We start from the raw sequence: 144,179 nt of genomic DNA on the forward strand, positions 1-144,179 counted from the left end.
GAGGAGATGAAGGTGATAGGTCAAGGAGGAGAGGGTGGAGTGGATAGGTGGAAAAGAAGATAGGCAGGTCGGACAAGTCCAGACAAGTCAAGGAGACAGTTACTGAGCTGGAAGTTTGAAACTAGGATGAGGTGGGGGAAGGGGAAGTGACCTACTTGTGCTATGGAGTCAACAAGACTGGTTACATCTATTGGAGGATAAAGTTAAGGCAATCAATGGTGCCTTGGCTTCCACGTCTGTACCAAAGCTTATGTCTTTCCTTGGGTTGGTGAATTCATAGGTAACCTGGTCTCCTTCAGGTACCCTTACATTTGCAATGAAAAAAGGGCCAGCCTTGGAAATGGTCTTGTAGCCAAGATGCAGCCTTTAGGGAAGTGAAGAAGTAGCTATCATCATCTAAGGTGTTGGCACACACTGATCTCGAGTGAAATGTGGGGTGCTGTCACATGATGCCTACTTGTATGATATTGGTGTAGTGATGGCTCACTTGGTGACCCTGAAATATATGCTTCCTGGACTTTGGCTAATGCTGAAAGAAGATAGGTCCAGACAGAGAAGGAAGGTTTGGTGGTCAGTTTGGGCAAGAGAAAGATCCACAAGTACCTTTTTGTGGATGTAACTTTGTAATAATAACTGACCTTAACTCCATGCCATGTCCACTCAAAGAGGCCAGGCGGTTCCGCCCATAGCTTCAGGCTGAATTCAGCAGTGGGCTTTTATTCTGAGTGTGTACAATTACAAGTTGGAAAGCTGCCAGGAGGCCAAATGGCAAATGTGGATGCCTTGAGCTGTCGCCTACCAGCAGATACACCACCGATGGTATTGCCACTAGAAGTCTCTGTTCTAGTATTAAACTTCCTGGCCACCCTTCCGGTCTCCGCTGACAATATCTGACTATGGACACAAAACAATTCCATCCATGCATATCTAAAACAGATGGTGATAATGGGGGAAAGAGAAGGGCCATCACAACCAGGACTGAAACCTTTCTGAACCCGGCAAGATCAGATCACAGTAGAGTGTGACATATTATTATGGGGAGCAAAAGTGAATGTCCTGAGCAAAGTTCGCCAACAAATACTGGATGACCTCCAACTGGGTCATCAGGGGTTTCAAAAATGAAGATATTGGTGAGAAGCTATGCCTGGTGGCAGGATTGTCTGCCAACATGGCCACTTGGATGGGATAGTGCCCAGATTGCCAACAAAGACAAAGATTACAGCCAACATCTCCCTCACATTTATGAGAATGAGCAGAGAAGCCCTGGACTCAGTTACATGTTGGCAATGCTGGCCCCTTCATGGGTTGTATGTTCTTAGTCATTGTGAATGCCCACTCGAAGTGGTTGGATCTGCATAGAATTCATTTGTCAAACATGGTGGTGACAATTGAAAAACTGTGAGCATCTTTTGCAATACGTGGACTCTTGGAAGTGTGGGTCAGAGACAACGGGCCATCAGTTACCAACAGGGAATTCCAGTATTTCCTAAAGTCAATTGGCATTCAAGCTTGTAAGGATAGCGCTACACAATCCATCATCCAATGGCCTGGTGGAAAGAGGCAGCCAAAGGCCTGATGCTGCCTGGCTTGTTGTGCTTTTCCAGCCTCCTGCTTGTCTACGATTAAAGAAACAACTAACAGCTTCACTCTATACCAAACTGTCCTGACTCCTGTTTGAGTGCAGGCCCACCCATCACACAACTGCAGGGACAGCTCTAGCAGAGTTGCTAATGGGGAGAAGACTCCACACCAGGTTGCATCTGATCTTGCTGGACCTAGAGGGAAAGAGAATTGGCATCAGGAATGCTAATGCCGGACACAAGGCTCCTCCAACAGGGAGAGGCAGTTTATTTCTGGGGACAAGGTTTAGTGTCGAAACCACGGAAATAGCCCTGCATGGGTAAAAGGCACGGTTGGTGAGAGGTCGAGCTCCGTGATGTACAAAGTTTAGGTGAGTGAGATGGTCCTGAACAAGTACGTAGGCAACATGAAAGCTGCAACCTCCCAAATGGCACAGAAACAAAACATATCCAGCCCCTCATAGCATCCACCAAGGTGTCAGAACTGTGAGTTCTCCACTTCCACGTAGTGTCAAAGCAACCTCAGAGTCTGAGATGTCACAGCTTCACCACCATTATCACCGAAAGAATAATTTCTGCTGAGATGTTCTGAGCGCAAGAAGTGCGCTACGGTCCAGTACATGTTGCCAATATTTGAGGCAGAGTCAGAAGAACCAGATCTTGTGCGAAAACACCCAGGAGAAACTATAGGAAAAGCAACAGGCTAATGTCTTCTTTGGAGTGAGTGTGAGGTAGCTGCAGGAAGGTGGTGACACTTAGCCTTCGGCAGTGCAGAAGGTCATTGACCTTCCTCTTGTATTGCCTCAGATTTCTATGGATTATTGAAACTACACTGTTCTGGGTGGTGTCCTCAACCAACTGGCTGGATCTTGTGTTGTGGATGCCTTTGCAGGACCTGGGGTGAAGAGGACCACCTATATCCTCTCAACCTTGCCCACCAGGACTTCCAGGGTCTGCAAAGTGAGGTACCAATTTCCCCTTGTTTGCCATGACCCTAGGCAAATAAATTAACTTTGCAGGGCATCTTCAGACTGCCAGGGCTTGACCAGGTGCATTTCTACCTTTTAAGTATAAAGTCATAGAATCACACGGGAACGGTGCGTTCGGTCCAACTCTCCATGTCGACCAGATACCCTAAACTAATCCAGCCGCTTTTGTCAGCATTTGATCCAATCTCTCTAAACCCTTCCAATTCATATACCCATCTCGATGTCTTTTAAATGTTATAATTGTAAGAGCTTCCACTACTTCCTCTGGCAGCTCATTCCATACATGCACCACCCTCTGTGTGAAACAGTTGCCCCCAGGTTCCTTTTAGATCCCATTATGGACTCCCCTCCCCTGCAGCGAGGATATTGGCTCTTCACCCTGTCCATGCCCCTCATGGTAAGGTCACCCCACCCCCTCAGCCTTCTATGCTCCAGGGAAAACAGCCCCAGCCTATTCAGGCTCTCCTAATAGCTAAAATCCTCCAATGCTGGCAATGTCCATGTAAATCAAATATGGCACCAATATCAGGGACCATGGGGAGTCCCAGCAATGGTGAATACTTCCATCTACTGTGAGTGAGAGAATAGGACAGGCAGAGTATGTGGGGCCATGTTACATAGGCAAATAGGTGATTTTGGGATAACGTTATGAGAAAATTCACCAGCGAGAAACATCCCATGAAACTTGTCAAAAATGCCACTTTGTTATTTGTGATGAACTCAGCTTAGAGTTTCCTCAATCACACTGAGCAGACTGTGCAATATGAATTCTCCATAGATTGTGGTCTGTGCCGTGATTGCTCACATCGTCATTCTCAATGGTCTAATAGTCACCAGGGATAAGCAGATCTGGGATCTGGTGAAGAATCAACTGGGAACCAAACAGTTTTTGTGAAGATTTAATTTTGTATATTGTTGCTCTCAAAAGTGGTTGGAAGAATTTTGAAGCTCATTAACAGTGTACTTTGAGTCCTTCCATAGTCAAAGATCCTGGAGTGAGACTTGAAGCTCGGACTTACAGCTTATGCTCCAAACTGAGCCTTCCAGGCCCCACTTTGTGGAAAATAGCATTTAGTACAACATTAAATTGCAGCAGTTATAGCAGGTAAAAATACAATTAGCTTTCTGTTGTGAGCAAGTAGAGGATATGGTATCATTCAAGGAACTTGCAGTGATATAATTAGAATTATTCTAATAGCAAAATATTGATAATGTTCGCCAATGTGTTGCCCAATATTGCAGAAAGTGCATCACACGAGACTTTGTTAATATGTGGATTTGCATCTGACAAATACCTTGAATGCTTGAATTCCGGTATACAACTCAATCTGCAATATTCCACCCCATAAGAAAACAGGTGGTACCTGTTAGTTGAGATTCCCAAACCAACAGTTGCAGCACTCCTTGACAGTGATTCAACTGCGTAGAAATAGTGAGGTAGCAGCTGATTACAATGTCTCTCCTGTCTCTGATTAATTTTCTACAGTCACCCTTATTTATGCTAATGCATGGAACCAAAAAAAATCAGAATGGATCCAAAAACTAAGTAGATGTTAATTTTTCACTTCAAACAGGGGGATGGGATCCGGACTTGTAGTCCAGCAAGTAAGCTAGCTGTGTGTCAGGATGTCCAAGACTGTAGGGAGGCTGTGGAGAAGGTAGCACTGACAGGGACTACTTACGGACACAGAGATGGGCTCAAGTGCGTATACTTCAATGCAAGGAGTATCAGAAATAAGGTGGGTGAACTTAAGGCATGGATCGGTACCTGGGACTACGATGTTGTAGCCATCACGGAAACATGGATAGATGAGGGACAGGAATGGCTGTTGGAGGTTCCTGGTTACAGATGTTTCAGTAAGATTAGGGAGGGTGGTAAAAAAGGAGGGGGGGTGGCATTGCTAATTAGAAATGGTATAACGGCTGCAGAAAGGAAGTTTGAGGGAGATCTGCCTCTGGAGGTAGTATGGGCTGAAGTCAGAAATAGGAAAGGTGCAGTCACCTTGTTGGGTGTTTATTATAGGCCCCCCAATAGCAGCAAAGATGTGGAGAAACAGATTGGGAAACAGATTTTGGAAAGGTGCAGAAGCCACAGGGTCGTAGTCATGGGCGACTTCAACTTCCCAAATATTGATTGGAAGCTCTTTAGATCAAGTAGATTGGATGGGGCGGTGTTTGTGCAGTGTGTCCAGGAAGCTTTTCTAACGCAGTATGTAGATTGTCCAACCAGAGGGGAGGCCATATTGGATTTGGTACTCGGTAACGAACCGGGACAAGTGGTGGGCTTGTTAGTGGGTGAACATTTTGGTGATGGCGACCACAATTCTGTCACTTTCACCTTGGTTATGGAGAGGGATAGGTGCACACAACAAGGAAGTTTTTACAATTGGGGGAAGGGAAATTACGATGCTGTAAGACAGGATTTGAGGAGCATACGTTGGGAGCATAGGCTGTCAGGGAAGGATGTGGTGGAAATGTGGGACTTTTTCAAGGAGCAGATACGACGTGTCCTTGATATGTATGTACCGATCAGGCAGGAAAGAAATGGTCGTGTGAGGGAGCCTTGGTTGACGAGGGAGGTTGAATGTCTAGTAAAGAGGAAGAAGGAGGCTTACATAAGGTTGAGGAAACAAGGTTCAGACAGAGCAGTGGAGGGATACAGGATAGCCAGAAGGGACCTGAAGAAAGGGATTAGGAGAGCTAAGAGAGGGCATGAAAAATCCCTGGCGGATAGGATCAAGGATAACCCCAAGGCATTCTATGCGTATGTGAGAAACCTGAGAATGACGAGAACGAGGGTAGGTCCGATCAAGGACAGTGGTGGGAGACTGTGTATTGAGTCGGAAGAGATAGGAGAGGTCTTGAACAAGTACTTCTCTTCAGTATTTACGAACGAGAGGGACTGTATTGTTGAAGAGGAGAGTGTGAAACGGACTGATAAGCTAGAAGAGATATCTGTTAGGAAGGAAGATGTGTTGGACATTTTGAACAACTTGAGGATAGACAAGTCCCCCGGGCCTGACGGGATATATCCTAGGATTATGTGGGAAGCAAGAGAGGAAATTGCAGTACCGTTGGCAATGATCTTCTCGTCTTCACTGGCAACGGGGGTGGTACCAGGGGACTGGAGAGTAGCGAATGTTGTGCCCCTGTTCAAAAAAGGGAATAGGGATAACCCCGGGAATTACAGGCCAGTTAGTCTTACTTCTGTGGTAGGCAAAGTAATGGAAAGGGTACTGAGGGATAGGATTTACGAGTATCTGGAACGGCACTGCTTGATTAGGGACAGCCAGCACGGATTTGTGAAGGGTAGGTCTTGCCTTACAAGTCTTATTGAATTCTTCGAGGAGGTGACCAAGCATGTGGATGAGGGTAGAGCAGTGGATGTAGTGTACATGGATTTTAGTAAGGCATTTGATAAGGTTCCCCATGGTAGGCTTATGCGGAAAGTCAGGAGGCATGGGATAGAGGGAAATTTGGCCAATTGGATAGAAAACTGGCTAACCGGTCGAAGTCAGAGAGTGGTGGTAGATGGTAAATATTCAGCATGGAGTCCAGTTACAAGTGGAGTTCCGCAGGGATCAGTTCTGGGCCCTCTGCTGTTTGTAATTTTTATTAATGACTTAGATGAGGGAGTCGAAGGGTGGGTCAGTAAATTTGCAGATGATACAAAGATAGGTGGAGTTGTGGACAGTGAGGAGGGCTGTTGTCGGCTGCAGAGGGACTTAGATATGATGCAGAGCTGGGCTGAGGAGTGGCAGATGGAGTTCAACCCTGCCAAGTGTGAAGTTGTCCATTTTGGAAGAACAAATAAGAATGCGGAATACAGGGTTAATGGTAGGGTTCTTGGTCAGGTGGAGGAACAGAGGGATCTTGGGGTCTATGTACATAGATCTTTGAAGGTTGCCACTCAGGTGGATAGAGTTTGTAAGAAGGCCTATGGAGTATTATCGTTCATTAGCAGAGGGATTGAATTCAAGAGTCGTGAGGTGATGTTGCAGCTGTACAGGACTTTGGTTAGGCCACATTTGGAGTACTGTGTGCAGTTCTGGTCGCCTCACTTTAGGAAAGATGTGGAAGCTTTGGAGAGGGTGCAGAGAAGATTTACCAGGATGTTGCCTGGAATGGAGAGTAGGTCATACGAGGATAGGTTGAGAGTTCTCGGCCTTTTCTCGTTGGAACGGCGAAGGATGAGGGGTGACTTGATAGAGGTTTATAAGATGATCAGAGGAATAGATAGAGTAGACAGTCAGAAACTTTTTCCCCGGGTACAACAGAGTGTTACAAGGGGACATAAATTTAAGGTGAAGGGTGGAAGGTATAGGGGAGATGTCAGGGGTGGGTTCTTCACCCAGAGAGTGGTGGGGGCATGGAATGCGCTGCCCGTGGGAGTGGTAGAGTCAGATTCATTGGCGACCTTTAAGCGGCATTTGGATAGGTACATGGATGGGTGCTTAATCTAGGATAGAAGTTCGGCACAACATCGTGGGCCGAAGGGCCTGTTCTGTGCTGTATTGTTCTATGTTCTATGTTCTAACATTCACTGATTTAACATATTACTGATGGAATTTAACACTTGGAACAATGAGACAGTAAATTACAAGTTAATATTACACTGTACAGTGTCCTGCCAAAGACACAAATGTGGCAAAGACTTCATTTTGCATGAACCCAAAGCTATTTATCGACCTGATTGAATCTCTTTCGGATTTTATAAGCCTTAATTATATCTGTCTCCAATAATCAAGATGATTCAAGCAATATGAGCAACCTGTCCTCAAAATTTGACTCTTAAAGACCCAACATCTCAAAGATCAGCAAAGCAATAGAAGTTTAAATTAACAGTGCTTTAGAGTGGTACTTACAGAGCGATGGCCTTTTCACAGAAGCTTAGTTCAGTTTTTGTCAGGGCGACATGGCTGTTGACTTTATTACAGTACTCCACATATGGACAAAAGGATTGAATTTAACAGCTCCGGCGAGGGTGACTGTCCTGACAATATAGTATTAAAGATGCCTAGCATAATTTATGCAATCGAGATTTGGAAAAATTATCCATTGATTGGAGTTGTGCTGCACACAAAGGAAGAAGATTTTAATTGTTGAAGATTACTGGTCCAGGTCCAGAACTGTACCCTTGGCCCAACCATTTTTGCTGCCTCATCGATACATTTTCCTGGCATATAAGGTCAGAAATGGGGATGTTCACATAAGAAAATTCGCAAGGTCTCTCTGAAAATAACCCACCATGACCTCAAGAAAAATGCCACTTTGGCATTTTGTGGTAGATTTTAGCCCAGAGTTTCCTTGGTCATGCAGGGGACCCCATGCAATATGAATTCTCGACAGATTGTGGTCTGTGCTGAGATCATTCACCTCATCATTCTCAATAGTCTGTATTGACATTGTGTTAGTATGGAAGTTATTATGACAGCAATATAGTTAACTTAGTGTTGTAATGCATGCCCGGGATCATGTTACAGGGCTCCAGTAACTTTTTTTTTGTGCACGAATCTTTATTCAAATTCCCACCACCAGGAATAAAATAAACACCCGAGTTGCCAGTGACAAGCAGTGCCCTTCACAAAAGGCAGTGCTGTGTGATCAAACAGTGAAGGGGAGGGCAGGGATTAAATCAAAATAGAGTTGGAGGAGGAAATAACACACTCCACTCCCTGCGGCGCCCACCTCTCCCTGAACAAATCCAGGGGGTCGATGGATACCGCGTGCTCCTTTTCCAGAGACACCAGGGCTCTAGGGCTCCAGTAACTTTTCTTTTTTTTTTGGCAAGCACTGCCCTTTTTTTTGGTTATATATATTTTTTTAAACCCCCACACTACCGCCTAACTGCGGTAGTGCTTATTTTTTTCCCCCAGCACCCATGGTGTGTGTGTGTACAGCTGTGAGACGCAGTGAAAGACACAAAGTGCACGAATCTTTATTCAATTGCCACCACCAGGAAGATGTGAAAAACACCCGAGCGGCCAGTGACAAGCACTGCCCTTCAAACCAAAGGGCAATGCTGTGTGGTCAAAAAGATGAAGGGGAGGGTAGGGACTAAATCAAAATAGAGTTGGAGGGGGAAATAATGCACCCCACTCCCTGCGGCGCCCACCTCTCCCTGAACGACTCCAGGGTGTTGGTGGACACCGCGTGCTCCTTCTCCAAGGACACCCGGGCTCTAACGTAACCCCGGAAGAGGGGCAGGCAGTCGGCCCTAACGACCCCCTCCACGGCCCGCTGCCTGGACCTGTTGATAGCCAGTTTGGCCAGGCCCAGGAGCAGACCCACGAGGAGGTCTTCAGACCTGCCCTCCCTCCTCCGTACCGGGTGCCCGAAGATCAGGAGAGTGGGACTGAAGTGCAGCCAGAAACAGAGGAGAAGGTTTTTAAGAAAATCAAAAAGGGATTGCAAACGCCCACACCCAATGTATACATGGTCCACGGACTCCACAGCGCCACAGAACAAGCAGTTGGGCTGGGAGTCCGTGAACCACCGCAACCTGCGGTTGCAGGGGACCGCTGCGTGCAGCACCCTCCACCCCAGATCCCCGAGAGAAAGGGGGAGGACTCCCGCGTAGAGAGCCCTCCACTGGGGATCCCCACTAGGGCTCCAGTAACAGATAATGGTAGTGCATTGTGATAGGTTAATTAAATCACTGGGAGATTTAATTTTTTTTTTCTTTTTTTTTTCTTTTTTTTTTCTCTTTTCATGAAAAACACCCGAGTGGCCAGTGACAAGCACTGCCCTTCAAACCACAGGGCAATGCTGTGTGAGCAAAACAGTGAAGGGGAGGGTAGGGACTAAATCAAAATAGAGTTGGAGGGAGAAATGATGCACTCCACTCCCTGCGGCGCCCACCTCTCCCTGAACGACTCCAGGGTGTCGGTGGACACCGCGTGCTCCTTCTCCAAGGACACCCGGGCTCTAACGTAACCCCGGAAGAGGGGCAGGCAGTCGGCCCTAACGACCCCCTCCACGGCCCGCTGCCTGGACCTGTTGATGGCCAGTTTGGCCAGGCCCAGGAGCAGACCCACGAGGAGGTCCTCGGACCTGCCCTCCCTCCTCCGTACCGGGTGCCCGAAGATCAGGAGCGTGGGACTGAAGTGCAGCCAGAAACAGAGGAGAAGGTTTTTGAGGAAATCAAAAAGGGAGTGCAAACGCCCACACCCAATGTATACATGGTCCACGGACTCCACAGCGCCACAGAACAAGCAGTTGGGCTGGGAGTCCGTGAACCACCGCAATCTGCGGTTGCAGGGGACTGCTGCGTGCAGCACCCTCCACCCCAGATCCCCGAGAGAAAGGGGGAGGACTCCCGCGTAGAGAGCCCTCCACTGGGGATCCCCACTAGGGCTCCAGTAACAGATAATGGTAGTGCATTGTGATAGGTTAATTAAATCACTGGGAGATTTAATGCTGATGGTGATGATGATGGTGTTGTAAATATAATTGGTTCCTTCCATCACACTTAAGCTGTATGGCAGGTGATGATTAGTTTAGAAAGACAAAGCAAACCAGCATGATTGGCTATGCTAATGTTATCCGATATGTGCGGAACCAACAAATTGTATAAACTGGAGAGAACAAAGAAATTGTGTGGAGTCAGGGAACACATTTTGCTGGCTCTGACAGCTTTGGTTTTGCAAGATTAAAGTTTAATTTCATTAAGGATTTTCTGTGTCTCCTGGTAATTTTTTATAGAACACTGAGTGATTCTTCCACAACAAATTTGGCACCCCAGACGGAACCGGACAGAGACCTTTTTCTCTGAAAAGAGGCTGCAGCTGAAGGTCACTTCCTAGTTGAACCAGAACTCTCCTGAGATTGACAGAATAAAAGGGTTGGCCGCTCATAAACAAAGGAAGAGTAAGTGTTTTGTTGCTAATTTGAACTATATTCTGTCGAATAAGGGAGGTTCTTGAGGATGCAGAAGTGATGGGTCTCTCCGATCCAAAGAACCAGAAGGTGGATGGTCAATTAATATCTGAAGAGGCGCAGAGGATTGTTCAGGAAAACTGCGCAGGGGGTGAGCAGTATAGATTAAAGTGATTGAGACAAAATTTCATGTGATGTATTTAATTTTCTGTGTATAGCGCCTTCTCTGTAAAACATAGAGATTAATTTTTAACCTTTGTATTTTATTGATTGGGGATTGAACAGGTAGAAAATGGTAGATTGTTTTATTGTTGGTGTTAGTGATTTTGGATGAAATTGTAAACTGGCAGATTGGTAGTTGATGACATAAAAGTAAAATAGTTAAGAATGGTCAGTGTGTTAAAGTGTAACTAGACTGTTGAATGTTTAAAACAAGGCCTGTTTGATAATTAGACTGTATTTTTAGAAATGAATGAAGGCTCAGAGAGAGAGAGAGAGAGAGAAACTTTGGCTCAGTGCTGAGCTCTGACTGCTTGCACAAAGGTTCTGTTTTTGTGTTTGTGTGTGTGCGTGTGTGTTTGTGTGGATGGGAGAGAGGGAGAGATTACAAATAACAAAGAAAGTTTACAGCCCAGGAACAGGCCCTTCGGCCCTCCAAGCCTGAGCCGATCCAAATCTACTGACTAAACTTATCACCCAATTCCTAAGCATCTGTAACCCTCTGCTCCCCACTTACTCATGCATCTGTCCAGATGCATCTTAAATGAATCTACCATGCCTGCCTCTACCACCTCTGCTGGTAACGTGTTTCAAACGCCCACCACCCTCTGTGTGAAATACTTGCTGCGTGTATCCCCCTTAAACCTTCCACCTCTCACTTTGAAAGCATGACCTCTCATTATTGAATCCTTCACCCTGGGAAAAAGCTTGTCTCTATCCGCCCTGTCTATGCCTTCATGATTTTGTAAACCTCAATCAGGTCCCCCCTCAATCTCCTTTTTTCTAATGAAAATAAACCACCTACTCAACCTCTCTTCAGAGCTAGCACCTTCCATACCAGGCAACATCCTCGTAAACCTTCTCTGCATCCTCTCCAAATTGTCCACATCCTTTTGGTAATGTGGCGACCAGAACTGTACATAGTATTCTAAATGCGGCCGAACCAATGTCTTGTACAACTTTAACATGACTTGCCAGCTCTTATACTCAATACCCCGTCCAATGAAGGTAAGCATAATATATGCCTTCTTGACCACTCTATTCACCTGTGCAGCAACCTTCAGGGTACAATGGACCCTGATTAGTGCATTCTGCAGATGCAGTCTTGGAATGGTTTAGGCAGGACGAATGTGAATTGATTGTTTTTGTGAATTAGTGTGAACCTAGGGAAGTTTAGGGACTGCTAGATTAGATAGGGACGGTTGTGAGTTGTAAGAGTTAGGGAATATTTATAATATGCGCTACCAGACTTGTATGGCATAAAGGAATGAACTCTGAGACTAGAGGTAATAGATTAGCTGGACTGAAATGTATGTCAGGATAAATAAAGGGACTGTAATTGAAATTTTGGTTAAGCAATTTCCAGTAGTAAGACACAATTTTGTAAAAAATTCTGGGAAATGGGAAAGAAGAACTAAGGATTTATTAACAAAATGGCCAAAAGAGAGTGCCTTTGATATAAATATGTGTGATGAAAGAATTACAGACCTGGGGATAAATCATAAAAGAGAATATTGAAGAGGGAGTGGGAGGTAGAAATGTTATGACAGTTTGGAATTGTTGGGGAGGATTGAGAAAAACTTTTCAGGCACCAGTTACAACCAGGGGGGTGCCAGAGAGCAGAACGAGCAGCTTTTGGAAACAAAGACTTTAGAAGGGAAAAACTTCACATGCTCGGTGCAGAACAAAGAGCCCTTCAGTATGTGGGCCCAGCAGGGTGGTAACCCCACCCTCATTTAGGTGAACAGAATGTAACACATTATCCTGTACTAAGGGGGACAGTAGAGATAGAGGGGGAGTTAGATTTGGATGAATCTGACCCAGAACAGAATGTATTAAAAATAAAATGAGAGGCACGACAGAGGAGGGGGCAAACAGAATTAGGTGCTTTACAACCGGAAAAAAGACAGATTGCGAGGTGCATGTTCAGAGAATAAAGAGACCAGAGGTACACCTAATTTATTCCAAGAATGTTGTGCAAAGGCAGGCAGAGACTGATGGGGGAGGGGAGCAGAGGAGGCAGTAACAGGCAGGGAGGTGGGAGGAAATACAAGTTAGGGTTAGATTTGGAATCTGATGAGGAATCACAATGTAGCAATTTTAATAAGGTAAAGAAGTTCCCACAGGGGAAGATGCTGCTGTTGTTTATAAAAGTGCGGAGACAGCCACAATACATTCCTTGGGGAACTCCGGATCCTGGAAAAGCTGAGAAATGTCTTGCCCAGTTTACATGATGGAGCAGGAAAGTGAATGAGAGCCTTTGAATCTGAAACCACAGGACAGTTGTTTGCTATGGGAGATTTGAAGGCACTGCTAGTACAGGTGGTGTGACTCGCGCAATAAAGAGAGATAATGGATTGAGCTTGCTTGAAGAATGTGGTGGACAAACCGTCTATTAATGGTGCTGGGTTTGATCGAGTAAGACAAACAGTATGGCAGGCCCTTAGCCTGTTACCCACCAAAGCCTTGAGAGGGGGTCTTCTGGGAGACACTGAAACCCAGCAGTCTATTTGGAAAGCCAGTTGAAAAGGTGGAGGCTTGAAACAAAGCAAGTTGTGGAAGGGAGTCAACTGTTAACCACAATGTTTCAGACTGCTACTGTTGAGGTAATTCCCCTCAAGTCAAATCTAAACGAGAGGAGGTAGTGGGCCAGGAATTCAAAGGTCATGCAGTCCGTGCAGTCAAAAGATACTGGATAAGACAAAAAGAGGCTGGGTGAACAGCAGGAGGAGGTGCAAAGAAAGTTGACATTACTGCAGCTTGAGGATCTTAAAAAGAAAGACAGAGAGAAAAGCGAGACACTCGCCTGTGACATCGAGGTTGATCGACGCTAATGCAATGAACAACATGCCGGTCCAAGGAAAACTCCATAAAGCCACCTGCAAGGGCCACAGGATTCCATGCTGATAAATGCTTTTGGAGGGACTTTTCCACAAGTACCACACCAAGGGCAAAATAAAATTAATCAACAGCCTAGATGGAACTGGGGTCTCCAAGGACAGGGACAGGGAGAGGTAGGGGGCCAAAGAGTATGGTGGGAAGTCAGATTCAGGGAGGATCAGGAGTAGTGTGTTAGGGGTGCCCAGAGAACCCAAGTGGGAAGGGGCCATACCCTATGATAACACGGGAGGCTGAACAGGCACCTATTTTTGGTTAGTCTGGAAGGACGGTTGACGCCTATGTTACTGGAGCTACGTACACTTGCAACTGACCAAAGTATGCCTCCCATCTTCCCGTGCCGGATAAATTTATTAAGACTGTAGGGTTCCCAGGTAAGCCACAGTTGGTGAGGTTTACTGCTCCAGTAAGTTTACAAATGGATAGTAAGATAGTCGTCTTGCTTTTATTAGTCTCTAAGGGGATGCCAATTAATTTGCTGGATAGGCGTACTTTATTGGAGTTAGAATTGGTATTGGAATGTACTCAAATGGGATTTAAAGTAGATAGAGTGAGTTCTCAGGTGGTGTTGCAGGGAACCAGGACGGCTAACGTATGTATATGAGATAGGAGATATAGGTGGTTGTATTTGGGTAACTTGGGAGAAATGGGGCAAGATGCTTTAGCTTTACTGCCTTTGGCTATGCCACCCATGCCTGAACTGCATTGTGTCAGTGAGTTTTGATGAGACTCAGAGTAAACTATTGGAGGAGAGGTGGCACTGTGAGGTTGTCACCCCGCAGCATTTACAGAGTGAAGCTATAGTGATAGGAAAGCAGCGCGCAGCATTGCAGATAAGACAGTGATTTTCTGAAGAAATGGTACAGTGTGCCAGGGGCTTTGCCCCATGTGACACTGTTTGTAAATGAGGGACATCAGTCCAAGGATCTAGGACTCATGATGAAGCATGTAGAAATAATTAGTGATTGGCAGATGATGACACCAGGGGTCTGGAAATCTGGCGATGGTAATTATGTTCGAATTACAGCTTGTATAGATATGTTGGGGAACCCCAAGGAATTTGAGGTGGTTTCCCAGCGAAGTATGCCAGTGATAGGGGAGGAAGTGGTCATCAATTTGATTATTGGCTGGATGCATTACCAGTTAGCTTATGATCACTACAAGATACAGATGTGGGGAGAGTGAGGTCAGCAAATCCAGTGGAAACTAGATTAAAGCTGGGGGTACATTTACCGAGGAGATCACAATATCCTTTGAAGCCAGTGGCAGAGGAAGCAATGGCGGTGACAATACAGAGACTGCTGGTAGCCAGGGTGCTTAGGAAGACATGCAGCCCATGTAGCACCCCATTGCTGCCTGTATTAAAAGTGGATAGGTCTAAATGGAGACCGGTATATGATTTGAGGGCAGTTAATGAGGTGGTAGAGAATTGGCCAGCAGTGGTTCTAAATCCACGTACATTGCTGACTAATATACCGCCGGAAGCAGTTTGGTTTTAAATGATTGACTTGTGTTCAGCCTTCTTTAGTGTTCTGTTGGCAGAGAACTGTCAATATTTGTCTGCTTTTACATATGGGGAAGGCATTGTACTTATAATCAAATGCTGCAGGGGTTTGCGCATTCACTGCATGTATTTAATCAGGTGTCGAAGTTGGATCTGGAGGGTGTGCCATTGGAGAATACATTAATCCAGTATGTTGATGATTTGTTAGTTTTCTGAGAGTCAAGAACAATGTGGGTGTGACACCATATCTCTTCTGGGACAGTTAGCATATGGTGGTCATAAGGTGTCGAGGAGAAGCTGCAATGTTGTAAGCAGCAGGTTGAGTATTTGGTAGGCTGCTATCTAAGGGCTGTAAGTTGATAGCAGCTGATCAGATTGAGGCAATAACTCAAGATCCCAGACCTGTGACAGTTGGATAGATGATGACATTTGATGGTTGGTTTTAGTTCTGATTGGATTGAAGAGTCTGCTGAAGTTACAGCTCCTTTGAGAGAAATAATGAAGGATGCAGATCATGCAAGTCTGCAGAGTGTGCTGCAGTGGACTGAGGATGCTGTGGCAGCTTTTAATACTCTTAAGCAGTCATTGCAGTCAGCCTGGGTGTTGGGCCTGTCTAACCATGAGAAACGTCTTCACCTTTACTTGTCAAACAGACAGGCAGGTTATGCAGCTGCAGTACTTACACAAGAGGCGGGTGTAGGGGGAGCTAAACAGCCTATTGCATATAATAACAGCAGATTGGATGATGTGGGTCAGGGATAACCACCTTGTTACCGGGGCCAGGCGCTGTGGTAAGGGTTTTGACAACTGAAGTTATTCCGAGGTTTGGCGTACCGTCTGAGATCAGTTCAGGTAATAGGTCTGCCTTTATTCAGAAGGTGGTTAAGTTGGTGCTGTAGACTTTGCGGATTGAGCAGGGGTTTGGCTGTGTGTATATCATCCCTAGTCGCAGGGCATAATGGAATGGATTAACGGTACCTTAAAGGCTAAATTGAATCAGATTTGTGTGAGCACCAATCTTAACTGGGTTGCTGCGCTGCCGCTGGCAGTATTGGTCTACCGTGTGCAGACTAACCGCATGACTAACTTGGCATCACCTGAAGTGCTTACCAGTACACCCATGCCAGTGTCCAGGTTAGTGGTCCATTCGGGAGGCCTAGCTTCGAACGATTGGAACTTGAACTTAAGTAGTGCATGCAACAGTTAACTATGGTTCATGAGTCTATACACACACACAAGAAGTACCCATGGGAGCCAGTGTCTGGTAACAGCAAGGGGCCTATTGGACCTGGCGGTCAGGTGTATGGATGGGTTTTTCCAGAGAAAGTAGAACGAGCTGAAGGGAGAGGGTCCCTTTACAGTAACCAGGGCATCGCCTACAGCCGTTTCAATGGTGGGTCGTTCCACATGGTATCATCTTAGTCACTGTACCAGGGTGCTCCCATGGGCACAGACGGACTCTGGGGTTTAGGTATGTGAGAGCTGAGAAGAGGCTGCGATGATAGGGCTTGTTGGGATCCAATACTCCTTTACATGGCCTTGGGTAGTCAGTGAATGTGGCTTGTAGGAGTGCTGGTACCTCTGAGGCCTTCAGTGATGCGTTTGTGGTAGGGCACCTTTCTCCTGCTTGTGTGGGTGAGGATGAGTTGGGGGAGGTCACTGCAGCCCCCCTCCCTAGTCCTAAACCTTTCTGCTCCTGTGCTGAGTTGGAGGTCCATTGATTTGGCGGACCTGGCGGATCTCACTTGGTAGTGCCAATGCCCTATCACAGCTGGCTCTGCACTGCCCAGAATGGGGATATGTCCCTGATCGGTCTGTACACATTGTTGGTACATGTTGGCCAAGGGGTTTCCCCAATGTGTTCAAGGCCAGGAATGTGATTGCCGTGGACTGGGAGTCGCTTATCCCTGCCGTTGGGATTGGCAGCAATACTGAGTGGATTTATTCTACGTATTACAATTAGCAGAGATTTATTAATTACTCTGATGATGCCCTCTCAGTGTAGGGTGAGCAATTGGATGTGACCTTTCGGATGGCGTGGGTGGGCTCAGGCAGCCTTGGATTGGTTGTTGGTCGAGAAAGGTGGGGTCTGTGTACTGTTTGGGGAATGTTGCTGTACCTTTGTTCCCAATAATATTAGCCTGGAGGGATCTTTTACTCAGGTGATGGGTAAGCTGTGGAATTTACAGGAAGTGCTTGAGAAGTTGGGGTCAGGCCATTGGGTTTTTGGCTTGTTGGATGCTGTTTTGGGTGGATTAGGTGGTTTGGTTCGCTAAGATTGGGATTGTTGCGGGTTTTTGTGTTGCTTGTTGTTGCCTTTGTCTTTTGCTGTGCTTTACCTCTTGTTAACTCTTTTTAGTGCGCCTTGCTGGGCGATGATTCCCTGTTGTTCCGGTGGACTCTGGTCCAGTCTCCACTTCTGCTGCGGATTCACCACTCTACTACTATGATCTGACATCTGCTGTGGTGCTGAAGCCTTGTCTCAATGGTTTGGAGCTATCACCCATTGGCACAGCTAACCTGAGAATGCAACTTTTAAAAAAAGAGGTTTTGTGATTTACACATGAAAGAAGTGAAACTATCATGGTATTCAAACAGATGAAAGACTCAACAGACAATCAAGGTATTTTTCAATGTATAATTTCAGTTACATCTCACTGTAAATTTTTGCTATAAATTCTGTGTCTTAGGATTGAGTCCTCCACTATCACCTGATGAAGGAGCGACGTTCCGAAAGCTAGTGTACTTCCAATTAAACCTGTTGGACTATAACCTGGCGTTATGTGATTTTTTTAACTTTGTTTCAACGGTGTCACCTGACTTGCATGTGTTGCGAGTGCGTTTAGACTTTGCGGGGTGTTTGGGTCTTTTTTTCCGGTTTCAGTTATTGAAGGACGGGGTTTTGGCCTGAGACTCCAAGTGCTGAGGGAGAATCTCTTGAGGTTTGGACACTTGAGGTTGTTGTGTTTAAATCTGAAGTATTGCAGATGCTGAAAATCTAAAACAATCACAGAAAATGCTGGAGGAACGCCACATGTCTGGAAGCATCTGTGGACAGAGAAACAGAGTTAACATTTTGGCACCAAATGACTTTTCTACAGAACTCTGTTCTGAATGAGATGAGATTGAATGACAAAAATAAATAAACAACAAACAATGAGCCTGGGAGAAGATAACACCAGGTTGAAGCTAGACAGAATGGAGACACAAGCAGGATGTGTGTGTCCGCCTTTTCAATGGTTTATATGGTCATGGTGGGCCTTTGTTTTGTTAATTGTTAAACTATGTCACAAGATCCTTTCACAGTTGGTTGGTGGGAGATGATGCTGTATTCTAGGCTGTGATCTGACCAACATAGTGACTGATTGTAAATAGACAGCTTGGAGCCACTGGGTTTGGCTGATTTGGGGACATGTACACACAATAATGCCGTCAGGATCAAAAACAGAAAATTCAGCAGGCTTTTCAGCATTTGTGCACAGAAATCAGAGTTAACGTTTCAGGTCTGGTGACTCTTTGTGAGAACTAAAAGTAACTAGGAAAAGGTTTGCTATATACTGAAGACTGGGGTGGGGATGCTAAATGTGTAAATGATAGGTAGAGACATAGCCCAAATGGAGAGAAATACAGTTGGACAGACAAAGTGATTGAATGTCAAGCCAGGGAGAATGAAGAACTGCTAATGGGGACCGTGAGGGGGTTGGCTGTGCTGCAACCAATTCACATGATGACAGAGTTTGGGGCATGGGGGTGGGTGAAGGAAATGGAAGAAGGTGCTCAGGCCCTAAGATTACTGAACTTGATGGGTATACATCCCACCCACAACTGCAGTCCAATGATATCACATAGTCCATTGCTGGCCCATTTCGATCCCAAGTGAAAGGTGGTGCTGTCAAGCGATGCCTCTCCAGATGGTATTGAGGTAGAGTTTACTCAACAGTGGCTCAACGTAGAGGAGCACCCAATAGCATATGCTTTCCGGACTTTGGCTGATGCTGAACGCAAATATGTGTAGATATAGAAGGACAGTTTATGAACATCTTTGTTGTGAGAAAGTTCCATCAATACCTTTACAGGTGTGAGTTTGTCATAGTAACGGATCACAAACCCCTGCTAGAGCTACTTAAAGCAGATAAGACGGTGCTGCCCATAAGTTCTGGTCGAACTCAGTGGTGGGCCCTTACTCTCAGCGCATACAAGTACAAGTTACAACACAGTCCAGGACACCAAGTGGTCTTGGGCTGCCTCCCATCGGCAGATACTCCACTGATGGTGTCACCCCTGGATTCTGTTCTGGTTTTAAACTTTATGGACACCCTTACTCTCACCGCTGACAATATTCAACTGTTAGTACAAAAAGATCCTGTCCTGGCAGAACACTTGAGAAAGCTCTTAAATAAGTCACCTATATGGTACTGGAGAGGGACTACCGGTCACTGGAGTAACTTTATAATGATGTTTACACATTGCACATCACTGAGTATAAATACCACAGTGGATTAGAATGCACTGGAACTTTAGAGAGTCTTGACAATACATACTGTCCACAAAGTATCTGGGGTGATTGCAGTCTAGGAGGGGTCCATAGCTCTGAAGTGAGTCATGGTCTGCTGCTCTGGAAAGGAAACATAGGAGTGTACTCATCACCACTGGGGGCTGCAGGCTGAGATAAAGGGAGGTTAACAGCTGTGAAGTTGGGCAACTGCATTTGTTTACGGTTTGAGTATTATAAAACTGAATGAGGACAGGGTCATGTAGGAGGGATCTTGCCCACAATTGGGAACCCCCTGTCTTCAAGTGGATCCAGTGTTTATAGCACAAGGGCAGTGGAGGCAGCAAAGTACAAAGCACTATGTAGCTCTTGTTTACCTTGAACATAGAACAATATAGTATAGGAATAAACCCTTTGGCCCATATAGCTCACTGATTGAAGACTTTTCACTGACTGACTATTATACGGAGAGATTGATTGAAGGCAAGTGTAGGTATCTTGAAACCAGAAAGTCACATGTTGTGATGTCATGTAATTATCTCATAGATACAGCCCTTTCTGCTCTGGAATCTATGCCATAACACAGCACAAATTATATCAACGATGACTTAGTTAAATAATTCTTTGAAGTAAGTTAACATCAGAACAATTGTAAATCAGATATGAAAATTATAACTAATGTAAAGACAATGATATGACTTACTTTTCTTTCAGATCATTAAATCTTTTTTACAAATTTTCATCTTTCCCTTTAGCGATCTCAGCTCCCTTAGTGACATTGGAATAAACCAGGTGGCTGCACAAGCAAAGGTCAATATTTTCTGGGTAGAAGTTTTCATTTTGCAGTCTTCGCACAGACCATGCTAAGTAGTTACAAAGTATTATGTATGAATAAACTAAAGTGACAGAAAATAATGCTGTTATTTGAAATATTAAAGACCGTAAAGTGATAAACTGATCAAACAAATGTATGACAGGCTTTACTGAATCTTTGGGCCTGATTAAATGTTTGATGGTGTCTGCAGAGTATATTTACTTTAGTTCACAGGCAAACTCTTGCTGTCATCTTCAAAGGAAATCTTGCATCAAGCTTCTGCCAGACAGTTACCCAAAACCAAGATAATTTATGGTTAAATTTCATACAATTTCTACTCAACTAATTTCAATTGCATGAATTAATCTTCACATATTTACTCCATGCCCATTCTCATCCAAAGATGTTTCAAGGAATCTGAATAAACGTCAGAATCGAGAGAAGCTGTTATCATCTTGCACAATGCGAGTTTGTCACCTCAGAGTGATGGTTGAGAAAACAATCATGTTTATGAAAAGGAAACATTTATAGAGGACTTTGTGGCAAGGGTCTCAGAACAGAGTGATGGGGGTGAGTGGCTCAGATTTTAAGAGAGGACTTTGGGACACAAAGCTCAAGAAGATATCAGGGATAGACCCTTTGAGTTGATAAAATATGGTGCTGGAAAAAGCACAGCGAGTGTGGCAGCATCTGAAAAACAAGAGAGTTGATGATTAAGTCCTAATGGAGGATTATGCCCAAAATATGGACACTTTTGCTCCTCAGATGCTGCCTGACCTGCTGTACCTTTTCCAGTGTCACACTTTATTGACTCTGACTCTCCAGCATCTGCAGTCCTCACTATCTCTGTGGAACCCTGGAGGACTTGGACACAACTTGCTTGGCAAGGGCTTCAGACTGAGAAAGTGTGAGGGTATGAGGGACAGAGAGGATTTTGAATGAGGATCTCATTGCTGTTTTCCAAGATTGGAGGGAGAGTGGTTTCTGTGTCTTAGAGAACCATTTGTGGAGCAAATGTCATCGGTTTCAGCAACATGAGCTCTGGGTATGCTGCTGCCATCACTGCAGCTCATCTATGTGGAATGGGACTATTTGGTGCCGCCCTTTTGGTGCTGATCATTTGGCCCCACTGTTTTGGCTCTTAACTGTTTTGGCGCTCATTACTTTGGCGCTGAGCTGTTTTGGCACCAATACATATAGATAACCATCGTGTGAAAATTTTGGTTTGTCTCTCTTGCTTAAAATGTTTTCAGCCATTTCTGGTATGGGTGTGACAAGAAAATAGAAAGAAAATAGTATTACAGCTTTCCAATGTGAAGACAGAAGGGCTTAAGTATCATCAAGGCAGTAGATGACTATTAACAATTGTTAAATGAGAAAATGATTACAAAGCGAGATTTGAATTTACAGTGGATCATTACAGCTTTGACTATCAACTCTTGCTAGTTGAGAAAATTACATCGGGTAGGTTGTTAGTCATCCTCTCTTCTTTAACCAAACAAGACTTTTTTAAAATTCTGAATTGGCGCCAAAACAGCTCAGTGCCAAACTAATGAGTGCCAAAACAGTTTAGAGCCAAAATGGCGGGGCCAAATAATTGGCGCCAAAAGGGCGACGCCAAAACATACCTGACCCCATCTATGAGGATGAAAACTTCATGAATCACATGTGGTCAAATCACAGCTTCAGAGGATACAGGCTGACAGGGACTGGGTGACCGGCAAGCAGTCAGAAAGGAACTGGCAGGTAGAGTGGAAGTCCCCTATGTAAACATCCCACTCTCCAACCAACAGTTCAGAATACTCACTGAAGTGGTGGTTCACCTGGGAAATACAGACAGAACCATGTCCACGGTACCAAGGGAAGCACAGTTGTATGGGGCACAGAGCAGGAATGACAAGGAAGACTGGAAGAGCAATAGTGATGGGTAATTCGCTAATGTGTGGAAAGGACAGACCTTTTTTCAGCTTAAAGTTTGAATCCAGATGCTGTGTTGCCTCTCTGGTGTTGAGGTCAATGATATTACTGAATTGTTCAGAGGTAGCAATCTCTGAATTACTCCTAGTTCTTGCAGCAAGTGTGTAAAGAGTTAGGAGGATAAGAGCGATTAATGCACGGCTGGAAATATACTGCCTGAAGGAGGGCTTCAGGTTCTTGGGGCATTGGGATTGAGGATGGGGATGTGTGTGCTGTGCAGGTGGGACAGATAGTGCTAAACATAGCAAGCATTGAGCTTTTTGAGGTATGTTTTGCCAGTGCTTTTGGGGACGTTTTAAACCAATTGGGCAAAGGTGAATTATGTGATAATATTAAAGAGAAGTGCCAAGGCACATGGTGGGAGAGGTAGATAACATATGAATAAGAAATGGAAATTCATTCAGTGGTGACAGAGTAAGAGAGATAATAATAAAGTCTAAATCAGGTTTGTCATGCCTGTGTGTGAATGCTTAGAGTGTAGTAAGTAAGACTGGTGAATTACAGGCTTGGATTGCCACATGGACATATGATGCCAGGGCTTTAATGGACCCTACTGCAAAGAGGTAAAAACAATGACTGCAGATGCTGAAAACCAAATACTGGATTAGTGGTGCTGGAAGAGCACAGCAGTTCAGACAGCATCCAACGAGCAGCGAAATCGATGTTTCGGGCAAAAGCCCTTCATCAGGAATAAAGGCTGATGAAGGGCTTTTGCCCGAAACGTCGATTTCGCTGCTCGTTGGATGCTGCCTGAACTGCTGTGCACTTCCAGCACCACTAGTCCTACTGCAAAGATCCCAGCTAATGTTATTTCTCAACATGTCAGATCCCATTCTGCAATCTGGCTTGATAGATCTTATTGTGTTTTATTCTAAATGCCTTGATTTATTTTTGCCTTTACTCTTCAACCCCTTCAGGATTCGAGCCAAACATTTCTGGCTGAGAGGTTTCAAACAAAACCTTTACACTGCAGAGACATCTTTCCTAAAAGTTTTAAGGAGCTTCCGTTCTGCAGAAAAAAATGCTTTGTACACCAAACTTTCACCTGGCCTTCTGAGAACTAAAAACAAATGCTTTCCAGGGTATGTGTTTTTTTTCAGATGAACAAAACAAAATCTTTCTAATTTAAAGGCTTGCTGAGATTCCTCAATGTTTACTCTGTTCAATCTGAAACTAGCTCAGAAGCAAACAAATAAAAAACCAAAATATTGCAGACAAAAACAGAAAGTGCTGGAGAAACTCAGCAGGTCTGGCAGCATCTGCAGAGAGAGTAAAAGAGTTTTAAATGTGTTATGAATCGTCCTACTACACTCGAAGTGTTTTTACCTGGTTTTTGCTTTCCACAGATGCTGCCAAACCTGCAGAGTTTCTTGAGCCGTTTCGGTTTTTACTTCAAATACAACAACCCATTATCAGCCTGAGGACTTTCTCTTGCAAACTGAGCAAACAATCTCTTTTGTTTTGCTCCATGATGCTTCCTGCACCAGCCTTTGGTTACATACCAGCTATGATTGGATGAGGTTCTCAAATGTCTAAATTATCAACCCTGCACCCATCCAGTCCCATAACTCTAAACCCACTACTGGGGACATTAAATCTTTCTGCACATTACCATTCCCTGGACCAATTAAATATACCACCATATACAAAAAACAAATATACAATGACTTACCCAGTGACACTTGCAGCAAGAAGAGTAAACTCAAAAAAATAAACAGATATTCAACATTTGTTGCCCATCCCTCTCCTGCTCTTGAGAAGGTGATGATAAACTGCCTTTTTGAACCGCCAAAGTATGTGGGCTATTGGTATACCTCCAATGCCATTATGAAGGGAATTACAAGATTTTGATCCCGTGACACTGAAGGAACAGTGATATGTTTTCAAGTTAGGACAGTGAGTGGCTCGGAGGGGAACTTGCAGATGGTGGAGATCTGATAAATATTTTGTTCTCATAAATATGAGTATCATTGAATTTGACCATAGCTTAAGATATGAGCTGCACGCAAATTCATATTACCTTTCCATGAGCTGATGTTTCTTGAAAGATCTTGAACTCATATGCTTTGTGCTGGGTAAAGTTGGGATAACTTGTGACTTGTTTGTTGATCATGCACCTGTAACATTTTCTCGCTGTATTCCAGAAATGTGTCGTGTACATGTGGTCGAGTGAGAAGAGCATGAGATTGAAGAACTTTGCAGATTTGTTTTCTAAATATAAGAACCTCTATGAGGAAAAAACATTGCCCGGAGGAATAGCACCTTGATTGAACATGGTTATCTGAAAATCTTGGAAAACAATTATATATTTAATGGTCATGGACTTCACCATATGAACAGTGCATTCTGTGAAACCATGAATTTGAGGATAATGAGGACAGGAGATAATATGTTGAATACTGCATGTATCTTGAAAGAGTACCCTTGTATTTTCTGTGTTTTGGTAGATAAAATTCTTTGAAGAACATCAAACACACAGAATATGGTGGTTAATGTGTCAGCAACTGTTGAAGATGGATGCTATGCTATTTAAAAATAAATTTTGTGAAATATTTAGTTACCAGGATTTAATCTGATCACCACACCTGGAGAATATCAGTTGTGACCTTGCACTATAGCTCAGAAGGGATATGGTGCGAATTGCAAAGTTATCACAATCATTGCAGTTTGTTTCTGAATGACCAGAAAGAATGTGTTTACTCAGGGAGCTATTAAATGTGTTCAGCCAGTCTATTGATGATGATCAGCTTTAACTGCTCCAACTGGATATTGACAGATATAGCTTGTAGAATCTACTCTGTTTGACTGTGACCAATCAGACTGCTGTCAAAATTATCTTTGAATATGGATTCATAGTACCCACTTGCAAATGATGTGAAATACCTTTGTTCTAGTAGGATTTGTAACGACTGATAAGAATCATCATCTGACAGCCTAGTTTGTATTGATTTAGAGATGCCGGTGTTGGACTGGGGTGTACAAAGTTAAAAATCACACAACACCAGGTTATAGTCCAACAGGTTTAATTGGAAGCACACTAGCTTTCGGAGTGACGCTCCTTCATCAGGTGATTGTGGAGGGCTCGATCGTAACACAGAATTTATAGCAAAAATTTGCAGTGTGATATAACTGAAATTATACGCTGAAAAATTGATTGTCTGTTAAGCCTTTCATCTGTTAGAAAACAGTGATAGTTTCACTTCTTTCATGTGTAAATCACAAAACCCTTTTTTTTAAAGTTGCATTCTCGGGTTAGCTGTTAACAATGGTGATAGCTAGACAATATGTTGAAGGTGTTAGCCCCCTGTGTTCTCTGTCTATGACCTGATGTTTACATTGATTCCAATCTAAAAAGTGAGATAACAGAGTTTTACATAAATTCATGCAGTTTTTGAGCTCAGAGTTCTACATGAATGTATGCAGTTTTTGAGCAAAGTGCAATGTAACTCTGCAAGTACAAATTCACCACACAAAATATATGTGTACATGTGGACTTTGTCTGTCTGTGTGTGTGTGTGTCTGTCTGGGGTGGAGGTTGTGAGTGTGAGAAGGTGTGTGTGTGTGTGTGTGTAGTGAGTGCAGAGTGTCTTAGGTCTGTGAGGGGGTGCATGTGTGGGAGTGTGTGTGTCTATAAGGGTGTGTGTGGGTGTCTGTGTGCGCGTCTGTATGTACCTGTGTCCGTGTGTATGTGAGAGTGTGTGTGTGTGTAGGAATATCTGTGTGTGTGTGTGTGTGTAGTGCAATGGTGATCACCTGTAATGTGACATGAACCCAAGGTCCCGGTTGAGGCCCTCCCTATGGGTACCGAACTTAGCTATCAGCCTCTGCTTGGCCACTTTCCTCTGCTGCCTGTCCTCACACGTATGGACCCCAGCTATGCCTGTCTCTTTGTTGGCTATGTAGAACAGTTGATCTTCCGTAATTACACCGGCACCACTCCCCATCTCTTCCTCCGCTACATTGATGATTGCATTCGCACCACCTCGTGCTCCCGCGAGGAGGTTGAGCAATTCATCAACTTCACCAACACATTCCACCCTGACCTTAAATTTACCTGGACCATCTCTGACACCTCGCTCCCCTTCCTGGACCTCTCCATCTCCATTAGTGACGACCGACTTGACACTGACATTTTTTCCAAACCCACCGATTCCCACAGCTACCTGGATTACACCTCTTCCCACCCTACCTCTTGCAAAAATGCAATCCCGTATTCCCAATTTCTCCGCCTCTGCTGTATCTGCTCCCAGGAGGACCAGTTCCACCATAGAACACACCAGATGGCCTCCTTCTTTAGAGACCGCAATTTCCCTTCCCACGTGGTTAAACATGCCCTCCAACGCATCTCGTCCACATCCCGCACCTCTGCCCTCAAACCCCACCTCTCCAACCGTAACAAGGACAGAACGCCCCTGGTGCTCACCTTCCACCCTACAAACCTTCGCATAAACCAAATCATCCGCTGACATTTCCGCCACCTCCAAAAAGACCCCACCGCCAGGGATATATTTCCCTCCCCACCCCTTTCCGCCTTCCGCAAAGACCGTTCCCTCCGCGACTACCTGGTCAGGTCCACACCCCCCTACGACCCAACCTCCCATTCTGGCATTTTCCCCTGCCACCGCAGGAACTGTAAAACCTGCACCCACACCACCTCCCTCACCTCTATCCAAGGCCCTAAAGGAGCCTTCCACATCCATCAGTTTTACCTGCACATCCACTAATATAATTTATTGTATCCGTTGCTCCCGATGTGGTCTCCTCTACATTGGGGAGACTGGGTGCCTCCCAGCAGAGCGTTTTAGGGAACATCTCCGAGACACCCGCACCAATTAACCAAACCGCCCCGTGGCCCAACATTTCAACTCCCCCTCCCACTCTGCCGAAGACACGGAGGTCCTGGGCCTCCTTCACTGCCGCTCCCTCACCACCAGACGCCTGGAGGAAGAACGCCTCATCTTCCGCCTCGGAACACTTCAACACCAGGGCATCAATGTGGACTTCAACAGCTTCCTCATTTCCCCTTCCCCCACCTCATCCTAGTTTCAAACTTCCAGCTCAGCACTGTCTCCTTGACTTGTCCGGATTTGTCCTACCTGCCTATCTCCTTTTCCACCTATCCACTCCACCTTCTCCTCCTTCACCTATCACCTTCATCTCCTCCCCGACTCCCCCATTGTACTCTATGCTACTCTCTCCCCACCCCCACCCTCCTCTAGCTTATCTCTCCAGGCTTCAGGCTCACTGCCTTTATTCCTGATGGAGTGCTTTTGCCCGAAACGTCGATTTCGCTGCTCGTTGGATGCTGCCTGAACTGCTGTGCTCTTCCAGCACCACTAATCCAGTATTTGCTTTCCAGCATCTGCAGTCATTGTTTTTACCTGCCTGTCCTCAAGTCCACTTTGGAGGATGGTCACCCGAAGGTCTGAGACTGAATGTCCTGGACATTCAGTCTCAGACCTGACATGAGACTCATGGAGGGAGTGGTCTTTTTGGAATGCTGATAGGGAAGGGGAGGGAAATATATCCCTGGGGGTGAGATCCGTTTGGAGGTGGCGGAAATGACGATGGATGATATGATGTATCTGGAGGTTGGTGGGGTGATAGGTGAGGACCAGTGGGGTCTGTCCTGGTGGCGATTGGAGAGGCGGGGCTCAAAGGCGGAGGAGCGGGAAGTGGAGGAGATGTGGTGGACAGCATCGTTGATCACGTTTGGGGGAGAAATTGCGTCTTTGAAGAAGGAGGCCATCTGGGTTTATCGGTATTGGGACTGGTCCTCCTGGGAGCAGATGCGGCGGAGATGAAGGAATTGGGAATATTGGATGGCATTTTTACAGGGGGCAGAGTGGGAGGAGGTGTAGTCTAGGTAGCTGTGGGAGTCGGTAAGTTTATAGTAACTGTCCGTGTTTATTTGGTTGCCCGAGATAGAAATGGAGAGGTCTAGGAAGAGGATGGAGGAGTCTGAGATGGTCCAGCTAAATTTGAGGTCAGGGTGGAAGGTTTTGGTAAAGTGGATCTACTGTTCAACCTCCTCATGGGAGCACGAGGCAGCGCCGATACAGTCATCGATGTAGCGGAGGAAAAGGTCGGGGTGGTGCCAGTGTAGCTGCGGAAGATGAACTGTTCCACATATCCAACGAAGAGGCAGGCATAGCTGGGGCCCATGCGGGTGCCCATGGCTACTCCTTTGGTTTGGAGGAAGTGGGAGGATTGGAAAGAGAAGTTGTTCAGAGTGAGGACCAGTTCAGTCAGTCGAAGGAGGGTGTCAGTGGAAGGGTACTGGTTGGTACGGTGGGAAAGGAAGAAGCGGAGGGCTTTGAGTCCTTTGTGATGGGGGATGGAGGTGTACAGGGACTGGATGTCCATGGTGAAGGTAAGGCGTTGGGGACTGGGGAAGCGAAAATCATGGAGGAGGTGGAGGGCGTGGGTGGTGTCCCGAACGTAGGTGGAGAGTTCTTGGACTAAGGGGGACAGGACCGTGTTGAGGTATACAGAGATGAGTTCGGTGGGGCAGGAGCAGGCTGAGAGAATGGGTCGGAGCAGTCAGGTTTGTGGATTTTGGGCAGGAGGTAGAAACGGGCGGTGCGGGGTTGTGGGACTATGAGGTTGGAGGCGGTGGATGGGAGATCCCCTGAGGTGATGAGGTTCTGGATGGTCTGGGAGATGATGGTTTGGTGGTGGGAGGTGGGGTCATGGTCAAGGGGGCAGTAGGAGGAGGTGTCTGCGAGCTGGCATTTAGCCTCAGCGGTGTAACGGTCGGTGCGCCAAACTACTACCGTGCCTCCCTTGTCTGCCGGTTTGATAGTGAGGTTGGGGTTGGAACGGAGGGAGTGGAGGGCTGCACGTTCCAAGGGTGAGAGATTGGAGTGGGTGAGAGGGGTGGAGAGGTTGAGGCGGTTAATGTCGTGGCAGCAGTTGGCTATGAAGAGATCGAGGGCAGGTAAGAGGCCAGCACGGGGTGTCCAGGTGGATGGGGTGTGTTGGAGGCGGGAGAAGGGGTCGTCAGAGGGTGGGCGAGAATCCTGGTTGAAGAAGTAGGCGCGGAGGCGAAGGTGCAGAAGAATTGTTCGATGCCTCACCGCGTGTTGAACTCGTTAATCTGAGACTGTAGGGGAATGAAGGTTAGGCCTCTGCCGAGGACTGATCTTTCATCCTCAGAGAGGGGTACTTCTGGAGGGATGGTGAAAACATGGCAGGGCTGGGAGCTAGGACCTGGTGTGGGGCTGGAGCTGGGAGTGGGAGCGGTGTTAGGTGTGCGAACGGAGATTGGCGTGGGGGCGGGGTTAGGCGTGCGGACGGAGATCGGCGTGGGGGCGGGATTAGGCATGGTGACGGAGATCGGCGTGGGGGCGGGGTTAGGCATGGTGACGGAGATCGGTGTGGGGGCAGGGTTAGGCATGGTGACGGAGATGCATGTGGCGTGGTTGTTGTGCAGGTTAGTGATGTCACTGGGGGCGGAAGTGGCTGCGGCGATAGCAACCCAGGGGGCGGAAGTGGCTGTGGCGACGGCAGAAACGGTGTTGTTCCCGATAGCCGTGGACCCCGTGGAGGCCGCGAATCTGTTGGCGATGGTTTTCCTGGTGATCGTGGAGAAAGTTGTCTGGGCGGTGATCGCGGAGACAACTGTTCCAGAATCTTCCATCGGCCTCCGAAGTCACTCGGGCGCCATTAACCACGCGGCCGCTGCAGCGCCCGCGGCAGCAACCGCCGCCGTGAACCATGAGGTCACTTCCGCCCCCAAAGCATTCCAAAAAGACCACTCCCTCCGTGACTCCCTTGTCAGGTCCACACCCGCCACCAACCCAACCTCCACTCCCGGCACCTGCAAGAAATGCAAAACTTGTGCTCACACCCTCCCCCCTTACTTCCCTCCAAGGCCCCAAGAGATCCTTCCATATCCACCACAAATTCACCTGCACCTCCACACACATCATTTACTGCACCCGATGTGGCCTCCTACATATTGGGGAGACAGGCCGTCTACTTGCGGAACGTTTCAGAGAACACCTCTGGGACACCCGGACCGACCAACCAACCCAACCGCCCCGTAGCTCAACACTTCAACTCCCCCTCCCACTCCACCAAGGATATGCAGGTCCTTGGACTCCTCCATCGCCAGACCATAGCAACATGACGGCTGGAGGAAGAGCGCCTCATCTTCCGCCTAGGAACCCTCCAACCACAAGGGATGAACTCAGATTTCTCCAGTTTCCTCATTTCCCCTCCCCCCACCTTGTCTCAGTCCCAACCCTCGAGCTCAGCACCACCTTCCTAACCTGCAATATTCTTCCTGACCTCTCCGCCCCCACCCCCACCCCCAAACCCCCCCCCCCACCCCCACTCCGGCCTATCACCCTCACCTTAACCTCCTTCCACCGATCGCATTCCCAACACCCCTCCCCCAAGTCCCTCCTCCCTACCTTTTATCTTAGCCTGCTTGGCACACTCCCCTCATTCCTGAAGAAGGGCTCATGCCCGAAACGTCGATTCTCCTGCTCCTTGGATGCTGCCTGACCTGCTGCGCTTTTCCAGCAACACATCTTCAGCTCTGATCTCCAGCATCTGCAGTCCTCACTTTCTCCTCCAATCAGCTAAAGAACCCATTTATACATGCTCTGCCAGCCAGTCCATCTTCTATCCATGCTAATAAGTTACTCTCCATTACATGTGCTTTCATTTTCCACAATAAACCTTGTAGTGGCATATCATCAATGCCTTCTCAAATCAAGTATGATATGTTTATCTGCAGTTCATATCTGTCCTTCAAAGAATTCTAATAAATTAGTTAAACATGATTTTTCTTTAACAAGACTATGCTGATTTTTCCTGGTTACCTTGAGTTCTTCGAAGTGAATATCTATAACGTTCCCCATGACAGACATCAAGCTCATTGGCCTATAGTTCACTGCTTTATTGAGCAGATACAAGCCTAACCTGTCAAATGACAACTGCCCATACCTAGTATTGTAGAGTCAAACAGCACAGAAACACACCCTTCAATCTAACTCATCCATGCTGATCAAGTTCCCCAAACCAACCTGGTCTCACTCGCCAGTGTTTGGCCCGTATCTCTTGAGACCTTTTCTTTTGCCCTTCCTGATTTCACAAACCTCGATAAAGTCATCCCTCTACCTCCTATGTTGCACTGAAAAATAAATCCCAGTCTATCGGTCTCTCTTTGTAGCTCAAAACCCCCAGTCACGGAAACATCCTGTTGAAACTCTTCTGAACCTTTTCCAATTTAATGATATCCTTCCTACAGCAGGATGACCAGAACTGCACACAGTTCTCTAGAAGAGGCCTCACAAACGTCCTATACTCCCTCTCCATGACGTCCCAAGTCCTACACTCAATGGTCTGAGCAATGAAGGCAAGCATGCCAAATGCCCTCGTAACCACCCTGTCCACCTGTGACGACAACTTTCGAACAATGATGCACCTGCACCTCTCAGAATCTCTGTTTGACAACACTAGCCAGGACCCTACCATGAACTGTATACATCCAGCCCTTTTTTGTTTTGCCACAGAGCAATACCTTGCATTACGCCAAACTATAACTCCATCTGCCACTCCTCTGTCCGCTGTCCCAATTGATCAAGATCCCTTTTGTAGTCATAGATAACTTTAATTTGAATTCAATAAAAGTCTGGAATATAGGGTCTAATGATGATCATGAGACCATTATCGAATGTCAGAAAAACCCATCTGGTTCACTGATGTCCTTCAGGGAAGGAAACTGCCATTCTCACCTGGTCTGGCCTATTAGTGACTCCAGACCCACAGCAATGTGGTTGACTCCTAAATGCTCTCTGGGCAATGGAACAATTGGACAATGTATGGACAACGGGCATGAATAATGAAAGAAAAGTCCCTAAGTTGGCTTTGCAGAGGTTTGGAAGTAAATCGAGCCTGAACTGCTGCAGTCTCGTCAGTCAAGTCATTGCTATAAATTATCCAAAGTTGAGTCCCCAGCACTTGGCTCAATACATCTCAATGCATACTCGATAAATCTTTCCTAGCAAAGGAAGATCATTTATGCCGAACCTTTTTCTTGTAATCCAGCCAATCTTTTATCTCGTATGTTACCCCACCCCCATGAGCTCCTATTTTTTGCAATGACCATTGAAATAGCATCTTACCAAATACAAATATTCACATGTATCAAGTGCCTTCTGGAAATCGAAGCATAATAATCAGTTTACAGTTATCCGCAGCACATGATGCTACTTCACTGGAATGACAAGGCTTTAATGTAACAGCAGTAGAATTAATTATACTTGCGGAATTGAATCAGCAAAGAAGATAAATAAGAACAACATGTCATCTCTGGACAGTGGTATAGTGTGGAGAAAGTGAGGACTGCAGATGCTGGAGATCAGAGCTGAAAATGTGTTGCTGGAAAAGCGCAGCAGGTCAGGCAGCATCAAAGGAACAGGAGAATCGACGTTTCGGGCATAAGCCCTTCTTCAGGAATGAGGAGGGTGTGCCAAGCAGGCTCAGATAAAAGGTAGGGAGGAGGGACTTGAGGGAGGGGCATTGGGAGTACGATAGGTGGAAGGAGGTTAAGGTGAGGGTGATAGGCGGTGCTGAGTCTGAGGGTTGGGACACCTGCATCAACCAACCCCACTGCCCCATGGCTGAACATGTTAACTCCCCCTCCCACTCCGCCAAGGACATGCAGGTCCTTGGCCTCCTCCATTGCTAGACCATGGCAACACGACGCCTGGAGGAAGAGCGCCTCATCTACCTAGGAACCCTCCAACCACAAGGGATGAATGCAGATTTCTCCAGCTTTCTCATTTCCCCTCCCCCTACCTTTTCTCAGTCCCAACCCTCAGACTCAGCACCGCCTTCTTGACCTGCAATCTTCTTCCCGACCTCTCCGCCCCCACCCCCTCTCCGGCCTATCATTCCTCATTCCTGAAGAAGGACTTATGCCCGAAACGTCGATTCTCCTGTTCCTTTGTGCTGCCTGACCTGCTGTGCGTTTCCAGTGGTATAGTGTGGCAGATCTTATTAAGATCTGCTGTGTTTGGTTGTTTATTTATAACCCTGTGACATTCCTTTTATATGTAATTATGTCATCCAATTTTTGTCTCGATTCAACAGGAAGTTTATGACCATGACTGTGGAAAAAGTGGCAGCGTTTGGTGTAGCAAATGCAGTATATATAAACCTTCCATCAACTATTGCCTAGAATATGTTGAACCAAGCAAATGTTGAACGTTCACAATATATTTTGTTAAGAAATGGTAACATTGAGGATTTCTAAGACCATTTAACATTATAAGGACCTGCATATCCTGATTGTGTCTCCTTTCTGTCTAGCTTCAATCATTGTCTTGCCCCATTTTGAGTTTGGTTTGCTTTGAGGCATCATTTATTTGACTAGTTAATGACTCCTGCTTTCTATTCTAGCATAGTTACTCCCTGTTCTTCATATGTCCCTTTATCTCTCACGTTTACCTAATTCTGTACAGCTTCAAAACATTCTTGTTGCTAACAGTATCTACATACCCTCATATTTCAATTCCTATGAGAATTCCACTCTATTATCTCCATTTCCTTGGCTCCTTTGTAAATGTGCAAATGAAGCCATTTCCCACACCAGTTACCTCCTAGATATCTTCCTTTTCCTCAACTGACAATTCAACCCACAGTACTGAAAGGGACATTGAGTGTGATTCTTCCATTTCATTCACTTTGGCTCAGCCATCTTGCCCTCCCTTCCAGTGCCTCAATTCTATTTCTCTGGTCTATCCAACCAGTCTCCCTATCTTCCACACCATCTTTCACTATTTCTGCCACTTCCAACATAATTATCATCTCAAACACTTATTTCTTTCCCCTGTCAGCATTCCAAATAGACCATTAATTCTGTTCAGTCTGCAGTCACCCTCAATACCCGCAGCCTATATAAAATAGTTAACGGTGGCACAGTGGCTCAGTGTTTAGCTGTGTTGCCTCAAAGTACCAGGCACCCAGGTTCAGTTCCACCCTAGGCAACTGTCTGTGTGGAGTTTATAAATTCTCCCCATTTCTACTGGTGCTCCGGTTTCCTCCCAAAGTTCAAAGATGTGCAGGTGGACTGGCCATACTAAATTACTCAGTGTTCACAGATGTGTAGGTTAGGTCCATTAGCTATGGGAAATGCAGGGCTACAGGAATGGGGTAGGGGGATGGGTCTGGGTGGGATACTCTTTGGAGGGTCGGTCTGGACTCTTTGGGCTGAATGGTCTGTTTCCACACTTTAGGGATTCCATGGACTTAACACCTGCCTCTTTACCTCCTCTGGGCGCAGCTACAAACTTTCCATCACAGTAAACCCGTGATTTCCTTGAACTATGTTCAATTTTATATACTGCATTTGCTACACCAAACGCTGCCACTTTTTCCACAGTCATGGTCATAATCTTCCTGTTGCTTTTCATTTTGCATCTCCTCTTTGTTCCTACTCTGACTTTTACTGTTGGATTCCAATCAAATTCCACTCAACTGCATCAAAGAATAACACTTCATCTTTCAACAAAAATGGCAGTCTAAGATGCTGGCACAGGCCCGGGGAGCAGTGGCGGCCCAGGCCGAGTGAATGATAAAGGAGTGGGCATCCAGCAGCAGTGGCAGCATTTCCAGGATGAGGCGAATGCGCTCCTACCCCAGTTCTGAGGCTCCCGGTGAGCGAGGGGAAGGTCCTGGGCTGAATCTTCCAGTCTGGACTCACAGGTTGAGCCAAGGCTCCAGGTTTGCGACTAGGCCCCAGAATCTGAATGAATGTCAGCATCAGCAGAGTGGATGGCGGGAGACCACTCTAACCAAGGTCTGGCAGCTTTGTCTGGGTGAGCCTCAGTTGGGGCTTCAGATGTATGAGAACTGGTCCATGGCTCCAGCTCAAATGAGGCAGTCACAGGAATGGTCATGGCTGTGACCCGTAACCAATACCCGGAGACCAATACAGAGACCCTGGCCAATGTCGAATGGTACAGAGGATGAGGAATGAGGAACAAAGAGGGTAGGGAAAGATAAACTGTACTTTAGTGATATCATTTAATATATTCAATAACTCAAAATGTCACAAGAGCCTGGTTGTTCCCGCATGCCGTACCTGGACAATGAAGACTTTGGACTGCATAGATTTTTCAGTTTGAGTTGAGTCCACTGATGCATTGTAATCTTTTGCTTTCAATTCTGTGTCTTATGATCCTACTCCACAGCTATCTAATGAAGGAGCAGTGCCCCGAAAGCTAGTGCTTCCAAATAAATCTGTTGGACTATAGCCTGCTGCTGTGTGATTTTTAACTTTGTCCATCCCAGTTCAACACCGGCACTTCCACATCATGTTTCGGGATAGAATTGGTGGTTTCGGTTGATTGTCCTTTTACAGAGGAAATATAAGTTGGAATTCCAGGCTGAACAATGGTTCTAGACAGACATCTCGATTTCTGTGAGTTGTGTTTGTGTGTTGTCCACAGAGTTCAGTCCAGCTGCCTTTGCTTTTTAGAAGTTTTGATAAAGTCCAGGGCTTTGTCTGGTATTTTATATAGTGGGGATTTTACAACATGGAGGTAGGTTTTATCAGTTTCTAATGACAGCTAATACTATCTTATTTTTGTTCATACAAAACCTGGCAGTGACATGTATCTCCTTATTCAATAACCAACTCAACACCCCATTCTACTTGACCTTGTTTCAAAATGCTGCGCAAGACACCAAATGCAGTCCCTATGGTATTGTTTTGGAAATAAAGCACCACTCTTCCCACAATCAACACAGCCATGATTAGATTCATAATATCCAAATCACCTGACTGACAAACTTGAGTTTAAAGAAAACGTTCTTCCGGAGTTTTGTGTTCAACAAGAAAATAACTCAGTATTATGAACAAATTGTCTTTAGCCAACAGCAAGTAGGAAATATGGGATACTAACTTCTAACTCTACAGCTTAAACTCTATCCCTTCTTAGCACACACAAACAGGCAAGACATAGATATTAAGGATGGAAAAAAAGGCATTCCAATGTCACCAGTCTGGTGAACAGGAATTCATAAACTGCTATCTTTCTTTTCCTTGCAATTTCTTCTTAGTTCTTTGCTGTTGACACAAGGTTGTTTGGCCAATGACGCTCCCTTTTATTAATTGGTTGAAATTTCATCCTTTTACTGTCTTTAGGCATATTTTATTTCTTCTTCAACACAGGAATTGCAAAGAGAATCAAATGGAAGACTGAGATATAACTGGAGATACAGGTGAGAAACGGAGATTTGTACGGTGCTTTCCTTTTGGAAGTCAGGTTCTTCTTTGCTCCTCTGGCCACATACAAACCATAATGTCTTGATTAGAAGCCTATCAAGGAATTGTTATCAAGCAATTTTCATTTGGAAAGCGTGTGTAACATATGCCTTTTGCTCTCACTGTTTCAGAGAAATGCAATATTGTATGTAACTCAACTTCCAACACCTCTTTACACAGTCACCTTGATTTAAAGCAGTGCATTTTTATTACTACACAGTCCAAAAACAAAGTGAAATAACTCTACAGAGACTGGTATCCCATCACCAAATCACCTTTATTTACACCTGGAGGTTCCTTGACACAATCCAGCTCTCAGAGTGACAGAATGTCTGATATTCCTATTTCTTTTTTTTCTTTTTCTTCTTCTTTTTTCTCTTTTTTATTTTTTCTTTTCTTTTTTCTTTTTTCTTTTTTTTATAACCCCCACACTACCGCCTAACTGCGGTAGTGCTTATTTTTTCCCCAGCACCCATGGTGTGTGTGTGTGTAGGTGTCCGACACAGTGAGAAACACAAGGTGCACGAATCTTTATTCAATTTCCACCACCAGGAGGATAGGAAAAACACTCGAGTGGCCAGTGACAAGCACTGCCCTTCACACCAAAGGGCAATGCTGTGTGATCAAAACAGTGAAGGGGAGGGTAGGGACTAAATCAAAATAGAGTTGGAGGGGGAAATATTCCTATTTTTTTTTCTCTTTTTTTAAAATTTTTTTTATTTTTTGACTCCTGTTTATATATATTTTTTTCCCCTTTTTTTTAATCCCCACACTACCGCCTAACTGCGGTAGTGCTTATTTTTTCCCCAGCACCCATGGTGTGTGTGTGCAGGTGTGAGACACAGTGAGAGACACAAGGTGCACGAATCTTTATTCAATTTCCACCACCAGGAGGATAGGAAAAACACTCGAGTGGCCAGTGACAAGCACTGCCCTTCACACCAAAGGGCAATGCTGTGTGATCAAAACAGTGAAGGGGAGGGTAGGGACTAAATCAAAATAGAGTTGGAGGGGGAAATATTCCTATTTCTCTCTGTCAGTCAGGGCTTCCTGATTGGACCAGATTAACAGCCTCTATCAGGGAATTCAGTTTTTATGAGGTCCACCTGGCTGACCTTGTTACAATTGCTACATCCCTCTGCCTCTGAGTCTGAGGATATAGGCTGGTGCTTCTTTCTGTAACTCCTCCTGAGGCTTTTTGCTGGGTGTCAGGTTCCTCCAACTCTGCCTCTGTTATGAGCAGCATATACAGTAGCTCACCTCTTGTGCCTGGAGCACCTTGGAAGAAATTCATTTTCTTTCTCAGGGGTAAAAGCATCATGGCGACAACATCCACCAAATCCATCTCATATTCTGCGGTATCTTCAACACTGGATGGAGAGGGAGAACCTCTGGGCTCTGGAACAGTTGGAGAAAGGCTGTCAAGAAGCCAAGTATGTTTGCTCCCACACAAGTGCCTCCAATACTTGAACTCATTCACAAATTCCTTTTAAAGATAGCCGCGGTGACAGGAATCCCATACTGTGGTAAGAACTTCTGGCTATGGTGGGTGGGAGAATCGGGTTGCATTGGACATTCGGTATTAGAATTAGAATTCCTACAGTGTGGAAACAGGCCATTCCATCCAACAAATCCACACTGACCCTCCGAGGAGTAACCCACCCAGACCTGTTCCCCTATCACTCTGCATTTCTCCTGACTGATGTACCTAACCTGCTCATCCCTGAGCACTAGGGGCAATTTAGCATGAGCAATTCAGCCAATCTGCACATCTTTGGACAGTGGAAGAAAACCCACACAGACACGGGGAGGACGTGCAAACTCCAAACAACCCAATGTTGGAATTGAACCCAGGTCCCTGACGCTGTTAGGCAGCAGTGCTAACCACTGACCAACCATGCCACCCTGGTGTTGCATGTGGATGTGGTAGGCAATTAATGAGGAGAGTTTGGGAAGATCATGCAAGAAAACTCCCTGGACCTCAAGAGGGAAAGCCTCCATCGAACTTGACAGAAGTGATTTTTAAGTAAATTCAGCTCCATTGGTCTCATTTCCTTTACCTCTCCTACATGTTCAGGAACTAAGTATTCATCAGAGTTATTACAGAGCAATATCTGAGTCAATACAACTAGAAATACAATTTTTGATAAAACCCCAATTTCATTTTCCAGGTTTCAATTGTATCATTATATTGTTTGACCTGTAGGTTAAGTGGCTTAAGGACTTAATTTAGGAGATGCCACGCTGTGGCATTTGGACCAGGGTGATAGCAGTGGAAAACATTGCAATGATTTTACCCTTTGACTAATATGTTGAAATCTGCCCTCACCATGAAAGATTCTGGTAAAATATATATGAGTCACACCCAATTGCTCCTGTAGAATATTTTAACAAATTATGAGCTCTTATTCCTACCTTTACAGATCTGTCAGGTTTATTTGGGACTTCAGTAATAAAAATCACTTCTAAAAGGGGAACATATCTCACATTCTTTACCAAAGGAAAGTACATTTCAGAAAATACAGCAGACAATTTACCTATACATTGCTATACGAAGATCAGACTGAAACAGTGATCCGCCTGCTTTGTCCCCACTTTACAGTGATTGCTCGGAGCACCCCTTCCTAAATGAGTTAATTGTTCTGTGAGGCAGGGATTTTTTACTTTTTCCATACAAAGAAGCCGTGCTTTCAATCTTTCACACTATCCAGTCTCCAGCAAATGATCAGTTTGACCATGAGCAAACATCACAAACATACCTTGATTTTCATATCAGTTAAATAAATTATATCTCCTTGGAAAGTGGCTTATCTGCTTCTTTTAATGAACTTTGATCTTAGCTCCAACTTGCTTGTGTGCTTTATGCCAGCGGAACAGTTATATGGTAGTTACACAACACAATTCTACAGCAATTACAAATTCAGTTGCCAAACAGCCACTTTAACACTTATTCACAGACTGTTGTTACACAAGGCTTCAGTTTTTCAGTGTTACTGTGACAGTTCAATCCATTACTGCTGAGTTACAACACATTCATCAAAACAGCCTTACATAAATCTTTCAGCAAAATACAGAAACATTTTAAAATGGTGGCCTATCCACTCATGAAGTCACCATCAAATTTCATATGTTTTCTCCTTATTTAATTTCATTGAACTTCATCTTGGCAATCCCAGCATATTTTGGGTTAATATCTACAAATTCTTGAGTCATACTGGAAGGCTTGTGATTAATATTCTAAAGTTACATACATTAAGTTCTCAAATTGCATTTTGTATCCCTCCTTAGCTCCAGAACTTCCTGCTTCTGTAACCTCTTGTTGGCCTACGCACTGGATTGAATTTTGTTCTCTTCCAGGTTGAGTCATTGTTTTATTCAATCCTCTACTGTATCCATTTGCTGTAATGGAGCCTTTATTTTACTGTCTCAACCCTACATTCTGCTCCTATAGCTTTCTTCATTCCAATCCCCAATGAAGCCTCCCTACATTATTTCTCTTTTCTGTGTCTTCAATCAACTATCAAATCATTTTTGCACTGCTCCACAATGCCCTACTCCATTTCTATGAAATGCTGGTTGACTTCAAGCTGCTACATCAGTGCAATATTTTGTGGAACAGGATCTTTTGAGTTCAGATTGTATCTTGCATTTACATACAGTTTCCAACTTGTGCCATTGTTGCTGCACACTTACGTGTGAAGGCAGCTGACTCTGATAAGAAAATGATTTTATCCCAAGAATAGTGACTCTCATGTTATTAAAATGGTGTACATTTTATTCTACAGGGTGTGTGACATCATCATCATCAGGATTTATCATTTGTAACATCAACAGAGGAAGCTGAAATGAACGTTTGATGTTTCAACAGGCTGTTGGGTTCCATCCTCACACAAAAGATCCTCAAAAGATTTTATGGTTGTGCAGATGGAGAAATGCATGTTACGGCTTGTCCTCAAACATTGAAATTGAATGATAAGTGTTGTTATTGTTGTAAATGAAAATTAACACAATATTGAATGGATTAAATTGGATAACGGCACCCAAAGTAAATGAACAATTCAAGCACGAACCATGAAGATGAATTGGATAATGCGCTAGTTAGCAATTGTGTTGTTAGAATTCAATGTACTAATGTTGGCTTGTATCATAATTAACCACAGTTAACTTTTTAACTTAATAAATGGGTTGGTGTAGAAAATGGGTTATTGCCAGTGACAGATGATAAACAATAAAACACAGAGAACTATACAAAAGAGAATAGTTGGATTATTTGTTAATGGAAACAGGTGCAGTAGTGTCAGCAAATAACCTGAACATGCTAAGAGTTTGATTTCAGAAGCAAAAAATGAGGGATTCGCACGGTGCTGTGGTAGTGTCCCTGTCTCTGAAACATGAGGACTGGGGGCAAATCCTAATCTGCTCCTGAGAAGTGTGCTAACATCTTTGAACATTTTGATTTGAAGCAAAGTTTGGATTCAGTGAACAATAACCTTGTTTGATTTGTTAAAATGTGAAAGTAAATGATTTTTAAAATTCCTTCGGGTGAAGCTGGCTGGGCCAGCATTTGTTGTTTCCTTTCCATGGAAAATGTGATGCCTTTGTGAACCGATGCAGTCCTTGGGATGTAGGGACAGCCAGAGTGCTACAAGGGATGGAGTTGTAAGAGTGTGGCCCAGCAACCCTGAAAGAACAGATATATTTATGAGTCTGGATGAGATTGACTTCAAAGAGAGCTTTCACGTGCTGGTGTTCCCATTTAGCCACTGCCCTTGTCTTTGTAGATAGCAATAGTTGTGGATTTGGAACATGCTATCAAAGGAGCCTTGGTGAATTTCTCCTGTTTATCTTGTAGATGTTTCATTATATTGCTACTGAGCTTTAGTGGTGGAGAATTCAAATATTTGTAAATGTGGTGCCAATCAAGCGGGCTGCTTTGACCTGGATTATGTCAAGCTTCTTGAGTATTGTTGGAGCTGCACTCAGCAAGTCAAGTAGGGAGTCATTGTCCTGACTGTAACTTGTAAATGGTGGACAGACGTTCGGGAGTCAGGAGGTGAGTTATTCTCTGCAAGGTTAATTGCATCTGACTTGCTTTTATAGTGACAGTATGGCTGTGCTAGTTCACTTTCTGGTCAGTGGTATCTCCCAGGATGCTGATATTGGAGAATTCATGAATAGCAATGCTGTTAAACGTCATGGGGTGATGGTTAGATTTCTCTCTTTCTGGAGCTTGTCTGCCTGGCACTTGTGGTGCATGAATAAAATTTGACAGCCCAAACCTGGATATTGTCAAGGTCTTGCAACAGTTGGACATGGACTATTTCAGTACCTGAGGAATCACAAATGGTTCTGAACATTGTGCAATCATAAACAAAACACCCATTTCTGACTTTGTGATAGAGCGGCTGAAAATGGTTGGGCCAAGATCACGATGTCAAGGAATGCAGACACAGTTTGAGCTGAAATGACTGACTCCCAACAACCAGGAACTATCCACCTGTGTGACATGTATGACTCCAACTAGCAGAGAGTTTAACCCATGATTCCCATTGACTGTAGCTTTGCCAAGACTCCTTGATGCCACACTCAGTCACAAGTTGCTTTGATGTCAAGGGCAGCCACTCTCACCTCACTTTTAGAATTAAGACTAGATATGGGAGGACTGCAGAGCTTTGGTATAATCTGCTGGCTGTGTGATCCCATAGCTTTGTGTATTGTATGTTGCTTCTGCCCTTTATCATGATAATAATCCAATGTTATAGCTTCATCATTGTTAGGTATGCCTGCAGTTGCTTCTCATGAGTTCCTGTACTCTTTATTGAACTAGGTTGATCTCTTGGCTTGACGGTAAGGGTAAGGTTGATCACTTTCTGGACCAGGTGATGACAGATTGTGGATTCTGTTAGTGGACCACAGTGCATCATAGCTGAACAGAAATAAGTTGCTAAATTTGTTTGAAGACTTATCCTTTTAACATGGTTGTCATCATTCTGACCATCTTCCAGTCTTTTGAATATTTGACCTCTTGTAGAATTCAGTGTGCTCCTGTTTTTTCTCACTATTCCATTTTCCATCTTCACAAGACAGAATTGTAAATGTAATGCTTTATTAAGGATGTTGCCTTGAAGATGTTGATCATGATTTCACACTGAATCATATGGCTGGAGTTCTGGTGTATTTTATACTCTGTAGTGATCATTATAATTGCTTGTTTTATTTGCTCAAATACAACACTCTGTGGAACCCAAGTGAAACATATATAACCTCAGTGGTTGACTGGGTCTGACATCTCTTGATATGAACAATCATAAATCAACAAGTTATCTACAACATTTACATAATTTCCTTGTTTAGAATAATGTCTTATAGCAGGGCTGAATGGTATATGTCCTATACTGGATTAGTGGTGCTGGAAGAGCACAGCAGTTCAGGCAGCTTCCCACCATCTGAGAAAAGGAACTGGAAGTGACTTCACCAGAGGATATGATATCACCACAGGAAATGACATCACCAATCGAAAGAAACTCAAATATATAGAAAGCAGGAATTTTCAGCATTGCTTTGCATGAGGTCCACTGAAGATGTTACCTAATAAGGTAACAAAACGTCTGGAAATGAACCTACGTCCAAAACCTCAACCTGAACTACAAATCTTCTCAAAACCCACTAATATATCGCTATTCCGTCAATGTCATTGGGTCAAAATCCTGGAATTCCCTTCCTAATGGCATTAGGAGTTAACCTACAGCAGGTGGAATATTTGCTTTCCAGCATCTGCAGTCATTGTTTTTACCCGGTATATGTCCTAGCCATCCTTTTTTGTGGGTTTCATCAATTTGAGCACATTCCTTCTCTGAACCTGTATATTTTTAATCACAGTTAAATGCTTCTTCAAGATGATACTTGACTATCCATATTTGGTTGTTCATGAAGTAAAGGTTTCCAATTCTTCAGGTCTTTAGTGGTTATCTCAAACATGAAATAGAAATTCAAGACGTTCCCTGCAAACTTTTCACAAGCCTAAGATAATGCCTTTAATTTTACGTTGTCTCAGTCAAAGACTACAATGTGAAGTACACCAGTATACATTGACTATCCCTCCGAACCTGGAAAATGAAAGCTCTGAATTCAGTTGATAAAGAATTGACACTAAAAATGAGAGGCATTTATGCATTACAATAAGCCACTGTATCCAGTGAGTTTAACATTTGCCTGAAATTTTCAAATGACTTATGTTGGCTTTCTTGCGAGATGATGCAGGCCTTATTTGGCAATTGTGAAGTTGGATAAGAATTTCTCCAATTGGTTCACTATCCCCATAAATCTCGACAGCTCTGTGACATTTCAAGAATGTGGAACTTCTTTAATCATTCTTGTTATGATTCCAGCCGATGCTAAAACATGACAAGCTAGGTCCTACTGTTAAAAAAAACCTTAACAAAATACAGGTTTGATGTTCCTTTTTGTTTCCTGTGGAGGTAATTCACTGAATAAATTCACAAGACATGATCAAAATATATTTACAAATATAAGAATTTAATACATGAAAGACAAAGAAAGCATAAAATATATTACACTATTCAAGGTCTGTTTGAGTGATCTTACAAATGCCAGAAAGATTCATTCCTTTTATCTCCACCAAGAACTTTTTTAGCATGTGATTTGATACCACATTATGCGTTTGTTTTCATGATGGAATGGTTGAGGAGAAGACAAAGTTTAAACCATCTTCAGGTTTAGATTTCAAGACTCTCTAAAGTTCCATGCATTCTAATCCACTCATGCTGTGGTATTTATACTCAGTGATGTGCAGCTAGAAGATATCATTATAAGGTTACTTCAGAAAACCAAAACCCCCTCTAGTATCATTCATGTGACTTCTTCAAGAGCTTTCTCAAGGGATCTATCACAGAGGTAAATTGCAAAATTAAAGCTGACTGATTCACCATATTTATGGACTGCTGCAATTTATATGACATGAAAAGCCTGTATAGCACACAAAACATAAGTTGCTTTTAAGGAACAACTGGTGAGCTGCAGTAGCATCTCCCAAACCTTGACCCATAAATGCACACAGGATTAATTGATACTATTTACTAGGGATCAATTTTGTCCATGTAACCACTCCCCCCACTTCCAAGTGACCCCTTTGATGAGGAGAGTCCAGTAGCCCAGACTGTGAGATTCTCCAACATCGCTGGCTTCCCCCAGATACAGGATGCTATTGACTGCATTCCCAGTTCTTACCCTACCAACAACCTTCGTTATCAATAGAAAAAAGCTTCTACTCCAATAAAGCTCAAATTGTATGTGACTGTCGATGTCAGGATTTGGAGGTCTGCGCCAGATGTCATGAAAGCTGCCATGTTGTTGATATTTTTGAGAACCTATAGGCTCTTTCATCTTGTCAATTTCTCCTACAGGGAAAGAACGAGGGCAGTCTTCGTGACTGACTGTGGACACCTTTCTATAACACCCAGACTGACACAAGATGAAGATACAATACTGCTCATGTTTTCACCGGACCACGGTGGAACAGACTACTGAGTTCCTTAGACTGGAGGCTTGATGCTTGGATTGCTTAGGCAGAACCTTGCAATAAAGCTCAGAAACTCAATCTCTCCTGCCCCTTGGATGCTGCCTGACCTGCTGTACTATTCCAGTGCTACCCTTTTCGACAGTAAAGCTCAGAAAATGTATTTCATATCATTATGGCTTACTGTGACCATCACAACTGGAGTGAAGAAAGGAGATGTATCCTGAATGCAGAGGAATGGAGGAAGTAACAGCAATCTGCTGAGAATGAAGATGTGAATGAGAATCAGAGCACTGATGAGGAGAGCCGTGCAAGATGGAATGACAAGGCAATGTATTATGGAATCTGCCTTGTTGGAGATAACCTGATTAAAACTGATTTAAGAATGAGTGTGCTGGATTTGGACTTTGTTTAATTATTGTCTACCATTCTATAGGTAATGTGGCAACTAGCTCCTGCAATATGTAAAGGATACATGGGACTTGTTATTGTTGCAACCCTTGACTTCTTTTTTGCTGAATAATTATTTTGTCATCCATCTGATTGTACACTGGCTACCCTAGGAAAGACAATGGTTTAAAGGTATTGCCACTGGACCAGAGATCTAGGCCAATATATTGGGAAAGTGAGATTGAAGCCAACCATGGCAGATGATCAAATTTGATCAAAATTATTGGAGTTTGAAATTAAAATCTAGGCTAATGGTAACCATGAAGCCATTGTTCATCACTGTAAAAGTTTTTTTCTCATGGGAAGCTAGGGAAGAGATTGCTGGACCCCTTGCTGAGATATTTGTATCATTGATAGTCACAGGTGAGGTGCTGGAAAACTGGAGGTTGGCTAACGTGGTGCCACTACTTAAGAAAGGTGATAAGGAAAAGCTAGGGAACTATAGACCGGTGAACTTGACATTGGTAGTGGGCAAGTTTTTAGAGGGAGACCTGAGGGACAGGATTTACATGTTTTTGGAAAGGAAAGGGCTGATTAAGAATTTGTGATTTTTGAAAAGATCTGTAGCTCAGGTTGAGGTTCAGGTTGTAAAGTTTGCTCGCTGAGGTGGTAGGTTTCTTCTAAGCCATTTCGTCACCATGTTAGGTGACATCAACAGTGAGCCTCTGGTGAAGTGCAGGTGTTCTGTCCCACTTTCTATCTAGATATTAAGGTGGGTGATATCATTTATGTTTCTTTTTTCTCAGAGGTTGGTAAATGCGGTTCAAGTTGATGTGCTTACTGATGAAGTTCCAGTTTGAATGCTAAGCTTCTAAGAGTACCTGTGTGTGCCTCTGTTTAGCCTGTCCTAGGAGGGATGTGTTGTCCCAGTTGAAGTGGTGTCCTTCTTCATCTGTGCATAAGGATACTGGTGATAGCTGGTCATGTCTTTTGGTGGCTAATTGGTGCTCTTGTATCCTAGTGGCTAGTTTCCGCCAAGCACGCCAATGTAGTGTTTGTTGCCGTCCTTGCAGGATATTTTGTATATGATGTTAGTTTTGCTGCTTGTTGGTACAGGGTCCTTTAGGTAACTTTGTGGGCTACCATGATGCCAAAGGGTAGTAGTAATCTGGTAGTCATTTCTGAGATGTCTGATGTATGGTAGTGTGGCTAGAGTCTCTGAGCGTATTGTGTCTTCTTGTTTGGGTTTGTTGTTTTAGAATCAGAAGACTGTTTATTGGTTGCCTGTTTTTCTCAAATAAACTGTATAGGTATTTTTCTTCTATTGCTCGTAGTTTCTTGGTGCAGTAGTGTGTTGTGGCCCGTTTAAATAATGTCCTGATGCAGCTCCATTTGTGGGTGTTGGGATGATTGCTCCTGTAGTTGAGTACCTGGTCTGTGTGTGTTGCTTTCCTGGAGCTGCATCAGGACATTATTCAAACGAGCACTACCAACACACTGAAACAGTTACTCATGAACCTAAAGGACCCTGGAGCAACAATCAGCAAAACAAATGTCATTTAACAAAATATCCTGCAAGGACTGCAACAAACACTATGTCAGACTGACAGGCTGGAAACTAGCTACCAGGATACATGAACACCAACTAGCCACCAAAAGGCATGACCAGCTATCACTAGCATCCTTACACACAGACGAAGAAGGACACCACTTCGACTGGGACAACGCATTTATCCCAGGACAGACTAAGCAGAGACAACCACGGGAATTCCTAGAGGCCTGGCATTCAAACCGGAACTCCATCAATAAACACATTGATTTGGACTCCATTTACCAACCTCTGAGAAAAAGAACCAGAAATGATATCACCCACCTTAACAGACCAAGACACCTAAAACAAAATTGGGACAGAGCACCAGCACTTCATTGGAGGCTCACTGATGATGTTACCCAGTATGGTGCCAAAATGGCTGAGAACAAGCCTATCAGCTCAGCGAGCAAACTTACAAAACTGAATAGGGATAGTCAACATGGCTTTGTGCGTGGGTCACAAACTTGACTGATTTTTTGAAGAAGTAACAAAGATGATTGTTGAAGGCAGAGTGGTGGACATGATCTATAAGGACTTCAGTAAGGCGTTTGACAAGCTTCTAGGGAACTGAAGCGGGAGCTGGATAAACTTTGGATCATTCGGGAGGCCGAAGCTGTGGTAGATAAGAGTTACAGGGAAGTAGTTATTCCTAGGCACGAAGAAAGCTGGGTGACTGTTTGAAGGGGGAAAAACAGTCAGTGGAGGAATCCCCTGTGGTCGTTCCCTGAAAAACATGTATAATGTTTTGGATATTGTTGAGGGGGACAACTTACCAGAGGCATACATTGGGGTGCAGGTCTCTGGCACAGAGCCTGTCCCTGTTGTACAGAAGGGAAGGAGGGAAAGGAGGAGAGTGTTAGTCAATGGGGACTCAATAGTTAGAGGCTCAGATAGAAGGTTTGTTGGGAGTGAACGAAACTCATAGTTGGGGTGTTGCCTTCCAGGTGCCAGGGTCCGTGATGTCTCAGATCGTATCTTTGGGGTCCTGAAGGGAGAGGGTGAACAGTCTCAAGTCATTGTCCATGTAGATACCAATGACATAGGTAGAAAGAGGGATAGGGGTGTAAGGCAGGATTTCAGGGAGCTAGGGTGGAAGCTGAGAGCTAGAACAAACAGAGTTGTTGTCTCTGGTTTGTTACCCGTGCTACATGATAGCGAGGCAAGGAATAGGGAGAGATATCAGCTGACCACGTGGCTGCAAGGATGATGCAGGAGGGAGGGTTTCAGGCACATGGATAATTGGGCACATTCTGGGGAAGGTGGGACTTGTACAAACAGGACGGTCTTCACTTGAACCAGAGGGGTACTAATATCCTGGGTGGGAATTTTGCTGGTGCTATTTGGGTGGGTTTAAACTAGCTCAGCAGGGGGATGGGAACCTGTGGTGTAGTTGCAGTGTACAGGAGGATGAGAGTAGGAAGGACAGGGACAGAATTTCAGGGTCACAGGAATGTGCTGACAGACAACAAAGTGGTTTGAAGTGTGTTTACTTCAACTCCAGAAGTGTCTGAAATAAGGTAGGTGAGCTTGCAGCATGGATAGGTACCTGGGACTTCGATGTTGTGGCCATTTCGGAGACATGGATAGAGCAGGGTGAGGAATGGATGTTGCAGGTTCCAGGGTTTAGATCTTTCATGAAGAACAGGCAAGGTTGTAAAAGAGGGGGAGGCGTGGCCTGTTAGTCAAGGATAAAATAACGGTGGCTGAGAGAACTTTTGATGAGGACTCATTTACTGAGGTAGTGTGGGCTGAGGTTAGAAACAGGAGAGGAGAGGTCAAACTGCTTGGAGTTTTTTTATAGGCCTCTGCAGAGTTCCACGGAGGTGGAAGAGAGGATTAGCAAAATTATTCTGCGTAGGAGTGAAGGGAACAGGATGGTCATTATGGGGTACTTTAACTTCCCCAATATTGATTGGAAATGCTTTAACTCCAGTACATCAGATGGATCAGTTTTTGTCCAGTGTACAGGAGGGTTTCCTGGTGCTTGGTAATGAACCAGGCCAGGTTTTTGATTTAGTTGTAGGTGAGCACTTTGGAGAGAGTGAACCTAATTCAGTTACGTTTAGTTGAGCGATGGAAAGGGATAGGTACATGCCACAGGTAAAGAGTTGCCGATGGGTCAAGGGCAATTATAATGTGATTAGGCAATAATTAGGATGCATAGAATGGGGTAGCAAAATGCAGGGAATGCAGACAATGGAAATGTGGGGCTGGTCTAAGGAACAGATATTGCGTGTCCTTGATAGGTATGTCCCTGTCAGGCAGGGAGGAAGTGATAAGCTAAGGGAACCATAGTTTAATACAGAAATTGCATCTCTTGTTACGAAGAAGAAGGAGGCTTGTGTGTTGATGAGGCAAGTTGGTTCAGATGAGGTGATGGAGAGTTGCAGGTCAGCTAGGAAGGATTTAAAGAGAGAGTTAAGAAGAGCAAAGAGAGGACACGAACAGTCTTTAGCAAATAGAATAAAGAGGAATTCTAAAGCTTTCTAAAGGTATTTGAGGAATAAAAGGATGATTAGGGTAAGAATAGGGCCAATCAAAGACAGAAGTGGGAAGTTGAGTGTGGACCCTGTGGAGCTCGGAGAGGTGCTAAACAAAGATTTCTCATCAGTTTTCACTCAGGAAAAGGAGAATATTGTTGAGGAGAAGAATGAGGTCCAAGATATTAGACTAGAAAGGATCGAGGTTAGTTACAAATAGGTGTTATCAATTCTAGGAGGAGTGATAGTGGACAAGTCCCCTGGGCTGGGTGGGATTTATCCGAGGATTCTCTGGGAGGCTAGGGAAGAGATAGTAGAGCCTTTGGCTTTGATATTTGAGTTGTCATTGTCTACAGGTTTGGTACCAGAGGACTGGAGGATTGCAAATGTTGTGCCCTTGTTCAAGGAGGGCAGTAGAGATGACTCAGGTAATTATAGACCAGTGAGTCTTACTTCTGTTGTAGGAACGGGTTTGAATAGGATAATAGGAGATAAGATTTATAATTATCTAGCAAGCAACAATTTGATTTCAGATAGTCAACATGGTTTTGTCAAGGGCAGAGTGTGTGTCTCAAACCTCATTGAGTTTTTTTGAGAAGGTGACCAAGCATGTAGATGAGGGTAGGGCATTTAATGTTGTATACATGGACTTCAGTAAAGCCTCTGATAAGGTTCCACATGGTAGGCTGTTGGAGAAAATGCAGAGGCATGGAATTGAGGGTGATTTAGCAGTTTGGATTAGAAACTGGCTTTCTGAAAGAAGGCAGCGAGTGGTGGTTGATGGAAAATATTCATCCTGAATCTGATTACTAGTGGTGTGCCACAAGGATCTGTTTTGGGACCACTGCTGTTTGTCAGTTTTATAAATGACTTAGACACAGGCATAGGTGGATGGATTAGTAAATTTGCAGATGACACTAAAGTCGGTAGAGTAGTGGACAGTGTGGAAGAATGTTTTAGGTTGCAGGGCGACTTGGATAAACTGCAGAATTGAGCTGAGAGGTGGCAAATGTAGTTCAATGCAGCTAAATGTGAGGTGATGCACTTTGGGAAGAATAACAGGAAGGTAGAGTACTAGGTCAATGGAAAGATTCTTGGTATTGTAGATGTGCAGAGGGATCTTGGAGTCCATGTACATAGATCCCTGAAAGTTGCCACCCAGGTGGATAGTGCTGTTAAGAAGGCATACGGTGTGTTAGGTTTCATTCATAGAGGGATTGAGTTCTGGAGCCAGAATATCATGCTGCAACTATTCAAAATGCTGCTGCGGCCACACTTGGAATATTGTGTACAGTTCTGGTCCCCATATTTCGGGAAGAATGTGGAAGCATTGGAAAAGGTGCAGAGGAGATTTACCAGGATGTTCCTGGTCTGGAGGGAAGGTCTTATGAGAAAAGGCTGAGCGACTTGGGTCTGTTCTCATTGGCAAGAAGGTGGCGAAGAGGGGTTATGATAGAGATGTACAAGATGATCAGAGGATTAGATATGGTAGACAGTGGAAGTCTTTTTCCTAGAATGATGATGTCAGCGTGTATGAGGGAGCATAACTACAAATTGAGGAGTGATAGATTTAAGAAAGATGTCAGAGGCTGGTTCTTTACGCAGAGAGTGGTAAGGGCGTGGAATGTCCTACCTGCTAAGGTAGTCGACTCAGCCACATTAGGGAGATTTAAACAATCCTGAGATAAGCTCATGGATGATTTTGGGATAGTGTAGGGGGATAAGCTGAGAATAGTTCACAGGTCAGCGCAACATCAAGGGCCGAAAGGTCTAGTGTTCTGTGCTGTATTGTTCTATTGTTCTATGTTCTATGTTCTTCATGGTAGACTGGTTAACAAGGCTAGATCACATGGAATACAGGGAGAACCAGCCATTTGGCTACAGATCTGGCTCGAAGGTAGGAGGCAGAGGGTGGTGGTGGAGGCGTGCCTTTCAAACAAGAGGCCTGTAACCAGTGGAGTGCCACAAGGATCAGTGCGGGGTCTACTGCTTTTTGTCATTTATATAAAGGATTTGGATGTGTACATAGGAGACATAGTAAGTTTACAGATGACACCAAAATTGGAGGTGCAGTGAACAGTGAAGAAGGTTTCCTCAGAATACAATGGGATCTTGAGCAGATGGGCCAAACGGCAGAGGGATGGCACAAAGAGTCCAATTTAGATAAATGTGAGGTGCTGCATCTTGGAAAGGCACATCAGGGCAGGACTTATATACTTAATGGTATAGGGAGTGATACTGAACGAAGAGACCTTAGAGTGCAGGTTCATATTTCTTTGAAAGTGGAGTTGCAGGCTGATAGGATTTTGAAGAAGGTGTTTGGTATGCTTTCCTTTATTGGTCAGAACATTGAGTATAGAAGTTTGGAAGTCACGTTGCAGCTTTATGGGATATAAGTTAGAGCATTTTTGGAATATTGTGCGCAATTCCAGTCTCCCTCCTCGTTCATAGAATCCCTAGAATATGGAAACAGGCCATTTGGCCCAACAAGTCCACACTGACCTTACGAAGAGTAACCCACCCAGACCCATTCTCCTACTACCCTATATTTACCCCTGACTAATGCACCTAACCTGCACATCTCTGGATTGTGGGAGGAAACTGGAACACCTGGAGGAAACCCACACAGACACAGGAAGAATGTGCAAATTTCAAACAGACAGTTGCCTGAGACTGGAATTGAACCCCTTTCCCTGCTGCTGTGAGGTAGCAGCACTAACCATCATGCTGATCCATCCAATCGGAAGGATGTTGTGAAACCTGAAGGGGTTCAGAAAAGATTTACAAGGATGTTGCTAGGGTTGGCGGGTGGAACTATAGGGAGAGGCTGAATAGGCGGGGGTCACTTTCCCGGAGTATTGGAGGTTGAGGGGTGACCTTAGAGGTTTATAGAATCACGAGGGACATGTATAGGGTAAGTAGACAAGGTCTTTTCTCTGGGGTGGGGGAGTCCATGAACAGAGAGCATAGGTTTCGGGTGAGAGGGGAAATATTGAAAAGGGATCTAAGGGGCAACTTTTTCATGCAGAGGGTGGTGCATGTATGGAATTAGCTGCCAGAGGAAGTGGTGGAGGCTGATACAATTACATCATTTAAAAGGCATGTGGATGGGTATATGAATAGGAAGGGATTGGAGGGATAGGGCTAAGTGCTGGCAAATGGAATTAGATTAGGTTGGGTTATCTGGTCGACATGGACGAGTTGGACTAAAGCATCTGTTTCTGGACTGTACAAATCTATGATTGTATGACTCCACGGTCCTTGCAGTAAAAGAAATCTGTCACCCTGACCTATTCCAGTCTACATGTAACTCCATCCCACAGCAATGTCGTTGATTCGTAACTGCCTTCTGAAATGATGTGGCAAACCACTTAGCTTAAAGGCAATGAGAAATGGACAACAAAGGTTAACCAGGTCAGTGACATTCACAATCTACACAGAATAAAACAAAATCTTCAGCTGACACCGCCACTTTTCAGATTCTGCACATTGCATGTCTTAGTCAGCAACCTCCAGTGAAATGGTGCACAACATTGAGGTTGGGTAGATCTAAAGTCACAGATCAGCTTATTGTAGCCAATTGTTGTGCAGTGAAGCCTCTCAGAAGACCCAGCACTTTGAGAGGAATCTCCTATTGACCCTTGCATTACTGAGACATCATTCAAGTGCAATGCCTTGGCTGCAATCATGAATGTCATGGTTCAAGGATCTGTGGCATCTTAGTCTATCTGCAGTGAAGGGCTCACCTTCTTGTGAGAGGTAAGAAATGCTTGGCCATTGTGAGTTTTTCAATACTTGGCTGTCAGAAGAGGCTGCTCATGGAATCATAGAATCCATACAGTGTGGAAACAGGCCATTTGGCCCAACAAGTCCATACGGACCTCCGAAGAGCATCCCACCCAGGCCCATTCCCCTACTCTATTACTCTACATTTCCCCTGACTAATGCAAATAATTTACACATCCCTGAACACTATGGGCAATTTGGCATGGCCAATTCACCTAACCAGATTGTGGGAGGAAACTGGAGCACCTGGAGGAAACCTATGCAAGCACAGAGAATGTGCAAACTCCACATTCTCATGATACAATGTAACCAGGTCCAACAGGTCAGAAGAATCCAGAGCAGATATTTTCTGAGAAAGACTGATTTTAAAAAGTACAGGGTTATTTCCAATTATGTGTTGCTTTGATACATTATATGTTCCCTCCCAATATGTCGAAGTATAAATCTGGCATCTATAGCTGGGCTAGAGGGAGTCTGCTCTGTTGGTGACCTTGCTGACCTACAGCAATTAGGCATTGGATGGAAGAGTCATATCCTTATACAGCAGGAATACCCTCCCTGGCTTGGACTTCCATCACAGATGAGAAATGGAGGAGCTTGCCAACTTTGGAGTGCCCTGTGGAGAAGCATCGGATGGTGATGTTGTTGGCAGGTGAAGGGTTGGTGGTAGGGAGCAGAGTTCGGCTCTTCTTCCTTCTGGGCGTTTGTCAACACTGTCTAATCTCAGCAGTGGCAGGAACTCCTGGAGTGGGCGCTCATCCCTCATCACCCTTTCACCTAGCCATTGGCACTACTGCTAAAGTGATGGAGTGTTGGTCTCTGCATATATCTAACTGACACTGAATGTGTTGCACCTGAACTTTGGTAGACAACTCCATTCTTTGGTCCAACTTAGGGAGTAACTCCAGCTAACTTGTCTACTATTCTCTGCATTTTAAAGCACAATGAAGCTGACTTTGTTGGTTGCCATTCAATTCTCACCATTCCCATTAATGGAGTGCTTTTATCTGACCCATTCTAGAAATTTCACCTTGTAAGACCCCATCCCATCTCCAGAAAGCCCTGCACATTAGTTGTTGGCCACTTTTGAATGCAATGGGATAAAAGAGAGATTCAATATGATGGAGTTGAAGCTAGAGCAGTGATTGGTGATGCAGGATCAGAAGGACTGGTGAGGTGTTCCCACTGAATAAGTAGAAAGCAAAGAGGGAAGGAAGGATTCGTAATTTTGAAGGATGGAGGTGGGTGACAGCCGTTGAGTCAGTAAGATGCATAAATAGAGAAAGTTTACAGGTGAGTCTTGAAGAAATGTGTGCACAGCCAAAGCTGTAGAGTGAGTGGCCTTGCTGCGAGAGTGAGGTAGCAGAGAGAAAAATTGTGTCCCTTACCTTTTGCAGCGAACAGAAGTGCATTGAACATCTTTCTGTGACACTCTGTGACCTGAGACACAACACTAACCTGGTCCATTATCGGAGTCCTCATTGGTTGTGTATGATGGTGTGGCCTCCTGCAGTGCTTTGCAGGAAAATGCCCAGCTGTCCTTGCCACCATCCTGCCCAGCAGCATCTCTGGTCCCTGTGTGCAAAATGGGGAGCCAGCTGCATCTCTGAGCCATGTCTTTAGTGTGAATGGTGTAGCATCAGAGTAAGAATAAATTTCAGACATGCATTACCTGAATTGGAGTGCAGCTGGAGTACAAATATAGTACCAACAGTTTGAACATTGTGAAGAGCCAGCTGTATACTGGTCATTTCCCTCTCCAACTGTGCAGTTTCACAACAAGGGCATTGAAGAGCCAGGTTCCATAATTAAATGACATGAAGAGCACAATGTCGTGTGATAAAAATCACTTGAGGCTATTGTGGACCAAGTGCCTGCAGGCTATCTCAGCAAAACACTTCATCTTAAAGTGGGAAACTTCTGACCTATATATCTATTCAGCCCTGTATCTGGACACTTCTACATGCCTGCAACCAAATATGTCACAAAACAAATCCAAAAGTAGGTAGTGCTCTGCTTAAGATCATTTAACTTAATCTCACAGGTTATAATCATTTTGACCTAAAAAAAAGCAATAAAACTTTGAGGGAATAGATAAGTTAATGGAAAATAATGTCAGTTTTGATCAATTGAGCTAGATCATTGTTAAATATGTCAGAAGCTGATTGTAAAATTACACAATTGTCCCACTTCAGATTCTTTGTTGATATCATTGCACCTGTTTTAACAAATTGTCAAAATATTGTCATGTGTGGTTTCCTGCCATTTATTTTTGATCATAAATTTCTTCCCTTACATACAAGTCTTTTTTTTATAATTACCAGTTTTTTCTGAAATAAAAATATAGATGTAGTGATTCATGAAAAAGTCACATGTTACTATGTTGAATTGTGGTAATACAATGTTAAACTAAAACATTGGCACATTCATTTTAGTTTCAAGTGCAGTGATTTTTTACTCTTTTTAAAACAATATCTAATCTAATGTATTTCTTGCTGTTGCATTAATTAATTATTGCAACATTTACAACTAATGTCAAAGATCAATTTACCAGGACAAGTAAGTACATCGGTTTCTCCAAGGCCACAATTATAAAATTCACTTGGTGATATAAACCTTCAGGTTTGCCTTAGCATCTGTGGCTTTCTTCAGAAACTGGCAATGTTTTCCCTGTTGCTAACTAACATCCTTCAAGACAAAATGTAACCAGTATTATAATGATTTTGATTTTATTGTATTAGTAAAGATTTTCATTTTCTTGTCAGACTCAGTTCACTTTACATATAATGACATTGAAATGCTGGCACAAGTGGGAACATCTATGAGAAGAGAAGGTTAGAACAAACAAAAGATGCTGTGCTTCCCAAAGGTTTGCACCTTGAACTCAAAGCGCGTTCCATATTGTACAGGGATGGTTTTGAGGAGTCTCTGTCGGGAGAGCTTTAGGAACAGAGCTTCAGAGTAAAGGGCCAATACATTTGAAGGTTCTGCTCTGATTTGTGAAGTGGAAAATGGGTTTAGACAGTGGCCTGACCTGGAAGAGTACAGCATTCAACTCCACAAGTAGGCCAATAAGAGATTACAGAGAAAGAATGGAGCCTTCGGGCCAGAAGTTGTTATTGATATAGGGGCAATTGGACCATGGGTTGATGATGTTACACTACCATTGATGATATCCAAATAATTTGGCTACTTTTAACTTTGTTATTATTTGTAGGAAAAATGCAAATATTCCACTAATTTGGGAAGCAAAGAAGCAGAGTTGGTTGATGGGGAGGAGCTTCTTTGCAGCTTTCGTCAGGCAGTGAGAGAGGTAGTAATGAGGTGTGATACCATCATTATTGATGGGTTGAGAATAACAGTGTTAGATTTTGATAGAAGTTGTTTGACATTTAAAATTTTTAAAAAATGTAGACACAAACATTGTACCAGAGTGTGAGCCTTAAACAGGAGATATATGGAGACATAGGTTTTGTTAAAAGCACAGTTAGTTGGAGCACATATTACAATTTACCAGTAAATTAAATGCCAAGGACAGACTTCAATGTGTTGGTCAAAGGGTAAACTCCTTGTTTACAATGAGTTCCATCGTAATCATCCAAATCCAATGCCCATAGCATGGCACCTCCAAATTTATTATCTTTCACCCACTGAGCCTAGAATCAAAAGATATACAAATGCAATTAAATAACATTAAATGGAATTAGTCTTTTATTTTAAAAAATTGGTGCTTAGTGTAAATTCACTCATGGTAAAGTATGAAACATAAGAAAAGGTCAAACCAGTCCTGAATTCCATACCATGTGAATATGCATCAAGAGAAGAAGATGGATTTATGGCTCAAGCCTGCTTCATTCTGAACTAATTGTGGTCTCAAAACCATTTCCCTGCCTACCCCTGACAATGTTTGATTTCTGTCTTAGTCAGGAATTCACCTCCTTCTTCCCATTTAAAAAAAAAGTACTTGATGGTCCTGTCTCCCTACTTACTAGGAAGAGAGGTCCATAGACTCAGAACAATTTGAAAATTTAAAAAATGCCTCATTCCCTTCCTAAATTTAGGACCACTCATTTTTAATGTCTGTCCCTTAGTTCTAGGTTCTTCCACAAGTGGAAAGATCCCCTCAGAACCTTAAATTGCTTATTAACATTCAGATCGGAACCAATCAAAATATGTGTCCAGTTAGGTGGTCACCTGTTTTGAATGAAGGTTAATGCTGGCTCAATGATTACAAAACTTGTTTTTAACAAGATCCACTCTGGACTCCAACCCTTAGGTTTGTGCAAGATCTCAGCTAGACTGAGAACCCACCTTGGGGAACCTTTACAGTTTAAGGGAACTTCAGTTCTGGTTCCTTAAGAGAAGTAGTTGGTGCATTGATTGCTGTAAAAGGCTCAGGCCCAAACTTGATGCACAAAATTGGTTGAAAAAGATTCATCTTGATTGGCTCAACATTTTCTGATTAGACAATGGCTGCTTGTGTAGAGTCCTAATTAAATACCCAGATGTTTCTCAGGAAGGTCTAGGGACTATCAAAGTAGCTAAAGGCTACTTTAAAAGTTGACCTGGAAACAATTCTGTGATTCTGCAAGGCTGGCTCAGTGCCATTTGCTTGTAGAAATCAGAAGAAACTGGAAAATGAAGTAGTCATCAAACTGCTATAATTGGAGAATAAGCAGCACCAGTTGTACTAATTGTGAAGCCCAATTGGTTAGTTCATCTTTGTGGGGATATTAAGCACATACTAAACTGCTTCTTACAGCTGGATAAATATCCAAACTCTCGCATGCAAAATTAACAATGGAGTTGTTCTTCATGAAACTGGACATGTACCTGCAATTGTGACTAGATGAAGAGACCCAGAAGTATGCCACAATTATTACCCATAAGGGTAAAAACAATGACTGCAGATGCTGGAAACCAGATTCTGGATTAGTGGTGCTGGAAGAGCACAGCAGTTCAGGCAGCATCCAACGAGTAGCGAAATCGACGTTTCGGGCAACAGCCATTCATCAGGAATAAAGGCAGTGAGCCTGAAGCTTGGAGAGATAAGCTAGAGGAGGGTGGGGATGGGGAGAAAGTAGCATAGAGTACAATGGGTGAGTGGGGGAGGGGATGAAGGTGATAGATCAGGGAGGAGAGGGTGGAGTGGATAGGTGGAAAAGGAGATAGGCAGGTCGGACAAGTCATGGGGACAGTGCTGAGCTGGAAGTTTGGAACTAGGGTGAGGTGGGGGGAAGGGGAAATGAGGAAACTGTTGAAGTCCACATTGATGCCCCGGGGTTGAAGTGTTCCGAGGCAGAAGATGAGGTGTTCTTCCTCCAGGTGTCTGGTGGTGAGGGAGCGGCGGTGAAGGAGGCCCAGGACCTCCATGTCCTCGGCAGAGTGGGAGGGGGAGTTGAAATGTTGGGCCACGGGGCGGTGTGATTGATTCGTGCGGGTGTCCCAGAGATGTTCCCTAAAGTGCTCTGCTAGGGGGCGCCCAGTCTCCCCAATGTAGAGGAGACCGCTTTGGGAGCACCTCATCCTTAACAATTTCTCCTTTGAATCCTCCCACTTCCTCCAAACCAAAAGGGTAGCCATGGGCACACGTATGGACCCCAGCTATGCCTGTCTCTTTGTTGGCTACGTAGAGCAGTTGATCTTCTGTAATTACACCAGCACCACTCCCCACCTCTTCCTCCACTACATTGATGACTGCATTGGCACCACCTCGTGCTCCCGCGAGGAGGTTGAGCAATTCATCTACTTCACCAACACATTCCACCCTGACCTTAAATTTACCCGGACCATCCCTGACACCTCCCCCCCTTCCTGGACCTCTCCTTCTCCATTAATGACGACCGACTTGACACTGACATTTTTTACAAACCCACCGACTCCCACAGCTACCTGGATTACACCTCTTCCCACCCTCCCACCCAGGAGGAGCAGTTCCACCACAGAACACACCAGATGCCCTCCTTCTTTAGAGACTGCAATTTCCCTTCCCACGTGGTTCAAGATGCCCCCCAACTCATCTCGTCCACATCCCGCACCTCTGCCCTCAGACCTCACCGCTCCAACCGTAACAAAGACAGAACACCCCTGGTGCTCACTTTCAACCCTACCAACCTTCGCATAAACCAAATCATCCGCCGACATTTCCGTCACCTCCAAAAAGACCCCACCACCAGGGATATATTTCCCTCCCCACCCCCTTCCGCCTTCCGCAAAGACTGTTCCCTCCATGACTACCTGTTCAGGTCCACGCCCCCCCTACAACCTACTCTCCCATCCTGTCACTTTCCCCTGCCACCGCAGGAACTGTAAAACCTGTGCCCACACCTCCTCCCTCACCTCTATCCAAGGCCCTAAAGGATCCTTCCACATCCATCAAAGTTTTACCTGCACATCCACTAATATCATTTATTGTATCCGTTGCTCCCGATGTGGTCTCCTCTACATTGGGGAGACTGGGCGCCTTCTAGCAGAGTGCTTTAGGGAACATTTCCGGGACACCCACACCAATCAACCACACCACCCCATGGCCCAACATTTCAACTCCCCCTCCCACTCTGCCGAGGACATGGAGGTCCTGGGCCTCCTTCACCACCGCTCCCTCACCACCAGACGCCTGGAGGAAGAACACCTCATCTTCCGCCTCGGAACACTTCAACCCCAGGGCATCAATGTGGACTTCAACAGCTTCCTCATTTCCCCTTCCCCCACCTCACCCTAGTTCCAAACCTCCAGCTCAGCACTGTCCCCATGACTTGTCCGGACATGTCCTACCTGCCTATCTTCTTTTCCGCCTATCCACTCCACCCTCTCCTCCCTGACCTATCACCTTCATCCCGTCCCCCACTCACCCATTGTACTCTATGCTACTTTCTCCCCACCCCCACACCCTCCTCTAGCTTATCTCTCCACCTATTACCCATAAGGGTTTGTGCCAATACACAAGACTGCCATGTGGGGTACATGAAGATATACCCAGATAGAGAGGCAAGTTTAGCGGTCATCCTTGCTGTGAAAAAGTTCAACTAATACCTTTACGGATGTAAATTTGTAATTGTAATGGACCACAAACTGCTGCTAGCGCTACTTAAAGAGGACGGAGCCTTGCCATCTATGCTACAGGTCAAATTTAGTGGCACATTCCTACTCTGAGTGTGTATAATTACAATTTGGTACATTGTCCGGGAGGACAGGTGGCAAATGTGGATGCCTTGAGCTACCTCCCACTGGGGGATACACCACTAATGGTGCTACCATTGGAAGAGTCCGTCGTCATTTTAAACCTTCTGGACACCATTCCACCACCGCTGACAATATCTGACCGTGGAAACCAAAAGATTCCATTCTGGCAAAACTAAAATAGTTGGTGGTGATGGGAGAAACGAAAGGACCATCACAAACAGAATCAAAACCTCTCTGGACCCAGTAAGATGGGATCACCATTGAGGATGGCATATTACAATAGGAAGAAAGAGTCATTGCCCTGAGCAAAGGTTGCCAACAGATTCTGGCTGATCTTCACCAAGTTCATCCACGGGTGTCCAAAATTAAGATGTTGGCAAGAAATTATATCTAGTGGTCAATATTGGATGCCAACATAGCCATGTTAGTGGGACAGTGCACAGAGAGCCAACAAGGACAAAATTTATTTCCAGCAGCTCCCCCATATTTGTGGGAATGACCCCATAAATCCTGAACCTGGTTGCATGTCAAGTGTCAGTCCTTTCATGGGGTCTATGTTTTTAGTTATTGTGGACATCTATTCAAATTGATTAGACATTCATAAAGTTCATTTAATCAAACATGGGGATGATGATTGAAAAATGGGAGGCATCTTTTGCAATACCAGACTCCTAGAGATATTGATCACTAGACCATTGGCCATCATATGCCAATAGAGAATTTGAATATTTCCTAAAGTCGAATGGCATTCAGCACATAAGGACAGCTCCATACCATCCATTGTCCAATGGTCTGGTGGAAAGAGCAGTCCAAAACTTTGAAAGTGAACTTAAAGAAATAGCCTACAGCTTCACTCGATACCAAACTGTCCCAGTTCCTGTTTAATTATTGGACCGCCTGTCACACAACTACAGGGACAGCTCCAGCAGAGTTGCTAATGGGAAGAAGACTCTGGGTTAAATCTGATCTTCCAGACTGAGAGGGTAGGGAGGGTGAAATGGCATCAGGTACACAAGACTCCTCTAGGCGACAGAGGAGTTTACTTCAGGGGATGAAGTTAGATGTAAGAATGGAATGGCCCTGCATAGTTAAGAGCTATGGGCGACATAAAGTCAGGTCCTGTTTCACACAAAGTTTTAGGAGGTGAGGCAGTCCTGAATAAGTACGTGGATCACATGAAAGCTGCAGCCTCACAAATGAGGCAAGAACAAAACAACCAAGCCCTTCAAAAACCGGAAAGGCTGACAAAATGCAGGGGTCCTCTTCATCTGCCTATTGTCAAAGAAACCTTCAAAAATGAGATGGACACAGCAGATGTCACAGACTAAACACTGAAATTGCGTGAAGAAAATGATGAATTTCTGCTGAGATGCAGCAGGCACACAAGAAGCAGGCTACAGTCTGGTACATGCTGCCTGTATCCGAGGCACAATTGGCAGAAACGGACCTGGTGCAAAAACTCCCCAGGAGAAACGACAGGAAAAAGAACAGGCCCACGTCCCAGGACTTGGAGGAGGAGCATTTGAGTGATTGGAATGAGATCAGCCAACCAAGTCTTATAGAATATGAACATAGGATGTAGAATATAGAACAATTCAGCACAATACAGACTCTCTGGCCCTAGATGTTGTGCCAGCCTTTTATCCGTCTCTCAGATCAGACTAACCTACATACCCTTCATTGTACTATCATCCATGTGACTATCAATGTCCCTAATGTATCTGACTCTGCTACCACTGCTGGCAGTGCATTCCACACCCACCCCTCTGTAAAGAACCTACTCTGACACCGTCCCTAAACCTTCCTCTAATCACCCTGAAAATATACCCCCTCATGATAGACATTTCCACCCTGGGAGAAAGTCTCTGGATATCTACTCTATCTATGCCTTTCATCATCTTGTACACCTCTATCAAGTCACCTCTCATCCTTCTTTGCTCCAATGAGAAAAGCCCTAGCTCCCTCAACCTTTATTCATAAGACACCATCCTGGTCCAGGCAGCATCCAGTCTTGGCAGCGTCCTGGTAAATCTCTGCACCATCTCTAAAGATTCCATGTTCTTCCTATAATGAGACAACTAGAACTGAACACAATATTCCAAGTGTGGTCTAACCAGGGCTTTATAGAGCTGCAGCATAACCTCGCGACTCTTAAACTCAGTCCCCTTGCTAATGAAAGCCAACATGCCATATGCTTTCTTAACAACCCTATCAACTTGGGTGGCAACTTTGAAGATCACCGGACGTGTATTCCTCCACACTGCCAAAAGTCCTGCCTTTAACCCTGCAATCTGCATTCAAATTCAATCTTCCAAAATAAGTCATTTCACACTTTCCAGGTTGAACTCCATCTGCACTTCTCAGCCCAGCTCTGCATCCTGTCAATGTCCCACTTCAACCTATAAAAACCATCCACACTATCCACAACACCAACAACCTTTGTGTCTTCGGCAAATTTACTGGCCCACCCTTCCAGTTTCTCATCCAAGTCATTTATAAAAAAAACACAAACAGCAGAGGTCCCAGAATAGTTCCTTGCGGAACACCAAGCTCCAGGCTGAATACTTTCCATCTACTACCACCTTCTGTCTTCTATAGGTCAGCCAATTCTGTATCCAGACAGCCAAATTTCCCTGAATCGCATGCCTCCTTACTTCCTAAATGAGCCTATCATGGGGAAATGGTATAACGGCTGCAGAAAGGAAGTTTGAGGGGGATCTGCCTCTGGAGGTAGTATGGGCTGAAGTCAGAAATAGGAAAGGTGCAGTCACCTTGTTGGGTGTTTATTATAGGCCCCCCAATAGCAGCAGAGATGTGGAGAAACAGATTGGGAAACAGATTTTGGAAAGGTGCAGAAGCCACAGGGCCGTAGTCATGGGCGACTTCAACTTCCCAAATATTGATTGGAAGCTCTTTAGATCAAGTAGATTGGATGGGGCAGTGTTTGTGCAGTGTGTCCAGGAAGCTTTTCTAACGCAGTATGTAGATTGTCCAACCAGAGGGGAGGCCATATTGGATTTGGTACTCGGTAACGAACCGGGACAAGTGGTGGGCTTGTTAGTGGGTGAACATTTTGGTGATGGTGACCACAATTCTGTGACTTTCACCTTGGTTATGGAGAGAGATAGGTGCGCACAACAAGGAAGTTTTTACAATTGGGGGAAGGGAAATTACGATGCTGTAAGACAGGATTTGAGGAGCATACGTTGGGAGCATAGGCTGTCAGGGAAGGATGTGGTGGAAATGTGGGACTTTTTCAAGGAGCAGATACGACGTGTCCTTGATATGTATGTACCGATCAGGCAGGAAAGAAATGGTCGTGTGAGGGAGCCTTGGTTGACAAGGGAGGTTGAATGTCTAGTAAAGAGGAAGAAGGAGGCTTACATAAGGTTGAGGAAACAAGGTTCAGACAGAGCAGTGGAGGGATACAGGATAGCCGGAAGGGACCTGAAGAAAGGGATTAGGAGAGCTAAGAGAGGGCATGAAAAATCCCTGGCGGATAGGATCAAGGATAACCCCAAGGCATTCTATGCGTATGTGAGAAACCTGAGAATGACGAGAACGAGGGTAGGTCCGATCAAGGACAGTGGTGGGAGACTGTGTATTGAGTCGGAAGAGATAGGAGAGGTCTTGAACAAGTACTTCTCTTCAGTATTTACGAACGAGAGGGACCGTATTGTTGAAGAGGAGAGTGTGAAACGGACTGATAAGCTAGAAGAGATACCTGTTAGGAAGGAAGATGTGTTGGACATTTTGAACAACTTGAGGATAGACAAGTCCCCCGGGCCTGACAGGATATATCCTAGGATTATGTGGGAAGCAAGAGAGGAAATTGCAGTACCGTTGGCATTGATCTTCTCGTCTTCACTGGCAACTGGGGTGGTACCAGGGGACTGGAGAGTAGCGAATGTTGTGCCCCTGTTCAAAAAAGGGAATAGGGATAACCCCGGGAATTACAGGCCAGTTAGTCTTACTTCTGTGGTAGGCAAAGTAATGGAAAGGGTACTGAGGGATAGGATTTACGAGTATCTGGAAAGACACTGCTTGATTAGGGACAGCCAGCACGGATTTGTGAAGGGTAGGTCTTGCCTTACAAGTCTTATTGAATTCTTCGAGGAGGTGACCAAGCATGTGGATGAGGGTAGAGCAGTGGATGTAGTGTACATGGATTTTAGTAAGGCATTTGATAAGGTTCCCCATGGTAGGCTTATGCGGAAAGTCAGGAGGCATGGGATAGAGGGAAATTTGGCCAATTGGATAGAAAACTGGCTAACCGGTCGAAGTCAGAGAGTGGTGGTAGACGGTAAATATTCAGCATGGAGTCCAGTTACAAGTGGAGTTCCGCAGGGATCAGTTCTGGGTCCTCTGCTGTTTGTAATTTTTATTAATGATTTAGAGGAGGGAGTCGAAGGGTGGGTCAGTAAATTTGCAGATGATACAAAGATAGGTGGAGTTGTGGACAGTGAGGAGGGCTGTTGTCGGCTGCAGAGGGACTTAGATATGATGCAGAGCTGGGCTGAGGAGTGGCAGATGGAGTTCAACCCTATCAAGTGTGAGGTTGTCCATTTCGGAAGAACAAATAAGAATGCGGAATACAGGGTTAATGGTAGGGTTCTTGGTCAGGTGGAGGAACAGAGGGATCTTGGGATCTATGTACATAGATCTTTGAAGGTTGCCACTCAGGTGGATAGAGTTTGTAAGAAGGCCTATGGAGTATTATCGTTCATTAGCAGAGGGATTGAATTCAAGAGTTGTGAGGTGATGTTGCAGCTGTACAGGACTTTGGTTAGGCCACATTTGGAGTACTGTGTGCAGTTCTGGTCGCCTCACTTTAGGAAAGATGTGGAAGCTTTGGAGAGGGTGCAGAGAAGATTTACCAGGATGTTGCCTGGAATGGAGAGTAGGTCGTACGAGGATAGGTTGAGAGTTCTCGGCCTTTTCTCGTTGGAACGGCGAAGGATGAGGGGTGACTTGATAGAGGTTTATAAGATGATCAGAGGAATAGATAGAGTAGACAGTCAGAAACTTTTTCCCCGGGTACAACAGAGTGTTACAAGGGGACATAAATTTAAGGTGAACGGTGGAAGGTATAGGGGAGATGTCAGGGGCGGGTTCTTTACCCAGAGAGTGGTGGGGGCATGGAATGCGCTGCCCGAGGGAGTGGTAGAGTCAGATTCATTGGCGGCCTTTAAGCGGCATTTGGATAGGTACATGGATGGGTGCTTAATGTAGGATAGAAGTTCGGCACAACATCGTGGGCCGAAGGGCCTGTTCTGTGCTGTATTGTTCTATGTTCTATGTTCTATGTTCTAAATGCCTTGCTAAAATCCATAAATCTGCTCCATCTTCATTAATGTGTTTTGTCACATCCTCAAAGAATTCAATAACATGACAAAGTTTAGATCAGAGTGGTGCTGGAAAAGCACAGCAGGTCAGGCAGCATCTGAGGAACAGGAAAATCGACATTTCGGGCAAATGTTCTTCATCAGGAATTCTTGATGAACGGCTTTTGCCCGAAACATCAATTTTCCCGCTCCTCAGATGCTGCCTGACCTGTTGTGCTTTTTCAGCACCACTCTGATCTAATCTCTGGTTTCCAGCATCTGCAGTCCTCACTTTTGCCCTGCCCATGACAAAGCCATGCTGACTATCTCTCCTCAAGCTATGCTTTTCCAAATAATCATAAATCCTGTCTCTCAGATCCTCTCCAATAATTTGCCAACCACCAATTTAAGGCTGATTTGTCTGTAATTCCCAGGGTTATCCCTATTCCCTTTCTTGAACAAAGGAATTATATTTGCCACCCTCCAATCATCTGGTATCAATTCAGTGGACAGTGAGGACACAAAGATCATTGCCAAAGGCGCAACTATCTCTTCCCTCGGTACGTATAGTGACATAGGGTATATCCTGTTTGGGCCAGGGGACTTACCTATCCTCATGTTTTTCAAAATTTTCAACATACCCTGCTTCTTAACATCAACCTGTTCGAGCGCATCAGTCTGTTTCACACTGTCCTCACAAACAAGAAGGTCTCTCTCACTAGTGAATACTGAAGTAAAGTATTCATTAAGGACCTCGCCTACCTCCTCCAACTCCAAGTACAAGATCCCTCCGCTATCTCTGATTGGGCCTACTCTTGCTGTCGGCATCCTTTTGTTCCTTACATAAGTGTAGAACACCTTGGGATTTTCCTTAATCCTACCCGCCCAGGCTTTTTCATGCCCCCTTCTAGCTCTCCTATGTCCATTCTTCAGTTCCTTCCAGGCTGCCTTGTAACCTTCCAGATCCCTGCCTGATCCTTGCTCCCTCAACATTATGTAAGCTTCCTTCTTCCTCTTGACTAGATGCTCTACATCTCTTGTCATCCAAGGTTCCTTCATCCTACCATTCCTTCCTTACCTCAGTGGGACAAACCTATCCAGCACTCGTAGCAAGTGCTCCCCAATCTCCACTTTTCTGTCATGCATTTCCCTGAGAATATCTGATCCCAATGTATGCTCCACAGATCCTGCTTAATAGCATTATACGTCCCCCTCCCCCAATTGAATACTTTCCCATACCATCTGCTTCTATCCCTAGCAAGGTCAGGGTGTTGTGATCACTATCACCGAAATGCTGTCCCACTGAGAAATCTGACATCTGACCTGGTTTGTTGCCAAGCACCAAATCCAATATGGCCTCCCCTCTAGTCAGGACTGCAGATGCTGTCGAGCAGAGTCAAGATTAGAGGGGTTCTGGGAAAGCACAGCAGGTCAGGCATCATCCGAGGCATGGGAAAATCGACGTTTCGAGCAAGCGCCCTTCATCAGGAGATCCTTCCTGGACACACCTGACAAAATCACTAAGGAGGTTCCAATCAGTATTAGTGAAATTAAAGTCACCCACGTGACTTCAACAACCCTGTTACTTCTGCACCTTTCCAAAATATGCCTCCCAATCTGCTCGTCCGTGATTCTGTTGCTATTAGGAGACCCTCAATAAAGTGACTAAAGCAAGGGTTAGATACAGAGTTCCCTGATTGGGGCTGTTAACCTTGTCCAATCTGGGCACCCTGGCTGACAGATATAAACAGGAGTGGTAGACTTTTTTTGCTATATCAGTTTGTCCAAGGTCTCCACAAAAGGCGAGGCACCAATTCTCTCCCCTTTTATACTACACTGTAACTTGTAGCTGCTTCACTTTTGAAATTATTAATATTTATAAGGTAAAAATGCTACTGTAACACTATTCACCAATGTCCCTGCTAATGGTCATGGAGGTGCAGCTTTATTTCCTCACCCCTGCCACTGTGCTGGGGAAGATCAAAATTGGGCACATCCATATGAGACTTCTGACTAGTTTTTAGAGGCCAAATTTTAAAACGGTAGTTTTCTGGGCATGTTTGCATGCTGTGCTCTCAACCAAGGAATTAACTGATTTCATGATCGAAAATGGGGAATAAAATAAAGCCTTCTAACAAATCTGGAAAAAAAACAGGAGTGGTTTCCGCCTTCAGACCTTGCGACGATACCTTTACGTTGAGCCTCCTCCTCGGTGGTGTGCCTTGGTGATGTATTTTTTCCGCCAGGTGCGTAACCTCAACTATGACACGCAGCTCCTGTTCGTCGACCGTGACGGTTTGGAGGTCGCCCTCAAGACACTGCCTGTCTTTTACCAGGACCTGATCACTGTCTGGAACATGGTCGAATCGTACTGCGCCTACCCTCCGGCTGGAGTAGCAGCTGTCGTCAGGGAGCTGTTGCTCAGGAATCCGCACCTCCGTACTCGCGGGTTCGAGTGGCTGTCGGAGGGGAGGGCCGTGGCGGTGAGGGCGACCAGGGTCAGGGACGTGCTGGGTGCCTTGGGCCTGGGCTGGACGCTGCCGCAGGACATAGCTAGCAGGGCAGCGGTAGACGTCCGGTACGTGGCCACTGCCATCCGACGCCTTAAAACGGCGGTGCTCGGACCCGACGTAGTGCACCAGTTGGAGGATGCTCAGGTGTGCGGTGGGATCCCGTCCGCGCTCACCCCGGCCCGGACGGAATTTCACATTGGCCCCAGGGTCCCGTACTTCCCGCGGGAGCCTGTGCCCCACAACCTGAGCCACCTCCGGAAATTTGATTTTGTTCCTTTCAAGGATATAAAAAGGAGGGCCCTGTATAGACTGCTGCTGTACACCGTCCACCTCTTCTCCCTCATCCACCGTCCGGACACGTCTTGGCGTGCCCATTTGCCACCGCGCGGTGGAGATCCCCAGTGGAGGTCTCTCCACGTGGGAGTCCTTCCCCTTTCTCTCTGGGATCTGGGGTGGAGGGTGCTGCGTGCAGCAGTCCCCTGCAACCGCAGGTTGCGGTGGTTCACGGACTCCCAGCCCAACTGCTTGTTCAGTGGCGCTGTGGAGTCCGTGGACCATGTATATATTGGGTGTGGGCGTTTGCAATCCCTTTTTGATTTTCTCAAAAACCTTCTCCTCTGCTTTTGGCTGCACTTCAGTCCCACGCTCCTGATCTTCGGGCACCCAGTACGGAGGTGGGAGGGCAGGTCTGAAGACCTCCTCGTTGGTCTGCTCCTGGGCCTGGCCAAACTGGCCATCAACAGGTCCAGGCAGCGGGCCGTGGAGGGGGTCGTTAGGGCCGACTGCCTGCCCCTCTTCCGCGGTTACGTTAGAGCCCGGGTGTCTCTGGAGAAGGAGCACGCGGTGTCCACCAACACCCTGGAGTTGTTCAGGGAGAGGTGGGCGCCGCAGGGAGTGGAGTGCATTATTTCTCCCTCCAACTCTATTTTGATTTCGTCCCCACCCTCCCCTTCACCTTTTTGATCACACAGCATTGCCCTTTGGTTTGAAGGGCAGTGCTTGTCACTGGCCACTCGGGTGTTTTTCCTATCTTCCTGGTGGTGGAAATTGAATAAAGATTCATGCACTTTGTGTCCTTCACTGTGTCTCAACAAAAAATAAAAAAAAATAAAAAAAATAAACAGGAGTGGTAGACGTTTTTTGCTATATCAGTTTGTCCAAGATCTCCACAAAAGGCTATGCACCAATTCTCTCCCCTTTTATACTACACTGTAACTTGTAGCTGCTTCACTTTTGAAATTATTAATATTTATAAGGTAAAAATGCTACTGTAACACTATTCACCAATGTCCCTGCTAATGGTCATGGAGGTGCAGCTTTATTTCCTCACCCCTGCCACTGTGCTGGGGAAGATCAAAATTGGGCACATCCATATGAGACTCCTGACTAGTTTTTCGAGGCCAAATTTTAAAACGGCAGTTTTCTGGGCATGTTTGCATGCTGTGCTCTCAACCAAGGAATTAACTGATTTCATGATCGAGAATGGGGAATAAAATAAAGCCTTCTAACAAATCTGGAAAAAAAACAGGAGTGGTTTCCGCCTTCGGACCTTGCGACGATACCTTTACGTTGAGCCTCCTCCTAGGTGGTGCGCCCTGGCGACGTATTTTTTCCGCCAGGTGAGTAACCTCAACTACGACACGCAGCTCTTGTTCGTCGACCGTGACGGTTTGGAGGTCGCCCTCAAGACGCTGCCTGTCTTTTACCAGGACATGATCAATGTTTGGAACATGGTTGAATCGCGTCGCTCCTACCCTCCGGCTGGAGTAGCGGCTGTCGTCAGGGAGCCGTTGCTCAGGAATCCGCACCTCCGTACTCGCGGGTTCGAGTGGCTGTCGGAGGGGAGGGCCGTAGTGGCGAGGGTGACCAGGATCGGGGACGTGCTTTGTGCCGGGGGCCTGGGCTGGACGCTGCCGCAGGACGTAGCGAGCAGGGCAGCGGTAGACATCTGGTACGTGGCCACCACCATCTGATGCCTTAAAATGGCGGTGCTCGGATCCAACGTAGTGCACCAGTTGGAGGATGCTCGGGTGTGCGGTGGGATCCCGTCCACGGTCACCCCAGCCCGGACGGAATTTCACATTGGCCCCAAGGGTTACTTACTTCCCGCGGGAGCCTGTGCCCCACAACCTGAGCCGCCTCCGGAATTTTAATTTTATCCCTTTTAAGGGCGTAAAAAGGCGGACCCTGTATAGATTGCTGCTGCACACCGTCCACCTCTTCTCCCTCATCCACCGCCCGGACATGCCTTGGCGTGCCCATTTGCCACCGGGCGGTGGGGATCCCAGTGGAGGGCTCTCTACGTGGGAGTCCTCCCACTTTCTCTCGGGGATCTGGGGTGGAGGGTGCTGCACGCAGCAGTCCCCTGCAACCGCAGATTGCGGTGGTTCATGGACTCCCAGCCCAACTGCTTGTTCTGTGGCACTGTGGAGTCCAATCACCATGTATATATTGGGTGTCGGCGCTTGCATTGCCTTTTTGATTTCCTCAAAAATCTCCTTTAAGAGCCAGTCTGTGCCAGCTGGGTCAATGTCATGGACTATGTACGTGTAAATTAAGCGTGATTGGTGACTGGATACCAGTTTTTGTGGAGTGATTTATGTATAATATTACAAACATGTTTAATCTATGTGATTGAATCCTATACTCTGAGAAATATTCACGTTCTGTGGGACATGATCCTGTACAAAGTGCGACCTCTCAGAATTGGGCACATTCGGGCTAATCATAAGGCAAGACCTATCATCAGACAAGACCTACAATTGAGGAATATTAGCCTTGTTTTTTTATTTTATAACATATAAATGAGATAACACAAGCAGTGCCGTTACTTTAAGTGAATGGTATGAGTACCGTTTAAGTGATGAGAACAAAACTCCATTAAGATTTATCTATTAAATAATTCTGGTGTGTGTGAAATTATGGTGATAAATACAAAACACCTACTTTGGTCTTGAAGCTCTTCTGATCATCGTATCCAAGCCACTCATTGCCCTTGACTGCATAAGGCACCATCTGATCATAAATATTTTGAAGGGATGCATCTTTCAAAAATGCACAGATCTGTCAATCAAAACCAACGGGTACTGTTAGATTGTCAGGCAAATGTGTCGTGTTTTCTCATAGATTCAATTCCACCGATACACAATAATTAGTCAGCTTATTTTACGAATGAATAAATGATATAACTTCTTTGGAAAATAAGTAGAACATTAATATTTCATCAGAAAAGAAAGAATCCTCCCTAAAGCATGTATTGCTAAGAAAGTAAAGTGCAGGGATATTGAGTATTAAATATATGTGTTATTATCTATTTAACACGAACAGGGAGGATTAATCACAAAAAGGTTGGGGGATTCTATCATAAAGCAACAAGACAACAAGAAATGGGAACAGGAGTAGGCCATTCAGCCCCTTGAACCTGCTTCACCATTCAGTAGGATAATGGCTGACCTGACATTCCTCACGTCCACTTTTCTGTCTTTTCCCTGTAACTTGTGATTCTTCCAACTGATCAAGAATCTATGTATCTCAGCCTTAAATACATACAAGGGCTCTGCCCACACTCTCTGTGGCAAAGAGTTCCCAAGACTCTTCATTCACTGAGAGAAATCCATCCTCATCTCAGTCTTATATTGGTGCCTCTTTATTTGGAGACTATCCCCTCTAGTCCAACACTCTCCAACAGGGGAAACATTCTGTCAGCATTCACTTGTCAAGCTCCTTAAGAATCATGTATGTTTCAACAAGATCACCTCTCATTCTTCTAAACTCCAGTGAGTAGAATTGCAACCTGTTTAACTTTAATAAGACAATCCCTCCCATCTCAGGGATGATCCATGAATATCTCTTTCAAATCTTTTTCAAAGGCATATATTGTAGACATTTGCAGTGTTTGAAAATATAACTTTTGTTGTGATTGCAAATGGAATGAGATGGGATCTGCTGAAATATGACATTGGACTAAAAAGATATTTGGGCTGAATTTCTGCTTTCACATATTTGGCAGTGCCCATTAGCAGATGGCAAAACCAATGGTTTTGTCTTTTCAGCACATCACATGTTCTTTCTATGTAGAATTAACAGGGACTTGTTTAGTAATACATGCAGGTTCCAGTATATGCAGGTGCACCACACCTGACTGAAAATCCTAAACTGTTAGCAAAACAGCTAGCTTCACAGTTACTGCTTCATGCTGCTATTATGTAGCACCAACATGAATGGTCTTTGTCTTCAACAGGATGCTGCCTTCAAGCCAAAAAGGCGTTGTGCCTATTACACAAGTAAGCAATGCGATAGATAGATTTCGTGCTGATGTGATGCCAAGTAGTTTGGCTATATGGCCCAAAGACTGGCAGATTATATCAAGTAACAAATCCTTTGGGCCATTTGCAATCAGTATTTGATTTTATTTGATTTATTATTTTCACACGTACCTAAATACAATGAAAAGTTTTGTTTTGTGTACATACAGGCAGGTTATGACATACAAAGATCATAGGGTGATTGAACAGAACAAGGAATCTGAAGTTACAGCTGCAAAGGAGGTGCACAAAAAGCAAGATCAACCATTAGATATGAAATTTGAGAGGTCCATTCAGAAGTCAAATAACAGCAGGAAAGCAGCTGGTACCACCAAGTGGTACATGTCTTTTGAATCTTCTGCTGGATGGATGAGGTTGGAAGAGATTATAACTGGGGTGGGAGGGGTCTTTGATGTTGGCTGCTTTTCTGCAGCATGAGAAGTGTAGATTGAGTCAATGGAGGCAAGGTTGGTTTGCGTGATTGTCTGGGCTGTGTTCACAACTTTCTGTTATTTCTCACAGTCCTGGGTAGAGCTGTTGCCTTATCAATCCACGATGTACCTGGATAGAAAGATTCCTACGATGCATCTGTAAAAGTTGGTGAGGATCCTTATAGCCTCCTGACCATTGCATTAATGTGGGTGGTCCAGGACAGATTTTTGGAGATCATCACTTCTAGGAACTTGATGCTCTCATCCATCTCCACCTCAGCTCTGTTGATGTGGAGAGGGACATGAATCGCTACCTTGCTTCCTGAAGTTGATAATCAGCTTTTTAGCTTTGACGACATTGAGCCAGTGATTGTTATCTTTGCACTATGTCACCAAGCACACTATTTCTTGTATTTTGATTGGTTAGGGAATACTGGCAATACTTAAGCAGAGCATTTATGCAATGTTCTGAACACTGTGGCCAACACAGGTATGATTTTTTAAATTGGAAGTTTAATCCTGAGTGTGCAAAGAAATACAGAGATAACCAATGAGTTTTGTCGATTGGGCACGCAGTGTGATGAAATGGCATGTACTGTAGGGTGTAATAATCGGGGCTCTGTTCTTTGAGACAAATGTGCAAAACAAGGGACAGCCATTCACTGGCTCATCTTTCAGTGTAATTCCCTAACCAATCAAAATCAACACCGTCGAAGAGTGTGGTGCCTGGAAAAGCACAGCTGGTCAGGCAACATCCGAGAAGCAGAAGAATCAATGTTTCGAGCATAAGCCCTCCATCATGAGAGGCTCATTCTAGATGTCAAATCAGCCTGCTTGAGAGTGAGCCCACTGAAAGTAACTGGCCCAGATGGAGTACACGGATCTTGTGAAATTTGCAAATACTGGTTTCTTCCATGATATCATGGGAAGAGAGATTGACTGCACGCATGCGAAACAGGCACTCTGCAAAGCTGAGTCAAAACCTTCTCCCTCGAGCTTTAGGTACAATCAGTTCTTATAACCTTACAGAAGATCGATGTTAATTATAGGACAATACAGGTTTGATTGCACTTGATAGAAACAATGCTGTTAGTCTGACAGTATCGATCAGTTAACAATGGCAACAGGATGTTAGTTAATCTACAGAAATGGGTGCTAATATTCAGCACCCTGGCTGCAATAGTTTTAGAGGACAGTGAGCATTCATATCAAGTATCCTGGTGTCATTTAGTCTGCGTTGGCATTGTGGTGACTGGGTTCCTGGGGAGACAGGGAGCATCTTTGGGGCTTCAGGAGCTGCGATGCCATTGTGAGGCAGTAAATCTCATGAGCAGGTCATCTAGATATCATATTCCTTCAGTCAGTAAAGGCTTAGGTATTGGCTGTTTTACTGTCTGTTCCTAAGTGTGGCCAAATTGAGGTAGCAGTGGCATTATGAGTAGGTCCTCTTTGGCTAAAGACCATGGTGTCTGTAAGCAAGTGGTCTGTAGGCAAAGTGGTTTTTCCTTCACCCATAAAAAGCAATAGAATTTGATGACATATTATAATGGGAATTTAAACAACAATCAGGAAGTGATCAGGTGAGATCACCTTTGGATTACACAGTAGTGCATAGTATTACTCACCATATTTAAGATAGGATGTACTGTAAATGCATTTGGAAGCCATTCAGGGAAGGCTTGCTAGACTAATACCTAACTTGGAAGGGTTGTCTTATGAGGTTTGGCTTGCATCAAGTGTAAGAGGTTACTTGGTTTAAACACACAAGATTGTGTAGAGTCCTGACAGGGGAAATGTGGAGGGGATATTTCCTCTTCTGGAAGAAGCTAGAAATATATTCAGAATTTGATATAAGAGCCTGCTCTTTAAGAAAGGTTATAAATAATTTCGCTTCAAAGGTTATGATACTTTGAACTTGATAACGTCCTTGAATATTTTTGAAGCACAGGTAGATCGATTATTCTTAAGTAAGGGAAGGTGAAATGCTATTTGGGGTAGGCAGGCATCCAGATTTGAGACTATAAACAGATCAGCTATGATCTCATTGAATGGTAGAGCACCCTTGAGGAGCTGAATAGCCTACCAGAGTTCCTAATATTTAGGTTCACATGTAACTGATGTATTCTCTGTGAAACTAATCAGAGTCTACATGCTACCCAATATTCAGTGACCTCTTGTACAGTATAAATAGTTATTCTTGCAAATTCTCCTGATGCATGCAAGACAAAAAGCCATTAGAAAATATCTTACTTGAACAATTTTCAAGTTTACTACTACCAAATAACTACATTACTGAGTTAGTCTTTCACATGTGGCAGACTCACAAGTAATGGTTAATCCATACACATTTAGAGTCATAGAGTCATAGAGATGTACAGCATGGAAACAGACCCTTCGGTCCAACCTGTCCATGCTGATCAGATATCCCAACTCAATCTAGTCCCACCTGCCAGCACCCGGCCCATATTCCTCCAAGCCCTTCCTATTCATATACCCAGCCAAATGCCTCTTAAATGTTGCAATTGTACAAGCCTCCACCACATCCTCTGGCAGCTCATTCCATACATGTATCACCCTCTGTGAGAAAAAGTCGCCCCTTTAGGTCTCTTTTATATCTTTCCCTCTTACCCAAAAATCTACGTCCTCTGTAGTTCTGGACTCCCTGACCCCAAGGAAAAGACTTTGCCTATTTATCCTATCCATGCCCCTCATAATTTTGTAAACCTCTATAAGGTCACCCCTCAGCCTCCAACGCTACAGGAAAACAGCCCCAGCCTGTTCAGCCTCTCCCTGTAGCTCAGATCTTCCAACCCTGGCAACATCCTTGTAAATCTTTTCTGAACCCTTTCAAGTTTCACAACATCTTTCCGATAGGAAGGAGACCAGAATTACATGCAATATTCCAACAGTGGCCTAACCAATGTCCTGTACAGCCACAACATGACCTCCCAACTCCTGTACTCAATATTTTGGCAAATAAAGGAAAGCATACCAAACACCTTCTTATCCTATCTACCTGTGACTCCACTTTCAAGGAGCTATGAACCTGCACTCCAAGATCTCTTTGTTCAGCAACATTTCCTAGGACCTTACCATTAAGTGTCTAAGTCCTGCTAAGATTTGCTTTCCCAAAATGTAGCACCCTCACATTTATCTGAATTAAACTCCAACTGCCACTTCCCAGCCCATTGGCCCATCTGGTCCAGATCCTGTTGTAATCTGAGGTAACCCTCTTTGCTGTCGACTACACCTCCAATTTTGGTGTCATCTGCAAACTTACTAATTGGTCCTCTTAGTCTATACTTTTCCAACACAATTTTAAAAAAATAGAATTATGGTCGCTGGCCCCAAAGTGCTCCCCCACTGACACCTCAGTCATCTGCCCTGCCTTATTTCCCAAGAGTAGGTCACGTTTTGCACCTTCTCACGGAGGTACATCCACATACTGAATCAGAAAATTGTCTTGTACACACTTAAGAAATTCCTCTCCATTTAAACCTTTCACACTATGGCAGTCCCAGTTGATGTTTGGAAAGTTAAAATCCCCTACCAGAACCACCCTATTATTCTTACAGATAGCTGAAATCTCCTTACAAGTTTGTTTCTCAATATCCCTCTGACTATTGGGGGGTCTCTAATACAATCCCAATAAGGTGATCATCCCTTTCTTATTTCTCAGTTCCACCCAAATAACTTCCCTGGATGTATTTCCAGGAATATCCTCCCTCAGTACAGCTGTAATGCTATCTCTTATCAAAAATGTCACTCCCCCTCCTATTTTGCCTCCCTTTCTATCCTTCCTGTAGCATTTGTATCCTGGAACATTCAGCTGCCAGTCCTGCCCATCCCTGAGCCATGTTTCCATAATTGCTATGATATCCCACTCCCATGTTCCTAACCATGCACTGAGTTCATCTGCCTTCCTTGTTAGGCTCCTTGCATTGAAATAAATGCAGTTTAATTTATTAGTCCTACCTTGTCCCTGCCTGCCCTGACTGTTTGATTCACTTCTGTTCTCAGCTGTACCCGTCTCAGATCGATCTCTTTCCTCACTATCTCCCTGGGTCCCACCCCCCCACCTTACTAGTTTAAATCCTCCCAAGCAGTTAAAGCAAATTTCCCTGCTAGTATATTAGTCCCCTTCCAATTTAGGTGCAATCCGTCCTTCTTGTACAGGTCACTTCTACCCCAAAAGAGATTCCAATGATCCAAACATATGAATCCTTCTCCCATACACCAGCTCCTCAGTCATGCATTCATCTGCTCTATCCTCCTATTCCTGCCCTCACTAACTCGTAGCACTGGGAGTAATCCAGATATTACTATTCTTGAGGACCTCTTTTTAAAAATTCTACCTGACTCTCTGTAATCTCCCTTCAGAGTCTCAACCTTTTCCCTTCCAATGTCGTTGGTTCCAATGTGGACAATGACCACCTGCTGGCCCGTCTCCCCTGTGAGAACATTCTGCACCCTCTCTGAGGCATCCTTGATCCTGGCACCAGGGAAACAACACACCATTCTACTTTTTCTCTGCTGGCCACAGAAACGTCTGTCTGTACCTCTGACTACAGAATCCCCTAACACAATTGATCTCTTGGAAGCCGACGTACCCCTCGTTACATTAGAGCCAGTCTCAATACCAGAAACTTGGCTGTTTGTGCTACGTTCCCCTGAGAATCCATCACCCCCTACATTTTCCAAAACAACATACCTGTTTGAAATGGGTATATCCGCAAAAGACTCCTGCTGTAGTTGCCTACCTCTCTTACCCTTCCTGGAGTTAACCCATCTATGTGACTGTGTCTGAGACTTTCCCCCCTTTCTATAACTGCCATCCATCACATACTGTAGCTGTTGCAAATTCTTCATCGCTTCTATCTGTCTCTCCAACCGATCTACTCGATCTGATAAGATTTGCATCCAACAGCACTTATGGCAGATATAATCCGCAGTAACCCTTAAACTCTCTTTAAACTCCCACATCTGACAAGAAGTACATATCACTGCAAAGGCCATTTTTGCCCCTTCATAATCTACAGACCCAGAAAATAACACCGTCTTATTCCTCTACAATCACTGCCCCAGGTTAAATTAATAGCTATGGCTTATATTTTAAGTTTAATCAAGAGACTTATCTCCAAAAACATATAATCAAGAAAGAGTCCACTGTACCCACTACTGCAGCCTTTCTCTTGGACAGACTTAAAACAACAATTAACTTATCTGATTCTGTGCTGTGAACATCGCCCAACAGTTCCTCCAAGATTAGTTGTGAATTTCACTGCTTGTTAATTTTCCCAGATGCACTCCGATGTCCAGCGATACACACATTCAAACAGCAAAGGCTGTGATAAAGAACAATTCAAAGGACTCATTGGCTTTTGAGATTTGTGAGGTGAATGATGCAAATGTGATTACAATGTTCTATTTAGGATTGAAGTTTTTTTTTCAAATGTTTTTATAAGATTCTTTAACCCACTGGCTCAGGAGGAGATCAACAGCAATGGGACCCCTTCCGCACAGGAACATACTAAAATGGTGTTTCTACTGTGGCACAGAAGTTCAGTGTTGTTTGAAAAGTCTGATTTTCTCCAGATATGTCAACAATAGTCTCAAAGGGGCCTTCAGGTTTCAAACACCTGCGGTAGGAGAGGTGACTGCTCAACTATTGTTGATCTTGCTACTGATTCTTACAGTGCATCTCACCAAGCTCATTCTTCTCATTCTCCTTTGTAGAAATCTTCTTGTAATTTCTCCCCATGGAACTTGAAGTAATTGCACCAGTTTGTTCTAAACTGGTGTCTCCACCATTGCATGTAGTCTGAGTTCCGTTCTTTAATATTTGAAATATAACTTGCTTGTCTCTTTGGGCAACTTGCCCTCTTCCAGGAGACTTCCCATTCCCATTGAATGACTTGGATCTGACGAAGGCAGGTTTCTTCAAAATGGTCTTATTTATATCATAAAATGACCCAAGATAATCTGTTTTCTTTTACTTTCGCTTTTCTTCTTGGAGTCTCACATCTTCAGGACTTCTCAAGCTACCCCAGAGGGGATGTACATTTAGGAATCTTATCTCCACCGCTGTCTAGACTGAGGCTCTCCAAAGTCTCTTGCTACATACCCTTTTACAGAGCTCGGCCTGATATGTTGCTGACAGCAACATTTCATTAAGATTCGCATAAAGACCTGCTGTATTTTGTAAGAAATGTGATCTTCATTTAAACTTTGTGGTGAAATATTCCAGTCAATTATCTTAATTCCTTATCACATTATTAAATCATGGAATTATTTACTCAAGGAACATCTAAACTACTTGATTAATGTATTCACATATTTCAATAACAATTCAGCTTAAACAAGTTGAAATAAAAGATCTGATACAAATTCTTATTCCAAGTGTTTGTGTTTTGTATGAACCAGCTGTTCTTTCATTACTACAGAGCTCCTGCCTGACCATTCTGGGCTGAGTGTAATTCTCATCAGCTAACAATTATCATTCCATTGATTTGGTTCTGGACAAAACATAATTTGCTGTTTTCTGGGAAACAGAATTCTTGGCTCTAACTTATTAATTTTCCCAGTAATACATTTTCTCTGGATTTGAGATTCACTGTAATAGATAATGTCAGGAAAAAGCTTGAAAGTTTACTTTTCTGTGTGTTTTAATATGTATATAAGATTATTCTGTATTTAAGGGGCTTGTTTTATTTTTCTTTTCCTGTGTAAAAATGCTTCTGTTCTTCAAGAAAATGTGCAGCTTCGTGTGAATGTGTATCAGTTACTAACCTCCAAGTTAACCAAGACACAAAAATACAATCGATCAAGCCAGAATTCATTCTGACATCCAACTTGGCCAGGACTACCACAGCTGGGATAATAACACCACAACAATTTCAGCATGATTACCTCATGGTATGCCAAGAATCCACTTTTGCCAGTGTATGGACCAGGGGAACCACCACCATAAACAGGAACAGCAAGATCATTTTGAGAGGTACTGAGCTTGTAGGTATTTCCAAATGCTGGAAATCCAACAAGTAGCTTCTCTGCTGGTGCACCCTTATCTCTCCAGTATGTTAACATATACTCCTGTAAGATAATTCAGTGTGATATTGAGATTCTCTAAACTAATAAAAGGTTCTTATAAGATATTTGTGATAATGAAAAATATTAAAATATAGATACCACTTTTGCACAAATACTTACAATACTATTGTATTTATAGTCAGCAGAACCAGGGTACAGGGGGCTATGGTGTCCAGTGAACTTATCGTTCACGCCGTGAAAATTATATGTCATCACAGAGATTAAGTCCAGATGTCTGTTTAAAACAAAATAAAAATTCAATTTAGTAATTAACTATAATTATTATTCATAGGGAAGCTATAGCTTAGTATTTTTATTTCTAGATTAATAATTCAGAGACCCAAGTAATATTCTGCAGACATAGGTTTGAATCCCACCATGACGACTGGTGAAATTTAAATCCAATAAATATCTGGAATTAAAAGTCTAATGGTGACCATGAAGCCAGCATTATAAAGTCGCATGGTTTCAGTAGTGGCATTTCGGGAAGGGAAGCTTCCATCCTTATCTGGTCTAGACTTCATGTAACCCCAGACCCATAGAAGTATGGTTGACTCTGACCAGCTCTCCAAAATGGCTTGGCAAACCAGTCAGTTGAATTAACTGCTGGAAAGTCTCAAAAAGGGAATGAAACCTGACAGACCATCTGGTATTGATGAAGGTATGTACTGCATGAGGTTTTATGGCATTAGGTCAAACATGGGCATGAAAACCTCCTGTAGATTCCCACACAACACACATCTCTCAGTCTCGCTCGGTTGATGAACCAGTCCTTTTCCATTGGAGGAATCACTTGGAGAAGTACTGATCGAGGCAAGTGCACAAAAAGTACTCTTCAATGAGCACCACCAAGAAAGACTGGATAGCACCATGATTCTAAGAGTTGGTCCTATTCTAAATGGTGTAGTTGCTCGACTAGGTCTGCAGCAGGTGATGAGGAAACAGAAAGAGGGAAAAATATGCTTCATCTCAACATTACCAATCTGATAGCATTGGCAAGAATGGCCACCACATGGTCCTAGTGGAAACAGAGTCCTGTCTTCACACTAAGAAGACCTTACATTAGAACATAGAACATAGAACATAGAACAGTACAGCACAGAACAGGCCCTTCAGCCCACGATGTTGTGCCGAACATTTGTCCTAGCTTAAGCACCCATCCATGTACCTATCCAATTGCCGCTTAAAGGCCGCCAATGATTCTGACTCTGCCACTCCCCCACCACTCTCTGGGTAAAGAACCTACCCCTGACATTCCCTCCTATACCTTTCACCCTTCACCTTAAATTTATGTCCCCTTGTAACACTCTGCTGTGCCCGGGGAGAAAGTTTCTGACTGTCTACTCTATCTATTCCCTTGATCATCATATAAACCTCTATCAAGTCACCCCTCATCCTTCGCCGTTCCAATGAGAAAAGGCCTAGCACTCTCAACCTATCCTTGTACGACCTCTTCTCCATTCCAGGCAACATCCTGGTAAATCTTCTCTGCACCCTCTCCAAAGCTTCCACATCTTTCCTAAAATGAGGCGACCAGAACTGCACACAGTACTCCAAATGTGGCCTAACCAAGGTCCTATAAAGCTGCAACATCACTTCACGACCCCTCTGCTAATGAACGCTAATACACCATAACCTTCTTACAAGCTCTATCCACCTGAGTGGCAACTTTCAAAGATCTATGAACATAGACCCCAAGATCCCTCTGCTCCTCCACCTTACTAAGAACCCTACCGTTAACCCTGTATTCCGCATTCTTATTTGTCTTTCCAAAATGGACAACCTCACACTTGACAGGGTTGAACTCCACCTGACACTCCTCAGCCCAGCTCTCCAAACATTGTGTTGTGTGGCATTATTATCGTGCTAAACGTAGTAGACTTTGAGCAGATTTAGCAACTCAGAAGTGGGTACCATGAGGAATTGTCGACCATCTGCAGCATCTACTCAAACACAATTTACAGTTGCATGGTCTGGCAATCTCCCACTATACCTTTACCATCAAGCCAGGGGATCAACCCTGGTTCAATGGGAAATGCAGGAGAGCATGCCAGGAGCAGCACTAGGCATATTTGAAAATAAGATGCCAACCTGGTGAAGATCCAAGCAAGATAACTTGTTGCCTAACAGCATAAGCAACAAGTGATAGAATGAGGTGATTCCGCAACCAGCAAATCAAACCTAAGCTCTGCAATCCTGCCACAACCAGTTAAGAATGGTAGTGAACAACCAAACAACTCACAGGAGGAAGCTCCACAAATATCTCCATGCTCAATGGTGGGGAAGCCCAGCCCATCAGTGCAAAAGATAATGCTGAAGCATTTAAAACGGTCTAAGGCAGAGGTGCCAAGTGGATGATTCATTTTGGTGTCTTCCTGAGGTCCATCGATAGATGCCAGTCTTCTGTCAATTCTATTCACTCCACATGATGTTAAGAAGTAGTTGAAGGCATTGGATATTGGAAGGGCTATGGGCCTTGACAACATTTCGGCAATGGTACTGAGAACCTGTGCTTCAGAACTTCCTGCACCACTAGCCCAAAGAAGGTTTGAAGGAGTTACTGATTCCCTAAAGCCTATGTGTCAGAAATGAAGCATAAGTCACGAGTGTGATAGAATACTCCCACTTGCCTGGCTGGGTCCAGCTCCAACAACCCTCAAGAAGCTTGACACCATCTAGAACAAAGAAGCCCATTTGATTGGCACCACATCCACAAACATCCACTCCCCCCCATCACTGGTGCACAGTAGCGGCACTGTGTACCACCTACGAAATTTGCTTCAGAAATTTATTGTCTCCTGAAACAGCAATTTCCAAACCCACAAAACTTCTGTCTAGAAGGACAAAAGCACCAGGAAATGAATACACCACCATCTGTAAGTTTCTCTCCAAGCCACTCACTATTCTGACTTGGAAATAATGTTGCCACCCCTTTGCTGTCACTGGATCAAAATCTTGGAATTCCCTCACTAATGGTATTGGGGTATACCTACACATGCAGCAGTTCTATAAGGCAGCTCACTACTACCTTCTCAAGGGCAAATGGATATGGAGAATAAATGTTAGTCAAGCAAGTGCTGCCCAAACCCATTAATAATTTTTTAAAAATAATGCATAATTGAATCGGTCATTTCAATAGTTAGTATTCTATAGCTCAGTGCACTTAATATGTCTATAAAAGAAAAATAAATGTTTGATATTGGAAGAAATCCAATAGAAGTCTGGAAAAATAAATGGTGAGCCAGAAGATTTTTCAAATATTAAGATGGACCCAACAATGGTAATCAAAATTAAAAAGTGATGAAGTATAGTATAAGTTTTTTTTATTCCTTTGTGGGACATGGGTGGTATCGGCTGGCTGGCATTTATTGCCTATCCCTAGTTGCACTGGATAAGCTGGTGGTGAGCTGTCTTCTTGAACCATTGCAATCTGTGTGTTGTACATTGAGAAAGCCAGTTAGCAACAGTTTATATCAGTAAAGTTACTCTCGCGAGTGAGTCCGAGAACCTGATAATGAGAAACATGGAAAGCGAAGAGTCATTCAACCTACATTTTTTGCCTGCCTTCATGGTGGAAAACATCTCAAAGATACTTGAAAATCATAAGGTTTATGAGAGGGAGAAATTAAAAACAGCATGAAGAAAAACCTGAAGGAGAAGTTATTATACATAAAACATAAAGGTTGAAAAACCCCCAGAATCAGATGGCTTGCCTTTTAGGATCTTGAATGAAGTAATTAGGAGAGATAACAGCTGCTTTGGTAATTGTCCAAGAAAGGACATAGACAGAAAATAGGAAGCTCCGTGTTAGTTAACAGAGTGGATCGTGGCAAAATTACTCAAATGCATGACAAAGGCAGTTATAGGAGGGTACTTACAAAATCATATTTTGGTCAGGCAGAGTCATTTGACTTTGTGAAAGGGAATTGTATGGAATTAATTTATTTGTGGAAGGTGCACACAAAACACTTATAGTGTAGGGATGTTTCCATATGGTACTGGATAAGGTACACAGTAAAGATTACTGCACAAGAGAGGAGATTATGGGATAAATTTTGGAGACTCAACTATTTTCAATCTACATCAAAGCAATGATTGCATCTTTCAATTAATTTAAATTTGCTGATGACACCAAGACATACAAGAGATTGGAGATTCTACAAAGGGAGTTGGATAGGTCGAGTGAGAGGCCAAACAAACGGCAGATGGAGGATAATGGGGGAAAACGTGACTTTGCCAGGAAGAATCGAAGTGCAGCATACCATTAAAATTAAGAGAGATTACTGAACTCAGAGGTACAGAAAGATCTGGATGTTCTTTAACATGAATCACAAGAAAGGTACAGCACATGGTTAGAATGATAAATTGAATATTGGACTTCAGGGATATTTCATTCCACTTCCACAGGGCCTTGGAGAGAGGATGCTTGAACTGCTATTTGCAGTTTGTGACTCCATGTATGAAAATTGCTGTAATTACGTCAGAGGTAATTCAGAGAAGGCTCACTCAACTAATTTAAAAGCAAAACATTGCAGATTCTAAAAATCTGAAGTAAAATCAATATTCTGGAGTAACTTAGCAGGTCTGGCAGCATTTGCAGAGGGAGAAAAACAGAATTAATGTTTCAACTTCGATATGACTCTTGTTCAAAACTCCAGTTCATACCTACGTTATCCATTAGTTATAGTGATATAAAAGCAGAATGTTAATCAAATGGTATCCACTCCCATTCATGAATGTTCCTGATTGAGCACAGGGTACAATCTATTATGCCTGGAACATTTGAACAAAATGTAATGGAGCCCAAAACTGTTCATTGTATTCCAGATGTGGTCTGACTAACGTTTTGTGTCATTTTAGCAAAACCTCCCTATTTTTATACTCAATTCCCTTAGAAATAAAGGCCAGCATTACTTTTTCCTTTCTATGTCTAACTGAACTTGAATGCTGGCTTTTTGTGATTTGTGGATGTGTACTGCCAAACTCCTCTGTCTGTAGCATTCTGCAGTCTTTCTTCATCTGAATAGTTTTCAGCTCTCTGTTCCTCCTGAGAAAGTGCATAACCTCACATTTCCCTACATTATATTAAATCTGCCAAGCTTATGTCCACTCACTTAATTTATTTATATCCCTCTGCATGTTTTTTGCCTTATCCTCATCACTTGCCTTTTGTACCTATTTTTGTGTTATTCACAAATTTGGTGATAATGTATTGCCTTTCCTTATCCAAGTCATTAACATATATTACAAGTGAGAGCGACTTGATGTTATTGCACATTTCTGCACATTACTCCATATTTCTAGATATTTCCTTTTCTAGAACAAAAATTTCCATTGTGGCTGCTCACTGGAGCTGGTTTTGATGTATGGCTGTTGACCCTGAGAGTATAATCCATTCCCACCAAGAATTTCAATTGTCCATTGCCAGAGCTCCCCTGTTATCCTTTGGCAAGGGGTAGGTAGAAGTGGAAAGGTGGAGTCCAATCCTCTTCTTTCCAGTAACAAACAGAGATTTAATTTTTGTACTTGTGATATCAATAGTCAAGAAGTCTCATTCTCTGAGATATTTGAAGATTTCACTGTGGGTTAGAGATTGCAGGTGGTGAATTTTAATATCCAGGTAATTTCCCATTGGATAGTTTTTTTCAGACCCAGTCACTGGACATTCCTCTGTACGTTGCTATGAGATTGGCTACTTTCAGGTCAGGTGATTTTGGTAGCATTCCAAAGTGGACCAACTCATTGTAACTGTGTTTTTTTTTCCCAACACCATGTTTAAGTGAGTTGATCAGAGTTTCAAGATTAGATGTTGGGTAATACTGATGGTTATTCTCTGTTGAATTGTAGCACTGATCTCAGAAAAGCATGCTACATTTAAGAAACTTAAATGACATCATGACATGTGACATTTAAATATAAAATATCTCCATCATACAATCTGTATATTCAGTCATATTATCATACTAGTATGTCTTTCGGACTCTTGTGGTGTATTGGTAGCGTCCCTATCTCTGAGCTATGAGAATTTGGTTCAAGTCCCACCTGCTCCAGAAGCATGTAGTAACATCTTTGAAGAAATGAATTAGTAATTACCTATAATTTATCATTAAATAGACTGACCATATTCTTGCTTTAGGATTACATTGAATAGATAAATGTAACAAGATGGATGTTTCTCAGGCACTGGCACTCTGACACTGATAAATATAAAAAGACCACGACTTTTCTCTTAATAGAGAGGGACAATTGATGGTGAACTTAACCTAAGGGTCACCACAGGCAAGGGGAGAGGTTGAGAAAGTAGGATCTTCATACTAACCCCAGCTGGTATAGGAATTGAACTCATTCTGTTGCTATCAGTGTTGCTATCAGGCTGACAGGTCACTCAGCCCACTGGACTAAGTGACATGTCAGCCTGGCTATGTACTCTTGACAGGATTCAGTCTTTACTCCATATCCCAGCACTGGCTGTTGCCATGCTTCTGCAGACCCTTGCTCATTCGCAATTTACGGAACCGAATGTATTTGTGGGCCTTATTTATCTGATCCTTGCCAACTGGCCTTGCTTCTTCTCCTTCTCCTCATCCTGGTCTCTTTTTGACTGGAAGAGGAGCTTCAACAGAGTGCACATTATTCAGAGGTGACAGTGATGTGCAACTATAATGCTGAGTCTTTTTGCAGCATTTTATAGTTGGTCCTGATTGTTTTATTGCACAGATTTCAGAAAGGTACTATGTCTTTTAGAAAGCTCAATCACCTATTGACATGAAATTCTTGCAGAAGGTATTTCTGTTGCACACTCTGATAATTCAGTCAGCAGGTGAGCGAGCAGACAGCTAGTCAATCAGTTGGTCAACCAGTCAAGCACATATGAGTTATGACAGAAATCTCTAAGGAAAGGTAGACGGGCATTGGAAGCCTACCAGAGAAGGCTCACTCGGCTCGATACCAGGTATGGAGGGTCTGTCTTATGAGTTTAGTTTGAGTAAGTTGGGTTTTAGAAGATTGAGAGGCAACCTAATTGAAACATATATGATTTTTAAGGGATTTAACAGGTTAATGTGGAAAGGTTGTTTTCGTTTGTGAGAGAGTGTAGGACGAGACAGTGGAATCTCAGAATAAGGGCTCGCACATTTAAGACAGATGTGGAGGAATTTATTTTCTCAGAGAGCAGGGAATCTGTGGAATTCTTTACTTCAGAGGGATGAGGCTGGGTTGTTAAATAGTTCAAGGCCAAGGATCGACAGATTAATAATCAGTGAGGGAATCAAGGATTATCGGAAAAGGCAGGAAAGTGGAGCTGAGGATTATCAGCTCAGCCATGGTGGAATGTAATCAAAGAGCAAAATGGTCTACATCTACACCTATATCTTGTTATGATTTGGAGATGCTGGTGTTGGACTGGGGTGTACAAAGTTAAAAATCACACAACACCAGGTTATAGTCCAACAGGTTTAATTGGAAGCACACTAGCTTTCGGAGTGACGCTCCTTCATCAGGTGATTGTGGAGGGCTCGATCGTAACACAGAATTTATAGCAAAAATTTGCAGTGTGATGTAACTGAAATTATACATTGAAAAATTGATTGTCTCTTAAGCCTTTCATCTGTTAGAATACAGTGATAGTTTCACTTCTTTCATGTGTAAATCATAAAACCCTTTTTTTAAAGTAGCATTCTTGGGATTAGTTGACAAATGGGAAACAGAAAGTATAAATAATAAATGGGAAACTCATGCACACATGGGGAGAATGTGCAAACTCTATACAGACAGTCACCGGAGGATGGAATCAAACCCGTGGCCCTGCTGCTGGGATGCAGAAGTGCTAACCACTGAGCCACTGTACTACCAAAGTTTCCATGTTTCCGTGTTTCATGTACTGGGTTTAATGTGCCCTTGACATGCCCAAGCCCTCCTGTGCATGGAAAGACTATTTAGGGATTTTTCTGTGTATAGAAATGTGAGTTAACTTTTAAAAGCACTGTTTTTCATTAATGTTGTTTTGTACTAATTAAATATTGTGTTGTCTTGATATTTAATGCTTCACTTGTGTGTTGTGATTTTAAATTAAATAATTATTGGCAATTTTGATAGATTTTTCTCATTCTGCTTCTGAGTCAAAATGTCCCCTAATTCTGCATAAATATAGAAGGTAATCTTAATAGAAGGGCCTATTACCTAATGAAGGTGTTAGTGAGATGGAAAAAGAATCATTGAAAAATAAAGCTACAGTCATTCTGCTATAACGCACATTTCATCAATACAAATTCACAGTAACGCAATTGATGAAGTGGGGACATTGTTTCTAAAATGCAAACTTTTAAAGTGTGTCGGCCGTAACATGATTACATAGCCAACACTTTTAGTGCTGTTTCTAAAGAGCGATTTTTCTACAATGTGGGATTGCACATGAATGCAACCAATTGCATTATAGAAGAACTGACTACATTTTGCTTTAAACATCAACCCTACTTCACTGGTGCTGCTGCATTAAAGCATGCCCCTTAGTTGGAACTCTTGATTGTTCAATGGCATTCATAGAGGAGCATCGGAAGGTGAAGAAAGCAATTGAAATGTCTATTTGGGCCATGGTTGGGAGCATGTTCTGAACCAACATATTTGAAGTGGCCAGTGTTCAAATCTTTAGCTTTTCTTCACAATTTCAATAAAAAAAACTCCTTCATTTGGTTGGCTTATAATAATGTTCATTATCCACAATGAGGCCTTTTTTCAGAGGTTACACATTTCATTCTTTCTGTAATTTGTACTCACTTTGAAATCTCAGGTATCTCATAAGCAGAACTGATGATCTGTTCCTTAGCAGCCACTGGAGCTGTTAGTAGAAGTCTGTCCTTCCCAGATTTCTGTGCCTCCTGTTCAAAGGCTTCTCTCAATTCCTATAAATAGTGAGCCATTGTTAGTGATGAGAAATATGTTTTTAGAGCATAGTTCCTGTGGTTACAATTCCTTTTGATAGACAACAATTATGCCTCCTAAAGAACTATCCCTGCATAAAGTACTTCCCTGAGATCCTGGTTAAAATAAATATGGTGAAGTTTTTGCAGTCCATATCTATCAGTTACTTCAATGAATGTGTGGCCTTCAATAATGTTAAGAATGCATTATTGGTTTTAGGTCATCTATAATTGTTTACAGAAGATGTTGCAGCGACAGAATATTTTTAGATTTATCACCTTGACGAGGAGAGTAAAGAGTCCTTTATCACTTGCTGGACTGTCTTCAAAGGCAGGAAACCTCCAGTCCAGGTCTAAACCATCAAATCCATGACTCCGCAGAAAGTCAATTGCAGCATTGATGAAATCTGTTCGAGTACTCTGTTGTTCTGCCATGTCGGTAAATCTAATATTGGAAAACGTTTGAAAATAGAGAAAATATTAAAATATATAAATCTTCAGAGAATCAGGATTATTTTCTGGCCAGTGCTTTCTTTTCCTAACCCTGGCTGTGCTCGTTCTAATCTTCACTATATTTAAAATACAAAGGAACAGAGAGCTTTCTGAGTGTCTCAAACCTTCATGCTGGAATGATGTGGAGATGCCAATGTCAGACTGAAGTGGACAAAGTCAAAAGTCACACAACAACAACGGTTGTAGTCCAACAGGTTTATTTGAAATCACAAGCTTTCAAAGCACTGCTCCTTCATTAGGTTCCTGGACACTATGGGCAATTTCACACAGCCAATCCAACCAACTTATACAATTTTGAACTCCAAATAGACAGTTGCCCAAGGGTGAAATTGAACCTGTGTCCTGGCACTGTGAGGCAGTAGTGCTAATTACAGAGCCACCGTATTACTTGAAGGGTTCAAGTTCCACGTGAAATGTAAACATACAATGTAGACTGACTCTCATTGTGAGGAAGTGTTGCACTGTCAGAGGCACAGATAAGCTTTTAAATCAAAGGTCCTTTTATGTGGGTGCACTAAAGCTAATGGTGCACTTTCAAAGCAAAGCAGGGAAGGTATTATCAATGTCCTGCCTGTTATTTGCCTCTCAACAAATGTGACTAAAGCATATAATCAGGTCAATGCGCTCTGCACTCAAAAGCAATCAAATAGTACAATAGAAGTCTTTAAAACCTTTCTGACTGAATGCACTTGCAGTGCACTGTTTTCCTCTTTGGATAACATTGTGCATTTATGTAAAACAGAAAAGACATTAGAAGGATAAATGATTTACCCTATCCCATTGACATGACCACTCTCACAGATGTTCGATAATAGAAAATTTGGAATTTTTTGTAATACTCCTTAAAGAAACACAAACTTCCACATTATGGAGATGGCAACCTGTAGCTTAGAGTTAAATTCATGCTAAAGTCAACCTTTCGATTGGGCTGTCTGCAAAGTTAAATTTGGCATTGAAGGGGAAAAGTCGTTTGAAACTTTAAACTCTGCAAGGTAGGTGTGAATTGTCAGTTTTTATTGCATAATGGAAAAATGGCTAATACAAAGTGACCAAAAAAAAGTCACAGAAACGTGAACATTGCTGATTAAATACACTTGACAAACTCAACTTTAGAACTTATCTAATTTTGCAAATTAGCAGGCTTTACCTGCTATTGTCAAAAGCCCAACCTCCATATCCCATCAGTGTTTTCAGATTCTTATTTCTGTGAGGAAGAATGGAAGAAAACATTATTGTCAATGTAACAGTGAATAAGGCAGGTTAAAATGGCATCAATATCTTGACCGATATAAGGATCCAGACCAATTAATAAATTATTGAATAAAAATTGAAAGAACTTTGGTTGCTGTAAATCAGAAACAAAAACAGAATTTGCTGGAAAAGCTCAGCAGGTCTGGTAGCATCTGTGAAAAGAAATAATTTTGGGTCTGGTGACTTTCTGAGGATGGGTCACTGGACCCGAAACATTAATTCTGATTTCTCTTCACGGATGCTACTAGACCTGCTGAGCTTTTCCAGCAATGTCTGTTTTTATTTTACAGTTTACCATGTGTTTTTCACTACACTGACTCCATTACATGGAGAAAGTAACCTTTTTCTCAGATTGTCATACTTTATGACTTGATGTAACTTTCTTAAAGGTATAGATCCATCTGTTCTAGAATCTATACCTCTTCTCACTTTAAAGAATGGGAATGCTTTTTCCAATAAACGTGCATGAGAATATGTAAAGAAACATTGAGCAAATTTTTATCAGGTACTGAACGATGTAGGGATTGAGGGGAAAATTGGGGAAAATGTGTGAAATCAGCGGTGGGGGGCTTCTTGACATTGAGTGCAAAATATCCCATTTTCAGCCTCGGATTGAATGGTGAGACAAGATCTCATTAGTGAGCGGCAAATTATTGTGTAATTATTATTAGTTAGTTTTGCCTCATTTACGAGCAGTTACTCCTCTTTGTCTCTACATACCAGATAAAAACCAGACGGCATCAATTCATGATATGAGAGCGAGAGTGGTTACTTGGCAACTTCAGCTTGTTGCTTGCATCTCTTGACCACCATCTTGGACACCAGTCACCAACAACACAGATAATACTCCAAACACTCCAAAGGCAGCAGTTACTTGCACAGTCCATCCATGGATGTTGACTGGATGTTGGCATTGAACACGTACCAGCCTCTTTGCACCCTCTTGGCACTTCTCATCCTATTTGCAAGACTTCCATGGTGTACTTTGGAGCTTCCCAGAACTTTTCATTGTAGTGGTGCTGCAAGGACAGTTTGCACATAGGGTTTGGACCAAGGGCATGCCAGGGATCTGTGTTTGATCTCTTACTGCTCTTAGTACTTAATCTTCTGTGTTGCCTTTTCTTTTAGCATAGATACAAATCCAGGCAGATTGTCATGATTGTCGGCAGTGATCAGACAATGTGAGGACTATGTTGCTTACAGCACATTGTTATGTCCATCTCACACCTGCACCAGATGCCAACAACCTATGTGGGAACTACACTAAACACACACCAATCAAATGGCCATGTCTGAAAGTCTAAGGGGAGTAGTCATCAGTCAAGTTAAGGGAGAAGGCTTTCATTCAGGGTGTCTCAACACAGTAAGTCAAGGGCATCATCTATGATCAGTCCAGGGACATTCTGGGATACAAAAAGTGACAATAATTTTGAATGAGGGAGATTGCATATTTAAAATAGACAGATGCTAGCACATTAGAGGACATGAGTTGATGTGCATGGTGGGGTGAATTCTCGGTGGTCACCATGACATTGGCCTGATGGTTGGGATAGTGTAATGCAATGGTTGTCACGGCTAAACCGTAGGGCCAGGGCTCACAGGCAATGTTGAGAGCTGCAGGTGTAAGTCAAAGTGGTGTGTGGTAATGTGGAGGCTCAGTACTGATGGGCTTGATGGGGAACGGCAGGAAGAAAGGAAAATGGTGGTTCAGAGTATTCTTTCATTGCTGGGCTGATATTGAGACTCTCTATGCCAAGCGTGATGTGCATGGCCGTCCATTCACATCCAAATCATAAATCCACACTGGAAATTGAAAATGGCTGCAAACACACTCAGAGTGGGAGGGACCTTCTTTATTTGTCTGAACATGCAGGCTGCTCTTGTAAGGGACTTGAACCCCTTCATTAAATGCATGATTTATTGGCATGTGTATTTTACAGTGAATTAATGCAGTGAACAGCTTCAACTGTTACCATGATCCGGTGCCATTTTGAATAGCTTAAGAATAAAAAAAATTTGAAAGAAAGTCCATCTTCGTTTCACTGCCTCCGCCATCGATGCCTGTGCCATCATCCCTCCTTCATCTCGCTGCCATCTGCGCAGGACCCACCAACGATGAGTTGCCACTCTACAGGCGTCATCTTCTTGCCGCTGGGCCAATGTCCTTCTGTTATCACACCCCCACTGTCTGCACCAGACCCACCAACATTGAAGTCACCACTCTAGAGGTACCATATTTTTACTGCTGGGCCACCTCAGCAATGTTGCCTCCATCGATGTGCCATTCATTGTTGAGCTATCCACCAATGTACCATTCACCAATAACTACTCTGTGTCTGGTACTAGACCTACACTTGTGCCTCCATCAAGAAAAGGTAATGAGCAAAGAAGATGATGAGAAAGGAAAGGAAAAGCAGGAAAAAGGGAGCAGATGAGCCCTGGGCTCAGGAGAGCCTGAACTCGACCTACCCACTGAAAGATGTGTCAACGATAAGGAATAAATCAGGGGGAAATTACAAGATGGCAATTATAGTTACCATTGACAAGTCACAAGTTAGGAGTCTGATGGAATACTCCACAATTGGGTGCAAACCCAACAACATTCAAGAACTCTATTCAGACCACTCAGTATTCTGTAAGTTTCAATGAGATTTCCCCCTCATCCATCTAAACTCCACTGAATACAGACTAGGAGTCCTTAATGCGAGATCATTTTTATTAACCTCCTCTGAACCCCTTCAAAACCAATGCATTCTTCCTTAGACAAGGGCCCCAAAACTGCTCACAATATTACAAATGTGGTCTGACCACAGCGTTATACATTGTCACCAGTACATTGCTACTGTTGTATTCTAGCCTTCTTGAAGTCAATCTGAACATTGCATTTGCCTTCCTAACTGCCAACTGAACCTGCATGTTAACCTTAAGAAAATCCTGAACAGGACTCGTAAGTCCCTTTTTGCTTCTGATTTCCCCATTTAGAAAATAGTCTATGCCTCAATTCATCTTACCAAAGTGCATAACCTCCCACTTTCCCAAATGATATTCCATCTGCCACTTCTTTTCCTACTGACCTCGTCTTTCAAGTCCTTCCAAGCCTTACCAATTCTTGAACACTATCTGTCCCCCCACCTATTCTTGTGTCATCAACAAACATAGTAACAATGCCCTCAACATTTGTCAAGAACGTTAATATATAACATGAAAATTTGTGGACCCACCATTGACACCTGCAAAACTAGTCATTAGCTTCCATCCTGAAAAAAAACCCTTTGATTTCTACTCTCTGCCTTTTGCCATTCAGCCAATCCTCTATCCATGCTAGTACTTTGTCCCTAACACCCATGGGTTCTTATTTATAAAAGTTCCATGTTGAGATATTCCATGTTCCACTGTATGGAGGAGTATGTTAAGTGTTGTGAGTGTGCGAATTTGGAGTATTTCTGATAATGCCACACAGGTTCATTTGAAGCATGATCAATGGATCCAGTCACTGAAGGGATTGTTGTCACTGTTGCTGTAATGTTATGAATGTGTGGAGAAATGGAGGAGGGCAAGACATTCCAGCAAGATCAGGACCAGCAGTAAGTTAAGAATTCATAGCTGATGTCCCCTCAGAATTTGTAGAAGATACAGGAGGACCAGAGTCCATCATCCTTGATGCCATTTCCTCCAGATGAGTATTGTCACCATAAACGTAAGATGTCCTGGGACATCATCACAGCACTGTGACATGATGTACAATGAGAAAGAGTGGATTGCCATCATACCCAGTGTCTGTCAAGATGATAGCTGAGCTAAACATGTATGCAAACTGGATAAAAGCAAATTACTGCAGATGCTGGAATCTGAGAGAATGCTGGAAAATCACAAAGCTTTGACAAAAGGGTTAGTTAGACTCGAAACGTCAGCTCTTTTCTCTCCTTACAGATGCTGCCTGACCTGCTGAGATTTTCCAGTATTTCTCTTTTGATGTATGCAAACTGGCTGATTCTAAGGATATACTGGGAATCTGTGTGGGATCTCTAATTGGTCAACCCACAGATGTATCGAGGATTTTACTGATCAAATCTGTGCTAGCTCACACCTCTTCAATTCATTTCCCCATGATAAGGTCAATGCTGCCGCCTGGGCAGTAGGAATTGAAATCAAAACTGGTTTCCCCCAGATGCAGGGTACAATAAACTCTACACACATTGTGTTCAGAGCGTCATATCATAATGCAACTGACATCATCAACAGAAAAGGATTCCAATCCAACAATGTGTAAGTCATCTTTGATCATCAGTTCCAGTCTGCACCAGGTACCCTGAAAACGTCTATGATGATTATCTTGAGAATTCTTATATTTTAGGTTTGTTTCAAGGGCTGAATGACATACAAAGATGGTTACTTTGTTCCTCATTCTTTTTTACTATTGATAATCACTTTGAGCTTTTTGAAGCCTTTCCTACACATGATGGTCCCACACTAAACAAAAAGCTGTGAATGCTGGAATCATAAATAAAAACAGAAATTGTTGGAAAAACTTAGCAGATCTCATCTGTGGAGAGAAATCAGAGTTGGCATTTTGGGTTCAGTGACTGAGGAAGGGTCACTAGACCTGGGATATTAACTTTTATTTCTCTCCACAGATGCTGCCAGACCTGTTGAGTTTTTTCCAGCAATTTCTGTGATGGCCCCACATTGTACAGTGAGCAGTTGCTGGGCAATGGGGAAAGTGACACTCACTTTAACACAGTGATCCAACAATCTTAGTAAGTTACCTTTCTTTTCTGGATTATGGTCATGGATTTTATAGTATGACAAGTGAATTCTTTAAAATGAGAGCAGGGAAGAGGGGACGTTATTGAATATGTCGAACACAACAATTCCTTTTTCGCAAATCTCAGATGGGGACATAGTGTACTACAGACTGTTGTCAGATGCAATTTATTAAACTACACTGAACAAACTGAATATTACAGTTAATGTTGCACAATGGTATCTTTGAATAGTTGTGCAAAAGAGAATTTGGTGAAATAGCCAATCATCATGTGACGATACTATGGCTTTAAGAGCTGTAGTTTGTCCTTTATTTTATGAAGAAAGGTGGAGACAGAGGTGGCGAGCAGTCTGCTCCAAAGCAAGAGGCCTTGTTTTTTTTAATTATAAAGTTGGAGCAATAAAAGCAGCCTGAATGAGGTTTTCAGTAGCAGTTGCTGGCTGAACTAACTCCACAGAGGTCGGTACTCTGTCACCAAGTCACCTTTTATTTACACATGCATAGTATAACCCAGCTAGCACAAAGCCAGCTCCTGGACTGAACAGATTCACTGACAGTCCTGCTTATATCTGTAGGCCAAGGTTCCTTGATTGGACCAAGTTAACAGCCCCAGTGAGATCCATCTGGCTGACCTCATTCTAATCTCTACACTAGGATCTTGAAGCTGGATGTGGAAGCTCTGTTACAGCTAAAACCTAGGGTTTTCTCCCTGCTGCTGTAATTGCATATGAGACAATCTATATTACTGAATTTGACTTTGCCAAGAATGTGTTTATGGGATGTTACTGTATTGCTTCACTTAATTAGTCATAATTTATATATTCTTTTGTTAAGCATTTCAATAGAGTTATAATTAAGTCAATTATTTTATTTTATCTGTATTTTTATTGCAGTATAAAAATAAAATATGTTTTGCTTAACTTTGAGTAGTTTGACAAATTGAATTGCATTTCGAATGCAACACCTTACACTTACCTTTAAGGTAAAAAAACGTGAGAGTCCCCTCTATCTTCTTAACATATCTAGACAGGTTTGGCCTAAGCCATAACAACCAGGATTTACTCATGCCCATGATATGGAAAATACAAGGGGCAAATTTTCATCACTGGTCAGAAGGAATCTCATGTGGAAGGAAATGGTTTGTTAATTGTTCAGGTCAATGGAATTGACACAATTTACACAATTGATTGGTGTCCTTATGTTATGAAGTTGAAGGCATGTATTGTACCTTTAAGAAAGAATGAAAGCTGTTTTGCACTGAGAGCTTGTAGGCACCTGTTATGTGACTGACTAGCAGTCTCAGAGTGTACTGCAAAATTGTAAATATGTAACATTTGGCTGCTATGTTCACAACCATTTGAATTTAACCAATCAGTTTAAATTATGCCCCAGGATAGAAAAACCCGATTCAATTTGAATTTTAGTGTTTTGACAACATCAAACCAAGAGACACTCTGATGTTTGGGATCAAATAAGCTGGTATTTTGAGAGTTAGCCAGAGAGAGAGCAACCTGCCATCTAGAGAGAGACTGCCATTCAAAACACTCTCTATCAAAGGTACCTTTTTCATATGAAACATCTTTGCAGCAAAGGACCGAAGACGGCCCAAGGAGATCTGTAGCTGAAAGAAGACAGATACCGTGATGACAGCTGTTGTCTGGTTTTGAAAATTAAGTTGATGTAATTTTAATAAGAGATTTTTATTGGATTAGTATATAGTTACAGAGTTGGAGGTAGGTAACAGACCTTCAAGAGAAAGGAGGCTTACAGTTGTAAATAGTTGTTATTTAATGTCCACTTTTAGAGTTAAGAATAAAATCTGTCACTCATACTTTAAAAGGTTATGAGGCAAGGTGAGCTTTTCTGTGTGTTTGAAATTAGCAGAAGGCTTTACCACCATGTCTTACTGTTGAGTCAATAAATGTATTCACACTCCAATGCTGTGACTTTCTCTGTGCACAGGTGACCCATATGTACATGTACTAACATGTTTTGAATGTAGATCTTGCAGAATTAAGACTTGTTTGCCTTTGATGATTGCATTCTGGGAGAGTCCTAGTTCATCTCTGTGTCAGAATGAAGGACATATTACCTCAAGGGCCTATGTCACACTTTAGTTTTCTCTGGGTTATTGGACATCCTACACATTTAATCTCAATGTCCTCTTCGGAACATTGTTCTATGACATGCAAAACTTTGGACCCTATTTTGTTGGATAAGAAAAGCCAAACCTTATACAAGATTTGAATTTTTCACTAAAACTATTGACACTGCAATAGTTGTACCAGAGTCAAGCTCTTGCAGACACTGATCTGCTACAAATTGCTTTGAAAAACTTATATTCTTCTTCTAGGAGCATGTAAATAATATGTTCTTTAGGTTTAGTGTTTTTCCAAAGGATTCAATGGGTGTAAAGGCAATAATCAGTTCCATTGGCCATTCAGTTCAGTTAGCTTCAGAGAAATCCTATACCTTTTTGTTGACATCTGGCTGTGAGGCAGTTAATTATTTCATCTGGTTTTTGCCATTACCCCCTATCTATCGAATTCCCAGCTATCTTCCTCCCAGCCCCAGTCCCCTCTCATTTATCTCTCAGGCCACCTGGGCAACTCCCCAACATTCTTGATGAAGAGCTTATTCTCAAAACATCAACTCTCCTGCTCCTTAGATGTCGCCTAACTGGCTATGCTTTTCCAACACCACACTTTTTGACTCTGATCTCCAGCACCTGCAGTTCTCACTTTCTCCTGATGTGAGATCAAGCCTACATACCCTGAAATGGACTTGAAATATGCTTTGATCTTCTAAATTCTGAAAAATTGTGTCAAGATCTTGAAGTCCATTATCAGAAAAATCAAAGGTTTTCATTCTTCTAACCCATCAAAGTCCACTGTAAGAAGAAAGTTGACTGTCTTTCTTTCGCAGCTATTTTCTGATCCATAAAATTAGAGAACGATTCCTTCTGTAAACAACCAAAGTTCTGATAGAATGTCAGGACTGCCAATCAATGGAGAGCTTGCTTGTGTGTACCTTTATGTCCTTCAAAAATTTTAAGCTAAAGTCTATATTACAGTCTAGTGTTTTTGTTTACTTCCCTCTTCTTTCTTGTCTTCTGCAAATTTAAAAGATGTTGTTACCTTTAAATGTTGTAGGTTTGTGCCTGTTGTCGGCTTTCCCAGCATAAGAAGCAGTAATGTCCTCATATATGCCTTTTCATTATTTTTGCACCACTTAGGGGAAGAGAATTGCGGAATCCACAGAATTATAGACACAGGTAACTCCTCTTTAGTATAAAAATGAAACTTCTGTTTGTTTCCTGTACTTTGTTCCATAATCGATTAATTAAATCAAAGTTTTCCTTCGGTACTTTTAAACAGCATTTTTTGTTTAAAGAGTGAAAGATCGAGTTCCCCAATGTCCATCAATGCAGCTTTGTATCCTTTACTTGTACCATTCACTCTTGGATGTCGTTGTAATGTCAACTCTGACCTTAAACAGATTGGTAGATGGCTGTTAGGGAAAAATATTTTCATAACTGATGTCCGGCTATCAACCTTTGGCCTTCATCATCCACTCATATCCACTTACTGGCTTCGTGATGAGCTTTAGTCATGTGCAGCCATGATGATACACTTTTCAATAGCTTAATCTGCGGGAGATGTACCATAACAACATGAGTTCTTGAACTTGATTCATGACACTAACTATTTACATGACTACAATATCATAGACTTACATGCCCTATCCAGGTTCATTGCATCCTGATGTTTTTGTATCTTATACTCGCATCTAACTAGTTAAAGATACCTCACTGACTTCACCTGGAGAGAGAATGATTGAAGGTAGGTTATTCTAGAATATTGGGTTTCATCATGTCATGTAATGTCTTAACAGTCCAACCTGGTAGGTCTGAAATCTATGCCATTGTACAACAGCAATTAATCAATAATCAAAATAAAACAAATAATTGTGCATACTGGAAATCTGAAACAAGACAATTTGCTAGAGAAACTCAGCAGGCCTGGCTGTGGAGAGAATGTGAAGGTAACGTTTTGAGTTCAGTAATCCTTCTTCAGAACACCAAACACTTGTTAAAAGAATTTCAAAAATAACACAACAATGATTGCAAATTGCAAAATGGATAAGAAAATCTGAACTAATGCATTTCACTGGGAATGATATGACTTACTTCTTTTTCAGATCATTAAATCTCTGATATGAATCATCTTCTTTCCATAGAGACATGTCAGCTGCCTCACTGGCGTCGGAATAAACCAGGTGGCTGCACAGGAAAGGATCAATACTTTCAGGGTAGAACTCAATACCTTCTACTCTTTCCTCAGACCATGCTAAGTAGTAACAAAGTAGGACGAAGGAAGAAACTAAAGTGGGAGAAAATAATGTTATTATTTGAAATTTTAAAGACCAAACTGTTGCAAAACTGACAAAATAAAAATGAGATTGCCCTTTCTGAAGAACTGTTTGAATTTTTAAAAAACTGATGTGGTTTACTTGAACTTTTGGAACAATCTTGAAATGAAATCTGCCAATGCTCCTGCCAGACACTTATGGAGACGAAGAGAATTTATGTACATGTTTCATATAATTTCTTGTGAATTAAAATTAATCAGATTTAATTTGACTGAAGACATATATTTATCCCCATTCCCACACACTATGCTGAGAAAAATTTGATCAGAAGATCGAAACAGAAATGCCATGTGCATCTTACAGGATGGGAGGTGGAAATTGCAAGAGCTTATTGTTGAGAAAACAGTCATGTTTTGGAAAAGGAAAAATCATTAGGTTGTAAAAACTCTATAAAACTGTCACTTTTATGCAAGTCACTTTCCTTCATACAACTTACCTTACTCTCTTCTCTCCACACAAACAATTTTTTTTAGAGTGAACAGAGACTCCTGTTTGTTTGTTTTTTTTTGGCTAAACTCCTGTTTTTTTATCTCCTGTTTTCTTTTCCTTTCCTTTTCTTTTTTTTAATTACCACCACACTGCCACCTAACTGCGGTAGTGCTTATTTTCTCCCCAGCATGTTGTGTGTGTGCAGATGTGAGACACAGTGAGAGACACAAGGTGCATAAACGATTATTCCAGAGGATTCATTCATTTCAGAGGATTGCCTGCAGTTATTTCACAATCCAATTATGTTTTGGGGAAGAAAGTTCTGTAAGATTTCACTTAATGCAAAGCTCCTTCATTAAATTTAATGTGTTACGGTATTTGAAATTCTGCAAATCTTTTTAAATTAAAATTTGTGCTTTAAGATGCTTGAAATTTTCATTGCAACAATTTTCAATTATCACTCTTGTTGAACCCTAAATATTCTGATCAGACAAAACAAAGCTAATCTGATTCTGAGTCTTCTCACTCTGCATTGTTAATAGCTAGGATGATCCTCGTTGTTTTTTTCCTACACCTTTGCAATATCCTCTCAGTATTTTGTGCAAAATAAACTTAATTGCCATTCAATATTTCTCATTATTTTATAAACTTAAGCCACAGGAGAAAGTGAGGACTGCAGATGCTGGAGATCAGAGCTGAAAATGTGTTGCTGGAAAAGCACAGCAGGTCAGGCAGCATCCAAGGAACAGGAGAATCGACGTTTCGGGCATGAGCCCTTCTTCCTGAAGAAGGGCTCATGCCCGAAACGTCGATTCTCCTGCTCCTTGGATGCTGCATAATCTGCTGCGCTTTTCCAGCAACACATTTTCAGCTCTAAATTTAAGCCACAATCTGGCTGAAAATGTCTTGGACACAACTTAAAATATTTGAATGTTATTGGAAGGAAGGACCAGCATAGACTGCAGAAGAAGCTCATGGTGTATTGCAGGGTTGAATTCTAATGGAGTGAAGTTGAGAGAAAACCATAGAAGTTACTTATGCAACCCTAATGTGACAACGTCAAATCTAAGTGAGTGTGACTTGTTAAGAGGCGTTGAATCTGACCTGCTGAGGGCGATTATTGAAGTACACTGTGTAGTCAGACACAGCATTTTGACAAGGCAAAGTGAAATAAATATAGGGTGGTTTGTCGGTTTGGAAAATGTGAGGGGCTCAGAGAGGTGTTTAGGCCAGGAGGCCTGAGGAAGTGTTTGGTGTGGGATGAATGGAAAGGAGTTTGGAGCAAAGATTTCACAGAAAGTTTAAGGGTGAAAGTTTGAAAGAACATCAGGGCAAAAAGCTCAGGATTATGCTAGGGAAAAAAATAATTGAAGGAATTCAGCACAGTTTCCTTGGAGAAGACTTTAGTGCAAGAGGAATTCCAGGTGAGAGGTTCAAGGAGGAGATAGGAAGGATAGTTTTACAGATGTGTTTGGAGTGGGAGTCTTGGAAGAAAGTATCCAAGAAGCAGCAACAGTTAAAAACTATCAGTAACACATTCAGAAAGCTAGATTGAAGTGTGACAGCCACAAGAAAAGAGGTAAATTAATTGGTTGGAGAGTATTGCTTTTTAGGGACTGATCTGAACAATAATAAAAGTGTCAGGAATTAGTGATAAGTAAAAACATAAGTAGCTAATGAGCTTCTTCTATTTTCTTTCACTTCATTTTTACATAAAGCCTATTTTTACTAGTTAGATGTGTTATGTATCAAGTTGAGACACAGAGACAGACAGCCAAAACAGATTAGCTTTTCTACTTCTGTCTTCAAATACTAGATCAAACTGTCTAAGACATCCAATAATTACTTGAATGGCTCCTAGTCAGAACTTTTCAATAACCAGTCCCAGACTTTGTGAATAATTGATTCCATAAATGATAAGTAACACCAATTTTGTACGTCTAACAAAATAATTATTTAACACATAACTGTTGCATAGCAAAAATTAAACAAATGGGGAAGCTTTGATTAACATCAATGCTTTAACCATGGAACATTTGTTTTCAACTCCTATTCACACAAAAGACAGACAAATAAACATAGTTAAAAGGATAAATAAAAGAAACAAACAAAATTGGGTAGATTACTTAAAGGGCTTCCATGATGCATTGCTTCACATGGATATGTGTGCACTACTTGATTGCTCTGCTGAAATGTCAATCGGGGTTATCGTCTCAATTCTCAGGCAAAACCAACAATATTTCTAAGCTAGTTTTCCTCTCTCAGGGCTTCTGGAAGCTTGTCTAGCAATTTAAGCAGAGAGCTTTCAAATCTTCATACTGTCTCAACAGCAGCCCAGAAACATCTTTCAGAAAACATACTTAAATCAAAACTTTAATTTTGGTTCTGCCCTGATGGACTGTTTGACTCTTCCTGAGGTCTGAATTACCATTCAACATTTGCCATCTGCTTAAACATGGAGTCTCTTCCAGACTTGCCAGAACCAAATGTAAAAAGGGCAGTAGTAGCAGAACGCTCTCGTATCATGCAAAAATCAATGATGGCAGGACAGATTGAGTGTGCAGTTCATGAAGTTAATAAAGTTTACCATATCCTAGACTTCATTATTGGTCATTTAGGATTCAAATCAATGAGATTATATTGAACTGTGTAGGACGTAGGTTTGGCCTGAGATGGAATAATGCATCCTGTTCTGGGCAGTACAGTCTAGGAAGGATGTGAAAGCTTTGGAGAAGGTGCAGAAAAGACTGACAAAAGTTGTTTCAGAATTGAATTAATGCTGATTGACAGTTAACAATCAGACTCTGTTTTAATCCTAAACAAAACATTTGACTTTGTTGGTCAAGACATTGCCTTGAGAAATGAAACATTGAATGGCTGACATTAAATTTGTTGAGGTCAAATAGGCACAATGCATGTACATGTTCATTCTGCTCAGAAAGAACACAGTCCTATATAATAATATATTTAACTTAGGACGTACAAGTTCAACACAGTGCAGCATCAAATGACAACCTTACATTGATGTCAGCATAATTATTCATATGTTCATGATTATCCAGCAAATTGTCAAATTGTAGAATCACTTCTTAAGCTCAATCTTTGCTGGTTAGATGATGACTTTGTGTGACTGTCTAAAACAAGTGATAGAGATTTAGCCACCCGTTACCTATCTTACCTGATGGTCAATGAAATTACCTTTAAATCAATTCCTGATTCTCAGTCTGTCATGGTGAGATTTGAACTTGCTTTCAGCTGGATTGATATATGAGCATTAATCTCTGCGCTTGGCAATAAGATTCTTACCCACAGACGGAGAATGTGCTGCGGGTGGGTGGAAGGGGTATGGGAAGGAAGGGGAGAGTAGTCATTCTGAGTGAGCAGCCCCTGCCAGCACTGGATTCTTTCATCATGCACAGAATGCCATTGAATGAGGCCCCTGCCCACCCTAGGACAATGCATATAAGCCTGCAGCTTTTTATCTTGTCCATTGCATGACCCTACCCAAGTGCTGGTTGAATTCAAGTGGTAGTGGGATGCGGTTTCTAAACTAATATCTGAGGAGTCTGCCCACCCTGGAATTAACTGGACACGATGACCCCACATCTTCCCAAACCAACACCTCCAGACCCACCACTCGGAGATCATTAGAGTCTGCCATACGTTAGCTCAAGCTAACGTACCAGTTTATTAGATTAGTTACAGTGTGGAAACAGGGCGTTCGGCCCAACAAATCCACACCAACCCGCTGAAGCGCAACCCACCCAGACCCCATTCTCCTATATTTACCTCTTCACCTAACACTACGGGCAATTTAGCATGGTCAATTCACCTAACTGGCACATTTTTGGACTGTGGGAGGAAACCGGAGCAGCCGGAGGAAACCCACGCATACACGGGGAGAATGTACAGAATCCACACAGTCAGTCGCCTGAGGCAGGAATTGAACCCAGGTCTCTGGTGCTGTGAGGCAGTAGTGCTGACCACTGTGCCACCGTTGTTCAGTATAAATTTACAATGACTTACCCAGTGATGCTTGAATCAAGAAGACCAAACTCACTAAAATAAAAAGAAATTTACAATATCATTTCATATCTCTTTTTGAAAAGCTTGTATCAGATATTCACATAATTGATGAAGACTACATCTGACACTAATTTAAATTGGCATTTTAAATTTCATCATTCTATAATGTAAGGTCATTCTATGGTATCAATATCTTAAATCAAATATTTTACTCTTTAATCTATTTTCTTTGTCTCTAATAATGATTTCTTTGTTGAATATGTTGTTTTCAGAAATTACGCAAGTTGACAGTTTGTAAAAATCTAACCGATTTGACTGCATGTGGATATATGCTGAAAACAGACATCTGAAAAATATCATGTTCCAGAGCAAGTAATACTCCAGGAGAAAAAGATGCTTATGAGTTGTCAATTCACTACTTTTGATATGCATATGTTTGTAGATTATAATCAGGTAGAGGGACAGGTAGTATTGAGGAGGTGGGGAGGCTGCAGGAGGATTTGGATAGGTTAGGAGAGCGGGCAAAGAAGTGGCAGATGGAATACTATGTGAGAAAGTGTGTGGTCATGCAATTTGGTAGGAAGAATAGAAGCATGAACTATTTCTAATATGGGGAGAAAATTCAGAAGTCTAAGTGCAAAGAGATTTAGAGGTTCTATTCCAGGATTCTCTCAAGGAAAACTTATAGGTTGAGTCAGTAATGTTTGAAGGTGTAGAGGTTACCTACCTGTACCTTTAAGAGAATTGAGGGACTTAGCAAGCACACAGAATGCTGGAAAATTTACAATGTAACATTTGGTTCAGCAGCTAACAGTATCTAGGTTGTTATGAGACAAAACAAAATTCAAATTCGGCCAATCAGTTTAAATTATGCCCCAAGAGACTAAACTCCAATCAAGTTTAAATTTGGTATTTTGACAATATTAAAACCAATGAAATGATCTGATGCTATGGGGTGTAAGAATGGGGATAATTGAATAGTTGGAGGAGAACTGCCAAAAGACCAACAGATGTAGGCTGCTAGTAAGAACTCTCTGAGAGGTACCTGTCTGGAGAAACAGTCTGCACAGGAAAAAAGATCGACACCGACTTGGAGAGCAAATCTACAGAGGAAGATACCTAGAGAAGATTCAACAGCTGGTTGGTATTGAAATTTGAAATTTTTTTGTAAATCTTAATCAGGGATTTTATCAGACCAATATAGTCAGGGGCAAAGTAAAAGATAGATTTACATAAATGTGTTGTAAATAGTTGTTAGTTAATTATTCTCTGTTAGACCTTAAAAAATTAAAGTTGTTAATTTTTACTTTAAATAGTGACTTTTGGGGATAGTTCTTACCTCTCAAATTTTAACAGATTACAACATGGGTTAAATAATTTCTGTGTTACAGGTTTAAATTAGCAGGTTTGGTTTATCCCATGTCATAACAGTGGTTAGGAAGGCTAAAGCAAGATTGGCACTTATTTTGAGAGGACTTGAATATAAAAGCATGGATGTACTTCTGATCAGGCCACATTTGGAGTATTGTGTGCAATTTTGGGCCCCATATCTCAGGAAGGTTGTACTGGCCCTCGAGCATGTTCAGAGGAGGCTTGCAAGAATGGTCCCAGGAATGAAAAGTTGAATATATGTTTGAGGACTTTGAGGACTCTATTCTCGAAGGAGTTTAGAAAGATGAGGGGGTATCTAATTAAAGTGTAAAGAATACTGAATGACCTGAACAGAGTAGATTTTGGGAAGGTCTTTCCATTGGTAGGAGAGACTAGGACCCAAGGGCACATCCTTAGAGTAAAAGGAAGACCTTTTAGAATGGAGATAAGGAGAAACTTCTTCAGCCAGAAAATGGTGAATCTATGGAATTCACTGCCACTAAAGGCTGTGAAGGCCATGTAATTGAGTATATTTAAGAGATGGATAAGTTCCTGGTTGTTAAGGGGACAAAGGGTTATGGGAAGAAAGTAGGTTTGAGAAACTTAACAGCCATGACTGAAAGGCATAGCAGGTTTGAAAGGTTGAATGGCCTAAATTCTGCTTCTGTGTTTTATGGTCTTAGGTTTCCATCTTCATTCTGATTGATCAAGAGTAGGTCAAATACAATGGGTAATTATATTCTCCCTAAATTCCATGGTGACTCAAAAAATTGTACAAGATCTTAGCATGTCCCTTTTGCTTGCAGGAGGTGGTTCATGTTTAGGAAGGTGTGTTACTTTCAACAAGTATAAATAAGTCACATTCAGAATCTGTCTCACTATCTTAAATTGGTTGTTTCTGTAACTATCAGTGTGGTCAGAATTACGCAGTAAGTACTGTCCAATCATGGAATCACATCCAGCAGTAGATGGTTAGTTGGGGTTTTGCAACCAAATGCTGGTTTAGTACCAACTGTACTCTGCCTATCATGAAAAACAGAAGCAATGCGCATGTGATACAATGGGCCAGTAAGTCTGTGATTGAACACTACTATGAATGCATCAATAATTGATTTAATCTAATCAGTTGATCACATTGAGTGGCTCAATGTGCTTGCTGCATTCATCTGCAGGGACTCATTTTATTCTACCAAAAATATTATGGTGAAGCCTTGCATTTCTTTGCAATTACCTAGGACCTTGGGGATCTTATAGTTTCTTGTTGTTTTTCTCAGCCAGCGTTCACAACACAACCAATCAATCATAATTCTCCTGTAGTTTAACTTTCTTCAATCATTTGAAATTTGGCATTCTTGCATTGGTTCTGGTGAACGCAAGATTTACAGTACAGTGACATGTCTCTGTTTTCAACAGTGTTCATATTTTTTACTGCCAAATGACAATATGAGGATAATTTCCTGAGTGTGTATGCTGGCATTGAGGAAGCCCCCTTCCTCCGGGACATTCTAGCCAATCATAAGGGTGATGCATGAATGGACGAGTATAACATTTTAGATGTGATCTTAATCTGTTCCATCCTTGACTTTTTACTGGGCATCTTCTTAATTCCCTTGCTCTGTGTGAAAACACCTATATGAAACTACAGAAAGTGTTGAACTACTATCCTATTGGTGATGAGTAAAACCCAGTAAAATGTGTGTATTTGCCATTTCAGTTAATGCAAAATTAAGAAAATAAAGGACAAGATGTACAATACTGACCAATCAAGAGATGTTGCTTCACCATTGCAGTCCTCTGAAGTGAATTTGTAGAAGTCTTTCTGCAGACTGCAGTTGAGGCTGAGTCGCTAACTATATTGAAGGTTGAGAATAAACAGATTTTTTAATCAGTCAGGGAATGAAGGATAATAGGAAAAAAGTAGGAAAATGGAGCTGAGGATGATCAGAACAGGACTGAATGGTATAGCGGACTCAAAGGGCAAAATTGCCAACTCCTGCTTATAGTGTTATGGAATTTTCTTTCATGAATTGAATTTGAACTCTTCTGATTGTCTTGAGGTTTTCTGAGTACCTCGCTATCAAGTATTTAATAAGGACTACATAGTTTGTAATTGACAGCTTCCGTTTCTCTTCATATCTGAATAAAAAAGGAACATTTATTATTTTTCAATTGAAATCAATCTTCCCAAATCAAGGGAATTTCAGAAAAAGAGTCATCAACTCTCTCCCTAGTTCCATCATTTTAAACACTATGGTGAAGCTCATTGAGACCTAGGAACTGGTCAGGCTGCCTCTCAACGGGGTGCTCAATATAAATTCCCAGGTGATTTTGATTTTCTTGAGATCATCTCCCCCTTCCATTTCTGTTTTACATCTAACTCTAGGATGTTAATATATTTCCAATAGTGAAGACCAATGTTAATGGTCTGCTCAATTCATCCACCACCTCCTTATTTTCTGTTATTCATTCACTGAACTAATTGTTTTAGAAAAACATTAATTTTTCAACTCTTCACTTTTTCCATTACCAATAGAAACTCTTACCATATGTTCTTACATTTTCCTTGCATTTTCCCCTCTTTATCGATTGTTCAATCGTCCTTTGCTGTTCTTTATATTGTCAGAAGTCACATGACACCAGATTATAGTCTAACAGGTATATTTGAAATCACAAAAATGATGGGCGCTGCTCCATCATTGAGTGAAGTGAAGAGAAGTACATGTGCATAGAATTTATGGGCAGAGAGATAAAAAAATCATACAAATGGCGTGAGTGGAGTGTCGATAGGCTGCATAGGAAGTGAAGGGATGACCTATGATCCAATTAATTCAGGCCAAAAGATAATTACAAAAATTAAAAATAAGATGGTGCTGGAAACAAACCAAATGAATGGAATAACATGATAGGTATGAGAGTTGCGTGTTGAGAGTCTAACCAAAGTAACAAGCAATCTACAACTATACAAACTAATTAAGCTAGAGAGATCATAACAAGTTATCAAGGTGATGGTGTCAAAACAGGACAGTAAGGAAGATTTTACAAATACAGGACAGTGTGGTGATGTTGCATATAGTGTGACATGAACCCAAGATCATGGTTGAAGTCATCTTCGTGGGTATGGAATTTGGCTGTTAGTTTCTGCTCGGTGATTCTGCATTGTTGTGTATCTCAAAGGCTGCCTTGGAGGACAATTACCCGAAGGTCGGAGGCTGAATGTTCTTCACTTCTGAAGTGTTCCCTCACTGAGAGGAAACATTCCTGTCTGATGATTGTTGTGTGATATCTATTCATCCATTGTCATAATGTTTGCATGGTCTTGTCAATATTCAGTGCCTCGGAGCATCCTTGCCTGCAGTGTATGTAATGAACAACTTTGGCCAAGTCACATGAGTATCTTCTGTGTACGCATTGGGTGGTGTTCGCATGTGTGACAGTATTATCCACATCAATAATCTGTCATGTCTTGCAGAGGTTGCCATGATGGGGTTGTGTGGTGTTGTGGTTGATGTTGTGCTGAAGGCTGTGTGGTTTACTGCGAACAATGCTCTGTTTCAGGTTTGGTGCTTGTTTGAAGGCAAGAAGTGGAAGCGTAAGGACGATCTTGGCAAGATGTTCATTGTCATTGATGGCACACTGAAGGCTGCAAAGAACATGGCATAGTTTCTGTGCTCTGGGGATGTACTGGATGAAAAAGGGGACTGCATTGGTTGTGTCCTGTTCCTGTCTTCTAAGGAGGTCTTTCTGGTTTTTCACTTAGGAACGTTGGTGTTTTAAGGGCAAATCTGGTCTCCATGTGTTTGGGTGAAGACCTGGTTGTCGAAGGTGAAGACGCTGTGGTCGAGGATGAAGTGGATGAGTGGTAGAATGGCATATGGAAATTGGTGGTTGCTACTGTTGAATACTGAAGCTGTTGCAGCGATGCCATTGTCATGGGGATGCTGGTACAGAGTGCCGAAATGTCCAGTGTGATGAAGAATGCTTCTCGTTCGACTGCTCTGTGGGTGCTGAGCTTCTGTAAGAAATCTGTAGTGTTGTTACAGAAGGTGGGCGCTCCTTGTACAATGGATTTCAAGATACCCTCGATACAGCCAGAGAGGTTCTCACACGGGGCCCCATTGCCTGAAATGATGGGATGTCCAGGTGTGTTGGCTTTTGTGTATCTTCAGAAGGCAGTAGAAGTCTTCTTTGAGAGAAGTATGTTGGATGAGAGTGCATTGGAAACTCTGAAGGTCTGGATTAAAAGTCTTGATCAGTCTGTTCAGTTGTGTTCTTTGGTCAGATTGTCAGGTAGTTGGCTGTAGTGTTCCTGATTGTTCAGTTATTGTTACGCTTCTTTGCAGAAGTCTGTTCTTTCTACTTTGTATGACAATTGCTCCTCCTTTGTCTGATAGTTTGATGATGATGTTGTGGTTGGTTTTGAGAGTCTAGGTGGCGTTGCATTGTGTTTGGGTGATGTTCTGCACTACCTTTTGTGTACGGCTGATAAATCTGGTGTTAACACATCTCCTGACGGCTTGAGCATACATGTTGAGTCTAGGGCAGCGGCCTTCTGAGGGGTCCAGGTCTTTCTTCTTTGGTCACTGCTCTTTGGATCTTTCTGTCAGCTGTTCCGGTTCATTGTTTGTCTCATTGGGCTCGCTGCTGAGATCCTGGTGTTTGTGAAAGAATTCCTGGAGCCACATCTGTCTGATGAACTTCTCTGTATCTGCCGTGACACCAATGGGGTCTATTTTGGTAGTGGGGCAGAAATCGAGCTCTCGGCTGAGAACTTTAATTTTGTCAGGTTGAAGGATGTGGTCAGACACGGCGACAATGGATTTGCCTGTGGTGGTACCGGTTTCAGAGATAGTACTGGGTGAGGCTTGATTACTCCTGGCGGTGGTGGTGGTGCCAAGTTTCCCCAGTTTCCTGTTCTTGGTGTGCATGCAGGTGGTGGAGTTCTATTACCTCATCTGCTTGGCAGTGTCTCGTAGCTAGTCTGCTGTATCCTGAGCACAAGCTTGAGTATATGGGCTCCATCTTGATTTCAGTGGTGTCTCCTGTAGAGCTAATGCATGAGGTGATTGAGGAATGTGTGCAAGGAATGATGGCAGCTGCACAGTTATCCAATTTGCCAGGACTCTGGTCTTCGCATGATTCAAATGGAGCCTGTCTCATTGGAACAGCTTCCTTCCCCAGTGCTGGTGCGAATGTGCCATGAATTATTTTTTTTCTGTCTTTTTCCCACAAATTTTTGATTCATATGTTTACCTCAGTAATCTTGCTTATCCTGTGCCAAAGTTCCTGGATAAAAGCAAATTACTGCAGATGCTAGAATCTGAAACCAAAAGAGAAAATGCTGGAAAATCTCAGCAGGTCTGGCAGCATCTGTAAGGAGAGAAAAGAGCTGACATTTCGAGTCTAACTGACCCTTTGTCAAAGCTAAAATAAAGGGAGAAATATGGAGGCATTTATACTAGGCTGAGAGAAGGTGATTCATGGCTCCAGGAGCAAAGGTAGCAATAAGGAGGTGATAATGACGGTGCATAGAGAGATTATAGGGAGATTAGGAGCTGTGAATGACCAAGGCTGAAGCCAGTGGTCTGTGACAAAATATGTGGGGGATGGGGAGGGGGATGGGTGAAGCAGAGGCAAAATGGAAAACGGGGGAGAAGGGTAGCAAAGGGGGAAGAGGAGAGGAAAAAGGTGATGAGAGAGTGGGGAGCTAGAGAAAAAGAGACAATCAAGAAATAAGAGGTACAGAACAGTGAAACAAATAAAAAATAAAAATAAAAAAAATTTTAAAAAGGGATAAATAAAATAAATGAAATAAAATTACAGAGCAGAATGAAAACAGTGGGGCCGAGATGGGATAATCATCTGAAGTTGTTGAATTCAATGTTGTGACCAGCAGGCTGTAACGTGCCTAGTTGGAAGATGAGATGCTGTTCCTCCAGTTTGCGTTGAGCTTCACTGGAACATTGCAGCAGGCCAAGGACAGACATGTGGGCATGGGAGCAGGATTGTGTGTTGAAGTGGCAAGCCACGGGAAGGTCCGGGACCTGATTGCGTACAGACCGAAGGTGCTCAGCAAAGCAATCACCCAGTCGGCGTTTTGTCTTTCCGATATAGAGGAGACCACATTGGGAGCAACGAATGCAATAGACCAAATTGAAAGGCCACTGCTTAATCTGAAATGAGTGTCTGGGGCCTTGCATGGAAGAGGTAAAGGGGCAGGTGTTGCACCTTCTGCTCTGTAATTTTATTTCATTTATTTTGTTTATCCCTTTTTTTATTTTTATTTTTTATTTATTTTTCATTTTTTTTTCACTGTTCTATACCTCATTTCTTGATTATGTCTCTTTGGGACGACATGGTGGCACACTTATTAGCACTGCTGCTTCTCAGCGCGAGAAACCTGGGTTCAATTCCTGCCTCGGGCAACTGTCTGTGTGGAGTTTGCACATTCTCCCCGTGTCTGCGTGGGTTTCCTCCCACAGTCCAAAGATGTGCAGGTCAGGCGAATTGGCCATGCTAAATTGCCTGTAGTGTTAGGTGAAGGGGTAAATGTAGGGGAATGGGTCTGGGTGGATTGGTCTTCGGAGGGTCGGTGTGGACTTGTTGGGCCAAAGGGCCTGCTTCCACACTGTAAGTAATCTAATCTTTCTCTCGCTCATCACTTTTTTCCTCTTCTCTTCCTCCTTTGCTACCTTTCTCCCCTGTTTTCCATTTTGCCTCTGCTTCACCCATTCCCCCCATCCCCCACATATTTTGTCACATATCACTGGCATCAGCCTTGGTCATTCACAGCTCCTAATCTCCCTATAGTCTCTCTATGCACTATCATTATCACCTCTTTATTGCTAGAACCTCCTTCCTCTTTCTACCTATATTGCTGCTACCTACATAGAGCATGACAACTGGATCTTTTCCCTCCCACTCCAAGTTCCTCTGCAGCCCAGATGAGACATCCTGAACCCAGGCACAAGGCAAGCAATGCTGCCTTCAGGACCCTTGATTCTGCCCACAGAGAATAGTGCCTATTTCCCTGACTATACTACCCCCAATTACAACTATGCTTCTCATTTCTCCCTCCTCTTGAATAGTTCCCATAGTGCTATGGTCAGTTTGCACATCCTCCTTATAGTCGCACTCTCATTCACACAGGGAGCAAGACTCTCAAACCTGTTAGACAAACTCAAGGACTGAGGCTCCTTCAGCGCTACGTCTACCTACCTTGCTCATTGTCACACACTTCTGTCCCTGACCGAGTTTGATGTAGTTAAAGTGGCCTCACCAATGCTTTCTACAAGCTGCAATATAAGTTGGGACATCACATTGGCCTGTACAAGACTTTGGTAAGGCCACTTTTAGAATACTGTGCACAATTCTCCTCGCAATGCGACAGGAAAGATTTTGTTGAAAGGATACAGAACAAATTTATAAGGATGTTGTTGGAACTGGAAGTTTTGACTTGTAAAGAGAGGCCGGTTAGGCTAGGACATTTTTCCTTGGAGCATAGGAAGTTGAGCAATGTCCTTACAGAGGGTCATAAAATCATGACGGGAATAGATAAAATGAATATCTCATATTTAGGATATCAGATTGGCATGGATGTGTTGGTCCAAAGGGTTTGTTCCCGGACTATACATCTCTATGACTCCATGACTCTATGATTAACCAAGGTATTTTTCCTAGGGTATGGGAGTACAAAACTAGAAGAGATAGGTTTAAGGTGAGAGGGAAATATTTAAAAGGGAAATTTAAGGATACAATTTAAAGATACAAATGCTACAGGAAGGATAGAAATGGAGGCAAGAGAGGAGGGGGAGTGGCATTTTTGATAAGGGATAGCATTACAGCTCTGCTCAGGGAGGATATTCCCGGAAATACATCCAGGGAAGTTATTTGGGTAGAACTGAGAAATAAGAAAGGGATGATCACCTTATTGGGATTGTATTAGAGACCCCCCAATAGTCAGAAGAAAATTGAGAAACAAACTTGTAAGGAGATCTCAGCTATCTCTAAGAATTATAGGGTAGTTATGGTCGGGGATTTTAACTTTCCAAACATCGACTGGGACTGCTACAGTGTGAAAGGTTCAGATGGAGAGGAATTTCTTAAGTGTGTACAAGACAATATTTTGATTCAGTATGAGGATGTACCTCCGTGAGAAGGTGCAAAACTTGACCTACTCTTGGGAAATAAGGCAGGGCAGTTGACTGAGGTGTCAGTGGGGGAGCACTTTGGGGCCAACGACCATAATTCTATAAGTTTTAAAATAATGATGGAAAAGGATAGACTAGATCTAAAAGTTGAAGTTCTAAATTGGAGAAAGGCCAAGTTTGATGGTATTAGGCAAGAACTTTCGAAAGCTGATTGGAGGCAGATGTTCGCAGGTAAAGGGACGGCTGGAAAATGGGAAGTCTTCAGAAATGAGATAACAAGAATCCAGAGAAAGTATATTCCTGTCAGGGTGAAAGGGAAGTCTGGTAGGTATAGAGAATGCTGGATGACTAAAGAAAGTGAGGGTTTGGATTAGAAAATGAAGGAAGCATATGTCAGGTATAGACAGAATCCTTAGAAGAGTACAAAGGAAACAGGAGTATACTTAAGAGGGAAATTAGGAGGGCAAAAAGGGGACATGAGATAACTTTGGCAAATAGCATTAAGGAGATTCCAAAGCATTTTTACAAATATGTTAAGGATAAAAGGGTAACTAGGGAGAGAATAGGGCCCCTCAAAGATCAGCAAGGCGGCCTTTGTGTGGAGCCACAGAATATGGAGGAGATATTAAATGAATATTTTATATCAGTATTTACTGTGGAAAAGGATATAGAAGATATGGGCTGGAAATAGATGGTGACATCTTGCAAAATGTCCAGATTACAGAGGAGGAAGTGCTGGATGTCTTGAAATGGTTAAAGGTGGACCAATCCCCAGGACCTGATCAGGTGTACCCGAGAACTCTGTGAGATGCTAGAGAAGTGATTGCTGGGCCTCTTGCTGAGATATTTGTATCATGGATAGTCACAGGTGAGGTGCCGGAAGACTGGAGGTTGGCAAACATGGTGCCACTGTTTAAGAAGGGCGGTGAAAACAACCCAGGGAACTACAGACTGGTGAGCCTGACCTCAGTGGTGGGCAAGTTGTTGGAGGGAATCCTGAGGAACAGGATGTACATGTATTTGGAAAGGCAAGGACTGATTAGGGATAGTCAACATGGCTTTGTGCATGGGAAATCATGTCTCACAAGCTTGATTGAGTTTTTTGAAGAAGTAACAAAGAGGATTGATGAGGGCAGAGCAGTAAATGTGATCTATATGGACTTCAGTAAGGCATTTGACAAGGTTCTCCATGGGAGACTGATTAGCAAGGTTAGATCTCACGGAATACAGGGAGAACTAGCCATTTGGATACAGAACTGGCTCAAAGGTAGAAGACGGAGGGTGGTGATGGAGGGTTGTTTTTCAGATTGGAGGCCTGTGACCAGTGGAGTGCCACAAAGATCGGTGCTGGGTCCTCTACTTTTTGTCATTTACATAAATGATTTGGATGCAAGCATAAGAGGTACAGTTAGTAAGTTTGCAGATGACACCAAAATTGGAGGTGTAGTGGACAGCGAAGAGGGTTACCTCAGATTACAACAGGATCTGGACCAGATGGGCCAATGGGCTGAGAAGTGGCAGATGGAGTTTAATTCAGATAAATACGAGGTGCTGCATTTTGGGAAAGTAAATCTTAGCAGGACTTATACACTTAATAGGAAGGTCCTAGGGAGTGATGCTGAACAAAGACCTTGGAGTGCAGCTTCATAGCTCCTTGAAAGCGGAGTCACAGGTAGAAGGATAGTGAAGAAGACGTTTGATATGCTTTTTTCTATTGATCAGAATGTTGAGTACAGGAGTTGGGAGGTCATGTTATAGTTGTACAGGACACTGGTTAGGCCACTGTTGGAATATTGCATGCAATTCTGGTCTCCTTCCTATTGGAAAGATGTTGTGAAACTTGAAAGGGTTCAGAAAAGGTTTACAAGGATTTTGCCAGGGTTGGAGGATTTGAGCTATAGGGAAAGGCTGAATAGGCTGGGGCTGTTTTGTCTGGAGCGTCGGAGGCTGAGGGGTGACCTTATAGAGGTTTACAAAGTTATGAGGGGCATGGATAGGATAAATAGACAAAGTCTTTTCCCTGGGGTGGGGGAGAGTCCAGAACTAGAGGGCTTAGGTTTAGGGTGAGAGGGGAAAGATATAAAAGAGACCTAAGGTGCAACTTTTTCACGCAGAGGGTGGTACGTGTATGGAATGAGCTGCCAGAGGATGTGGTGGAGGCTGGTACAATTGCAACATTTAAGAGGCATTTTAAATGAATTTTAAATGAATGAGTATATGAATAGGAGGGGTTTGGAGGGATATGGGCCGGGTGCTGGCAGGTGGGACTAGATTGGGTTGGGATATCTGGTCAGCATGGACAGGTTGGACCGAAGGGTCTGTTTCCATGCTGTACATCTCTATGACTCTATGACTCTATGAATTGAGGAGACAGCTTTTTCATGCAGAGGTTGTTGCATGTATGGAATGAGCTGCCAGAGGAAGTGGGAGAGGCATGTACAAATACAACATTTAAAAAACATTTGGACAGGCCCATGGGCAGGAAAGATTTAAAGAGATTTGAGCCAAATGCAGACAAGTAGGACTGGTTCAGTTTTGGAAACCTGGTCAGTATGGATGAGTTGGACTGAAGGGTCTGTTTCCATGCTGTACGACACTAATCTCTGAGGTGTTAGTGTCTCCTGCAACTCTTCTCCTCTGTATTAAATTCACATGCTGCCTCTAAATTCCCCAAACTCACTCACTCATTCCCCAAATTCTCCCTCTGGATGTGATCACTTCTTCCTGACCATGAGAAGCTTACTTGACTCTTCCCCACTCACAAACGTTGCCCTTAGATGTATCCACTTTCTGGTAGACACTCATCAGTTGACAGGGCTCTGGGTTTGATTTTGTTTTATCTGCACCTGAACTCTTTTCTGGCTATCACAAGTGTGGTGACAGTTGCACTTCCCCACAGTTTCCAGCAAGGCCAAACATCTCCTTCACCATCCAAAAATGCATCCATGTGGGAACTTCCCTGTTCTCCTGCTAATGTCAGAAAAATGGTGTTGATGAGCCAAACGTCCTGGCTAACCAGGGAGGCTTCCTTTCCTTTCAAGTTTTCGGCCCTTTCTGTGTCCCTCTTCTTTGAGGACAACTTCACTCACAGGTATTGTACTAACTCCAGTTGCTCTTCACAACCAGGTGAAGCAGTTTCCTCATTGGCTCTGGGCCTCTTTGGGAGTTGTCAGGTTGACCTTTAAATTCGGAAAGGCAGATTCAAATCGTCAATCCTCCTGGTCATCCAGCTGTCTCTTTTTCTTTTAAAGATGTGACAGACCCGCTGAGTTTCTCAAGCACTTGCAGTTTTTATTAGGTGAGATTAGATTCCCTACAGTATAGAAACAGGCCCTTTGGCCCAACCGGTCCACACTGATCCTCTGAAGATTTACCCATCCAGATGCCTTCCCCTCTGACTAATGCACCTAACACTATGGGCAATTTAGCGTGGCCAATTCACCTAACTTGCACATCTTTGGTCTGTGGGAGGAAACTGGAGCACCCAGAGGAAACCCACACAGACACAGGGAGAATGTACAAACTCCACACAGACAGTCACCAGAGGCTGGAATTGAACCTGGGACCCTTGTGCTGTGAGGTAGTAGTGCTAACCACTGAACCACCATGTCACCAACTACCTTCACTGTTTCCTTTTATTTATACCTGTTTTTCTCTCCAGTATTAGTCTTGCTGTGTATATCCACAGCAGGAGGTCTAACTAATATGTACGAATCTGTTAATGTTGTTTTGGGACATTATTGAGTGAATCAGGTAATTGGGCGAAATCATGGGGCTTCTTTCACAATTGCTGACCATCAAATGGATAACTTTGTACATTTTTAGAAAGTTACCTTTCAATCCATGTAATTGGAAAACTTTACAAACAAATTGTTCCACCATGTTTTAGGAAACAGAGCTTAGATACCACAGAACATTCGACATGGCTGCTCTTTAGGGGTTTGATGTGTTTCAATGCTGCAGCCTTGGAGAGATTTATACATTAAATAGTTAGCTGTGCTTGGTGAGATATACACAGCCCAGCATGGATGCAGAGGTCAAACAGTTAATCGATACACTGTAGCTGCGACTGCATAGGAAATATTTCCAATGCTTTATAACGTTTTGACACAAGGCACATAAGAGTTTAAGTGATAACAGTGTAATTATAAACCGAATGGCAGACAGGTACTACAGAATGCAAATTGTTTGAGGTTATAAATAATGATTGACTTATTGGGCAGCACCGTGGCTCAGTGGTTAACACTACAGTCTCACAGCACCAGGGACCCGGGTTTGATTCCAGCCTTGGGCTGTGTGGAGTTTACACATTCTCCCCGTGTCTGCATGGGTTTAACCTGGGTGCTCTGGTTTCCTCCCATACTCCAAAGATGTGCAGGTCAGGTGGATTGGCCATGCTAAATTGCCTATAGTGTCAGTTGAATTAGTCAGCGAGGAATGGGTCTGGGTGGTTTACTCTTTGGAGGATTGGTGTGGACTGGTTAGGCCAAATGGCCTGTTTCCACACTGTAGGGAATCTAATTGCATCTGCAAGAATGTTAAAGTACATGTGTCTGTATATATGCAGATAGCAAGTTTGAGTACTGCCCCCGCAACCACTGTACCAGATTCCCAATGATGGATTCACCCAGATTTATGTTATGTACCAATGATTAGGTTTAGCAATTCCAATTGTGAATGACAAAGTTTCATATAACATCAGCAGAATTGACCTTTACTCACAGAACTGAAGCAGCAATGAGCGTAATCTAGGTTGACTTCACCAGGTGAGGATCTCTGGATAGCAGTGCAGTGTGGCAGGTCTTTCTCAAACCTGCTGAGATTATTCTGTTCATTTATAACCTTTCTGCTTCTGTTGTACACGTATGCCTTACGATCTACCAATAAACATTGGCTCCCATGTGTCTAGTTTCAAAACATTATTATCTTATACCAACCACTGCTCTAAATGTAATCTAAACTTCCACTAACTAAAGGCTCAACCATAAAAATGTAAGTTGTTAAGCATTAATTAGACTAAGGATATCTAAGTCCATCTAACCATTGAAAAGAACACACACATCCTGATATGGCTCCACACTGTCTAGTTTTTAGCCAATCATTATCTGGTCCCATTGCAACTCTTTTTTTTTGCCTTGCGCCATTATTCCTTTTGGCATTTTAATCACACCTGCTTCCTCCCTTGGCATAGACATTTCCTCTTCTTCATACCTCCCCTCTTCTGCAAGGCACAAGTGAGGGGTATGACAGAATACTGTCCTTAGCTCTGGATGAGGGCATCTCCAATAATCTACCATTATTACCATTTTGCCAGGGGATCGACCTGGTTCAATGAAGAGTGCACGAGGTTATGCTCAGTCCAGGCATGTCCCAGACATTTCCAAAACTAAGGGGTCAACCTGGTGAAACAACAAAATAGGACTACTTGTGTGTCAAAAAGCGTAAAGCTGCACATGATAGATCTGGCCACACCTAGATATGTTGAAGTTGGTGACACAAACTTGGAAGAACTGTAACATGTCAGACTGCGAGGCATGTGCAGCTGGTCAGTATCACTCTGAAGGAGACTGGGAGAGCTGACGTGCATGAGAAGGGCAGCGATGATGGGACATGAAGCCAATTGTACAGAGCCCCTTTGCTCTCTTTGTAGCTGTCAGAGCAAAAGTGTAAACATCACAGGAGAAAATGTAAGTGATCAGTGGAAGATTGTTCTGCGTCTCTTTTGTTTGGCCAAATTGGCATAACAGGTGGGTAGGTGTGTAGGTAGGGAGGCTGGTGGGTGCACATGATGGGATTGAAGTAGCATTTGCATGTGGAAGGAGTGTGGCACATGCATGAGGGCATTGGGTAGTAGGTAGGTGAGTGAGGGGTATGGTAGTGTGCAAATGAGGGATAGGCTGGGGTTGGTGTAGTAGTTCAGATTAATTGTCAACTAATTACAACACAGTGGCATGGGCTGCACAGTGGCTCAGTGGTTAGCATTGCTGCCTCACAGCACCAGGGATCTGGGTTTGATTCCAGTCTTGAGTGACTGTCTGTGTGGAGATTGCACATTCTCCCTGTGTCTGCATGGGTTTCCTCTGAATACTCTGGTTTTCTCTCACAGCCCAAAGATGTGCAGGCCAGGTGTATTGGCTGTGTTAAATTGTCAATACTGTTCAGGGATGTGTAGGTTAGGTGCATTAGTCGGGGGTAAATGTAGGGCAGGGGGAATGGGTTACTCTTTGGACGGTCAATGTGGACTTGTTGGGTCTAAGCGCCTGTTTCCACACTGTAGGGATTCTACTATTTAGAGTGACATGAAAGTAATGTTTAACTGTCCGCCGGAACCTCTTCTTGTTGGAGATGCTGAATCTTCCGTTCCAATTAAAACATTGGACATAATTAAAACAATTTTGTGTCTCCGTGGATAACAGGAAGGAAGATCACAGAGGATGGAACACAGCTGCTATATCTTTTCTTTCCAAGGAAAGTCTTAATATCAATTTCTCTCCGTGTCCCCGTTTAAACTGATTATGGACAGCACGGATATGGAAGGTAGAAAGTGGAAAGTGACTCTGACAATGAAATGTTATTCCCTTGTTTCTAAGCTGTGATTGCATCTGTTTTTAGGAATGGTACCCAAAAAGTCTCCATAATGATGCAAAATGTATTTAATTTGAAAATTGAACATAAAGCCAAAAGACATTCTGCAACCTCAGATTTTATTTTTTAAAATTAAATACAAAAGGCTGCAAAACTAATGAGTTACAATTCCAGATGAGTTATACTTATCTTAAGCTCACTGGAATTTGCAGGATAAGGGATGGGCTGTGGGGGGACATGGTTGACTCAAATTAACATGGAGCAGGCAAGAGTCAATATGGCAAATATCTGACACCTATTTGCTCCATAGATTTGAAAATCATATCCCATGTCTGTCCTTTGTATTGTCTGGGGCAGAGAGTCCAGTTTCAGGTTTGACCCAGAGCCTTAAAGAGTCATCGAGTCATACAGCATGGAAACAAATCCTTCAGTCCAACTCGTCAATGCCAATCATAATCCCAAATTAACCCACCACCCATATCATCCAAACATTTCTTATTCATATACTTATCCAAATGTCTTCTAAACATTGTAATTGTACCCGTATTCACCACTTCCTCTGGAAGTTCAGTCCACACACAAACCACTTCCTGTGTAATTCTTCTCTCACCTTAGAAATATGCCCTCTAGTTTTGAAAACCCCACTGTAGGGAAAAGACACCTGCCATTCACCTTATCTATACCTTATTTATAAAACTCCATAACATCATCCATCAACCTTCTACATTTCAGCGAAAAAAGTCCCATCCTATCCAGAGTATTTTTATTACTCAAACCCTCCATTCCTGACAACATCCTGATAAATCTCATTTCCAGCCTAATAATCTCCTTCCTATAACAGGGTACGCAGGACTGGACACAGTACTCCAGAAGGAGCCTCACCAATGTCCCGTATAACCTCAATGTTATGTCCCAACTCCTATACTCAAAAGACTGAGCAATGAAAGCAAGCGTGCTGAGCATCTTCTTGACCACCCTCTCGATATGCGATGCAAACTTCAAAGAATTATGTACCTGAACTTGATCACAAAAATCAAGGCTGCTAATGCAGTTCAGTACTGAAAGAGTGTTGCACTGTCAGAGATGTTGTCTTTCAGGTCAACTTCCAAACCAAGGCCTTTTCTGCTGCCTTAGCTGTTTGCCAAAGTTTCCATGGCACTATTTGGAGCCAGGGATTTATCCAACCTAATATTTGTTCCTCAATTAATAATAGCAAAACAAAACACATTATCTGTTTTTTTTTACTTCATTAGGGTACATTAGAGCTTGCTTTGCAGAACCTGTCACATTTTCCATACGATAACAGTGACAACAGTTCAATAGAGCCATATTGGGAATAAACTTGAAATGGAACTAAACTACAGACCAGTTATGATCTAACTGAATGGAGGGATGGGTTTGAGGGACTGAATCATCTGCTCCTGTTCCTGACACTGACAGTTTACATTTGACTGAGGATTCCATACAGAATCTTGATCTAATTTCTGAAATGAAAGCAGATAAATTAAAGCAGGGATGTGGAAAGATGGCAGATATTTGTGACTAGACTTTGCTTGTGTAAAGGTTAAATGACAATCACGAACAGACTGGGCCGAATAATCTCTCCACATACTGCAAGGAGAAAAAAGAAATCACTGTGTGCCTTCCTCTGTGATCAAGTATCTTATCCAGGCAGGTAAAGAACATAAGAACTAATAGCAGGAGTAGACCGTCTGGCCCTTTGAGCCTGCTCTACCATTCAATAAGATCATGGCTAATCTTCTTGTGGACTCCACTCCACCTACACAACCGCTCACCGTAACCCTTAATTCCTTTACTGTTCAAAAATCTACTTTTGCCTTAAAAACATTCAATAAGGAAGCCTCAACTGTTTCACTGGGCAGGGAATTCCACAGATTCACGACCCTATGGCTGAAGAAGTGCCTCCTCAACTCAGTCCTAAATCTGCTCCCCCTTATTTTGATTAGAGACAAAAACACTGCAGACGCTGGAATCCAAGATAGACAAGCAGGAGGCTGGAAGAACAGAGCAAGCCAGGCAGCATCTGGAGGTGGAGAAGTTGATGTTTTGAGTGTAATTCTTCTTCAGAAATGGGAGCTGCAGATAAAGGGGGGTGGCAGGGGCAGGGTGGTGAAGTGGGGATGGGTGGAGACAGGTAGACGGTATGACCTGGTTGGTTGATGGGAGGGATGAATCCGGTTCGTGGCAGGCAGGAGTGGAAGGGAGGGAGAGGGGCTGGGAAGGGTGGCAGGGGATGGGGAAGGACGTTACTTGAAATTGAAGAACTCAATGTTGAGTCCTCCGTGCAAAGAGCTGGAGGGCTGAAGAGGTCACTGCGCTGTGTCATTGAGAAAGGGACTCACTGAGTGCACGGCTGAAGGAGGCAGACAACTTCTTCAAAGTGGGCAACCTTTGTAGAGACTTTGCAGTGGAATAAACTTGGTTAGAGACAACATAAACTGCAGATGCTGGAATCCAAGGTGGATCCGTTCCCCTCACCACACTGCCAACCCCCTCCACCCCCAACCTCCTTTATCTGCAGCTCCCCCTACACCTACCAATCCTGAAGGGTTACACCCGGAACATTGACTTCTCTACCTCCTGATGCTGCCTGCCTTGCTGTGATCATCCAGTGTCCTCCGTGTCTACCCCCTTATTTTCAGGCTCTGCCCCCGGTTCTAGTTTCACCAATTCCCTTCATAATTTTATATTTTGTGATAAGATCCCCCTATTACTTTAAATTCTATTGAACGTAGTCCCAGTTCACTCAATCTCTCCTGATAAGCCAACTGTCTCAACTCTGGAGTCAACCTAGTGAACCTCCTCTGCTCACCTCCAGTGCCAGTACATATTGAAATTGTTTGAATGACATCCAAAATAGAACAGAGGATTAGTGTCTCCCCAAACTTTGATATATTTCTTCGCCCAGAATTGGATAAGCACTGCTGCAGTCATTGCAATTCAAATAACTTTGCACTGAGATGTTACGTAACAAGGCATGACAGAAATGCAAGAGACTTTAAGTAAAAAGAGCTGCCTAACTAAATTTGCAAGTTATTTTATTCATCATTTTCAATTATTATGTTCACATAACAAAATTCTTTGAGCCAGTACATTGATGGTTGTTGTAAATTTGCTCCAACAAGTGGTGATATTTCCATTGATCAAACTGCAGGTCAGCTAGAGATCCATTACTGCAAATCTATTCAGGCTGGAAAAATTAAAAAGACTGTAAGTGTTTAACGGTAAATTTTTAAAATTAAGTCACAGAGGGACTCTTGTGCTAGAGACGGTATCTCTGAACCAGGAGACCCAGACTCGATTCCCACCTGCTCCAGAGGTGTATAACAACATTAGAAAATATCCAGAATTAAGTCAATGTGTTGACAATATAATCCATACTAATGTTCACCTCAGTTGGCAACACTTTTAACTCCCCGGTTGCAGGTTCTGAATACAAAATGAATCTGAATACAAAATCTATAGTGACACTGGTGCAGTGCTGAGAGAATCCAGCACTGTCTGAGATGCAATTTTTTAGACAAAGTAAAAAAACCAGGCCTAACTTTCTCCTTCAAGGGCAGTGGCTCTCATGGTCCAACTTTGTTCACATATGTTTGCCAATATCATTTAAAATAAAAGTGGATTATCTGGTCATTAATATATTTCTGTTTAAGCCGAATTTATGGTGCTCCATTTGACTACTTCTTTTCCTCCCTAAAAACTGTTGCCACACTTCAAAAGTACTTAATTTGCAGCAAGGGGCATTTTCACTTGCGGCTTGCCAAAGGGAAGTGGGTGCATGAAGGGCGAGAAAACACTGCAGTACAAAGCAGAAAACACTGCAGTACAAAGCAGAAAACACTGCAGTGCAAAGCAGAAAACATGAGGAATGAAGCGAACTAAATTACACACTGACACAGATTCAGCTGGCATCCTTCTATTCTGTGACCATTTCACAAGACAGCCAGGACGATGGAAGGTAAACTGGTTGGACCTTGGTCGCTTTTTTGGTCCAGAACTCCTTACATTGCTGAGACATTTGACAACATCTGAATTAACAAGTAAGCCTTTCTGATATGTAGCATATATACATCACATATGTAGCAGCAATGTTAGTTATGTAAGCTCAGCGCATGTACCTGCTTTATTTCAGGGCCAGTTGCAACAATCACAGGAGGGATCAAAGACTAATCCAGTAGCACATTCATTCACGTAGGTGACTCCATTAACGCATCGATAGTAGATGTTCTTATTCTGTTTATCAGGGTAGAAACCATTGGATTTGCCAGAGCAAAATTGTGAGTTACCTCCAGAAGGAGCATTAGTGTTGGGATTAGGAGGAGCAGCAGTGCTGGGAAGAGGAGAAGCCACACATTCTGAAAAGAAATAAGTTTCAATAAATTCACATAAAGGCAAACACTGCAGATTCTAGAGATCTCAAACAAACACAGAGAATGCTGGAGAAACTCAGCAGGTCTGTCAACATCTGGGGAAGAGAGAAAGAGAATTAATGTTTTGAGTCTGGTATAACTCTACTTTGGAACAGAGAAGAAAGTTCATGCCAGACTCGAAAGGTCCATTCTGCTTCTCCCTCTCTAGATGCTGATAGACTTGCTGAGTTTCTCCAGTATGCTCTGTGTTTGTGTCATTAATTCATAGTTCAGTGAAAACAATTGGTGTGAGTGGACATACTTAAAGACGTAAATGGAGTGAACTTTAATTCCACCTGAAATGGGCATGAGATCAGGAGTTGTGTGTGGGCAACATGCCAGAAACCATCATTGTTAGATTGCTGCCAATGAGTGATGGGTATTGAGAGACATCCCACTGTCACTTATTGATTGTGAGAAGGCAGGAAATCAATTTTCACCATATACCAAACCCAGAAGAGGTGGAGTCCAAGCGGCCAAGTTCTGCATTATTTTCTGTGTAATCAATAAGTGCTCCTCCCTCCTTTGATACATGCAGGGTTACAGGGATGGGATGGGTCTGGGTGGGAAGTTCTTCAGAGGGTCAATGTGGACTTGATGGACTGAGTGGCCTGTTTCCACACTGTAGAGATTCTAAAGGTCAGGAATCCGGAATTTCCCTCCAAATACTACTTTACCCACAATAGAGTAGCAGAAATTGCAGAAGGTAGCTAATCCCACTATGTTAAGGGCAGTTAGAATAAGGCAACAAATGTTGACTTTGATTGTGATACTCACATCCCATTCAATAATTCTTTTAAAAAAGTGGACACTAAAATCTCATTTAATTTGTGCTAACAAGCAAGTTATTCCAATCTGACTATGCCATTTGACACTGTAATGTTTGGCTCTAAATTGTTCTATTGCTTTTGTTCAAATGATAAGGTATCCTATCTGCATTAATATTTTTCTACTGAGGTAATCAGAAGCAAAGCACATTGAAAAGACAATTTTTGAACTTATTTACATAAATAACATTAACTTACTCATAAGCAGCAACAAGTAGATGGTGGAAGTTATTGTCACAACAAAGGATTACCTGGATTTATTCCAAGACCATTGTGCAATTTACTGATGAGAGGATAACGTCCCTGGTGGCAGAAAGTGCCACTGAAGTCATCCAGAGAAAGAGTCCATACCATAGCTCCTCCAATTTTGTTTTCCTTCAGCCATTTGATCTGGAACATATCCAGGGGAAAAGTTGCCATTGTTAACCTGAAGCTTTCACTTCACATGCGTGCTCATAAGATCTACAGCACCTCAAATTGTGAAGACAAACCACTCATATTCTTATATGTTATGAATGAAAATGCATTTGTTTTACTTGGATATTTACCATTACATTTTTGTTCGAAGTCCCATAAAAAGGCTCTGTAAGATCATAATAAAACAAGGGAAAAGATATCTTGGAGTATAATTGAGACAAGTTGCTTTAGAATGTCATGGAGCCATAGTTAATAATATGGAGCCATGGTTAATAATATGTAATTACCAGAAATACTGTTATGGAAGTGCCCAGAGCTCCATTTCAATGTGAGAATTTTTCATGTGCGTCTTTGGAGAATATGGATAGACCTCCATTTGAGAATATTTAAAGCTTCAATTATCAATAGTATAACTGCATTTGTAATGTGAGATAATTCTTCACAACTTGGCACTGCCTGGAATTGCAATTGTAGTTTGGACACAAACAAGTGAGTTCAAAAATGAACCATGTACTTCTTACAATATTATCATGTGAATGAATGAAATAGAAATAAAATGGGCAGACATTGTAAATGTCATGCCTTAACCATGTCTAGTAATTTAAGAATAATGATTAGCTCATTTTGCAAATGCACTTATTACAGAGGGTTGTGATTAAGATTAACGATCAGAAAACCATAACTGCATTTTGGTTCTTGATAGGTAAATCTGGTGGCTAAGTCTAGGAAAATCTATGCAGTTCTGCATTTGTTAATCTAAGGCAGGGTATTATTGATGCTAAGTACAGTGAAACTTTACCAGACTGATTTCTAGGATGGCTGGACTGACGTATGAGGAGAGGTTGAATTGCTTAGGATTATGTTCACTGGAGTTCAGAAAAATGAGGGGGTAACCTCATAGAAACCTTTATAATTCTAACAGGACTAGACAGAGTACATGAGGGAAGGATGTTCCCAGTGGTCGGAGAGTCCAGAAGCATGGGCCACAGTCTGAGAATCAAGGCAAACCATTTAGGATAGAGCTGAGGGAAAAATGTCTTCACCCAGACAGTGGTGAGCCTATGGAATTCACTACCACAGAAAGAGGTCCAGGTGAAAATATTGTATGACTTCAAGAAGGAAGTGGACGCAGCACTTGGAGTTAAAAGGATCAAAGGATATGGGGGGAAAGCAGGAACAGGCTATTGAGTTAGACGATAGCCACAATCATAGTGCTTTTCAGCACCACTCTGCTGCCTGGCCTGCTGTGCTTTTCCAGCATCACTCTAACCTGGACTCTGATTTCCAGCATCTGCAGTCGTCACTTTTGCCTACAATCATAGTGAATGGCAGTGCAGGAGTGAAAGGCCGAATAGCCTACTCCTGCTCCTATTTTCTATACTTCGATGTTTCTATGTCTCCTCTCTGATAAGGCATGTTCGGAATGTCAGTGCTAAAGTATACATCCATGTGCGTAGCAGACCTTGTCTTCATAGCTTTGTGGGTTGTCATATCCAACCCATTCATTTCCTTTATAGGCATAAGGAACCATCTGTGGAGAATCCCATTTTTCCGTAGCACCTTTTAAGAAGAGGCAGATCTGTCAAAAGAATGAGACAATAGAGTGCAACCTTTTCAGTTGGGAATTATTACTAGTCTATCATAACTTAAGTGCACTTGAGATCTGCTTCAATCAATTATTTCCTGTTGGATTTACTTAGCTCTTCTGGATTTTTTTTCTTATGTAATGCGCAAGACACTGTTCTTTTGAATCTGGTTTTTAATTGACTTTGACTGGTCATGTAAAATGGAGATATTTTACATGACCAGCACTGTGATACCTCTCTCCTACGTTTAGCAGAAACATACACAATGGCCATCTCAGTTGACTTGTCTCAGTACCCACTAACCATTGAAAATTAATCCAAATTTCACACTTGCAAATCATTTTAAGGTTGAAAAAAAATTTATTGAAAGTTGTTCAAACATTTACATTGCTGGTTCCTAAACTTTGAATTATAGAAACCCCACAGAGTGGGAAGGGACCATTTTAGTCCACACCAACCTGCCAAAGAGCATCCTGCCTAGTCCCACCCAACCCTGTACTAATCATACCTAATCCATTTAGCCTATACATCCCTGGAGACTATGGAGCAATCTAACATGGCCAATCCACCTAACCTGTAAATGTTTGGGCTGTGGAAGAAAACCACAACACCCAGCAGAAAGCACAATTCCACACAAAAAGTCATTCAATGCTGGAATCAATCTCAGGTTTCTGGTGCTGTAAGGCAGCAATGCTAACCAGTATACCACTGTGCCACATTGCCACTCTTGGTCACATCTTTAAGAGGTGATATCAAAATGAAGCCAGTAGCCTTCAAATGGAGAAAGTATTAAAGGAATTGCTATGGTGGCTCCATGGTTAGCACTGCTACTTCACAGCAGCAGGGACCTAGATTCAATTCCACCCTTGGATGACTGTCTGTGTGGCATTTGAACATTCTTCCTGTGGCTGCATGGGTTTCCTCCAGATGCTCTGGCTTCCTCCCACAGTCCAAACCTATGCAGGTTAGGTAGATTGGCCATGATTCCTGATGAAGGGGCTCTTGCCTGAAATGTTGATCTTCCTGCTCCTCAGATGCCGCCTGACCTGCTGTGCTTTTGCAGCACTACTCCAATCTAGACTCTAATTTCCAGCATCCTCACTCTTGCCGTGCTAAATTGCCCAGAGTGTCCTGGGATGTGTAGCCATGGGTGGATTAGCCATGGAAAATGCAGGGTTACAGGGAGGGAGGTGGGGTGAAGGTGCGTCTGGGCAGGATGCTCTTCAGATGGTTGGTAGAACTTGATGGGCTGAATAGAGTATATCCATACTGTAGGGATTCTATAAAAAATGGTCTTGGTAGTAGCTTTGGTTCCAGGTTTTTGTCCTTATTGGCTAAGGAATTAAAGCAGAAAGCGATGGAATTACTTGTCACAAACTAACCTTCCCCAGATTTTGACAAAAGCTCATTGACCAGAAATACTTACACTGTATTCTTTTCTTCACAGATGCTGTTGAGTGTTTCCAGTAATTTCTATTTTTATTTAAGATTTATAGCATCTGCAATATTTTGCTTGTGTAAGGATAAGACTTTCCATGTCTATTCATCTACGTTGGTTTCCCTCCTGTCATTGATCAAGTTGTTATATAGAGTCATAGAGTCGAACAGCATAGAAACAGACCCTTTGGCCCAATTAGGCCAACCAAGTTTCCCAAACTAAGCCAGTTCAGATTGCCTGTGTTCAGCCCCACATCCCTCTAAACCTTTCCCTTTCATGTAGCTATTCAAATATCTCATATAATGAATACCAACCAAGCTAATGTATTCTCATGGAAAAATACAAGGTTTTAAAAGTGTTGGGATATGTGGCACCCTTCCACAACATACGTACCTCAAAATAAGCCAGAAAACCGGATTGTTGTGTATAATACCCAGCCGGTCCAGCACTACTGGCTGGGGCACCGACAGCAGTGCTGGATGTGCTCAGTCTGAATGAGTGGCCATAAGCTGGGAATCCAACATTCAGTTTCTCTGCAGGAGCTCCATTATCCTTCCAGTATTTAATGGTATAGGCCTATGAAGAAATTTGTAACATTAATTATTAGTTCAAGGAAGATGAAAGGCACTTAATCCTGTTGCAAAACTGAAATAGGTGACATTCATGAATACAAACCATGTTAAAGTATTTGTTATTGCCTTGAGCAGAAGGGAGAGCATAAAGAGGACTATTTTCTCCAGTGAAGCTATTCCAAGATCCATAGAAGTCATACGTCATCACATTGAAAAAGTCTAGAGTTCTGAAGGAAGGAAAACCAGTAACTTTGACATAAAACATACAATGCATATATTTATTCTTAACCATATTCAAGGTCGTCTCTTCCTCCAAGGGTGACACAGTGGCCAGCAGTGTCGGCTCACAACATCAGGGACCTGGGTTTGATTCCAGCCTCAGGTGACTGTCTGTATGGAGTTTGCATATTCTCCCTGTTTCTGCCGACGCTCTGGCTTCCTGCCACAGTCCAATGATGTGGGTTAGTCATGGTCAATATGGGGATTGGGAGGGTGCTGAGTCTTGCTGAGACACTCTTTGGAGGGTCAGTGCTGACTCGATGGGCTAAATGGCCTCTTTGTGCACTGTGGGGTTTCTATGATTCCAGTAATCTAAAACTCAATTTACATTTCAGCAAGTTTATTACTGTTTGCAATCATATTACAACCCTGAAGTTTTAGTCTATCAGCTCGATATCCCTTAGTGTATAAGTTATTCTCTTTGAGAATCAAATGCAGTGTGTGCAAATGAAAGAAAATCACTTGCAAATTTTCTTACATGAATAGTATTTTCTGAATGAATTGCAGTCAGGCACAGATTTTATTCCGAGTGCTGAACCCAGTGGGACAAATTACCATAAACAGCAATATCTATTCTTTACTGTGGACTTGATAGTAATTCCTAATTGATTACAATAATTTCAGAGGGAGATTGGTGAAAATGACATTCTGGCTTGATGTTCCACCAGAAAATCAGGGACTCAGTTTAGAAATTATACCCACCTCACCTTCGAAAAACATGATGAATTGTATATATTACCTGAGATGTGACAGATCAATTTAGTTTGAATAAGTATAGGGTTAGATATTTAGGAATGGATAACAAGATGCAAATTAGGAAATGTTTCCATTGGTAAAGATCAAACAGAAAAAAAGGCTAATTATTGATCAAAATATCTGGTCAACCTGAATAATAAAGAAAAATTTACTGCCAGGACACACCTGGAGGCATTACAGTGTATGTCAAAAGAAAGTAATAATGTTATTGGATAGATCAAGAGTTATGTCGGTTTAGGAAAAGGCAGGATGGTAAGTTGTCCTATCACATTTCTGATATAGCTAACAAATGTTTAATGAAGACTAGTCACATGGATTGTTTAAAATTAACTTTTGGACTCTAAGCTTTATTGGCAAGACCAACACCTATGACCCATCCTTAAATGCCCTTAAGAAAATGATGGTAAGATTCCAGATCTTTACACAGAAAAGAATTTATTTTACTTGGCGAAATGACTGCAAGAAGAAATTGTACATTTTTATTTCAAAAGAAGGTCGGTTCAAGATTGAAAAAAAAGTTTAATTTAAGCTGTGCTGTCGGAAATAAAAACACTCAGAAACCTTAGAAATCACAGCAAAGAAATCCCACAAATTATTTCATTTATGTGTAGCTCTATGTAAAAGAGTTGAGTCCCACTCTCCCTTTGCTGAGGTTACAATTGACCTGTAAGGCTGACACCATACTCACTGTCCCAGCTGAGGAATCTCATAGGCAGCTTCAATCGTAGATCTTCCAGCTGCTACTGCAGCTGAAAGTAACAATCGTGGTCTCCCAGTACTTTTCCCTTCTGCTTCAAAGGCTGCTAGCAGTTCCTAAAATACAAATGTTTTGAAATTTAGTTAGTAACTAATATAGCTTGCACAAGATGTGGCTTAACAAGATGTATCAAAGAAGTGCTAAGTTCCTTTGTTTTGAAAATTGTATCTATGGCCAAGCTTGGTGCAGTAACATGCCTAATGTCAGGGTTTTGGGGCTTTAGAGCCTTTGCCAGGCTTTAGCAAAGGTCAGAATAACAGCAGTTACTGCAAAGCAAATACAAATATCATTATGGGTTGCTATTGATGTGAAAAATCAACTGGCGTTCCTCGTCCTACTCAAAATCCAATGTCAGTTACTCGTAAGTGTCCATGTTGGGATAATGCAGATAATAATACTCCACCCTGACTCCACCCTGACTCCAAACCAGAGTAACATGTGCTCTGTTTACGCTGATACATGAATCTAGCCATGTAACTGAGGCATTGGAAGGAATTTATAGCCCAACCTGTCTTCAAGTGCTTCAAGAGAAGAGAAATTGAAGTAAAGTTGCCGGTCTCTCCAAAATGGAGCTTGTTGAAAAATGAGTGATAAGATAGAAAGAAATTTAATTTAAAATGATTTCAATGAAACAGCAGAATCTGATGATCTCAGTTAATAGCTCAAAGGTTTATCCTGAATCCACAAACGTTATGTGACTTTAACATGAAGGCTTATTGCAAGTTTTCTCAAAGTTTATGAAGTAAATACATTTTTATTTATTCATACGATGTCAATTTTTTATATAAATGGTGATCAAAATAATCTGTGTGTATTGTTTACTTTTTAACATTGTATAAGCAGAGTAACTTGCCAGTTAGGTTCTTACCTGTGTTAAGACTGTGAAGAGATGCTTGTCTTGAGCTGGGCTTCCTCTCGACCCAGGATACTCCCAGTCTATGTCCAAACCATCAAACCCATACTTACGTAGGAAGCTAATGGCTGATTTTATGAATGTTTGCCGATTTGCAGCTGTGGAAACCATAGCACTGAATCTATTGAAGAAAGTTAATGAAAAATCATTATTAACAACAGAGCTTGTTATGAAGCAATGTTAAAACGGACCTTATATGGTGACTCATGTCAGGAAGTTAGGAAGCAAAACAACATCATTCTCATTTAATTTCATGCAGAATTTGAAAGCAAATGTTTCCTTAAACAATGATTCCATCTTACTTTTGAGTTCCAAAGTTCCAGCCTCCAACAGAAAGAAGAGTTTTAAGGTTTGCATTCCTGTTGTGAACAAACAGTTGAATTAGAGACAAAAAGCAGTGAAGGGAATAAGACACTTAAATGAATTACTGAAATTACTTTCAACTATCACAATCTTAATCTGAGGAGACACTGCATCTAATTAATGTACAGTGCCTCAGTTCAATGATAAATTAAATAAGGGTGTATTATCAACAGAATCTCTGAAAAAATGGTTTTTTTGCTCTCTATAACTTCCTTTCTTTTTTGAGTTGTTTTGTGAAGCTGTGATGTTGTGGCTTTCAGTAAAGATCACTGAATAAGTTTCGAATTATCTAACATGCAATACTGAGGGACCTCTCAGCATGATGTAGATTGCTGATCCTCATAGATTGGAAATCAGATCTTGAACTCAAAATAAAGAGGTAGGGTAGAGCTATACCTCTTGTGTACATTATATGCAGTCATCAAAACAGAAGTTATATTTCAGGAGTTCATTATTAATGTACCATACCTGGTTTTCAAAGCATTAAATGATTTATAGAGAGTCACATCATTCCATTCGAAGGTAACAATTTTATTGTTGTTTATAACAGCAAAAGCATAGATCAGGTGAGTGCACATGCAAGGGTCCACATCATCTGGGGTATACTTTGCTATTCCTGGTCTGTACTGGGCCCAGTTTGCAAAGTAACAGGCCAGTCTGTAGGCAGACCCTGTGAGGAAGGTGAGATAGAAATCAGGAGTGCAGACGAAACACATTAAATAATGAATACTCTCTAATGAACAAAGACTTACCCAGTTGCAGGCATGCCAACAACGCCACTGTTGTAATAAAGGAAAAAGGGTAAGTGTTAGAATTATGATCAAAGGATGTGTAAAGATACAAAGGCTCAAGTCCTAAGGTGACTTTCTGAGTTGTACCTCAGTGTGCTGAAACAATGCATGGATATATGTTTGACCTCCTTACTCAAACTTATATTGTAAGGTGCTTGGCTCATTGAAGGATCATTGACAACTGTTGAATTAAACTTGACATTGCAGCTCGGTTGTACTGAACAGTTGATTTACTGACTTATTGAGAGATTATGACATTATTACATTTTCTTGAAATACTTCTGTCCCTTACTTTTGAAAAAAAAAGTATAGTTTATTTTTCATATTCTTATACAGCTAAGTTAAAGCATTCAATCACTGGTAACCAATGGAGCCTCATTGATTTACGAAACATTGTATGAGGTGGTGCAAATAACAACAAATTAACAGCTCTGAGCTTCAGTCTAATATTATCAACTTACACTCGGCTTTTCAACATCCGTTAAGGTTAAGCATGCTTGGAACACTTAGCATAAGATACTAAATGTAAAGGCTAGTTGCTTTACTGGGTCAACAACTTTGGTGTGGCCAAGACTACATTCATATCCTGTGTCTGAGGACAGGAAAGGATGAGACCATGGTTGAATTTGAATACAAGGATAAAACATATTATAATCAAGATGCTGCTAAGCCATAAGCAAATGCGTAAGCAAGCGCAGAGGTGATGGGTGAACAGAACTTGTGAGTTACGATATGGACAGCAAAGCTTTGGATAAGCACAAGTTTATGTCAGGTGGATGAACATTGGAGTAATCAAATCTCAATGCAACAAAGGAGCAAAAGAAGGTTTCAGAAGCAGATAAACAATTTGAGTTCAATAACATCACCCGCTCCCATTTCATTGAAATGACAGAACATGGATTGAAAGTTATATTTGTGAATTTGTCTACAAGGACACAGCACTCTCAAAAAGCATTGCTTCTGGTTAAGTTTTTTAAAAAATCACAAATGACTGCAGTTAACTGAAGCATTCTGCCTTGTGGCTACTTAAACTTCCAATTATATGTAAAATTGGCAGATCTTTTTATTAAGCGTGAATGACTTCTGTTGTCAGAGTTCCCATTCTTTCATGGGATATGGGCATTGCTGACTGGAGCAGCATTTGTTGTTCAATCCTAATTACCCTTGAGAAGAGCTGTCTTCTCACGCAGCTGCAAGTCCATGAAGATTACATGCTGTTTGAAGTGAGGAATGCGCAGAAAATTTGCATTACAGAAATGAAAAACAAATTTAGTAATCCCTTTGGAAATTCCTCAGCAGGTGAATAACAAAGCAATACTGAATGGGGTTGTCAAGTGGATTGGTCTGAATCAGCAGAAACATTATTACATTAAACTGTGGCAATATGAGCATGTAATCTGAAGAGATTTTATTGCTCAGACAAGACCAAGCTCTTTGACATAAACTGATTTATTTGTAATGAAATCAAAAAATAAGTCTTTTCTTTGTTCCATGCTCCATTTAATTACTGAATATTTAAAAGAAACCCTACAACATAAAATACGTTCACACAGAGAGAAAACTCACCTGTCCCAAGTACAAACTTCATCATTTTGCAAGTGGTGTATTTTAGATGCCCTACTTCATCTTAAATATACTGAACTTATCACTAATTATTAAAAGCTTTGTGTGTTGAGAGCTTTATATCTTTGGAAAAGTAAACATACTTGCATTTGAACTTTATAATGAAATGTCAACACACTTTAGTGCTTGTCTTTCTCATTATGTTGGAAGTCTTATCTCAAATACCACCAGTGGTTCCAGCTAAAATATTGTCCTTCATTATAACCCTGCATTGAAGATAATATTCTGAAGCATGGGGAGATAGGAATGTTGTCGGATTAACTCTTAAAAAGAAGTCAATAAGTCAAGGTAGAGAAGGTGTGAAGAGCAATATGGATAAAAGAAATGAAAAGGCTTGAGGAATGCCAGGTGGCATGAGGATGGAGTCTAATTGTGTCCATGTGTTGTAAACTCAAGCACAGAATATGGAAAAGCACTAATGCCACACACCAAGATATAAGAATGCTGCTTTTGTTAACAATACTAGCCAGGATGGCTGAGTGTTAAGTGATAGGAATCTGGGCGGCATGGTGGCTCAGTGGTTAGCACTGTTGCCTAGCAGTGCCATGGACCTGGGTTCGATTCCTGCTTGGGCAACTGTCTGCGTGGAGTTTGCACATTCTCCCTGAGTCCGTGTGGGTTTCCTCCGGGTGCTCCAGTTTCCTCCCACAGTCCAAAGATGTGCAGGTCAGGTGAATTGGCCATGCTAAATTGCCCATGATGATAGGTGCATTAGTAGGGAGTTGGTGAATGGGTCTGGGAGGGTTACTCTTCAGAGGGTTGGTGTGGACTTGGCGGGCAGAAGGGCCTGTTTCTGCACTGTAGGGAATTTAATCTAGAGGAAAATAACGCATCAAGTGACCATTGATATGGTCTGCTACTAACACCTCAATTAGTCTGTCATCAAACGCCAAATTGAAAGATGGACATTTCAGGACTCAGTTAAGTGCAAAATATTTAGGATGGAATTTTTCCTTGTTTGGTGTGGCATGAACAACAATGAAAAAAGTACAGTAAGAATCAGCATTGAGGAAAAAGATTCTGATTTTCCCTTTCAGACATTAATGGCAACTTTGGATTATTCAGGTGACCGCCTTCTTTCCATGCATTTGCATCTAATTAACCCCCAACTCACTTCATTTATTAGCCACTTCCAATTCCCCTCTCCTTCCACAAGAAACTCGTGCAAATTCCCAACTTATAACTGGCACAAATTCTCAACATGGAAATCAAAGCAGGAACCGGGAAGCTACAGTTCACTTAATGTCTGTCATGATGTTCATTCAAATGCTTCTTCACACTGACATCCCTGTACTTTCCATGACCGCCAAATTTCTTGACCCTTCATCCATGGAGGTCGACATCAAAACTCCATCAGCCTTATCACATCATCATTCTTGTCTCAGAACAGCTCACACATGCACCTCATCCCTCCAACACTTCACTCTGGAGCTCAGTGACATGTCAGACTTACATCTACCAGGTTGCTTTGCACGAAGTGACATACATGCAGCTCTTGTGTCTACACAGGATGCATTTTACAGCTCTGAACTTGCAGCCTGAGTGCTCCCTGGCTTTGTGTTTACTTGAAGCCTGTCAGCCTTTGTATACCTCATATTAGACAGTCGCTGGCTTCAGTACAGACTAATGGGCCATCAGTCTCTGTGTGAGTCACATTGCTTCCTCAGCGCACAGGGTTTTCTAAGTTCAGTTACCAGCTGCCAGTCTCTCCGGGTTGCATTATGGTTTACTGCAGAGCGATAGGAGGCAGCTTGTCATGGTAGGGAGCACTGAACAGTCAAGGAATCGACATGTAGTGATGCAGCATGGGCCAGCCTATACACGATGTGCCAGTAGTTTACATAGCAAATGCATTGCATGGGCTTTCAGCAAATGTCTAGCTGTGAAAGTCAAGGGTGAATCGACTTGAACTCCTGGCATCGGTGTGGACTCGACTCCCAACCTCGCCTAGCCTGGTCTGGGTTGGAAGGACTGTTATTCTGAACTCCTATTTCTCTATTTTCTAATTTATTGAGACTTCTTTATTTTGCTAGTTGTTTTCCCTAAGAATTTGTACTGAAGAATCTGTACATAGGTACCTTGGTTTCTAAGATGGCGCTATAAGTGGCAACTTGAAATCTTTTCACTGTACTGATGTAAGTGCATGTGACAATAAAGCTAACTATAATTCTAATTCCATTAGTGATTACCCTTGTGGAATGCAGAAGATCATTGACCTTATTCCTGTACTGCCAGGTGTCTCTGTTCACCTGGGATACAGTGCTGACCCGTGCTGCAAATTGGCTCACCGACTGTGTTGTTGTGGTCTGCAGGGAAATTGACCACACTCCACTCTACCACCCAATCCACCATGGCTCGCAGATCCCTGTCTGTGAGGTAGGGAGCAAACGTTTCTTTCTTCCAGGCCATATTTTCGATACAAATAGTCCAGTACCATACTATGGGATGTCATTCCAGGCTTGCAACATCTGGAGAGGTCTGTGCCTGGGCTTTAAAGATAGTGTAAAGTCCCAGCAGTAACAAATGCGTCTGCCTCTACAGACACACGATTCCCCGAGAAAGGTGTCCAAGAGCCTGTTGCATAATTAACAAACTGAAGATTGTCTGAGGAAAATCATTCTCAGCCACAGCAGAGATGGTATCATGAACTTCACTTAATAAAAATGCTTCAACTGAAGATGAGAAACTTCTCACCACAGGGAACTTTCTGATTGATCTGATCCCATAAGCAACTAGAAATCTACAAATATTCATTAGCACCTTGGGCAGCATGGTGGCTCAGTGGTTGGCACTGCTGCCTCATAGCACCAGGGACTTGGGTTCGATTCCAGACTCAGGCAACTGTCTGTGTGCTGTTTGCACATTCTCCCTGTGTCTGCATGGGTTTCATCCCACAATCCAAAGATGTGCAGGTCAGGTGAGTTGGCCACGCTAAATTGCCCATAGTGTTCAGCGATGTGTAGGTTAGGTGGATTAGTCAGGGGTAAATGTAGAGTACTAGGGTAGGGGAATGGGCCTGGGTGGGATACTCTTCAGAGGGTTAGTGTGGACTTGTTTGGCCAAATGGCCTGTTTCCACATTGTAGGGATTCTATGATAAGAATGCTGTGTCAGCCTGTGTCAGCTCAATGTAAGAGCAATTCACTTAGATTTACTCTGGAGTCATGTGGGCTTTTTCTTTATTCAGATAAGGATCCAATTCTCTTTTGAAAACCTTGATTGAATCTGTCTCCAACAGTGTTTCAGGCTCTCTATTGCTGCTCAATGCATTAAAATCTTATGTTCCTGATTAACTACAACTACAACAAACCTGAAACTGATCTGTTTACTCCAAAAGGTATTTGTTTGGTATGTGGTAAAATTGCACAAGGTTCCATGGCAACAACAGCATATTATCCAATTAGTATTAATTACACCACAGTGATCCACTATTTCACATATATATTATTGTGTTTGAACCATTATACTTTAGAAAATCTTTGGAACATATCCAACAGCACACAGTTACTGAGCCTCAAATTAAATAGTCGCCTCTCTATACATCAACTTGCTATCGAATGACGATCCCATTCAGTTATCATAGCTCCAAACATTTCAAGACCTTTCATTTTTTGAGGATGTTTGTAAGGATTAATAAAGATTTTTTTTTCTAATTGCCACTGGAAAATAGGATTTTTGCTACAACATAGACTAAACTAGTAAGGAAACACGTTACATGTGCAGATGCAATGTATCTTCACTGCTCTGCTTTGTTACCTGGCCAAGGCTACTTGTAGTTGTCCTTCTGAGGTTACAATTTAATTTGAAGACAGCCCTTTGCTGTAACAATGGGTATGTTCATATTAAATCCACTGTTCTCTGATCCCTGACATATTGCTGAATTTCCTTTGTAATAATGATAAGATCCATAAGAGAATACAGGCAACATTAAAGCTATGAAAAACATTGTGGGTCTATGAACTATTAATAGTTCAACACACAGTCTAATCTGGAATGCAAGTCAAGAAATCTACTTTCCACATGCTTACATGAAATGTCCGTTGTTTCTTTTGCAAATATGTGCTGAGTGCCACCTGAAACTTGAAAAAGGTTGTAAGAGATGTGAGAATAACAAAGGCCCCCTAAGTGAGCATTTCAAGGACTTCCATGTCCTCGCAATGTGGGAGCACTTCCTATTCTCACAAACAACAGGTGAGAGAAACAAAAACTTTTGCCCAACCTCTAGAGTTTAGCTCTTTTGTCCAAGTTTGAACTAAGACTGCAATTAGGTCAGGAGCTGGGTATCCTCAGCACATCACAAATTGAGCATCTGTGAGCATATTATTGCTAAGTAAGTGCTGCTTGAGAGCATGATAGCTTGATGACATCCTCTATTGCTTTTTTAGTAATTTAGAGTGGATTGGGCAGTAATTAGCCAGATTAGATTTGTTCTGCTTATGGTGTACAGGACATACCTGGGCAATTTACCATACAGTTAGGTAAATGTTTAACCATGATGATGTAGCAGGACTGAAAGAGGTTGGCTATGGACACAGCTAGTCCTGGAGCATGTATCTTCAATATCATTGCCAGAATTGTGTCAGTTTCAATAGCCTTTGCTGTATCCAGCACCTGCAACGGTTCCTTGATGTCACTGAGAGTGAACTGAATTAGCTGAAGCCTGGCTTCTGTGATGCAAAGGACTTCTGAAGGCAGTGAAGATGAATCATTCACTTGGCATTTCTGGCTGAAGATGGTTGCGACTACTGCAGCCTTCTCTTTTGGATATGCTGGGCTCCCCCATCATTGAGGATGGAGACGTTTCATTCAGTAAGTGGTTGAAATATCCACTGCCATTCACAGCTGGACGTGACAGAGTTTAGGATTGATCCATTGCTTGTGAGGCTGCTCATCTCTGTTGCATGCACGCTAGTTCCACAGTTTGGCACACAGATACAGCCCTGTGCTCAGCTTCACCATACTGACACCTCATTCCTGGGTGTGCCAGATGTTTCTCTTGGAATGTCCTCCAGCATTCATCATTGAACCATGTTTGAAATCCCTGGCTTGGTGGTAACGATAGAGTGGGAGATATACTGAAACACAAGGCTCTAGGTTGTGGTTGAATGCAATTCTGCAGCTATGGATGGCCCTTAGCCCGTCAGACCTGCTGAGCATTGAGTAACTAGATGTGATCAAAATCTCTAAACAAAACCTCAAAGAATTGCAGATGCTGAAAATCAGAAGCAAAAATAGAAAATACTGAAAAAACTCAGCATCTGTGGAGAGAAAGCAAAATTACCATTTTGGATCTCTGGTGCCCCTTCTTTAGAACTGGTTGTAGCCAGAAAAAAAACATAGAACATAGAACAGCATAGCACAGTGCTGGACCTTCAGCCCTCAGTGTTGTTTCGACCTTTTATCCTACTCTAAGATCAGACTGACCGACATACCCTTCATTGTACTGTCTTCCATGCGCCCACCCAAGAGTCTCTTAAATGTCTCTAATATACCTGACTCCACTACTACTGCGGGCAGTACATTCCACGCGCCCATCGCTCTCTGTGTAAAGAAGGGGGTGGGGGTGGGGAAAGGAGTAAAAGACAGATGGAAAAACAAAGGAAAGAGCAAAGATCAGCCTGAAAGAATCAACAGTTGCAAAAGGAGACCATTAGTTGCTGACAATGGGTTGTGTGTGATAGCATTCTAAGTGATAATGAGACCTGGTGTGTAGAGGTTGGGGTAAGGACATGGTAGAAGGTGTTAAGGTGCTAAAATTATTGAACTCAATATTGAGTCCAGAAGGTGCAGGCTTCCCAAGTGTAAATTGAGGTGTTGTTCTTCCAGCTTGCACTGAACTTCACCGGAGCACTGCAGCAAGCTCGAGACACAGATGTTGACCAGGGACCACAATAGTATATTCGAATAAAAGGCAACTGGAAGCTCTGGGTCTTCTTTGCAGACAGAACGTAGGCATTCTACAAAGTGGTCATCCAGTCTGCGCTTCATGGCCCCAATATACAGGAGACCACATTATGGGCAGCGAGTGCAAGAGACTAGATAACGTGAAGTACAGGTAAAGTGCTGCTTGACCTGGAAGGTACACTTGGACCGTTGGATACTGAGGAAGGAAGAAATAAACAGGCAGGTGATTAGCACCTTCTGTGATTGTAGGGAAAGTGCCATGAGGCTGTTGGCAGAAGTGGGGTGGTTGTAGTGTGGGGAGTGAAGAAGGAATGGACCAAGCTGTCCAGGAGGGAATTGTTCTTGTAGAAGCTGACAAAGGATGGGAATATGTGTCTGGTGATGGCATCCTGCTGGAGGTGGCAAAAATGGCCACTAATACATCTTTAGTCTGTCGATGCCGGTGGGATCGTAGGTGAGGATGAGGGGGAACCTACTGCTGTTATGCGAGGGATGAGAGGGAAATGGGGGCCAAAGTGCTGCAGATGGGTCGGACAGGGCTGAGGGGTCTGTCAACTACAGTGCTCAAGAATCCTCAGTTGAGGAAGGAGGTGAACATTTGAGAAGTGCCCCCCCTCCCCAAACCTTGTCAAAGTTGGTAACATGAGAACAAATACGATGGAGTCGGAGGAACAGGAGAATGGAATGCAGTCTTTATAGGAAGCGGGGTGTGTGGATGTATAGTCAAGGTAACTGTGGGAGTCACTGGGTTTGTACAGGATATGGCTGGCCAGCCAATGCCCCAGAAATGGAAACAGAGATGTCAGGGGCAGGAAGGGAGGAGTCAGAGATGGTGAGAGCAAGGTGTAAATTGGAAGTGAAATAGATTAATTTTTCCATTTCTGGACGAGGGAGGGAAGCAGCACTGATAACATCATTTATATCCTGGAGAAAGAGTTGTGGGTGAGGGCCAGAGTAGGACTGGAACATGGAATGTTCCACATACCCCACAAGAAGACAGGCATAACTGGGGCCCATGCAGGTACTCATGGCCATTCCTCTCACCTGAAGAAAGTGGGAAGGAGGATTTGAAATTTTGTTCCCAAAAATATTAATTCTGCTTTCTCTTTGCAGATACTGCCAGGCTTGCTGAGTTTTTCCAGAAATTTCTGTTTTTGTTTCTGATATCTAGCATTTGCAGTTCTTCGGCTTTTTGTTTAGTGTCTAACTCACTGCCACATCTCTTCCAGGTATACCCACTTTGAAGAAGTTCTGCTCCTCTCTCGGACAGGATTTCCATTCTAATCTTTTCTCTTATTCGACTCCTCTTTATCATAGATCTGAAATTCCTTTACATATTCGTGATAAAGGCCGTTTGAGGGTTTGAACTGTAGGGAGAGGCTGAATAGGTTGGGCCTATTTTCCCTGGAGTGCTGGAAGCTGAAGGGTGACCTTATAGAGGTTTATAAAATCATATGGGGTGTGGCTAGGGTGAATAGCCAAGTTCTTTTCCCTGGTTTGGGGAGTCCAAATCTAGAGGCCATAGGTTTAACATGAGAGGGGAAAAGGATCTATGGGCAACCTTTTCATGCAGAGGGTATGGAGTGAGCTGCCAGAGGAAGGAGGCTGCTACAATTACAACATTTAAAAGGCATCTAGATGAGTAAAGGAAAGGAAGGGTTTAGAGGGATACGGGCCAAATTTTGAATATCTGGTCAGCATGGATGAGTTGGACCGAAGGGTTTGTTTCCGTGCTGTATATCTTTATGACTCTAAGAGCTGTGGCTCAGAATTCGATCCTTAGGGTACCCCATTACTAACAGCCTGCCATCTTCCAAAGATCTATTTATTCCTACTTTCTGTTTTCTTTATTAACCAGTTGTTAATCCAGACTATTATCATAGGTTTACAGCATAGAAAAGGGCTTCTGTGCCTGTTGAAAACAAACATCTAATTATTCTCATCCCATTTTTCAGCACTTGGCCTAGAGCCTTGTATGCCTTGGTATCACGCGTACACATCTAAATACTTATGAAGTCTTATGAGGTTTTCTGTCTCTGGTACTGTTCCAAGCAGTGAGTTCCACATTTCTAACACTCTCTGAGTGAAAAAGTTTTTCCTCACATCACCCAGAAGAATCTGAAATGAATAGCAAACCACAATTTTTTTTCAAAGTAAAAACAACAGCTGATGTTCCAGATCTGATATCAAAATGAAATTCTGGACAAACTCAGCAGGTTTGAGAAGAGAGGAACTGAGTTAACATATTGAGTCTGATATGAACCTTCTTCAGAACTGAATCTGAAATATCAGCTGCTTTATTGACTATGGACGTTACTAGATCTGCTGAGTTTCACCAGCGCTGTTTCTATTTTTCTCAAAAGCCTGTTTTAATAATACAACAGTGCCATCCTGTGTATAAATTCAGCAAGGGCAATTGATATCAGCTTGTACTTTACTCAGATGAAGCTGCAATTATAAAAGTAAAGGAAAGGTTAGTAAAAACATAATTATAATGTTTGCATGTGAAGTTCTCAACCAGAAGTTAAACTAGAATGCATAAGTTACTTTAATATTCCTGAATAAATGCATATTTGCTGAAGCTTTTTCTGTCTTGCACTCATCAGAATATTTTGCAAGAATTCCAAGGGGAAACCAAAATTGATACTTCATGAAAGGATAGTATTAATTGATGAGCAAGTGATCCTGATCAGTAGAGGCACTGCCATGCAGAATGCACCCATTAATAATAATTGATGTTAAGTCTCTATTTAGATTTTAAAACAGGTAAATTTAATCTGAATTGTTAGAGTCAATATTCATTTGTTGTGAACAGTTGAACAGT

At 42.7% G+C, this 144,179-nt stretch overlaps 2 protein-coding genes and 1 long non-coding RNA gene across 4 annotated transcripts; 1 reads left to right on the top strand and 2 right to left on the bottom strand.

The window, feature by feature from the left end:
* The first annotated feature begins 10,186 nt into the window (after window positions 1-10,186).
* Window positions 10,187-40,866, top strand: LOC140467382 (uncharacterized). 2 transcript variants are annotated; one of them, XR_011955437.1, is made up of 3 exons: window positions 10,187-10,438; window positions 36,519-36,595; window positions 40,424-40,866. It is a non-coding gene; the product is annotated as an uncharacterized lncRNA (long non-coding RNA). The 2 variants fall into 2 exon arrangements; XR_011955438.1 differs by lacking the exons at window positions 36,519-36,595; window positions 40,424-40,866 and adding exons at window positions 17,428-17,691; window positions 24,496-24,907.
* A 16,076-nt stretch (window positions 40,867-56,942) lies between these two features.
* On the bottom strand, window positions 56,943-109,890 carry LOC140467081 (acidic mammalian chitinase-like). Its single transcript, XM_072563141.1, has 10 exons — window positions 109,719-109,890; window positions 104,595-104,627; window positions 99,898-100,090; window positions 90,840-90,896; window positions 89,459-89,624; window positions 89,037-89,161; window positions 80,385-80,499; window positions 80,085-80,267; window positions 71,387-71,503; window positions 56,943-57,077 (listed from the first exon to the last, which is right to left on the bottom strand). The coding sequence occupies exons 1-10, from the start codon at window positions 109,888-109,890 to the stop codon at window positions 56,943-56,945; spliced, it is 1,296 nt and encodes a 431-aa protein (XP_072419242.1).
* Window positions 109,891-123,739: 13,849 nt separating this feature from the next.
* LOC140467383 (acidic mammalian chitinase-like) lies at window positions 123,740-135,456 on the bottom strand. Its single transcript, XM_072563703.1, has 12 exons — window positions 135,396-135,456; window positions 133,791-133,817; window positions 133,507-133,708; window positions 132,978-133,034; window positions 132,631-132,796; window positions 131,694-131,818; window positions 130,074-130,197; window positions 129,792-129,974; window positions 127,837-127,953; window positions 126,209-126,347; window positions 124,840-125,076; window positions 123,740-123,908 (listed from the first exon to the last, which is right to left on the bottom strand). The coding sequence occupies exons 1-11, from the start codon at window positions 135,418-135,420 to the stop codon at window positions 124,850-124,852; spliced, it is 1,392 nt and encodes a 463-aa protein (XP_072419804.1). The 5' UTR covers window positions 135,421-135,456; the 3' UTR covers window positions 123,740-123,908; window positions 124,840-124,849.
* Window positions 135,457-144,179: the final 8,723 nt, after the last annotated feature.

The sequence above is a fragment of the Chiloscyllium punctatum genome, chromosome 45, assembly GCF_047496795.1.
Source record: "Chiloscyllium punctatum isolate Juve2018m chromosome 45, sChiPun1.3, whole genome shotgun sequence".
In the NCBI taxonomy this organism is placed as follows: Eukaryota; Metazoa; Chordata; class Chondrichthyes; order Orectolobiformes; family Hemiscylliidae; genus Chiloscyllium; species Chiloscyllium punctatum.

What these genes read in the sequence shown, in the direction of transcription:
- LOC140467081 (XM_072563141.1), bottom strand. Translation starts at nt 109,890, where the DNA reads ATGGCATCGCTGCAACAGCTTCAGTATTCAACAGTAGCAACCACCAAT. An exon ending in TTTAATGATCTGAAAAAGAA is followed by an intron (nt 90,897 to 99,897) that starts GTAAGTCATATC and finishes TCTTCCTCACAG; the next exon opens with AAATAAGAATCTGAAAACAC. An exon ending in TGGGCTTTTGACAATAGCAG is followed by an intron (nt 89,625 to 90,839) that starts GTAAAGCCTGCT and finishes TTCCAATATTAG; the next exon opens with ATTTACCGACATGGCAGAAC.
- LOC140467383 (XM_072563703.1), bottom strand. Translation starts at nt 135,420, where the DNA reads ATGATGAAGTTTGTACTTGGGACAG. An exon ending in TCTTCACAGTCTTAACACAG is followed by an intron (nt 131,819 to 132,630) that starts GTAAGAACCTAA and finishes TTTGTATTTTAG; the next exon opens with GAACTGCTAGCAGCCTTTGA. An exon ending in TGGTCTTGGAATAAATCCAG is followed by an intron (nt 125,077 to 126,208) that starts GTAATCCTTTGT and finishes ATTTCTTTTCAG; the next exon opens with AATGTGTGGCTTCTCCTCTT.